Below are 144,179 nucleotides of genomic sequence, written 5' to 3' on the forward strand. Positions count from 1 at the left end.
GTCAAGAATCAAATAAAATATCGCCGCTTAAAAGGGCTAACACCTCAACATATCCGAGATAACCTTAGCTTTGATGAATTGACTGACTCCAGCTTGGACCCTGATACTCTGGTGTTTAAATACAACAAATGTGTGTCCTCCACCTTTGAGACCATTGCTCCTCTGCGCACCAAATATCTTACTCCACACCATCATGCACAGTGGTTTGATAACGCTATAAAAGAGCTGAAAAGACAAGGCCGAAAACTTGAGAGACTGTGGCGCAAATCTCAGTCCCCAGAAGACAAACATGCCTTAATCCTCCACTTGAAGAGCTACCAAAAGGTAATCACGGGAAAAAAATCATCCTTTCTATCACAAGAGATTGCAAATGCAGTTAACAAACCAGCCCAACTGTTCCGCACAGTGGAAAAACTCTGCAACCCGGCATGTCAAAAACTTAACATCGAGTCTTCAAAGGACCTCTGTGACCAATTTGCCCATTTCTTCACAGACAAAGTCTCCGCTATAAGGTCCGACATCCAACTTACAGCATCTGAGCCTAATATAGCGCCGAAGACCATTAGCAGAGACAATGTAACACCTTGGTCAAACTTCAAAGAAATTGATGAAGAAGTCACATCAAGCATCCTCCTTCACGTCCGCCTAACTACCTGTGACCTAGATCCTGGCCCAACACAGTTCATGTTGAACTGCCCCGACCTGTTCGTACCGGTATTCCTAAAAATTGTTAACTGTTCCTTAAAATCAGGGATATTTCCTGCTTTACTGAAGGAAGCAATCATCAGGCCTCTCCTCAAAAAACCCTCCCTGGACCCAGATGCAATGACCAGCTACAGACCTGTCTCTAACCTTCCCTTTCTGGGCAAGCTAATTGAAAAAGCTGTTTACATCCAGCTAGAAGCCAAAATCCTACAAAACAACAGTTATGACCCATTCCAGTCTGGCTTCAGGAAACACCACAGCACTGAAACGGCCCTCATCCAAATATGCAACCACCTGCTCATGGCAAGAGACAGAGGAGAGTGCTCCATCCTCATACTGCTAGACCTTTCTGCAGCCTTTGATACAGTTGACCATGACATCTTGATAAACAGGCTACAGGAATACTGCGGCATTGATGGCATAGTTCTTCAGTGGTTCCAATCCTTCTTGAGTGGCAGAACCCAAAAAGTGTCTATGGGGCCCTTCCTGTCCACCCCTGTATCACTTAGGTATGGGGTGCCCCAGGGCTCAATCCTCTCTCCCCTGCTTTTCACGATTTACATGTTACCGCTGGGAAAACTAATCCAAAAACATGGCCTGACATACCACTGCTATGCAGACGACACTCAACTATATCTTTCCTTCAAGCCTGGTGTGACAGACCCAACCCTAACTATAAACGCCTGCTTACGTGAACTACAGCAATGGATGAATGACAACTGGCTGAAACTAAATGCAGACAAAACTGAAGTCCTTCTGATAGGAGGGCAGAGCATGATAACAAAACAACTTAACTTGCAGTCTTCACCACTGGGAATAGGAGGCACGGATCTGCGCAGCTCTGATCATGTGCGTAGCCTGGGAGTTCTAATTGATTGGGATTTAAAGTTCAGAACTCAAATCTCTGCTGTGGTGAAATCATCCTATTTTCACCTGAAGAACATTGCAAAAATCAAGCACCTCATACCCCCAGAAGATCTGCCAACCTTAGTCCACGCCTTCATCACATCCCGACTGGACTACTGCAATGCTCTCTACACTGGCCTTCCAAAAAAGGTCTTGTACCGACTACAGCTGATACAGAATACTGCTGCCAGACTGCTAACCAACCAACCCCGTCACTGCCACGTAACGCCAGTCCTGCACTCCCTTCACTGGCTACCTATAGAATGGAGGGTCCTATTCAAGATCGGCCTACTGACATTTAAATCCCTGAATAATTTAGGCCCTGAATACATGAAAGATATGTTGCAGCTGCGTAGCAATCCCCGCATTCTCAGATCAACAGGTTCTAATAATCTAGTCATACCCAGAGTCCACTTGGAAACTTTTGGTCCCAGAGCCTTCTGTCATGCTGCCCCTACGTTTTGGAACTCCTTACCTCAACAGATCAGGACAGCTCCATCCCTGGACGTGTTTAAATCCAGACTGAAAACCCACCTGTTCAGTTTGACATTTGCAGAAATATAACTTTTGTTGTGTGAATACTTCATCCTACTAATTACTGAATCTGAGAGAGCCTAAGCGCTTTGAGTCCTATGGGAGAAAAGCGCTATAGAAATGTTATTGTATTGTATTGTATTATTATTGTATAGGAGCATAAAAAACTGTAACAGATACAAACATGCATATCAATATACCACAGATATGGACCATTAGCTCAAAAATATAAAATATAAAAATTCGAGTACAAATTTATGCGAAACAACTAGGTATTTTTAAGATAAAAAAACTCTTTGTTGTGGATACTGCATGCATCTACAAGCATGCATATCAATATACCACAGATATGGACCATTATCTCAAAAATATAAAAAATGTGAATACAAATTTATGCGAAACAACTAGGTATTTTTAAGATAAAAAACTCTGTGTTGTGGACATTGCATGCATCTACAAGCATGCATATCAATATACCACAGATCTGGACCATTAGCTGAAAATTGTATAAATTTGTATTCGCATTTTTTATATTTTATATTTTTGAGATAATGGTCCATATCTGTGGTATATTGATATGCATGCTTGTAGATGCATGCAATATCCACAACAAAGAGTTTTTTTATCTTAAAAATACCTAGTTGTTTTGCATAAATTTGTACTCGAATTTTTATATTTTATATTTTTGAGCTAATGGTCCATATCTGTGGTATATTGATATGCATGCTTGTATCTGTTACAGTTTTTTATGCTCCTATACTGCCTGATGAAGCGGGACTGTTGACCGCGAAACGCGTTGCGATTTTATGGAGTTGTGAATAAATTGTATATATATTTTTACTCTGCATTTGAGTATATGTCCACTACCAGAGGGAGGTAAGTCCACCTCGACTTCCCTCTTTTTATCATTTTTAGAACATTGTTTTACTCTGCTTGGCGCCTCTGTTCGTACATATTACAGCACTATTAAGTCCACACCTGGTGGAGGGGTTCTTTCCCCATTTTCCTATCTACAGAGAGCGACTTTTATACCTGAGTGGGGTCAGGTACTAATACTTCCCACCTGCCTGTCAAGTGGTTGCCTGATGGTAACCCACCTTTGTGAGTATAAGAACCTTTGACATTATTTTATATATTGAGCTTACCAGACAATATTGCACTATTGGGCTCTCGGTGTCCTCTGTTTTGTTTTTACAAGTTATTGTATATTTGTCTGTGTTACATTCATCTATCTTGATCTTCCTATTTCCTGACTATCCTGTCCTGTCTTTGTGAGGCACGCCATCGCTGCAACGCATTGGCTGCCTCATTCCAGTCTGTCTTGTTGTGGACGCTTGCTGTCACTAAGTAGTGGCTAGTTAAGCAAGCGTTCATTCTGTCTACCTGTCCTGATCTCCTCAGTCCTGGTTTATGCGCTCAGCGCTACTTTGCGCTGAGACGTTATCACGAAAGTATTGTTTGTGGCTGTTCGGATCTGCACCGGCTCTGTGCACCACAATCTCCTATTGGAGTCAGTCCTCTCCTCCACTAAACTGGGGATATCCTGATTCCTTGTGCTGGTGTGTGTACCTCCTTCACGTCAGCTTATGTGTTGCATGCTGACTGTGGAGAATACACCTCCAAGCTTAACACATAGGCTTTCATTGGGCCTCCTATTTACCGTTCCAAAATCTCACACCATTTTAAAGGGCAATGGCTCAGCAGTGGCAAAACTCACCAGTCATGATCCCCCTAAGAGTCCCTACAATGCTAGAAAATTTGGTACTGCTGAGCCATTGCCCTTTGAAAAGATGTGAGATTTTGGAAAGTGAAATAGGGAGCCAATGAAAGCCTATGGGGGATTTTACTACTTTTGCACCCCTGTAACTCTGGTTTGCAGAGATGTAGGGACCCCATCTTTGGAATCCAAGTCTAACAATATGTCTTCTACCTGCATGAGACATTTCGTGAAATTCAGACGTTGCTAACGGCCATGGCTGCGATTTATGTACGTCAGAATCACTACCATTGAAATTGCCCAAATAAACAGGTTTTTGTGACCCTAGGATATGACCTCTTCGGCCTAGGGTCCCGAAACTCACCAGTTATGATCCCCCTAACAGTTCCTACAATGCTAGAAAATTTGCCCCTGCTGAGCAATTGCCCTTTGAAAAGATTTGAGATTTTTGAAAGTGAAATAGGGAGCCTAATGGAAGCCTATGGCAGAATTCAGCACTTTTGCACCCCTATAATTCTGGTTGGTTATCATCACCCGCCGACTTTAGCAGTTAATAGCAAAGGCCCCTTACATCCTAGCAACACCAAATTTGCAGGATATGTTAAAAAGATAGCGGGAAACAATATTTAAAGGACTTCCGAGGCCACAAATGTGAAAAAAGTTAAATCCCTTTTCATAATCCAGATCCATGGAGGACGCTATCCGCGCCCTCCCGTTCATTCCCCCATGGCTCCCGCAGTAATACCAGCCCCGGTCGGGTCCCGACTCCCAACCCCTCCGAACAGGTTGGGTTCTCATTCCCCACTCAATATGGCCGCCACAGATTGCCGCGGCTGCGCAGTCCGCACAGACGCGATTGCACCTGCGCAGCTCTAGGGCCTCCTCCTGCCGCGTCATCAATATGCGTGCATACATCGGACGCATCGGGAGGATGACCTAGAGCTGCGCAGCCGCGACAATCTGTGGCGGCCATAGTGAGAGGGGAATGAGAACCCGACCCGTTTGGAGGGGTCGGGACCCGACCGGGGCCGGTATTACTGCGGGTGCCATGGCGGAATGAATGCAGCGCAGATGGCGTCCTCCATGGATCTGGATTATGAAATGGTATTTAACTTTTTTCATACTTGTGGCCTCGTAAGTCCTTTAAAATAAATAAATAAATATATATATGTGGATATATATATATATATATATATTTATTATTTTTATGTGCTGAGTGTGGGAAATAAATGAAAAAAAAATGACGTGGGGTCCCCCCTCCCGAGCCTCTGTAACCCATTGTTCCCCATGCAGGCTGGGATAGCCAGAATGCGGAGCCCCGGCCGACTGGGGCTTCGCACCCTGAGCTATACCAGCCCGCATGGTCCATGGTATGGGGGGGGGGGGGGCTCTGGGGGGGGGAGGGGCGGCCAAGCCTTCCCCTCCTCTCCCCCCCGGAGCCCTTGTCCAATCCATGGACAAGGGGCTCTTCCCCACCTCCGGTGCCCCAGGAGGAGGTGGGGGCGACGACTCCCTGGGGGGGTTCATGGTGGCATCTGGGAGTCCCCTTTAAGAAGCCCACCCCCCTCCCAGGAGAAATGAGTATAGGAGTACAAAGTACCCTTTACCCATTTCCACAAAGGGTTAAATGAAATAAAAACACAACCACGAGAAAAGTATTTTATTATTCTAAATTAACCATAATTACTTACCTGTACCTTTAAAAAAGTTATCCCACGCCAATATCCACGGTAAACGATCCAACGAACTGTATCCTCTTATGTTGCGATCTTCAATTAAGTTGATTGAAGATCTCCGACGCCTCCCACATAGCAGAGAATGCCTCCTTTTGGACTCCTGCTGTCTCTCCCCACCTCCTCACCTGTCACTCTCACCTAGTCTGGCACCCATGGGTGCACTGGGTGCCAGGCTAGGTGAGGGTGACAGGTGCAGGCAGGTGGGGAGAGACAGCAGCGAGCCAGCAGCTTCACGTCCTGCTCAGGACGCATTCTCTGCTAAATTAACGGTTCTTGAATCATCCGGTTCTTTTTAATGAATTGGTTCTTTTTTTTTATGAATCACCTCATTTTACTTTGAAACTTTAAAATTGATTTTCTCAAAAAGTATAAGGTCTTTTTTAAAAAAAATGTTTTCCTCTTGTTCCCACTATTCCACGTAACATTCCCAACTATTTTGGTGTTTCTACCATGTAAGGGGACTTTGCTATTAACCGTTAAATTCGGTGGCCATTAAAGTGTATGGGCGAACCGAACTTTGAAAAAAAGTTCCCGGTTCTCTGCGAACGCGAACCACCAAAGTTCGCCTGGAACCGTTCGCCGGCGAACCGTTCGGCCCATCTCTAGTGACCACTAGACCACCACCAGGGAATACTGTGGGGGATGGGAAGACCACTAGACCACAAGGGAATGTTGTGGGGGATGGGTGATCACTAGACCACCAGGGATTGGAGGGGGGGGGGGGGGGCACTTGGCTATCTATTAACTCTATATATTATTGCATTTAAAAAAAAGTATTTGGAAAAAAGAATTTATAGTGCAGGATGGTAAAGCAAGCAAAGCATGGAAAATTGCAGGAAGATTGATACATTTGTCGATTTGCAAGTCCAAAACATTTTTACTACAAATACACTTGGCATGGGGAGGTGTGATGTTAATTTTTTTATACCTGGAATTGTGATGCAAATAATATTGTTATATTAATATAAACATTAAAATACAATCTAGTAGATTAGTACTACATTACACACTACATGCAGATTATACAAAATAGCAAAATCAATGTAAAAAAGAACAACTGATTCCCAGTTAAAAGTAATCAGAAATGTCACAAAATACGTTAATTACATGTCAACTGCTCTATTATGTTTGTCACAAATTTAAAGTAGAAACGAGTTCAAAATGTATTTTCAAGTATGAAAACTGAAAGGAAACCGACAGACAGAAATGCAGTAAAAGTTGCTGCAGCTCCTATGCAAATTTCCAGCGTGAAACAGGTTAATTAGCTGCTTTTTTTTCTCTTCCACCTCCTCTCCCACAATCCTTTGACAATGATGTCATGGTGAACCCTGAGGGGGTGGAGGATTTAATTCTTCCTCTAGCACAGAGCTGCCCCTCCTTCCTTCACTGAAGCCTGCAGTCTGGAGAGTAGGGAGTGGGAGCCTGTCACTTGCACTGCTCAGACATACCAGTCCAAGACACTGCAGTCTCTCTCCGGCCAGGCAGCGATCACCGGCTCGTCATCGCTCCAGAACACAGCGAGCAATCTACAGAGCTGCTGCGGATCTAAGGTGAGGCAGCCGGAGCGAGCAGCTCAGGTCTGGAGTGCTCTGGGGTGTCTGACAACTGTCTGTACCACACCTCTGTGCTTGCCGGAGCCCATCCAGGCGGGACACTCAGCGCATAGGTAGCTGCTCCTCCTGCAGATCATTGTATCCATTCATTTATTGTATTGGGAAAGTTCTGGGGTCTCTCACAAGTTTGCTCTACCTGTTCTGGTGTCTCTGTAGCAGATGTGTAGTTCAGTGGTCACCGTGGGGGCAAAGCCTGGAGTGTGCTGTGTATGTTGCCAGACAGGATCACCCCTGATTGCTGCCAGTATCCACAGGTTATATACGGTGTGCCTGTTTACATCCTGCCCATCAACAGCGGCTAACCAGCCTCTCGTTACAAGGAAGCTCCACTTTATGACGGATGCTGCTGAGGGCAGTTTGTGTACGTTTGGTGGGCATCATTGGTGGAGGTGAATGCTACTGTGAAGCCACACGGCAGTAGTTTTGTTTCCTCGGCTACAAGGGAGGAATGTTCCGGCGCGGTGCCGCCTGTACAATGTATCTGATGTAGCTAGTCTACATTACAACTTCACTCGCTCTGCACTGTTTTTCTCTTGTGACACTTTCTGGCTCCTGTTCTGTGGACGGAGAGCGGCACACACCCTGTTTATCTGATTGCCTTGTGGTGACGGCGAGGGACAGGAGTGTCCTGTTTATCGGTGGCATCCAGGGTGATGGCGGGGGCGGGGCACGGTGGCTGGAGGATTTCAAAGGACTGGGGAGGGATAAGGGTGTGAATTGCGCTTTATACACAATCGGCTTGGGAAGCTCGGTGTCAGTTTCCATGGAAACAAGTTTAAATAAGTTTTTCATATGGCTTTAAGGGTTAATGTTGCGGCCGGATTTTTACTGTAGATGGAAATGAAATCCGTAGATTGTTTATGTTCGAACCAGGCAAAATTTGATTAGAAGTAAAAACTTGCTTTGACAGGTGCAAACCCTTTTTTTTTTTTTTTTTTTTTTTTTTTTTTTTCCCTATTTAAGAAAAAAACTTGCTCAGGCCAGTCTTTGACAGGTGCAAAGGTGTGTGTGTGTGTGTGTGTGTTTTTCTTAATGAAACATGACAGTTTTTTCTTGAATATTGTTACTCTGCATAAAGGTAAAGTGGTAGACTTTATACTGATTATGTTATGGGCAGTTGCATATAATTTGTTTCTGACAGAATAGCCCATCACCACCTCATTACAAGTGGTTTTTTTTTGTTTCCCCCCCCCCCCCCCCCCCCCCTGAATTAGTTACAGTAAACTTCCCAGTATTTTAGTTCTGTCCTATGTACTTGTTGGCAGACCATTGTTCATAAGAAGCAGGTGGGAAAAAGTTTAAAAATAAAAAATAAAGTTGTTGGATCTTTGTCTTGAAACCCGGCTGTGGCGGCCAATAACTGCCTCTGCCAAGAATCCAGTGTACGAATAAGAACCCGAACCCACTAGGGTTTTTTTGGCAGCGCCGACTTGGCGATTCCCAAAAACACTTTGCCAATGAAAGTGTGTAGGGGTGAACCCATTAGTGCGATTGCAATTAGGGGTAATCTCTATCACAGGACATGTAGCATTTTTAGCACGTTTGTGCTTAATGCAAAGTATATAACGCTGCTTATCAAAGCAGTTATGCAGCGCTTTGGTGATCGCGTCTTAAATAAAACTTTGAAGAGACACTGTAACAAGAAAAACGTCCTCTGGGGGGTACTCGCCTCGGGATGGGGAAGCCTCAGGATCCTAATGAGGCTTCCCCCGTCGTCCTCCTGTCCCACGGGGGTCTCGCTGCAGCCCTTCAAAGCCGGCCCGACAGATCCGACATCCTGTTCAATATTTACCTTTCCAGGCTCCAGCGGGGGTGCTGTTTCGGCTCTTCTGACGGAGATAGGCGGAAGTATCCGATCTCCGTCGGGTCCGCTCTACTGCACAGGCGCATGAGATGGGCTATTTCCGCCTATCTCCGTGGGAAGAGATCCTGCGCTGGAGCCACGGAGGTAAATATTTACATCGCCGCCGCTCCGGGAGGATTTTTGCCGCCACAGTGGGACCGTGGAGGACGGGGGAAGCCTCAATAGGATCCGGAGGCTATCCCCCAGGGGAGGTTTTTTGTTACAGGTTTTCTTTACTCACCCACTGTCTTTAATTCTCTCTTTTTTTTTTTTTTTTTCCCCTTCTGTCCGTAGCTCCGCCCCCTAAAGGAAGAGATCACAGGCGCTTCTCTGATTGGCCCTAGAGAAGCACCTATGACCGAATTGGAAGCACTGTCCATTACTGTACAGTGTTCGGAAAATGCAATCGCAAATTCCCTAGGAATCGCATCACACAGTGCTGCAGCGATTTTTAAAGTGCTGCAGTGATTCCTAGTGGGTTCCAGACCAACATGTACAGATCAGTTTTGTAAGAAAGACCAGAGCACCAGAGGAATGGGTGATGGTATGGGAGCAGATCTAATCTTTAAAGGAAACACAATGTAAGATGTATATGGAAGCGGACGTCTTTATTTTCTTTTAAATAATGCTGATTCCCTGGCTGTCCTGCTGCTCCTTTGCCTCTAATACTTTAAGCCATAGACCCTGAGCAAACATGCAGATCAGATGTCTATGTCAAATCTGACAAGATTAGCTGCACGCTTGTTTCAGGTGTGTGATTTAGACCCTACTGACCAAAGATCAGCAGGACTGCCAGGCAACTGGTATTGTTTAAAAGGAAATGCATATGGCAGCTTCCATAGGTCTTGCACATCAGGTACCTTTTTAACATTTCAGCTGAGATGTCCTTTAAAGAGAATCTGTAAATTAAAAACATCCTCTGGGGGGTACTTACCCCTGGAGGTGGAAGCCTCTGGATCCTATTGAGGATTCCCCTGTCCTCCTCCATCCTACGGTGGCAGCGCTAGAAGTCCCTGAACGGTGGGCATGTAAGTATTTACCTTGCTGGCTCCAGCGCAGGTGCAGTAGTGGCTCTCCGCCCGGGCTCAGACGGAGATACTAGAGCCCCATCAGGTCAGCTCTACTGCACAGGCGCGTTTTGCCTGCGCAGTATAGCGGACCTGATCGGACTCAGCCATATCCGCCTGAGCCCATCTAGGAGCCGCTACTGTGCCAGCCGGGGAAGGTAAATATTGCAGGCCCTTTTCCTTTTTTTTTTTTTTTTCTTCTCCTCGGGGGGGGCGGGGGGGGGGGGGGGGAGCAGTGCTGCCGTCAATAGGATCCAGAGGCTTCCCCCCCTCCGATGTAAGTATCCTTCAGGGGAAGTTTTGTTTAGTCTCTTTAATAAACCTGTACGTTTTCTAAAAGTGAAACCTTAGATATTTACCTTTGGGAGAGGGAACTCACTAGAGGCTTCCCCCTCCTCCACTGCCAGGTCATTCTCCATAGCATGCAGCCACACTGCACCTGCGCAGAAGTATGGACCTGCTCCAGTAGAAAATGCCAAGCCAGATTGGGTCCATGCTACTGCGCATGTACGAGCTGCTGATACCAGATTGTCGATGGTCTGTTGGGGTACGCAGCACTGGATGGGTATGGTAGAGGATGGGGCAAGCCTCCAGATTATCCTTTGGGTACTTTTCCTCCTAGAGTTTTACTTTGACTGGATTAGCTGCATGCATGTTTCAGGTGTGTGATTCAGCCACTGCTGCAGCCAAAGAATTCAGCAGGACTGCCAGGCAACTAGTATTGTTTAAAAGGAAAAATCCATATCCCTCTTAAGGTTCCCTTTAAAGGGTTCGTAAACTTTAAAGTACCCCTGTACATAATATAGTGAGGCTGGATTTAGAAGCTAGGGTTGGAAGGGGGAAGGTTGGGAGACGGGATGGCCAGCAGACTCCATCATCAGATCCTGCTAATTGAATCTGATCAGGGAGGGATCTATTGCTGTCCGTGTAGTGCACACAGATTTCCAGTAAAATTTCAGCATGAAATCTGTGCAGCTGTCTCCACCTGCTGCCCTGCTGGGCCTGTAGTGAGTGTGGAAGTGGTGCAACTCACCTATTTGCTGGTGCACCTCCTACAGTGTTCTGTGTCTTCTGTCCATTGCTGCAGGGGGTGCCTGTACTCCGTGACCTGATGAGACATGCATGACCTTGTACATCATAAGGGCATTTAACATGAGGGGGATTGGTTCTGGTTTGGTAAACTATGAATTGGTGATGAAACACCAGTGAATACTATTCTCAATAATCTGCACTTGCGTACAAACCACCAGTGCCACAATCAGTAACCCATTGTTTGGACTTCTGATGTCAGAGGACACACTTGAAAACCTCTACAGTTCTCAACCACTTGTGAGTTTCATTCACAAAATGTTCCCTCTAGCAATGCTGTTGGCGCTTTCACTTGACATGGCTACAAGATGTTTGCCTGCCTGGTTTTCATTATTATTACAGTCCTTGATATCTTAAAGTGGACCCAAATTAAAAATACAAGATTTCAGAAATAAAATCTATTTTCTAACTTATAATTATAAATAGCGGACATTTTTCAGCTGCATGATGACAAATAGAAAATATATTATATATTGGAGGAACCCCTCCCTTCCTTTCATATTGCCGGTACAGAATCTGGCAGACTGGTGGAGGAGATAAAAAACAAAACACAGGCTGCTACTGATGTCACAGGGGAGGTGATCTCAGCTTGTGAGATTTCACATAGATGACGCCCCTGTGAGGGAGGGTAGCTGATGACAAACACACCCATGATCTAAAACCTCCTACTAAGCTCAGAAGTAATAGTTGCCACCTGTATAGCCCTAGTTATGAAAAGAGAAGGGTGAAAAGCATGCACTGAAATGCTCATAGGCTTGAAGGAGTGTTTATCTTTGTGTGTGTCGGAGTGGTGCAACAGTAAATATTTTGAATTAAAAAAAGTTTGGTTTGGGTCCGCTTTAACCTGTGTAAACCTGCAAGTTTTTTTTCTTAAATTATATCACACAGGAAACCAAAATATTTCTTGCAGAACTATAAATATAGGAATGGCAAATGTTTGCTTGTTTGGCTCTGTTAAGGAACTGATTTAGAAAATGCTCAGTCAGATGCAAATAGATGTTTGGCAATAAATGGGAATACACCTCAAAAATACATATAATTGATTTTTTTTTTTTTATGTGAACTAAAGCAAATGGTTTCTAAGTAGAATACACACTTTGACAAATATTTACATCTTCAAATTCCACCGCTTCACTGCATGTCCCATCAGTCACACCCCTTCCTGGTCTTGGGTGGGGTCCAGTTTCAAATTCTGTTCTAGAAAATGAGGTATTGGGAAAGCTCAGACCCGCAGAGGCAATGAGGGAGAGTATTTCAGTTGGTCATTTTCCACTTTCGAAACTTCTGGATAGTCTGGAGGCTTCCCGTGTCCCCCTTGACCCCACCCTCTTCTAGCAGGCAAACAAAATATCTGAACTGGGCTGTAAGCTCTACTCTAGTAGAGGTTTTTTATTTGTACTCTAAACACAAATATTGTATTTATCCAAAACTAGAGCCTTAATGTTGGGATAGGCTGTTCATTTTATCAGGGCTGTGGAGTCGGGCAATTTTGGGTGCCTGGAGTCGGAAAAAAATGCACCGGCTCCGACTCCTAATGAATTTGTAACTGTAATTAAAATAGAAAATATGCTAAAATGTTCTATTTCTCAGATAATAGTCATTAAAAATAATGTATATATACAGTAATAGCTGTGCTTAGTCCACAAAAATGAAATAAACCAATCAAAATTAGTTACTTGTGCTGCTTCAATAAAGCAGTCCCCGTATTTTTAAGGTCAGATATACATATCTGATTGTGACTGTATATATGATGTGTACACAGGAATCTCTTATATATGTTATGGCCAAAACCAGAAATTGGCCAATTCTAGAATTGGCCGGCCGTTTCTAGAACTGGCCGATTTGACGTCGGCCAAAGTCCAAAATGCTGGAAATTTCTGACATTGGCCGGCCAGTTCTAGAAACGGCCAAAGTCAGTCGGCCAAAGTCAGAAATTAGCAGCATTTTAGACTTTGGCCGACGTCAAACCGGCCAGTTCTATTCCCGTTTTGGCCGTAACATATTATATTAGCATTTTTATTAGTGTCGACATAGCTGTAGGCCATGTGTGCAAGTGCACGTGGGGACAGACCTAGCCCGTTTTTAAACGGGCTAATGCTGGATACACACGTTGCGTTTTGCAGCGCAATTCGTGGGATCGATTCCATCGATTCGATTATTTCCAACATGTTCGATCGTGATTCGATGGATACAGCCGTCGATTTTGCATACTTAATATGCAAAATCGACGGCTGGATCCATCGAAACACGAACGAACATGTTGGAAATAATTGAATTGATGGAATCGATCTCGCAAATCGCGCAGCAAAACCCAACGTGTGTATCCAGCATAAGGTCACTAGTTATCCATAAACTGCTATCCTCCTCTCAAATTCCTCCCCCACCCCCTTCCATTCTCTGTCCAACCCGTGTCACCTGGAGCCTTGGGTCGTTCGAGGAGAAAGCAGCCGTTGTGAAGAGCTGAGCAGGGACAGCAGATTGCAGGGACAGCAGATTTCAGCGACACCAATCCTCCTCCGGCCCGCTTCGCAGCATCAATACCCCTGCTTCTCAAGCCCCGGGTCCTCACTGACGGAGAATGGGGCATGGAGAACTTAGCAGAGGAAAGCTCATCTTTCCTCTGCTAAGTTCTCCGTGCCCCATTCTCCGTTAGTCTGTGAGGACCTGGGGCTTGAGAAGCAGGGGTATTGGTATATGATCAGGAGAGTGCAGACGAACGGGGGACAGCGGAACACCAGCAGCACACAGACAACTGACTGAGCTGCGCACAGCAGCTCATCGGAGAGCAGGGGATATGAAGCAGCCGGCATCGTCAGGGCAGCCCAGGGGTCCTTGTAAGTAAAACTGACAGCCGGAAACAGCGCGGGGAGAGGAGACAGAACAGAGCAGACAGCCAGAGACAGCGCAGGGAGAGGGGACGTAAAGCAGAGAGGGGAGCTTCGGGACTTGGCCGGCCACACTTAGTTAGTACGCGATCTGGCCGGCCAAAGTCCAAAATTCAGCAGCGTTTTGTGTATTGGCCGCAGAGAGCGGCCACTTCGCATTCTGACCGGCCAGAACCCGAAGTGGCCAGACTTCGGGTTCTGGCCGTAACATATATACTAAATGACATCTATGCTGTAAGAATAAAGCCTGATTTATAGCTGTGTCACTAATAGAGATGGTCAATGAGATGGAAATAATTCTGCACTGATGCTGATTTATGCAAATGTATGCACTCCCTTTGCTCATGAAATCAAATAATTTGATATGTTGTTAAAATTTGGTTTGGTGACTACAAATTAAAGGGTACCTGAGACGGATGAAAAGTAAAGTTTTATACATACCTGGGGCTTCCTCCAGCCCCCTTCGGGGCTAATCAGTCCCTCGCTGTCCTCCACCACCCGGATCTTCTGCTATGAGTCCTGGTAATTCAGCCAGTCAGCGCTGTCCGGCCGCATGCCGCTCCCACAGCCAGGAACATTCTGCACCTGCGCAATAGTGCTGCACAGGTGTAGTATGCTCCTGGCGGCGGAGTGTGTGCATGTGCACTACGCCCGACTGGCTCAAGTACCTGGACTCATAGCAGAATATCCAGGTGGTGGAGGAGGACAACGAGGGACTGATTATCCTGAAGGCGGCTGGAGGAAGCCCCAGGTATGTATAAAACTTTAATTTCATCTGTCTCAGGTTTACTTTGTTACACAGTAGTACTATACTCTACATATGCACTCCCCACAGAGCTGCAGGGAATCCACTGAGAATGTTGTGCACATTGAACACAGAGGTGTTGTCTGTTTACAATCTCCTCATTCCCCTGCAGAGTACCTGCACATCATTCTTACATTTACCCACAGTCACATTGCCTAGGGCCTGATCCATGTTCAGATGTGTAATAGAGGAAGAATCTCCTCATTCCCCTGCAGAGTACCTGCACATCATTCTTACATGTACCCACACTTACATTGCCTAGGGCCTGATAGATGTTGTTTGTTCCGGTTTGTACCTTTTTACAAGTACTCTTACCAAGGACTAGTTTTAGTCTAAAGGGAATAAATCTAGTAGTCTACATATCCTTCTCACTTCAGTTGTCTTGTAAAATTCCTAAGCGTTGGCAGTTAAGAGACGCATTTCATGTTACATACTTTTAATCAACAAAATTGTAATATGCAAATTAGAGGAGTCGGAGTCGGAGGAATCCTAAACTGAGGAGTCGGAGTCGATGTATTTTTGGACCGACTCCACAGCCCTGCATTTTATTGCATTGGTGGAAATGGCAGTAGTCGACACTGCATTGCTTTGCAAGGCATCAATCTGTGGAAAGCTGATGCTGACAATGTTTTGAATCGTACTGAAATCTGTTTGAAATCAAATATTGCAAGGCAGTAAAATGACTTGATTTCTTAGAGCAAGCATTGGCTACTGTATGGCTAGCTTTAACTTGCCTGCTGATCAGTAAATCCTGTCTACGCTTTTGAATGTACATGACAAAAATAGAAAGGCATTTTGAGTAATAAAGTTTACCAGTAGAAATTACCTATAACTCATGTAACAGTAATGCAAACCAATGTGGTAGGTTATATGAGATCTGAGGCCCAAACTATTCCTAATCTGAGCTCATGAGAATTCCAAATAAAATTTTTAAAGGGGGCTTAGATGCTTTCCTTGCGTTGAGAGACATCCATGGCTACAATTACTAGGTAATGCCTAATGATGATCCAGGGATTTTATCTGATTGCCATCTGGAGTCGGGAAGGAATTTTTTTTCCCTTTTGGGGCTAATTGGACCATGCCTTGTAAGGGTTTTTTGCCTTCTTCTGGATCAACAGGAATATGTGAGGGAGCAGGCTGGTGTTGTACTTTGTTTTCTGGTTGAACTCTATAGACGTATGTCTTTTTTTTTTTCAACCAAAATAACGATGTAACCATGTAAGGTTTTGGATAGAAGTGATCAGTAAATCGATCAAAAAAATAAAAAAAATTTGGATTGTACCTGTTGGAAATCGATTTGACCCCATCTGACAGGAAATTGCATGGTGTGTACCAGGCATTAGTTTTGGCTGATCCTATTTTGTGTAGCCATTGATTTTAAAACCTTCTTTTTTTTTATTTTTTTTTATTTACTTATATTGTGCTTTGCAACTCTCTTTAGGGGAACTAGAATCTCGGTGCAATCGGTCTGAAAATGCAACAGGTTTGCAGTGAGAATGCTATCATACGGAGACACTGCGCCCCCAGTGTGAACCAGCCCTAATAGTGCTTTATATGGGGTTTTTAGAACAGTCTGTTTTTGTCCCTGTTAAGATGTCTCCCATGTGAATTACCTCTACAAAGGAGGAAAAGTGGCGCCTGAGGGTAATACCCGGTTGATTGGCTATAACAATCGAAATCACTAACTTTACGTTTTGGTTGGAGCGCCAGTGTTATTCCTTTTAGGGGCTGTTTCACACAAAGTGCCTTTCTGGGATTTTTTTATTTTTTTAATCATCAATTCAAAAAGTGCTTTGTTTATGCAATCTTATAAAAGTTTTTACACTCTAGCAAACCAAAAGTGAAGTTAGTAAAAAATAAAAAATAAAAAAAAAAATAAAAAAAAAATTGGATACTCTCCTATGGAGGGGGAAGGCTCTGGGTCCTATAGACCCTTCCCGTTCCTCTCCTGGTCCCCTCATTCCAGCACTGTCATCCCAGTTGGCAGTCCTTGAACAATAGGTGGAATACTGCTGCCGCAGGAGGCTATGGAAGTCTTCGGAAGCCCGAGTGCTCCTGAAGACAGGCAGTTCCACACATTACGGAGCTGCCAGTGTTGGCAAGCACTCTGGAACCTGAAGACTACCAAAGCCCCCCCGTGGTGGGAAATTTGTACGGCAGTGACGGTGCTGGAACGAGGGAACCAGGAGAGGAATGGGAAGGCTCTATAGGAGACTTCTTTCTCCATAGGCGAGTATCCTCTTTTTGAGTGTGAAACGGGCCTGAAATGTAAGTTTAAGGGCTGGAACCAACGAGTGCTTTTCAGAGCATTTAGGGAGCGCTTGAAAAACGCTAACGATTTCCAAAACTGCTCAGCTAATGTTAACGGATGTGCCAACTTCCACTGGAGCGTTTGCGATTCCCAAAATCGCAAGTGCAGGACATGCAGCATTTTGTTAGCGCTTCAAAGTAAAGGATATAATCACTGGCGTAATCGCTCATCAAAACCTGCACGGAGCGATTTTGCTAGCGTTTTAAAGTTCAATGTACACTGTAACAAAATTAAAAATGAAAGGACCAATTGGACTTTAAAACGCTAATCGCTACACAACCACTGGCAAACTGATAACACTTTCTAAAATCGCTCCCTAAAACGCTCATGAAATCTTACAAACTGCTCATACAAAACGCTAGCGATTGCGATTAGCGATAGCGTTTTGTAGTGGATTCCAGGCCTCAGACAGTTCTCTACTTTTTCTATCATTGTTGAATGTTTTGAAAGAATGTTGTTGGCTGTCAGGACTACACATAGGCTTCAATTCATCAAAGGGTGTTCGATAACAAAATCCCAGTCCTTAAAATACCGCATTCGGTATTTTACACTTCACTGTGCTAATTCATCAATATTTTCCCATGTGTGGTAGAGGTTCGTTAAGTTACCGAAGTAGGCTGTTAGATAACGGCAGAGTGGTGCAGAGCAGCTTGGAATGTCTCTGTGTTGTTACAAGCTGATAACAATAGAAGGCATCCAGACATCCCTTTACATGTAAACGTGTGTTATATTTACTGTTACTTATACTGCCTCTGCTGCTCTGAATCTGTCCATCAGTGTTTCTTAACATTTTACTTCTTTGCCACAACGTAGATAAACTTCCTGGAGACTTTACAAATGTCATGCTTGGTGATTTCACCACATGCATCTTTGTATATTCAAACAGGGACTCAAAGGGTTAAACCACCGAAGGACATCTGGGGATATCTTTTGTCCCGTTATCTCTGCTCACTGCTTGGGGGGTCTGAAAGCTTGTGTGGAGAAGCCTGTGTGACCTATCAGCGGCACTTGCAGGAGAACAGGGGCTGTTTCTATTGGCTGCCTGCTCCTGTTAATCATGAAAACATTCACACAGAAGGCTTTCGAAGCCTGTAACGACAGGGGAGAGCTTGAGATAAACACCGAATGTGCTAGCGAATGTGGTAACCTTGATGAATTAACATTTACTGACATTTGCTGACATGTGTTGAGCACAAGTCGGTAATTTATCTCATTGCTCTGTGATTTCAGCTTCTCATTCGGTAACAGCTTTGATGAATTAACATTTTCTTAAGTGCCCTGTTAACTCAGCTGTTTTCAGCATTACCGAATGCGGTAATGCTTGATGAATTGAAGCCATAGACCGGCTTTTACTTCCTCTAGTGACAGAACTCCACGTGTACAAGTTAAGCCAATGGAATTCAGCTCATAGGTTAAAGTCCGTTGGGAATATTTTAAATCTGATGTTTAAGAATCCCTCCCACTAAAATCCGTAGCATGAGCATGTGAAAGTATGGGAAAACACAAAAATGTTGCCTTCAGAATTGATGAATTTTAAGGTGTGGAGAATTTCCCTCAGTTTTTCTCTCTTCTACCCTACTCCCTGCATGAGGCATATAAAGCATATGTAACTACAGTCTCTTGTATCCCCATATTAGCGCAGTGGTGCTCACAGAACTTGTGTAGCTCTGTCCAGAGTCCTTCCTCCAGTGATTGAGATTACTGCCTATTACTGCTGCGCCATATTGTTTACCTACTTATTTCAGGCACGAGATGAGGAGCAGAGAATTGTTTACATGAGTGAATCTAAAGCCCCATAAACACTGAGCGTGTTTATGGGGCTTTAGATTCACTCATGTAAACAATTCACAAACAATTAGATTCACTCATGTAAACAGCATTCTTTTATGTAGCACAATTATCAAACCACTTTTGTTGTGATACAACCCAAAAAAAGTTGCTTGCTATTGTTCACACAACTGATAAGCCGTTAATCCAACTGTTGAGGTGCGTACTCATGCCGGATTCCTGTAAACGACGGGTCGGCAGATCTGTCAAAACTAGCCTTATCAGCCTGCCGACAGACTGTACACACTGACAAACTGACGGCAGAATGGCCGCCCCGTAGGTGGGTCTGACGACCGACCGTGTACGCGCCATTGGATTGACGTCTTATTAGTCTTTATCAGTTGTGTGAACAATAGCAAACAACTTTTTTTTTTTTTTTTTTTTTTTTTTTTTTTTTTTATTGTTAACTTGTTTCACAGCAAAAGTTGTTTGATAATTGTATTGCATAAAAGACAGCTGTTGAGCGTGTATGCATCGTGTGTAGACGTCCAAATTGATTCAGATCAATTTTGCGATAGATTTTGCATTGACCCAAAATTTATCGCAATCAGATTGGACCGGTTGGAAATTATCTAATCCTAGCTGACGGAAAATTGTACCTTGTAGATGAGGCTTTAAAGTTAGATTGCCCAGCATGCTTATGGTGAGCCAGAACTCCTAGGAGTGTGTTTAAAAAGGACCAAAAAGCCTTCTTAAGGGGCCCATACACCTAACGATTTTCCCACCGATATACGGCCGATTCGATCACAGTGATCGAAACGGCTGTGAAATCGCCGCGCACACCGCTGACAGAACGATCGATTTCCGTCCGAAATCGATCGTATCCGTCTGTGCAGAAGATTTTTCTCGCTCGCCGGCGGATCGGGAGTGCATCGATAGGGGCGTTCGAATGCCTGACGACCGACGCAATACAGCAAGTATACATTACCTGTTCCGTCCGGCGCGAGTCCCCTGGTCCCCGCTGTCGTCTTTCCGCGCTGGGTTCCGGACCGGCTGCAGCTACACAGAACTTCCTGTCCCGGCAGGAAGTTTAAACAGTAGAGCGCCCGCTACTGTTTAAACTTCCCCTGGACAGGAAGTTCAGTAGCTGCAGGAACGGACTGGAGCCCGGAGTGGAGAAGACAGCGGGGACCAGGGGACTCGCGCCGGCCGGAAAAGGTAATGTATGTGGGGGAGGGGGGGGGATGCGGCAACTCCATAGATTGCGATCGGTTTAAGGCTGAAATCGATTCACAATCTATTCACAGTAAAGGTGGCCATACGATCCCTCTCTGATCAGATTCGATCAGAGAGGGATCTATCTGTTAGTCGAATCTGGCAAATCGACCAGTGTATGGCCACCCTTACTAAAGATACTATGCACAACAGAAATGTACCATCTTAAAACAGAAAGTTTATGATTATTCAGGTTGGAATGAGCATATTAATCTGCAAATCATCCTAGGGCCGGATCCACACTATAAGCGCTTTTGTGAGCGCTTGCGTTTGATTAGCGATTGAGCGCTTGCTAAAAAAAATGGCTCCCATTCACTTTCATTGAAATTGCAGTAAAAATTGTGGAAAAATAGTCGGGATTGCATATGTTTTTCTGCGTATGTTTTGCCACGATTTTAATGACAGGATTTTTTTTTTTTTTTTTTTTTTAACAAGCGCTAAACAAACACAAGTGCTCGCAAAAGCACTTATAGGGCTTGATTCACTAAAACTCAAATATCACACCTTATCAAAGATATTACACCTTATCAGAGTAGCATAGCGAGTGCTACGAACCCACAGGGGCTCAGAGCAGGATGAGTGCCATTGCCAATTAGCAGGCATAAGTTTGTAGCGCTCACTGTGCTACTCTAATAAGGCATGTTAACTTTGATAAGGTGTGATATTTGAGTGATCACAGTTTGGTGAATCAAGCCCATAGTGTGAATTTGGCCTTAAAGTATAATTCTCTTGAGGAAAGCAAATAGAGTAGATGGAAGATACTGCTACTGTGATTTTAAGATGAAAAATGGAGAACAAAAAATCCTTTGCCAAATTAGAGCAGATGGGTGCGTTTAGTGATCATAGGGCATGGCAATAAATTGTGCATTGGTTGTTCACATGGCATACATGTAGTCTCAGCTGTGACATCTCCATGCCAGAACTGTCAGCGCAGTTCAATATATGAATGTCTACAAGGGACAACCATTTTTCCACCCCAATGTTACATGGCGTTTCCTATGTATGTCCTTGCAATCCTGTCCTTTATGCAACACAGCCACAACATTACTAACTAGTGATGGCTATTGTAATGTTTAAACTTATTATTCAGAGGAAAGAATATAGGTGTGTATTAGTAGATGGGAGATGCCATCTCAAGCTGCAGGAGAAAAACTCATATGGCTGTCCCTATTGTGGTAGAGCCACAAATTTAAAATGCACCTGAGATGAAAGTCGTCTCAGGTGTTATACTCCCCTGGGGCTTCCTCCATCCCCTTTGAGGCCGCTCGGTCCCTCGCCATCTCCCCAGGCTGTCCCTGTACCCCGCAGGATGGACCAGTACTCTGTCCCATTCGCGCTTCATCGCACATGCGGGAGCACCGACTGGCACATGGTCGATCCGGATGGGCTGCACATGCGCAGTTGCGCACAACTCCAGGCAAAGAAGTGCACGTAATGAAGCTAATAGCAGGAACACTGAGGGGACGGTAGGCTGGAGGAAGACCCAGGCACGTTTAGGATTCCATTTTTCACCTCTGCTCAGGTTCCCTGACCCAAGCCAATCTTTACTGCTGGCAAGGTGCATGTTCATTGTGAAGTGAGCAGGAACACTCTCCCAGGGTGCACTGGGGTAGAAAGCAGTGTGACATCATAGCCCATGCTTGGCAAGACATCACAGGGAGGACGACAAGTGTGTATATATCTATATATAACAGAAAACAGTGTGTAGCAAGCACCCACGGAGGGAAAAGGCTGATGTGCTATGACTTGCAGTGTCTCTGCACTCTCCGACACTCCGTCTTGTTTCCAATCAAGTCAGCACCATCCAAAAAGTATTCAAGCTCTTTTATTAATAAAAAGGATGCATAACAGGATTTGCAGCTGCAAAGCCTGTTATGCATCCTTTTTATTAATAAAAGAGCTTGAATACTTGTGGATGGTGCTAACTATATCTATATATAATAAATTTTTTTCCCTTAAAGAGAACCAGAGATGAAGCACCCGCTTGTATTTTACCTTATAAATCAGTGGGAACATGACAGTAAACACCTAATCTGCCCTTTGTTTCATTGTTCTCTGTGTAATCTGACTGTTATCACGTCTGATAAGAATCCCCGACTGAGAAGTCAGGCTGCTCCGTCTAGCTTTGCTACAGAAAGATTATAGCTAAATCTGTCTTCTGTGGTGTTATTTCAAGCCCAAGCCTGCCCCCTTGTGGCTTTGCTATAATGACTCAGCTATAATCATTCCCAGCAAAGCCAGATTTAATTGCTCAGTCTGGGATTCTTGTGACTGCTGTTAACAGACACTTTTAGCAGTGAGGAGGAAACAGAGAGCATGGTAAGTGTTTTCTCTAATGTTCTTACTGATATACATGGTAAAATACACAAGGGTGCTTCCTCTCTGGTTCCCTTTAAGCTGAAACCAGGATAATTTAACATAAAATTGGGTATCCTGAATAATGTATTGTACTATGTTTTTGTGATGCCACTTTAAGTAATATACTTGTTTAATTTAGCTGAATGCGATATAGTTTTTAGTCATGAACTCAGATTAAGGGAGGCTCTGAGGAAAAGGGGTGAGGGGAGATATTCCTGTGAACTTCTGCTGTGTTCTGCTCCTTGCTCTTTGTGGATATCGCTGGGATTCTTACTCTCCTGAAAGCTCATCTCATTGCAATGTTTGTTTGCATCAGAAGTGCCCTTGAAGGTCTGCCAAGTCAGAAGAGCATCATATACTAACCTCTACATTTTAATATTACCTCTGGAATTCATTTGCTATAAAGTGGTACTTTCTGTCACATGCCTACTCATAGCTCAAGTAGATCATTATGATTCAACTGCTGAATCACTATCCAGCGTGTAGACATGTGACTGGCAACTGCAAAGCTGAAACAGGAGATTTTCAGGTCTGTGCTAGTGTCATATGGGTGAATCACAAGACTTGCCAAACAGAATTACACATTCTGATGAGTATCACAGCTTACTTTCAGTCCACACTACTCATGGCACCTCCTGCTCACTGAGACTTCACTAGGCAGGATATACTTAATGGGGGTAACAGTAAATTCGGGCGCCTGAGGCTAGTGGACAAATCGGGCGCCGCCATTCACTCCTATAATAAATATCGTTTAATGGGCGCCCGATAGGAAAAAAGGGCGCCGGAGAAAAATAACGTTTTAAAAGCGGCGCCCGGAGACTTAATGTTTTATTACTGCTTCTCATGATTACACATTATTTAATGATTTATACATTTTTAAATATTATTTTTAAACGAAAAACAGTACTTTTTTTTTTTTTTTACATTATTTTTAAACGAAAAAACCAACAGGGGGGTCTTAGGTTTAGGCACCAACAGGGGGGTCTTAGGTTTAGGCACCAACAGGGGGTCTTAGGTTTAGGCACCAAAAGGGGGGTCTTAGGTTTAGGCACCAACAGGGGGGTCTTAGGTTTAGGCACTAACAGGGGGGTCTTAGGTTTAGGCACCAACAGGGGGGTCTTAGGTTTAGGCACCAACAGGGGGGTCTTAGGTTTAGGCACCAACAGGGGGGTCTTAGGTTTAGGCACTAACAGGGGGGTCTAGGGGTTAGGGGTAGGTACAGGGAGGGTTACTTAGGCACCAACAGGGGGGGTCTTAGGTTTAGGCATCAACAGGGGGGTCTAGGGGTTAGGGGTAGGTACAGGGAGGGTTACTTAGTAATTTTTTTTTTAAACGTTATTATACGTTTCACTATTTAAACGAAAGATTAACGTTTTTACAATTGCCGATTTAATGCACATTATTTAATGATTTATAACTTTATAAAACATTAATTTTAAACGAAATACAGTACAATACATTTTTAAACGTTATCCATGCTTATCGTTAAAAACCCGGCGCCCTTTTTTCCCAGCGCCCCTTTTTAACGTACGCCTTAATGGGACCTTGAGCAGAGTACTAAAATCAAAATTGGCACTTACCTGGGGCTTCCTCCAGCCCCCTTTAGTCCGCGAGGTCCCTCTGCATCTTCCGTGGTCCCGCCGGCGGCCCTGTTAATGCGGCGACTGCAGCTTAAGTCGTCCGCAACTGCGCAGCCCGGCCGCACTTCCAGGTCGAACATGCACGTGTCGCATTAAGCCTACAGCGCATGTGCAATTGTCTTTTGAAATCTGAGCAGGAGGCTTACGGCGATGCACATGTGATCGAGTCAGGAGCTTGGCTGGGCTCTGAATGCGCAGTTGCGGATGACTTTGGCCGAAGTTGCTTCACTTACGGAGCCCAGAGGACACCGAGGCGTCTCCCGGGCTACCGGACCCAATCTGTATCTGTGTGGGTTTCCTCCCATTTCAAAAATCAGGGTTGTGGGGTCTGTACAAAAATCATCCTACTCAAACTCAGACTCCTCGGTTTTTTTGATTCTACTGACCGACTCTAGCTCCAATTTTTATATAACAATCTTGTTGATTGAAAGTATGCAACATAAATGCATTTCATCACTGCCAAAGCTTAGGAATTTTAAAGCTCTATTAGGATGGTACCTGCTTTTGGGAACAAAACAAATCCCCTGGCCAGGAGAGAAGGGGGTTGGGCTGGAGAAAGCTCTAGGTAAGTGCTGATTTTGATTTTATTACTCTGCTCAGGGTCCCTTTTGAGGCTCCATTCACAGTGGGTCGTTGCGTTGTAATGGAAAGTCACAATGCAGCATTGCAATGCAAAAAGGTGGTAACGCAGATTAACACTGCGTTAACTTCTCGTACAGTAGAGCATACAGGCAATGAAAAGTATGCTTTTCTATACCTGGTTACGTGTGCGTTTAGAGGTAACGTACTGCAGCAGTGCATTGCCATAACGCTAAACGTTACAATGCGACACTAACGTCCCATAGGCTTATCATTGAAGTGCAATAAGCAGTGTTATACGAGTTTATAAGTAACGCAGCTCTGCAACATCCCACTGTGAATAAGCCCTCAATGTTTATCCCAGCCAGGACCCTATCTGTGTGGGTTTCTTCCCACTTTAAAAATCAGGGTTGTGGGGTCTGTACAAAAATCATCCTACTCAAACTCCGACTCAGTTTCTGATTCTACTTACCGACTCTGACTCCTCCAATTTTTATGTAACAATCTTGTTGATTGAAAGTATGCAACATAAATGCATTTCATCACTGCCAAAGCTTAGGAATTGTAAAGCTATATTAGGATGGTACCTGCTTTTGGGAACAAAACAAATCCCCTGGCCAGGAAGCTGACACTCTACCCTGTTGGCCATCCCGACCTGTCATTGCCAATATGAATGCGCCGGATCGTTGTCTATATAATAAATTTAAGGGTGGAGCTATGCACTGGAAGCCAGCTATATGGGGTTCTAGTGAATCTTATTAAACAGACAATGGCCTCAATTCACTAAGCAGTTTAGATTAGTCTACTGATGGTTTGGTGTACATCAGTCGCATCAAAAGGGAATTAACTAATAATTATTAATAATTACCGAATGATTTAGACCTGGTCTAAAACATTCAGTAATTACACAATTCACAAAAGCAAACAAGGAGTAACCACGCCTATTTTTTCTGAGGTTAGACCAGCTGATTTCTGTCGGTGAAGTACTTCTGTGAGGTATTTTAGATGTGAGGATGGAGCTTTTTGTATTAATTATGCAGGAATTTTGTTGAAGGATGTCAGTCATAGCTACTCGTATCTTTAGACCTCATATAGTAATTAGACCTAATTATTGAATGTTTTAGACCTGGTCTAAAAAAACGGGTCTAAAACATTCAGTAATTATTAGTGAATTTTGATGCGACTGATTGCTGGTCTACACCAAACCATCAGTAGACTAAAACTATCAGTAAACCAGTCTAAACTGCTTAGTGAATTGAGGCCAATGTGTTGGGGCATTCTAACTTTTAACCATTATATGTACACTAGGATGCACTTTAACTAAACTTCGGATATAGCTGTAGAGCAGCTGTTAAATAGAATTGAAAACTAGCCTTGCATAGGAGTACATTGAGAGGGTGCTGAAGCAAAGAACATGAATCAGACTGTAGGCAATCTAAGGGCATATTCACAGTGGGATGTTGCATTGTAATGCGAAGTTAACGTTGAAACGCAAAAAGGTGGTAACAACCATTAACGCTGCGTTACTGTGGTGTACAGTAGATACAGTAGAGCATACAGGCAATGAAAAGTGTGCCTCTCTGTATCTAACGTCTGCGTGTAGAGGTAATGCACTGCAAGCAATGATTTACCATAATGCAACATTTCCAATGCGATGTTAACGTCGCATAGGCTTAGAGGAGCTGTTAGGTATAAGGTCTCAGAGAAAAAAAACACATACATCAGTAGCTAAAGATTGGCTGTACTTACATTACATATGCATTTCACTGTCCACGTTTGGATTTCACAGAATTTTTATATAGTATTTGCAGAGAATGATGCTCCTGACAGCTCATGGCAGGTTCCATGTTTGTCTGTCTCCTATGAAGCCAAATTTGTTGTCATGTCCTCCCTGCTTCCTGATGATTCGACTCAGAAAAAGACACCACTACTGTGCAGTGAATATTAATTAGCCATGTGGCTAGGAACAATAGCAGACTCATGCAGTATACTCTGCCCTGAGATTTTTCAGTGCTGTCAGCTGGACTGCGTTACAAGCTGTTGTAACATGAGCCTGTAACTTCTCACTAGCAGTCGAGGGGCGGGCCCAAGGTGGGAAGAAGCAGCCCCAGAATGCTTTGCAGTATGGTATACGGCCTCTCCTCCTCTTAAAGAGACACTGAAGCGAAAAAAAATATGATTAGTAGCAAAGAAAATATTCTCATACTTTTTTCAGGTATATAGTGTTTTTTCTAACATTGCATTAAGCTGGCCATACACTGGCCCGATATGCCGCTGTTTCGACAGCAGATTCGATCACTGGGATCGAATCTGCTGCCAATCGTTCGCGCTGCACGACGAATTTCGATCCATTCCGTCCGATCGTGCCGTGCGGAAAATAACCGTCGATCGCCCGCGGGTAAAGAGCGCATCGCTAGCGGCATTCGAGTGCCCGACGACCGACGCAATAGAGCTGCAATACATTACCTGCTCCGCCGGCGCGACTCCCGGGTCTCCGTTCTTCATTCTCCTCTCTGGTCTGGTCTGGTCTCTGGCATGCTTCCCTTCTTCCTGTCCCGGCAGGAAGTTTAAACAGTAGAGGGCGCTCTACTGTTTAAACTTCCCCCCCCCCCCCCCCCCGACAGGAAGAAGGGAAGCATGCCGGAGACCAGAGCGGAGAAGAGCGGAGATCCGGGAGTCGCGCCGGCGGAGCAGGTAATGTATGCGGGATGGTAGGAAGCGGCGGCAGCACCACCACCACAGATTGTGAACGGTTTCAGGCTGAAATCGGTTCACAATCTGTTTGCAGTAAAGGTAGCCATACGATCCCTCTCTGATCAGATTCGATCAGATAGGGATCTGTCTGTTCGAATCTGATGGCAAATCGACCAGGGTATGGCTACTTTTATTGTATAATATGTGCAGATTACACAACACTCAGCATTCAAAATGATTCTTTTAGAGCAGACTGTGAAGTAATGACCTCTCCTCTAGCAGAGGAAAAGTAAACAGTTCACTTACAGTTGAGATAATAAAAGTCAGATAACAGCCCTCTCCAAGACTAACTTAGTCGGAGAGCTTAATGGCTTGTTTGCATAGATAACAACTGGAGTTTCTCAACTCTTCCTGTACTGGAAACAATTACACTGATGTATCTGATCTTAACCACTTCACCACTGAGGGGTTTTACCCCCTGACCACCAGAGCAATTTTCACCTTTCAGCGCTCCTTCCATTCATTCGTCTATAACTTTATTATTACTTATCCCAATGAAATGAACTATATCTTGTTTTTTTTGCCACCAATTATGCTTTCTTTAGGTGGGACATTATGCCAAGAATTATTTTATTCTAAATGTGTTTTAATGGGGAAATAGGAAAAAATGTGGGAAAAAATTATTATTTTTCAGTTTTCGGCCATTATAGTTTTTAAATAAAGCATGCTACTGTAATTAAAACCCATGAAATGTATTAACCCATTTGTCCCGGTTATAAAACCATTTAAATTATGTCCCTATCACAATGTTTGGCGACAATATTTTATTTGGAAATAAAGGTGCATTTTTTTTCAGTTTTGCATCCATCCGTAATTACAAGCCCACAGTTTATAAAGTAACAGTGTTATACCCTCTTGACATAAATATTTAAAAAGTTCAGTCCCTAAGGTAACTATTTTTTTTTTTTTTTATTGTATTTTTTTTTTTTTATTACAAAAAAAAATAAAAATTGGGGAGTGTGGGAGGTAATGAGTTAATTTATTGTGTAAATGTAATGTTTGTATATGTAAAATGCTTTTAGGGTGTAGTTTACTATTTGGCCACAAGATGGCCACAGAGTGTTTGTTTACATGCGACCTGTAAGCGTCCGGAAGGACGCTTACAGGAAGCAGTAGGAGGCTGGGAGACGCACAATGATCTCGCTGTTTCTGAAAGAAGCAGCAGATCATTGCGGGGGCTAGATCAACAAACGGGAATGGATTTTCCCGTTCATTGATCTCCGGGCGGGCGGCGGCGTGCGGGAGCGCGGACAGCGGCGGTAGCGCGGAAGGTACGGATTTCTCCGTCCCTGGTTTTTTAGGAGGGAAAAAAGGGGCGGAGAAATTCGTACCGCTGGGGGTAAAGTGGTTAATGTTTTATTTCTTAGCTGTACTACACATACAAATCATAATATCATTTTTTTCGCTTCAGTGTCTCTTTAAAGTGAACTAAGCAGCTCCTGGCTTCAAATAGCTGCAAGGGCTGCCATTGTTCAGAAGCTCAACCCCTGCTGTTTTACAACTAGCATTGTCCAGACTAGGTGTGAAATTCTTCAACTGTAACTGTTTTCTGTTTGAAGTACAATGGGGGTTTGTTTGTGGTCAGTTAAGTCTAATAAGGTGATTTCTTATTTGTGTTCAACAATCTCCTGCTCAGCGACCGCAGGTACTTTGCGGACAGACAAAGTGGCTATTTTAACCCTTAGATGTAAAAAAAATGAGGTAAATTGAAAGTTTTTTTTTTTTTTTTTTTTTTTTTTTTTTTTTTTATAAACCACATTTTTAGAATGCATTTTTAATTTGCTATAGAGCTGCCCTGGGTGTTAAAAATGATGCTCGGTTCACTTTAAGAGCTTGGGAATAACATCCTTGCTGTTCAGCACACATCAAAAGTAAGAGATTTTTAACTTTAGTATTGCCTTTTTTGCTTCCTTCTAAACTGTTTAACACAGGAGAATAGAGGTTTAAATTAGCTTTTGCAGCCTGACAGTTACTCTTTAACATTAGTGTGTTAACCTGCATTAGAATTACTTTATAACGCAGGACAATAACTAACCACTGTGAATGCGACCTAACTGTGGGTACATCTTAGTGGCCACAAATGAGCTAATTTTTTGAGCCCAATCCAATTCGCTTATCTCCTACGTTTTTCTCCTAGGTGAATTCTTACAGCAAGTAAATATTGCAAATTTTGAAGGTACTTTTTTCTCCTACTTTTTGGTACTTTTTCAGTTGCAGAGTACTAAAATGTTTTAAACAGAAAAATTATCTCCTAGGAGAAAAAAGTAAATTGGATCTGGACCCTTTTTTTTTTTGTCCAATTTTACCAAATCAATGTAGTAGAAGGGTAAACTGAGTGAATATAGTGTATGGATAGTTTAGGCAGTCCCTAATGCTACACACTATGCAATTTTCTGACAGATTTACTGCTTATTTCCAACATGTCTGACCTGATTTTCAATTAATTTTTCGTTCACTTATATGAAAAATCATTTGAAAATTGATTAGCAATCCGATCGGACATTAAATCTGTAAATAAAAAAAAAATTGCATTGTGTGTACCTAGCATTATATTCAGGGCTGTTGAGTCTGAGTAGAGTCAGAGCAATTTTTGGGTACCTGGAATCAAGTCAGTGGTTTCCTAAACTGAGGAGTTAAATTCAGATGATTTTTGTACCAAATCCACAGCCCTGGTAAGTATTAGACTAAGGAGTCGGAGTCGAGGCGTTGGAGCAATTTTGGGTACCTGGAGTTGGGAGTCTGTACAAAAATCATCTGACTCCAACGTTTATGAAACCACAGACTCCAAAGTCCTGATTATATTGCATAGAAATGGTAAGATTAGCCAAAAAAGTTTGGATCATTAGTGGCCACCATAAGGCCTCTCTCAGACGGGAGGCGGAACTGTGGGCTTGCCAAGCAGTTAAGTCACCCGCCAGCCCAGGCAATTTGGATGCAATTTAAATGCAGCTGAATTGCAGCAGTTGTAACACCACACATGTCAACCTTAATACGTGGTGATACAGGGTGGCAAAGGACAGCAAAATGTTGAATCAGAGCACGGCTGCGCTCAGATTTGAATCCATGGAGGGTCGCCTGTCTACCATCTGTACGGAGTGCTAACAAGTGCCTGGCCAGTGCAGGAGAGCAGCTGACAGCTGCCTGTGTGAAATGGCACTGAGGGCTGGGACCCACTACAAATCCCAAAGCGTTATCGCAGTCATTAGCGTTTGTGGTAGTGCTTTGCAAATGATTTGAGACATTATTTTCCTGGTCCAATACAGTACATTATCATTAATCATCATTTCTCTAATTGCCATCCGGGACAACCTGAGATCCGGTCCCGCCCCGGATCTGGGGAAACACAAACCCAAGAAGTTTAAAAGCCCCCGCCCACCCTCCATCCTCAGTTCATCTGTGTTTCCGCCACGGAAACACCTAAGAAGCAAGCTCTCGTTTGTTTTTTTTGTTGTACTCACCGGAGGGTGAGTTTTGTATCCAGGAGGCAGAAGCAGTTTGGGCGATGGCAGGAGGCAACGCTGACTGCAGTACTCCTTCACCTTGGGCGGTGTTCGGCTGCTGTGTGGTGTATAGCCGCTACACCGCACTTCCTCCATCAGACGCCGGCTCTGCAAGGCGCATCCGGTCAGCTGATTGACGCCGGAAAGTAAACGTCAGACGCTAGGTGGGCGGTGAACGTCTGACGTCCGGCGGGCGTGGAGGAGGAACTGTTTGGGGAGCCAGGAAGTGAAATAGCGTGCGCCTGGCGTCTCCGACCCTCAGACCTGCAAGCCGGAGGAGAATGTCTCAGACACAGGGGAGAACAGCCTCAGCAGCAGCGTGAGTCGGAGACTGCGGGCGCTGCTCCCAGGTCCTCTACGCAGGCTCTGCCATCAGGTTCTAGTGGGGTAAGCCTCCAGTTGGAGGAGATGGTTTCCTACTATGGCATCTGTATTGTATATATGTATGCAGGATGGCATCTCAGTACCTTGTCTCTCTCTGTTTTATTTTCAGACAAGATCTGAGCCTAAATCTACTACTACTACTACTACTACTACTACTACATCATCTAACCAACCTAAATTCAAGAGATGTAGCTTATGTAATACGAAGATATCCTTAGAAGCCCCGAGGAATTTGTGTCAGGCTTGTATAGATGCTATTGTAGCCTCCCAAACTTCCAATATTCTTAAAGAGGTTATGGATACAGTTAACAAGAATATGCAGGAAACTCTTGACAAATTTAAGGAATCCTTTGTACAGCCAGTTGATCAATCTCTGACGGGGCCCTCTTCCGGTGCTCCATCCCATCACTCCTTTTCAGATGTTTTAGGAGCTGAGGAAGAGGAAGAGGGGGAGGAGGTGTCTGTATCCCAGGAAGAAGGGGAGCAGCCTCAGTCAGAGGGTTCAGAGAGGGATGATATGGTTAAAACTCCCAGATTTTTATTCACTCCTGATGAATCTTCTCAGTTACTTAAGGCTGTATACACCACGGAACAGATCAAGGAATCTGTTCCGGAAATTTCTCCTCAAGATCAAGTATATCTAGGTTTGGGTCAGTCTACAGGCAGTTTTTTTCCTGTCCATAGGACTTTACAGGATATAATTACTTCCCAGTGGCAAAATCCTGAAAGGCCACTATTTATCCCCAAATCAGCAATGAGAAAGTACCCCTTTGCGCAGACAGAGATTGACAAATGGACCAAATGTCCTAAACTTGATGCATCCCTGTCTCAATATTCAAAGGACTCAGATCTCTCCTTCGAGGACGCAGGTGTCCTCAAGGATGTTATGGATAAGAAAATTGATGCCCTTCTCAAAAGAGCTTGGGAATCAGCGGCCTTTGGTTTCATTCCGGGCATTTCAGCCACCTGTGTTTCTCGGAATCTTAGAATTTGGATGGATAACCTTATCGATCAGATTTCTAAGGGTGCCCCTTTTAAGGACTATGCAGCTTCCTTGCCGGTGGTCCTTAACCGGTTCAGCGCCGCAGTGCCGAAAATCTCATGCATCCGAGCAACGTTCACCTCCCATTCATTCGCCTATAACTTTATTGCTACTTATCACAATGAATTGATCTATAGCTTGTTTTTTCCGCCACCAATTAGGCTTTCTGTGGGTGATACATTTTGCTAAGAGCCACTTTACTGTAAATGCATTTTAACAGGAAGAATAAGAAAAAAACGGAAAAAATTCATTATTTCTCAGTTTTTGGCCATTATAGTTTGAAATTAATATACGCTACCGTAATTAAAACGCATGTATTTTATTTGCCCATCTGTCCCGGTTATTACACCATTTAAACGATGTCCCTATCACAATTTATGGTGCCGATATTTCATTTAGAAATAAAGGTGCATTTTTTCAATTTGCGTCCATCACTATTTATAAGCTTATAACTTTAAATAATATAATAACATATTCTCTTGACATGCATATTTAAAAAGTTCAGACCCTTGGGTAACTATTTATGTTGTTTTTGTTTTTTTAATTGTTTTTTTTTTTTTATAAAAAAAGTGTATGTGGGTAATTTTTGGTGTGGGAGGGAAACTGCTAATTTTAAATGTAAAATAATGTTTTTTTTTTATTAAAAAATGTATGTGGGTGCAGTTTACTATTTGGCCACAAGATGGCCACAGTGAAAAAAGTCCTAGATGCGAACCAGCTCGCATCTAGGAACTAAAATGCTGAGGAGTTGTTTCCTGGGGGCAGAAATACCGCGCTCTCTGGAGAGAAAGCGTCGGTATTTCTGCGGGGAAGTTAGATCGGTGAATGGGAATTATATTCCCATTCACTGATCGGGGGGCTAGCGGCAGGCAGCGGGAGCGCGCGCGGGGGCGCGCCCGATCGCGCGCACGAGCCGGCGGCAGCACCAGTGCCTATCTGGACGAGGAAACTCGTCCAGATAGGCCGAACTGGTTAAAGGGACACTTAAGTCAAACAAAAAAAATGAGTTTTACTCACCTAGGGCTTCCAATAGCCCCCTGAAGCTCTCCGCTGCCCTCGCAGTCTCCCTCCGATCCTCCTGGCCCCGCTGGCAGCCACTTCCTGTTTCGGTGACAGGAGCTGACAGGCTGGGGACGCGAGTGATTCTTCGCGTTCCCAGACACATTAGCACCCTCTATGCTGCTATATGGTATATGATATATGCTATGGCAGCATAGATAGCGCTATTGTGGCCAGGAACGCGAAGAATCACTCGCGTCCCCAGCCTGTCAGCTCCTGTCACCGAAACAGGAAGTGGCTGCCGGCGGGGCCAGGAGGATTGGAGGGAGACGGCGAGGGCACCGGACAGCTGTCGGGGGCTATTGGAAGCCCCAGGTGAGTAAAACTCTTTTTTTTTTTTTTTTTGACTCAAGTGTCCCTTTAAGGCTGTCGCTTTTTTAGCAGATGCAGTTACCGAGCTAATTCGTGTTTCTGCGCGTACTACGTCTTATTAATTCTGCCAGAAGAGCAGTGTGGCTGATAACCTCGGAGGGGGACCAGACCTCAAAGAACAGATTATGTGCTATCCCTTTTGAGGGTAATCTCCTCTTTGGGTCTAGCCTAGATGAAGTATTATCCCGCTCAGCAGAAAAGGGGAAACAGTTCCCAAATAAGAAGGGTTTTAAGGGGAAAAGACCCTTTATACCCAAAAAGCAGGATACCAATCTACCAAAAAATAGGAATGTGCAGAAAAAAATGGTCCTTTCCCAAAGGGAAGGGTAAAGGAGGGTTCACTCTCGGTGAGACGGAACCCCCCAAGTCTTCTAAATGACGATTTACCAGTAGGGGGGAGACTTAATTTATTTTCGTTCAGAGTGGGAGAAGTTAGAGCCCGATCTTTTTTTTTTCAGATTATAAAACTGGGTTATCGTCTTCAGTTTTCAAGTCCTCCTCCACAAAGGAAGTTTGTGAATCCCTTTCCAAAAGACCCAGAGAAGGCCAGGGGTCTCGAATTGGAGATTCTGAAGCTTTTAGAGAAAAAGGTTATAGTACCAGTACCCCAGGAAGAAGTATTCTTACAGGAGGGCTTTGACATGAAGTTATCACCCAGTACCCTTAAAGTTCAGTGTTCAGCACTTTCTATCCTGTTAGACAGACATCTAGCACAGGAGGAGCTGGTAAAGAATTTCTTCAAAGCATTAGAGGTCTACTCCGGTAAGGCAGAAAGTATTTCGATAGTGGAATTTGTCCTTGGTCCTCAAGGGGCTAATAAAGGCTCCCTTTGAACCCATTGAGGAGATTGAGATGAAATTACTTACACTAAAATTAGCATTTCTGATTGCCATTACGTCAGCTAGACGTCTAAGTGATCTACATGCATTATCCATTAACCTCCCTGGCGGTTTATTTATTTTGCCAGGGAGGCTGCGGGAGGGTTTTTTTTAAATTAAAAAAAAAATATTTCATGCAGCCAACTGAAAGTTGGCTGCATGAAAGCCCACTAGAGGGCGCTCCGGAAGCGTACTTTCGATCGCCTCCGGCAATCGAAAGTAACAAGATAGGCCGCAATGAGCGGCCTATCTTGTTTCGCTTTCCTCGTCGCCATGGCGACGAGCGGAGTGACGTCATGGACGTCAGTCGACGTCCTGACGTCAGAGCCGCCCGATCCAGCCCCTAGCGCCGGCCGGAACTGTTTGTTCCGGCTGCGCTGGGCTCGGGCGGCTGGGGGGACCCTCTTTCGCCGCTGCACGCGGCGGATCGCCGCGGAGCGGCGGCGATCGGGCAGCACACGCGGCTGGCAAAGTGCCGGCTGCGTGTGCTGCTTTTTACAGATTTGGAATCGGCCCAGCAGGGCCTGAGCGGCGACCTCCGGCGGCATACCCCGAGCTCAGCTCGGGATTACCGCCAAGGAGGTTAAAGACCCTTTCCTCGTCATTTGCCCTGATGGTGTCAGGCTCAGACTAGATCCGACATATCTTCCTAAGGTAGGATCTGAGTTTCATAGGTCGCAGGAGATTATTCTTCCTCCTTTCTGTGTCAACCCTTCTAGTCCTAAGGAGGAAGAGTTTCACCGGTTGGATGTTAGGAGGACTCTGCTAGTATATCTTTCAAGATCAAGAGAATTCAGGAGGTCAAGTAGCTTGTTAGTCTTATTTTCGGGTAAAAATAAGGGGCAGCGAGCATCTAGGCAAACCATTGCCAGATGGATTAGACAAACTATATCTATAGTATATGAAGATAGTAATTGTCCATTACCACCTAACATTAAGGCTCATTCAACCCGTTCATTGTCAACATCCTGGGCTGAGAGGGCAGGAGCCACCATTCAACAAATATGTCAAGCGGCAACATGGGCGAGTGCATCAACTTTTATCAAACACTACAGAGTGGATGTACTGTCTCAGCAGGATCAGTCGTTTGGCAGAAAGGTGCTTCAGGCGGTGGTCCCTCCCTAGGTTAGTCTTTTTTGTTTATAAAGACTTTCTTGTTTATCTCTCAGGTTGTCCCAGATGGCAATTAGAGAAAGACTCCTATTAGACCTACCGGTAATGGAGTTTCTGATTGCCATCCGGGACAACGACTATAACCCTTTTCCCTATCTCGACTGCGCACCTTTCATTTTTCAGTTAAAGTGACTCTGTAACAAAAATTACAACGTTTTTTCTACCATCCTACAAGTTCCTAAACCTATTCTTATGTATTCTGGCTTACTGTAGCTCTTTCTACTATAACCATCTCTGTAATAAATCAATGTATCTTTCCCCTGTCAGACTTGTCGGCCTGTGTCTGGAAGGCTGCCAAGTTCTTCAGTGTTGAACTGTTCCTCTATGCACACTCCAGTGTGTGTTTTATTTACATAAGCCAGCAGCTTCTCTGCTATCTTATCAGTGATAGAAGAGAGCTGGATAAAAATCCTCCTGTGGAGGCTGTGAAAGGAGCTGGTCTGTCACATACTGAGGAATTAACGACATAGGTAGAGCTGTCTGCAGGAAGCCTGTAATGTTCAGTGCATGAGAGAAGCTGGGGACAGAAGGTAAACACACACAAGTGATCTCTTGAGATTCAGAAGTAAGGCTGTATACAGCCTGCTTGTGTATGGATGTATTTTCTATGTGTGGACATGCTGTACATCAACCTACTTCCTGTTTTGGTGGCCATTTTGTTTGTTTATAAACAAACTTTTTAAAACTGTTTTTGACTACTTTTAATGCGGCGGGGAGCGGTGAAATTGTGACAGAGGGTAATAGGAGATGTCCCCTAACACACTGGTATGTTTACTTTTGTGCGATTTTAACAATACAGATTCTCTTTAAGATCACAGGGATCTAGTGCATTCACTATCAGGTGTTTTTTTTCCCCTTCATCTTGGTGTTTCTAATCTTAGATACTTTCAGATGCACTGAGGATGGAGGGTGGGCGGGTTTTTTTAAACTTCTTGGGTTTGTGTTTCCCCAGATCCGGGGCGGGACCGGATCTCAGGTTGTCCAAGATGGCAATCAGAAACTCCATTACCGGTAGGTCTAATAGGATTTTTTTTTTTTTTTTACAGTGCCCATTGACTTTAAAGTGGACTTGAGACAGGGAGGGGGTATTTAAAAAAAAAAAATAAAAAAATAAAAATAAAAAAAATATACATACTTGGGGCTTCCTCCAGGCTGATCACTCCCTTGCTGTCCTCCTGTGCTGCAATTCACTCCGGCAAGTCCTCCAGTCGGGGCCAGAAGACTCAGTCCAGCCACTCGCGCTCCTGTGGTTGGGAGCATACTGCGCACGCATAGAACACAGACAGGGCGGATGGCCTGGTTGTGCATGCACAGTGTACACCAAACTGGAGGACTTTCTGGGGCGAATTGGAGGATCCAGACAACTCGTATAAAATTAGCATTTTGATATTTACTAAAATATTAAACGTATATGAATGGTAGTTTGCATAATGGCTCAGCTAGATGTCGTAGTAGTGACTGGTAAAGGTCTCTAGGAGATGCAAATTGAGTTGATGCAGGATTATGCAAACTTTGCTTGAAAATGGATCAAATTCTGCAAAGGTGTAATTTGATTGGTTTATTTTCAATATGCATGCACTATGAAAATTTGCATAATCTTGAATCGACATAGAATTATTTGCATCTCATTGACTATCCATACTAGTGATTACTCATCTGGTTTATTCAAACATCAGATATGTTACTCATTATATATAAAAGATTCCTGTGTACGCATCCGATATGTACCTCTGATTTTAAAAACATGGTGACTGCTTTATTGCAGCAGCACAAGTAACTGTTTTTTGATTGATTGGTTTCTTTAATTTTTGTTGATTAAAGGGGAACTGAAGAGAGAGGTATATGGAGGCTGTCATGTTTATTTTCTTTTAGACAATACCAGTTGCCTGGCAGCCCTGCTGATCCTCTGCCTCTAATACTATTAGCCATAGCCCCTGAACAAGCATGCAGCAGATCAGGTGTTTCAGTGGTTCAGACTATAAGTCTGATCTGACAAGACTAGCTGCATGCTTGTTTCTGGTTTTAATCAGATACTACTGCAGAGAAATAGACCAGCAGGGCTGCCAGGCAACTGGTATTGATTAAAAGGAAATAAACATGACAGCCTCCATATACCTCTCTCTTCAGTTCCCCTTTAAGCACTGCTATTACTGTGTATACAAGTATTTCTTTTATGATTATTTTCTGAGAAATTGAATATTTTTAGTGTGTGTATGTATATTTTTTTTTTTTCTTTTTAATTACAGTTTAAATTTGTAAGAGTCAGAACATTTTTACGACTCCGACTCCAGGTACCCAAAAATTGCTCTGACTCCAGCCCTGCCCAAGAAAAAAAATGTAGAGATAATTGGCTTCCTTCTAAATTGTCCCTAGACTGACAGATATTAAGACAATGGTAGGGATTAGAGTGTGAAACCCTTTTAGGACAAGACTATATTCTGTTCAGTGCTGAGGAACTCGGCGCCTGCAAGTGTGGATGATGTGGGAGTTGCCTGGTTGCTGTTGTGGATGGGGGATGGGGCATGTGGAATAGCTGTACTTTTGTAAATGCACTTAGGCTACTTTCCCACCAATACGTTGCGTTTTAGGGGACGTTATGGTCGCATACGTGCCCCTAACGCAACGCATGGTGGTGTTGAAGTTGGACGTCAGATTGAGCTGCGTTATGCAGCTCTCAAAGCAGCCGCTCCAGGTTAGTGATAGGAAGTCCCGATTCAAATGATCCGAATCCTTAAATCCGATCATTGAAAAGATCCGGATCTTTGAACCAAATAATTTGAATAATTTTACTAGGGAAGCAGACTGCGTGAAATGAATAGCAGGACAGGACTTTCCCTGCACTGTACATTCTGTATGTTTCTTCCAGACAGACATCCACTGTGAACCGAATGTTTCATTGTGGTGATTCGGATGATTCGACTCTCAAAGATCCGGATCAAATGGAACGATTCGTTCATGATCCGGACAACACTACAGTCCCACCATGAGTCACCACAGTGCAGTGAATATTAATTAGCCATGTGGCTGGCCGTGGAGGAGGGGAGACCGCCTTCTTCAACATTACTGAGCATGTGCAAACAGTCTTTAGTGATGGCAGGGTTTTCTGATTCCCAGCCCCCCCCCTCCATGCAAATATGAGATCATTGCGCTTTTATATTTACATCTTATGTAACTTAGGGAGACATTGCTGAGGCCAGTTCATCACAGTGCTTATTACCAAGATTACCTATCTAGCATGTATTTATAGACTGGTTTAACAGGTTCTATGTTGCCATACTTGTTTTTTCTATACTGTACATATAGTTAGAATAGCTTAACCCTCTGTGTACACGCCACTCAGCAAACAAAGTTCAAAAACTGATCTTCCTGCATTTTTCTGGTAACCATATCCATGCATTTTTAAAAGCCTAATGCTGGGAATACATGGTTCGTTTATGAGGTGTTGGTTCGCTAGATAATTTCCGACATGTCAGATTTCCCTTTCGATCCTTTTGCCGCTCCATTTCTGGTCCAAGTGAATGGAAAAAGATAAGAAAAATGAGCGGAAGATAATAGAATCGACTGCAGAATTGAGCGGGTAAAACGATCGACAGGAGAAAGGCACGGATGAAATGAACCGTGTATTCCCAGCATTAGGCATGGAAGCACTTGTTTTCACAATTTCGCTTGTATTTTCTGGGTTTGCACCACTCTGCATTCTGATATCCCTGCGCGTAATGCGGAACACGCACATTTTTGGAAAAAGCAGCAAGCTGTCCCCTTTTTTTTTTTTTTTTTTTTTTTTTCTTAAGTGTGAAAAAAAGGCGAGTGCAAAACTTAAACGTATGCAGCAAAATGCGCTTGAACCCGATAAGTGGGCTCCCATTAAAGTTCCACACAGGCACTAATATGTTTAGGGCTGGTGCACACCAGAGCGGTTCGGTAGCTCTTCTAAAAAACCACTTGCGGTTTGAAAAAAGCTTGGGTAATGTATTTCAATGGACTGGTGCACACCAGAGCGGTTTGTTTTTTCCACAAACGCAAACTCGGGGGCTGCAGCATTTTTTGAATTTCTGAGGCGTTTCTGCCTTCAATATTAAGTATAGGAAAAAACGCAAAATGCTTGATATAGCGGTTTTAGAAACGTTTTTGTGCAGAAGCTGTTTTTTTTCCAAGTCAAAGTGTACTTCCTGTTTGTCAGCTTTGCTGAGTGGAGAGAAGTTTGCTGCAAGATGCTTGCTACCTGGTTTAGCACCGGATCCAGAATAGTCCAGAACTATATGACAGGACATTGCCTGGACATAAAGATCACTAAATGCTGATTGCCATCTGGAGAAATATAGCAAAAGACTTTCTGGGGGACAAAAGGGAGGTTTTGTCACCACAGGCCAAGGAGGCAAAATAAGTTTTTCATGGATTCTTATTAATTTGATGTGCTTTTAATTCTGTATTCCTGCACTCTGCCTAAAATGTCAGCCCCCCTCCCCTAAATTCATAATGTTAGATGTCTCATTACATGTCTCTATATACATCTCTCATTGTAAACAGGTACATGTGTCTATATATGCACATGTATTATGATTTATGTTGCGATAGTATAGTTAAGAGCATTATAAATGGTACAGACAGATATGTTGAAACGTTTATTGTTCACCTAACGACATTAAGAAAATTAAATTGCACCATGCAGTCATCACATTGCTTCATGTTATGACACAAAATAATCAGCTAGTTGCTCTCTGATTTGAATTGCAGAAATAGGCCCACGTAAAGTTGAAGGAGCCACATTTTGAAGACCACTGGGTCTGATCTTCTCCAAGTTCATGCCATCTAGTGTTCTCACATAGTTATGTAAAACACAAGTGGCCTTCACCAGTTATCACATACTTGCTTGCATTTTTAGGGCAGTGTGATAAATGTGCCATTTGTTAGCCAGAATTCCAAAATCACATTCAACCACTTGCCTGGCTTTGGTAAGGTGGTTGTTAAACACCATTTTTTTTTTTTGAGACATATCCCTTTGAGCATAGGGTCTCCTTAAATGCTCTGATGGTGCAAAAGCCTCATCACCCACAAACACACAGGGGTAATGTGGTGCTTCTGTGTCAGGCCAGGGCCCTAGTGGCGGTAGTCATTTGCCCAGTTTGCAGTTTCAATTCAAATCTATGTTAAAAAATAACAGAATCATGGCAACTGCCAAAAGCACCAACATCAAAATAGATGAATTTGAAATCCAGATCCACCACAGCCATTAGCACAAGTGAAAAATATTTTTATAATTGTAATAGACTGCCAGTGGCTGCAGGCATTACCAGTCTCATGCTTTCCATCCACTGCTCCAAGGCAGTTAAAGAAATTCTTTCCCAAAACAGCTGAATGTTGGCCTCCCACATAGCTACATCTGGAGTTGGCATACATTCTGGCTGCAGTACTTTCCAGATCAATTTGCAGGTGTCCAAAACCAGGTAACGGATTGTAGATCTTCCCATGAGAAATTGATAAAGTGCAGCATATAAATGTCCTGTTGCCAGAAATCTGAAAAATAGAACCTTTTTTTTTCTTTTTTTATTCATAGTTGCTCTCCTGTGGAAAAGATGGAAGTCTGTACGAGATAGTTACAGAAAGGAGTTGGAGAAACAATATAAGGAATCAGAGTGGGTCTGGCAGTTCTCAAAGAACAAAATACAAATACAAAATATGGAAGCTTCCTTTGCAACAATACCAGTTGCCTGACAGTCCTGCTGATCTCTTAGCCTGCAGAATTGGCAGAATCACACACCTGAAACAAGCATGCAGCTAATCCAGTCTGACTTCAGTCAGAGCACCTGATCTGCATGGTTGTTCAGGGGCTGTGCCTAAAAGTATTAGAGACACTAGTTCAGCAGGAGATTCAGGCAACTATTATTTGTAAAGGAAACATCCACATCCATTGTCAGTTTAGGTTCGCTTTAAGATCACTGGCCTATAGCAGTAGTACCAAAAGTGTTTTTTTTTTTTTTTTTTTTTCCCACTTACGTAAGAACTGAACATAGCCTACCAGCTGAGCCTGAGTAAGAAGAAGAAATCTGTTAGCCACAACACGAACAGTGATGTTGAAGGACAAGAACTCAGTGCACAGGATGTTGACACACCTACACCGGATGATAGTGACTGTACAACACCAGATCGCATACAACACAGCCCACAAACTACAAGTGCATGCACAACTATTAGGTCTAGAGGTGTGAGGGTAGCAGCACAAGGCATGAGAATAGGAAGAGGTATGAGCAGGGCAGAATCCGATCAGAAGCTCATAAGTTGTATCGAAAAGGCGGTGGGTCATATGGAGAAGCGAGAGGAGGAGATTAAACAATTAAAAGAGCCACCCACCCAGTATCTCTTAAGTTTGGTGCCATTGTTACAAAAAGTGCCAGCTGATAGATGGGCAGCCAGACATGCCATTTCTGAGACACTAGGCAAATTTTTGCAAAATGAGAACCAGCCATTTGAACATTTGCCAAACTTCCCTCAACACACTATACTCCATACCCACAAGCATCTTACCATCCTCCTCGTATGTATGAGCCACCTACTTACCCACCTATGCATATGTCAAACCTCGCATAGGGTCACTAGCCTCATTACCCTATGTCACCACCTATACATTCTGAACAAGGAGATGTTTCAAACATCATCAAAGCCTACTGACACTCCAGTGTACACTGATTTGACAGCTCGCAACCAGCCACAAAGCACTTCTGACTCTACTCCACCTGCTTTCAGTCATGCTACTCCAATGTCTGATTTTTCTCTCCCAACATGAGTAGAAAGTTTATTTTATATTGTTAGACATTTTGTTTTATGCTAAAATGTTTATGCTAATTTTGCTTACCTCAATGTTATGAGGAGTAATTGATCGACGAAAATTTGTATCTTCACGTTAAAGGGCATCTTTCAACTTATCCAAAAGGGCATCAAAACTGACAATGGTGAAAATGTATATTTGAGTTACTGATGCTGGTTATTTCAACAGTTGTTTATTTTTACATACTGTTTTTTTTGTGTTGGTGAAAAGGAAGGTAGTTCTTACGTATGCTGACAACACGGGTTAAAAGAAAAAAAAAAAAGGAAAATTTACCAAATAAACAGTAAAAAGTTGCAACAAAGGTTTCATTACTGTCTTTAAAATGTTTGTTGCATTACAATGTTATATCTCAAAATGTATGTAACAGGGGACTTTAAAGAGAATCTGTATTGTTAAAAATCACACAAAAGTAAACATACCAGTGCGTTAGGGCAGGGGTCCCCAACCTTTTTGAGCCCAGGGCCCACTATCCCGACCAAAATTTTCTCCGGAGCCCCCCTGGGGGCGGGGGTGGGAGGGGTGAGTGGGCGTGGCTAGTGTCGGCGGCAGCAGCCCCCCCTTTTTTTTTCCCAGATTCCACAGTACAGTTTCCACAGTATAGCAAGTATAGTTACCCCAGTATAGCAAGTACAGTTAGCCTAGTATAGCAAGTATAGTTACCCCAGTATAGCAAGTACAGTTAGCCTAGTATAGCAAGTATAGTTACCCCAGTATAGCCAGTAGTTGCCCCCAGTATAGCAAGTACAGTTAGCCTAGTATAGCAAGTACAGTTAGCCTAGTATAGCAAGTATAGTTATCCCAGTATAGCAAGTATAGTTACCCCAGTATAGCAAGTACAGTTACCACACTATAGCAAGTACAATTACCCCAGTATAGCTAGTACAGTCAGCCCAGTATAGCAAGTATAGTCAGCCCAGTATAGCAAGTATAGTCAGCCCAGTATAGCAAGTGTAGTCAGCCCCGAATAGCAAGTGTAGTCAGCCCCGAATAGCAAGTATAGTTAGCCCCGAATAGCAAGTATAGTTAGCCCCGAATAGCAAGTATAGTTAGCCCCGAATAGCAAGTATAGTTAGCCCCGAATAGCAAGTATAGTTAGCCCCGAATAGCAAGTATAGTTAGCCCCGAATAGCAAGTATAGTTAGCCCAGTATCGCTGCCCCAGTGTCGCCAGTACAGTTAGCCCAGTGTCCTCTCCTCCCCCCGCGCGGCTGCCGCTCCTGTTACCTTACGAGCGGGCAGTCGCTTCCTTATGTTCCCCATAGCTCCTCTCCTCTTGCAGCACCTCGTATTACAGCAGCGCTTCCCACGCGGCTGCTGTAAGGAAGGGTAGGAAATAGGGTAGCGGCTTCCTGTAGCGGCGATCGCCGTTACCATGGGAACGCTGCCCCGCCTCCTTCCCTCCTTACAGCAGTCGCACAGCAAGCGCTGCTGTAATACGAGATGCGAGAGGGGCTATGGGGAATATAAGGAAGAAAGCGGCCGCCCGCTCATAAGGTATCAGGAACGGCGGCCGCTGGGGGGAGAGGGAGAAAGGCCAGATCCGCTGCGGCCCCCCAGAAATCTGCCCACGGACCCCCAGGGGGCCGCGGCCCCCAGGTTGGGGACCTCTGCGTTAGGGGACATCTCCTATTACCCTCTGACACAATTTTGCCGCTCCCCGCCGCATTAAAAGTGGTTAAAAACAGTTTTAAAAAGTTTGTTTATAAACAAACAAAATGGCCACCAAAACAGGAAGTAGGTTGATGTACAGTATGTCCACACATAGAAAATACATCCATACACAAGCAGGCTGTGTACAGCCTTCCTTTTGAATCTCAAGAGATCATTTGTGTGTTTCTTTCCCCCTGCATCTCTCATGCACTGAAGTTTCAGGCTGCTCTTTTCTTCCTGCAAACAGCTTTGCCCTTGTCTGTAATTCCTAACTATGTGAAAGCCCAGCCAGCTCAGAGGATGATTTATCCAGCTTGTAAAAGATAAGAGAGAAGAGAGAAGCTGCTCTAATCTAAATAACACACAGGCAGTGTGCATAGAGGCACCTGGAAGGGAGAGTTCATAGCAGAACCACAACACTGAAAAACTTGGCAGCCTTCCAGACACAGGCTGACAAGTCTGACAAGAGAGAGATAAGTTGATTTATTACAGAGACTGTGATAGTACAAAGTGCTGCAGTAAGCCAGAACACATTAGAATAGCTTTTGGAACTTGTAGGATGATAAAAAACAGGATGCAATTTTTGTTACGGAGTCTCTTTAACGTAAGATTATTGTAAAAAATGACTTTTTTTCTTACTATGGATATATACTATACTAATTTTTGGGTACTAATATTTAGCTATAGGCCTTATGCAGTGTATGCCTAACACAACAGAAACAAGCATAAAGGTACTTATTTTTGTAAAATGCATTCACATGATTGCTTAGTGAGTAAAGTTTAAAATATACTATAACAAAGTGTGTAGAAAGGGCCAAAAATGCCAAACACATTAATACTATAAAATTTAACATAGCTACATGTAAAACCTAAAACAAACAAACCTTACCTGACCACAGACATTGTGGTGTAGCCAAAGAACTTTTCTGGATGCTGCCTCAAATCACGATAGTCATAAATTGTCCCTTCCTCCGCCGCTGTTGAATCATGGGATGCACCCAGTATATCTGTATCCTTGGCCTGTGTCTCATATATGCTGCTACACATATTAACAAGATCAAATCTGGATACATTTTGAAAAACCACAAACTTTTAGGCTACTTGCACACCAAGACGTTGCGTTAGGTGCTACGTTAACCACTTGAGGACCGTGGGCTTTACCCCCCTTAAAGGGAAGGTCCAAGCAAAAAAAAAAAATGAGTTTTACTTACCTGGGGCTTCTACCAGCCCCATGTAGCCATCCTGTGCCCTTGTAGTCACTCTCTGCTGCTCCAGTCCCCCGCTGGCAGCTTTCTGACCTCGGAGGTCAGGGCCACATTGCATACATTTTTACGCGGGAATGTGTAAAAATGTACGCAATGCGGCCCTGACCTCCGAGGTCAGAAAGCTGCCAGCGGGGGACTGGAGCAGCAGTGAGTGACTACGAGGGCACAGGATGGCTGCATGGGGCTGGTAGAAGCCCCAGGTAAGTGAAACTCATTTTTTTTTTTTTTTGCTTGGACCTTCCCTTTAAGGACCGGCCACTTTTTTCCATTCAGACCACTGCAGCTTTCACGGTTTATTGCTTGCTCATACAACCTACCACCTAAATGAATTTTGGCTCCTTTTCTTGTCACTAATAAAGCTTTCTTTTGGTGCTATTTGATTGCTCCTGCGATTTTTACTTTTTATTATATTCATCAAAAAAGACATGAATTTTGGCAAAAAAATGATTTTTTTAACTTTCTGTGCTGACATTTTTCAAATAAAGTAAAATGTGGACAAACATGTTTTTGATATAAAAAAAACCCCATTCAGTGTATATTTATTGGTTTGGGTAAAAGTATGGTGCAAAAAGTGAATTTTCTCATTTTCAAGCATCTATGACTTTTCTGACCAACTGACATGTTTCATGAGGGGCTAGAATTCCAGGATAGTATAAATACCTCCCAAATGACCCCATTTTGGAAAGAAGATATCCCAAAGTATTCACTGAGAGGCATAGTGAGTTCATAGAAGATATTAATTTTTGTCACAAGTAAGCGGAAAATGACACTTTGTGACCCAAAAAAAAGTGTCCATTTCTTCTAACTTGCGACAAATAAAAAATGAAATCTGCCACGGACTCACCATGCCCCTCTCTGAATACCTTGAAGGGTCTACTTTCCAAAATGGGGTCATTTGTGGGGTGTGTTTACTGTCCTCGCATTTTGGGGGGTGCTAATTTTTAAGCACCCCAGTAAAGCCTAAAGGTGCTCATTGGACTTTGGGCCCCTTAGCGCAGTTAAGGTGCAAAAAAGTGCCACACATGTGGTATTGCCGTACTCAGGAGAAGTAGTATAATGTGTTTTGGGGTGTATTTTTACACAAACCGATGCTGGGCGGGAGAAATATCTCTGTAAATGACAATTTTTTTTTTTTTACACACAATTGTCCATTTACAGAGATCTTTCTCCCACTCAGCATGGGTATGTGTAAAAATACACCCCAAAACACATTATACTACTTCTCCTGAGTGCGGCGATACCACATGTGTGGCACTTTTTTGCACCCTAACTGCGCTAAGGGGCCCAAAGTCCAATGAGTACCTTTAGGATTTCACAGGTCATTTTGAGAAATTTCGTTTCAAGACTACTCCTCATGGTTTAGGGCCCCTAAAATGCCAGGGCAGTATAGGAACCCCACTAATGACCCCATTTTAGAAAGACACCCCAAGGTATTCCGTTAGGAGTATGGTGAGTTCATAGAATTTATTTTTTGTCACAAGTTAGCGGAAAATGACACTTTATGAAAAAAAACGATAAAAATCAATTTTTGCTAACTTGTGACAAAAATAAAATCTTCTATGAACTCACCGTACTACTAACAGAATACCTTGGGGTGTCTTCTTTCTAAAATGGGGTCATTAGTGGGGTTCCTAAACTGCCCTGGCATTTTAGGGGCCCTAAACCGTGAGGAGTAGTCTTGAAACAAAATGACCTGTGAAATCCTAAAGGTACTCATTGGACTTTGGGCCCCTTAGCGATCTTAGGGTGTAAAAAAGTGCCACATACGTGGTACCGCCGTACTCAGGAGAAGTAGTATAATGTGTTTTAGGGTGTATTTTTACACATACCCATGCTGGGTGGGAGAAATATCTCTGTAAATGACAATTTTTTTTTTATTTATTTTTTTTACACACAATTGTCCATTTACAGAGAGATTTCTCCCACCCAGCATGGGTATGTGTAAAAAATACACCCCAAAACACATTATACTACTTCTCCTGAGTACGGCGATACCACATGTGTGACACTTTTTTGCAGCCTAGGTGCGCTAAGGGGCCCAACGTCCTAATCACAGGTCATTTTGAGGCATTTGTTTTCTAGACTACTCCTCACGGTTTAGGGCCCCTAAAATGCCAGGGCAGTATAGGAACCCCACAAGTAACCCCATTTTAGAAAGAAGACACCCCAAGGTATTCCGTTAGGTGTATGGCGAGTTCATAGAATTTATTTTTTGTCACAAGTTCGTGAAAAATGACACGTTGTGAAAAAAAAACAATTTCCGTTAACTTTTGACAAAAAATAAAATCTTCTATGAACTCTTCATACACCTAACGGAATACCTTGGGTTGTCTTTTTTTCTAAAATGGGGTCAGTTTGTGGGGTTCCTATACCGCCCTGGCATTTTACGGGCCCAAAACCGTGAGTAGTCTGGAAACCAAATGTCTCAAAATGACTGTTCAGGGGTATAAGCATCTGCAAATTTTGATGACAGGTGGTCTATGAGGGGGTGAATTTTGTGGAACCGGTCATAAGCAGGGTGGCCTTTTTAGATGACAGCTTGTATTGGGCCTGATCTGATGGCTAGGAGTGCTAGGGGGGGTGACAGAAGGTGATTGATGGGTGTCTCAGGGGGTGGTTAGAGGGGAAAATAGATGCAATCAATGCACTGGGGAGGTGATCGGAAGGGGGTCTGAGGGGGATATGAGGGTTTGGCCGAGTGATCAGGAGCCCACACGGGGCAAATTAGGGCCTGATCTGATGGGTAGGTGTGCTAGGGGGTGACAGGAGGTGATTGATGGGTGTCTCAAGGTGTGATTAGTGGGGGGAATTGATGCAAGCAATGCACTGGCGAGGTGATCAGGGCTGGGGTCTGAGGGCGTTCTGAGGGTATGGGCGGGTGATTGAGTGCCCTAGGGGCAGATAGGGGTCTAATCTGATGGGTAGCAGTGACAGGGGGTGATTGATGGGTAATTAGTGGGTGTTTGGAGGAGAGAACAGATGTAAACAATGCACTTGGAAGGTGATCTGATGTCGGATCTGCGGGCGATCTATTGGTGTGGGTGGGTGATCAGATTGCCCACAAGGGGCAGGTTAGGGGCTGATTGATGGGTGGCAGTGACAGGGGGTGATTGACAGGTGATCAGTGGGTTATTACAGGAAAGCACAGATGTAAATATTGCACTGGCGAATTGATAGGGGGGGTCTGAGGGCAATCTGAGCGTGTAGGCGGGTGATTGGGTGCCCGCAAGGGGCAGATTAGGGTCTGATCTGATGGTTAACAGTGACAGGTGGTGATAGGGGGTGATTTATGGGTGATTGATGGGTAGTTAGTGGGTGTTTGGAGGAGAGAATAGATGTAAACACTGCGCTTGGGTGGTGATCTGATGTCGGATCTGCGGGCGATCTATCGGTGTGGGTGGGTGATCAGATTGCCCGCAAGGGGCAGGTTAGGGGCTGATTGGTGGCAGTGACAGGGGGTGATGGGTGATTGACAGGTGATCAGGGGGGATAGATGCATACAGTACACGGGTGGGGGGGTGATCAGGAGGGGGCAGTGGGGAGGGGGGGGGTTAAAAAAAAAATAGCGTTGACAGTGACAGGGCGTGATTGGGTGATTAGGGGGGTGATTGGGTGCAAACAGGGGTCTGGGGGGTGGGCAGGGGGGTCTGAGGGGTGCTGTGGGCGATCTGGGGCAGGGGGGGGGAAATCAGTGTGCTTGGGTGCGACATAGGGTGGCTGCAGCCTGCCCTGGTGGTCCCTCGGACACTGGGACCACCAGGGCAGGAGGCAGCCTGTATAATACACTTTGTAAACATTACAAAGTGTATTATACACTTTGTATGCAGCGATAGTCGGGTTAACATCCCGCCGGCGCTTCCGTATGGCCGGCGGGATGTTGCGGCGGGTGAGCGGAGACGGGCGCCGTCGGAGGATCGCGTCTTGGATTATGCAATCGCTCCGCCCATGCCCCTACAAGGACCGCCGCCATGTGTCAATACGGCGGTCCTTGCGAGGTCCACTTCCCGGCCGCCAATTGTCAATACGGCGGTCGGGAAGTGGTTAATGTCGCATAACGTGCACCTAACGCAAGGCCTGGTGCTCTTCGTTGTGCAGCTCACTCTGGCGTCCGTGATGCGTACTCTTGGACGCATGCGGCATCACGTGGTCCTGCCGGCCAATCGCTGCACAGAGCGGCCGCACCAGGAAGTAAACACTGCACGTCACAACGTGCAGTGAATATTAGCCATGTGCCTGGCCGCTCTCCGCTCCTCCCCAACATGACTGCGCATGTGTAAACAGTCTAACGCGGCTTAAGCCGCTGTAACGCCGTAGCATGCTGCCCTTTCGGCAGAACGTGCAGCGTTACATGTAACGCAACGTGGGCTGTGTGAACAGCCCACTTGTATTACATTGCTGTGCGTTAGGGGAGCGTTACAGGCTGCACTAACGTGCGCCTGTAACGTCTTAGTGTGTAAGCAGCCTTAAGCTGAAAACTAGTATGTCGCCTCTCCTCAACAAACCTACAACGCTGTGGACTCCTCCCCTTTTTATATTGGTGATTTGACTTAAATTTCTTAATTTAGCTTGCGTTTCATCAATATATCTCACTTAAACCCTTTGTTTAAGGTATTTCAAGCTCTTTTTATGAAAAAATGCAAACGCTACCAAAAACGCTTCACTCTTGGTAAAAAAAACTTCTATAAGCTCTTTTACTGGGTAATGGAAAACAAGTTTGCTTTCTTAAAACAGAAAGTATTTGCAATAATTCAGGTTGGAGTGAGCTCTGAGATGTCTCCCAGTGCATTACTGCTAAAATATGCAATTTAACCATTGTCGTCCCAAGAAGCTAAACGCCTCCAGATTCGCTGGAATGCAATGTGTCAGCTTGTTAATTGTGCAGAGCCATAATAATCCAACATGCATACAGACTGTTTCGGATTGTTTGATCCTCATTAGTGCATAACATGGATTAATGTGGCTCTATGGAGTAGGACGTGAAACACCCAGAGTTACAGACTAACCAGCAAGCTCATGGTGAACCAGAACTCATTGTTGTTGGGTAATGTGAGACAAATCCCTTCTAATATACCTTGTTAGATACCAGACCCCTTCCCTGTACCACTCACTGTGGTTGCTGTAGCCTGCAGTCTTCTGTTACATATTCAGCCTGTGCCTGCCCTCATGCCTGCTCAACGTGCAGTGCATGCAGCAGCCCTACCAACAGAGCCTGAAAGCTGACTTCCTGAACTTGCATCATGTAATCAAAATTTCAAGGAAGTATTTTTAGATGCAGAAGTCTTACTTTACACAAGCAGAACATTTCGAGCACTTTGGTTACTACGCTATTAGCTGTGAGTCTGCAGATGAAATTTTATTGAGGTATTGCTGCATATGTAGAAGCAAGTCGGACTCACGGTTTATGGTTTTTTGCTGCCATTTTCTTCAGCTTGTAAAACACTTGGCTGGGTTCACAGTGGTGCGTTGCATAACATGAGCGTTTAAAATGAGTATGAACTGCCATGGAGACTGGACATAGACATTAAAGAGAACACGAGGTGGCATTTCATTACGTTAGTGGGGCACAGAGGCTGGTTGTGCACACTAACACCAGCCTCTGTTGCCCCATCGTGTGCCTCAAAGACCCCCCCCCCCTGCTTGCCGCTATAGCCCCCGCAGTGCTGGCGACACGCAGCGCGTCGCCAGCACAATGTTTACCCTAGCGCTGTCTGTCAGCGCCGCTCCCCCGCCTCCTCTGCATCGCCGCTAACCGCCCGCGTCCCTTCCCTCCTATCAGCGGGAGGGAAGGGGCGGGTAGCGGCGATGCGGGGGAGCGGCGCTGACAGACAGCGCTAGGGTAAACATTGTGCTGGCGATGCGCTGCGTGTCGCCAGCACTGCCGGGGGTATAGCGGCGAGCAGGGGGGTCTTTGAGGCACATGATGGGGCAACAGAGGCTGGTGTTAGTGTGCCCAACCAGCCTCTGTGCCCCACTAACGTAATGAAATGCCACCTCGGGTTCTCTTTAAAAGCCTGCATGCAGCAAGTTAGAATAACACAAACAGTCCCATTAGAATTGTTTGGATCAGAAGACTGGGCCGATGTTACTCACTGAGCGCGCTATAGAAGTGATTCCCTTTATAGTCTAGGGTGGCGCCAGCTGCGCCCAAATTTTCCTGCGCCGAAAAGGACTGCTCCGGCAGCGGGCTTTCGGAATGCTAGCTTTTACAGGTGAGCTACTGCACTTTTTAATTGTCAATTTTAAATGTACTGCCGCAAGGTACAAATTAAATGAATGTCTGAACACATTGTAGGTGCTCCGTAAAGGCAGTCTGAACTTCCTCCTCAAACTATACGGGTTAGTCATACCTAGACACTTGCTTGCATGCCCCAACGCTAGTGAGCTTCCAGGGCTGTCACAAACTTGAACAATTAAAAAAAAAAAATCATGGGATTTACTTGTGAACTGCCAAATGAGATGCAAAACATTCAAAGGATGTACAGTAAATTTTATGCAAATGCACAAATATGCAAGTTTACTTAGAAATGACCCAATTAAATGCAGCAGTGGCGATCCGGATGGTAACATGAAAGTCTATAGACTTTCATGCTACAGTTCCCAATACAGTTGTTTTTCCCCCTGTATTGTGATGTAATGCAGCAAACGCAATCTTCCATCGGGTTGTATTGGGACCGCCAACAGTCATGCTATAATGCACCATGATGCATATGCCAAGCTTCGAAATGTACCAGTGTGTGGTGTGAAAGTCTTTCTTCATAAAATCAACTGTTGCTTATAAAATGTGCTAGTAGGAAGACTAAGAAGGCTAAAGACGCAGTTGATTATATATAGTAAGGTGATTATATTGTCCAATGTAATGCACCAGTGTGAAAGTGGCCTCACAGGAAATTTTTAACATTTTCTTATTTTAGATTTCTGGAACTGTCATTTTGATTTCACTGATGTATTTTATGTCCTTTTTGTAGTAAACATATCTGACTTATTTTGAGTGAATGCTTATCATTAATCTAAACAGGAAGTTCACGGTGTTTACAGTATTACAATCCACTTTACTTTTTCATTCACTTTTGAAAAGAAAAAATTCTAAAACTTCTAATTTACGGATACATTATCAAAATGTTATCCAATCTTTCACTAATGTCTCCATATTTGTTTGCCCTTACCTACTCCTGTGTAGGCGTATGCATTTAGGGCCCGTTGCCACTGGAGCGGAAACCGCTCCCAATCCGCAGAGTTTCCCTTCAGGCAAATCACGCTAGGGAAACTGTGCCATAGGAAACTATGGCGCCGCTGGCTGAATCGCTTACCGTAGCTATTCGGCCGACACTGCCCGCAGATTTAGCGCGGGAGGCTGGGAATCCCATAGCCATGCATGCCACGGCTTCTGGGATTTGCCTGCGATCCTGCACACCCGGAAGTGGAAACGGGCCCTTAATAAACTTGTACATCAAGATAAAAAAAAAAGCTTTTGCCATCTATTTAGAAAGGGGTCTTTCACCGTGAGAGTGGTTAAAATCTGGAACATATTACCTCACTAAATAGTAATGGCAAATTCTATATCTGCATTTAGTCCTTGTTTACATCATAAATCGCTAATGCCACCATTTTGTGATTTTGTGCGTTTTAAATTTAAAAAAAAAAAAAAAAAAAGGTTCTCCTGCTACTTACCTGCGCGTTGAGATTTTTTTTGTAAAGCGCAGAGAGATCCGTTTTTCACTTCCTGACTGAAAAATGAACTCTTTCAGCCGGAAATGAATAAATACAATATTTATTCATAAAAGTGCTGGGGAAATCTCTATACAAAGCTCTTTTTAAAGCACTTTGCGATTTTCCCTATACCTTCCATTGAGGAAAATCACCCTGAAAATGGTATAGGCAGAGCCTTTGGTGAGCAGATTGGAATTGAACCGATCATATGTGAACACTCATAGGGAATCATTGCACAATTGCTTTTAGGGCGATTTTATATATCGCCGGCGCTTTAAAAACAAAAAAAAAAAAACAGCGCCCTTAGTGTGAGCAAGTCCCTAAGGAGGGATTGGATGCTTTCCTTGCATTGAAGGGCATCCACTGCTATAATAATTAGGTAATTCCCGGAAGAGTTGATCCAGGGATTTATCTAACTGCCATCTGGAGCTGGGAAGGAGTTTTTCCCTTTTTAAAGTGGACCCAAACTAAAAATACAACATATCAAAAATAAAATCTATTTTCTAAATTATAATAAATAGCAGCCTTTTTTCAGCTGCATGATGCTGCATGATGATAGATATAAAATATTTACATTTATTGAAGGAACCCCTCCCTTTCATATTGCCGGCAAATAATCCAGCAAACTGCTGGAGTAGAAGGTGTCCAGCAAAGGAATTGCTAATGGCTGCCACCTGTATAACCCTAGTTATGCAGAGGAGGGTGAAAAGCATGCACTGAAATGCTCATAGGCTTGAAGGAGTGTTTATTTATCTTTGTGTCAGAGTGGTGCAACTAAATATTTTCAATTAAAAAAATGTTTGGTTTGGGTTCGCTTTAACCTCCTTAGTGGTAACCCAGAGTCAGGCTCGGGATGGAAATCGGCAGCTCAGAGCGGTAATCCTGAGTTGGATCCATCGGAAGTGTGGAATGTGTGCAGGGCTGCCGCAGATCTATCTAGCTGTATGATTTTTAGGGTCTGTAAGCTTGTGAAAAAAAAAATTGCACTGCTTTTGGAATAAAATCTGGAAATAATCATACCGCCAGGGAGGTTAAGGCTAATTAGCCCAGGCCTTGTAAGGTTCTTTGCCTTCCCCCTGGATCAACTGGGATATGTGAAGGTTCAGAATGGTGTGGTGTTTTGTTTAAAAAAAAAACTATGATAGCCTGCCTGGCATTCTATTAAGATCGCCAGGCAGGCTGCGGGAGGGTTTTTTTTTAATAAAAAAAAAACTATTTCATGCAGCCAACTGAAAGTTGGCTGCATGAAAGCCCACTAGAGGGCGCTCCGGAGGCGTTCTTCCGATCGCCTCCGGCGCCCAGAATAAACAAGGAAGGCCGCAATGAGCGGCCTTCCTTGTTTTGCTTACATCGTCGCCATAGCGACGAGCGGAGTGACGTCATCGACGTCAGCCGACGTCCTGACGTCAGCCGCCTCCGATCCAGCCCTTAGCGCTGGCCGGAACTTTTTGTTCCGGCTACGCTGGGCTCAGGCGGCTGGGGGGACCCTCTTTCGCCGCTGCTCGCGGCGGATCGCCGCAGAGCGGCGGCGATCAGGCAGCACACGCGGCTGGCAAAGTGCCGGCTGCGTGTGCTGCTTTTTATTTGAGCCAAATCGGCCCAGCAGGGCCTGAGCGGCAGGCTCCGGCGGTACTGGACGAGCTGAGCTCGTCCAGACCGCCCAGCAGGATAGTAGAACCAGCACAAATAAAATGTGTGAGATTAATAAGATAAAGAAATCAAAAAGTTGCTGACAGATTTTGTTATCCAATCCTTTGTGGCACATTTGAACATTCTTTGGTTATTATGTAGGCAGTAAGCAGACAGTGATGCTCTTCAGAGATGTAGACTATTGAACTTTTTCATACAGTAATTTATGTTCTACTAAGAGTTGGCAGACTACCCTCTGCTTTAGGGCTCGTTTCCACTATCGCGAATCCGCATGCGGATTCGCACATGTAATGCAAGTGGATGGGCCTGTTTCCACTGCAGCGTTGTTGAGGTGCGTTTTTTTTTTTTCAGCAGTGAAAAAAATGCACAAATGAGCCGCTGAATTCGCCTGCGAGTGGAATGCATGCGAATCGCATGCAATGTATTTAATAAGGAAATCTCATGCGGTTTCCCCATGCGTTTTTGCTGCGAAGTCGCATAGGTACCAATGTAAATTCACACAGGCAGTGATATGGTTAAAATCGCATATACCCTCACCTATGCGAATTCGTGGCAAAAAACGCATGGGAATCGCTTCCGTATGCGATTTCATCAGCGGTGGAATCCAGGCGATTCCGCACCGCAATAGTGGAAACGAGCCCTTGAGTTGGTATGCAGAGTCTATACTCTGTGAGCCGCACCCATCCAGTTTAATATTTCCCTGTGTGTCAGCTTAGTCGCTCTCACAGCGGAACTTCAAGTACGGAACAGAAGTACAATATATGACTAGCTAGAAGATATATTTTTTTGAATTCTGCTCACAACTGTTCTGTAATTTCAAATAAGGCAGCTGCACACCACGGCTAGAAGTATTGGCTGTGTGTTCATTCTTCTCTCCACTCTGCCATTGAGCAACACTGCTTGAACAAATATTTTGATTGTTTCACTCAGATTTCTGCTGAGATGGAAATCAAGTGGTACAAATCAGTAAAATGACAAACTCCCTGATATACAATGCTTGGTGTGTGGCCATATTGCACTGCAGAGCCTGGGTTGGTGTACAGCGTACAACATTTTCTACCCCACCCTCCATATGTCCTGGTGTCATTGCAGTGGGTGTGCGGGTGATTACATTAAGCTGATACAGGGTTATAATCCGCCACTTGTACTGCCTTTATTTAACCACTTCACCCCAAAGCGGTTTTCAGGACTTTGGAGTCGGGGCAATTTTGGGGTATCTGGATTCGGGAGGAAATGCTCAGACTCCTAATGAATTTAAACTGTAATTAAAATAGAAAATATGATCTATTTCTCAGATAAGTCATCATAAATAAGCTATGCTTGGGCCACAAAAATGAAATAAACAAATCAAAAAATGGATACTTGTGCTGCTTCAATAAAACAGTCTCTGCATTTTTAAAGAGAACCCGAGGTGTGTTTAAAGAATGTTATCTGCATACAGAGGCTGGATCTGCCTATACAGCCCAGCCTCTGTTGCTATCCCAAACCCCACTAAGGTCCCCCTGCACTCTGCAATCCCTCATAAATCACAGCAATGCTGTGAGGCTGTGTTTACATCTGTAGTGTCAGTCTCAGCTGCTCCCCCACCTCCTGCATAGCTCCAGTCCCTGCCCCCGTCCCTTCCCTCCAATCAGCAGGGAGGGAAGTGATGCAGGCGGGGACTGGAGTTCTGCAGGAGGCGGGGAGAGCAGCAGACTGACACTATAGAGATAAACACAGCCAGCTCTGACAAGCTGTTTGTCAGCAGAGTGGCTGTGATTTATGAGGGATTGCAGAGTGCAGGGGGACCTTAGGGGGGTTTGGGATAGCAACAGAGGCTGGGCTGTATAGGCAGATCCAGCCTCTGTATGCAGATATTCTTCAAACCCACCTCGGGTTCTCTTTAAAGTCAGATTTACATATCTGATTGTGACTGTACAGTATATATGATGTGTACACAGGAAATATATATTCACATCTATGCTGTAAGAATAAAGCCTGATGTGTAGCTGTGTCTCTAATAGGCCTAGTGCACACCAGAGCGGTTCTGCTGCGGTTTGTGATCCGCTTGCGGGTGCGGATCCGCTAGGGTAATGTATTTCAATGGGCTGGTGCACACCAGAGCGGCAGGCGTTTTTCAGAAACTCATACTCCCGGGCTGCTGCAGATTTTGGATTGCGGATGCGTTTCTGCCTCAATGTTAAGTATAGGAAAAACGCAAACCGCTCTGAAAAACGGCACTTCAGAGCGGTTTGCCAGGCGTTTTTTGTTACAGTAGCTGTTCAGTAACAGCTTTACTGTCACAATACATGAAATCTACTACACCAAAAAACGCTTCACAAAACCGCAAAATGCTAGCTGAAACGCTACAGAAAAAGAAGAAAAAGCGTTTCAAAATCTGCTAGCATTTTGCGGATCTGCTAGCGGTTTTTGGTGTGCACCAGGCCATAGAGATGGTCAATGAGATGGAAAGAATTCTGCGTTGATGCTGACTTATGCAAATGTATGCACTCCCTACCGCTCATAAAATCAAATAATTTTATATGTTAACATTTTATTTGATTGTACATGAAGAATGTGTAATACAGGAAAAATAGCCTCATTCCCCAGCAGAGCACCTGCACATCACTCTTTCATGTACCCACAGTCACATTGCCTAGGTCCTGATAGATGTTTTGTTCCTGTCTTCTACAAGTTCTCTTACCAAGGAAAAGTTTTAGTCTGACTAAAAGTATTAGAGGCAGAAGATCAGCCGGCTAGCCAGGTAACTGGTGTTGTTTAAAAGGGAATAAATATGGCAACCTCCTTATCCTTCTCACTTCAGTTGTAGTTTAAAATTCCTAAGCGTTGGCAGTTAAGAGATGAATTTCATGTTACATACTTTCAATCAACAAAATTATGATCTGCAAATCAGAGGAGTCGGAGTCGAGAAGTCGAGTCGGAGTCGGTGGAATCCTAACCTGAGGAGTTGGTGGATTTTTGTACAGACGCCACAGCCCTGGCGGATTTTACCCTAATGGACGAGCGAATTTTTTTTTAAATTTTTTTTTATTCTTTATGAATACGTCTGGGTTTTCCAAATAAAGTTTTAGCTGAGCATTTTCTTGATGAGCTTTACCATTAAGTGGCTTCTACTGTCCAAATGATGTGAAGGATTGCCTTGGTATAACTGCATCTCCTTGGCGGCAGAAATTGCATACTTGTACTTGAGTCGCATAACCTCTACGTAGCTGTAGGGCTCATTTGTACTGGCTTTACACAACTGTGCTATATGGGATACTGTAAAACATTCCTACATGTCCTCTTTCTAAGCTGTGTGAAATATAAATCTGTATGTAAGCTGTATGGATCCAGAATCTCAACATGTGTAGCCATATGCTGATGCATTTGTTTCACTGTAACGGGAGACCACTTTCAGCATCACAACTTGGCGTAGGTATTGGGCATAATAAAACTGAAGCAAAAAAATCGACTCTTTAGCTGCGAGACGCACAGAAGCCGTGCCATGCTTGGCTATGGGACTCGCTGCTGCCTGCACAGAAAAATGTTGGCCAAATCACTAAGGCAAGTGTCTCGGACGGCGGCAGCAGAGTTTCCCCATGCAATTTGCTTGTAGAGGAACTCTGGGGATTTGGCCCAATTTCCGTCGCAGGGGAAACATGCCATTAAAGGACATCCGAGGCGGGAAAAAAAACTGAGAAACAATTGTATCTGTCCTCCTTCTAAAAATGACTTTTAAAGTTATCCCACAGTTTTATTTTATATTTAAAGTGGTCTAACACCCAGCATTTCAACTTTGCTTTAAAAGATTGCTTACAGCTTATAAACTATTATGCCAGATTTTTTTTTTAGCAGAAATTCACTGAATGGATTAAACATGACATTTTAGTGCTGTATTTAGCTAGAAATGCTCCTCGTGCTTGCTTGTTTAGTTACAAATGTATCTATCTACAATGTAACAAACACTGCTCTGAGAGAACAAAGAGGGCTTCCCCCGGCAGGCTTTTCAAAGGTCTATTTGTATTACAAATAAAGATACATTTTGTAACTACAGATAAGAACAGATGCGGATTCCTAGTTAAATCCAACACTAAAATGTCATGTTTAACCCATTCAGTGAATTTCTGCTTAAAAAAAAAATCTGGCATAATAGTTTGTAAGCTGTAAGCAATCTTTTAAAGCAAAGTTGTAATGCTGGGTGTTTAAACCGCTTTAAATCAACTTTTTAAGCTTTTACTGTTTCATGGCCTTTTCTCAATGACACATTAAGTGAAGTGTGCCAGGGCTAAAATATATGAACTGTTGACCCTTGTTATCTCTTTCCTGCTCTTAGAAGTCATTTTACTGCCACAAAAGTGTTTTATGGCTGCAATTCCTTATCAGTGAAGGTTACGCTAGTGTCTGACCCGGTCCTGACCTGGACAGGAACTGCAACTTACATACCTGATTTTTAGCTTTTTCAGGCAGAGAAAGTAAAAAAAGGAACACTGCCTAGTTATGTGTGCTAGGCACTGTACATACCCATGTCTATCTCATCATGTCACATGTCACCTCGTGAGTCCTTTAAGGGCCCTTTTTAATGCTGGGAATACACAAGTGTTTTTTTTGTTTTTTTTTGGCAGATAGATGGCTCCATAGATAATTTCCGACAGGTCCGATCGGGTTTCGATTGTGTTTTTTTTTTTTTTTGTTTTTTTTTATTGATCTAATTGAAGTGAATGGAAATCGATCAGAAAAACTGTCAGCTAGTAAATCTTTTGAAAAAACTATTCTGTGTTCCCAGCAGGACAACTGTAGTAAGAGGTATATGGAGGCTGCCATGTATATATTTTTTCCTGATAAACAATACCAGTTGCCTGGCAGCCCTGCTGATCTATATGTCTGTTGTAGTGTCTGAATCAGACCAGAAACAAGCATGCAGCTAATCTTGTCTGATCTGACAATGTCAAAACACCTGATTTGCTGCATGCTTGTTCAGGGTCTATGGCTAAAAAGTATTAGAGGCAGAGGATCAGCAGAGCTGCCAGGCAACTGGTATTGCCTAAAAGGAAATACATATGGCAACCTCCATATCCCTCTCATTACAGTTGTCCTTTGATGTGTTTTGTTGCTTCTCGTTTTCCAAAACTTATCAGAATGCATTAAGTGTAAAATGGCCCTGAATCCCACTTCAGAGTGTGTTATATGTAAATGTGTGTGTGCAACCAGCGGATCTGCTACCAATGCATCGGTCACAGGACTGAGGCCTGGGTCCAGCAGCATCAGGGAAGATGGCGGCCATGGTGTCTTTGGACTGAAGCACGGCCAGGCAACAGTATAGCCGCAGGAGGCAACTAGCCAGAGGACACTAGGGCAGCAGGAAAGCGCCCATCATTAATATATTTAAAAATGACAGGCCAGCCATCACAAGAGGTTTGACTATGTGGGTTCCTACTGACTGAGGCTACTTTCACACTACGCACGTTGTGTTGCGATAGGTTCACAATGCTGTGTGGATGAAAAGTTGCACGTTGTATGATGAGGCTTACAGTACATAGAAGTATGCTTCACTGCCACTGTAAATGTGCATGTTGTCTGGTAAACGCACAGCATGCTGCACATTATTCCCATGGAAGCAACCACACTAATGATGTGCCTATATGAACGCACAAATTATATTTGCATGATGCTGCAATGTGATTGTATTGTCTGTTGTGATGGAACACAGCAGATGCAATGTGCACTTGGAGCACTAGGCTGAGTTATCATTGATGCAATTTTTCTTCTGTTTTTATTTTTCCCTAATGAAAATTTGCGTTTAGAATGTATGCGAATGTTGGTGAATGGGCTAGTTTCCATGTAATGTGAGTTTTAGTTCACGATGTGCTGCATCCAAAAATCGGACAGTCTGTTGCTTTTCTTCTCATTACGCATGAGTTCATGTCTGAATCGTGCATGGCTCTGAATGTGAAATGTAAAATTTTGCATATGCATGGCATTGCATAGAAAGCAGCGGAGGAGAAATTGTGTAATATGCTAGCCACATACCAAAATGTGCTTAATTTGCAAATTTTTTTTTTTCCATATAAAAATGTGCAAGCAAATTCTCGCATAAAATGCAAGTATGTAGTGGAAACTCAACCTTGGGAACAGAACCTTTCTGTTCATTTTTCACTGAAGCAAACCCAAACCTCTGGCTGTCACACACTGCAAATTGATTTTTAAAGACTTCACCTTGAAGACTATGAAGTCTAAAGCTGGCCACTAACGGTCCAATTTCTAGCGAAAAATCGTTCGAGCGATCAAACGAAAAATCGTTCACTGATCGGACAAAAAATCGTTCACTACACCATCAACTAATCAATCTTTGCTTCCCATCTATCACGACCACCAAGAAAATCCAAATTTTCGTTCGACGAAAATTCATTTGGGCGACATTTTTTTCACTCGTTCATAATCGGATTGGTTGTAAGTAATCTCCATTGATGGACACAATCGATCAGAATTTCTGATCGCTCTAACGATTTTTCGCTAGAAATTGAACAGTTAGTGGCCAGCTATGGAACTGCTTGCCTCCAGACTTGGCAGCATGTACGTAGTCACCATACACACACACACACACACACACACACACACACACACACACACACACACACACACACACACACACACACACACACACACACACACACACACACACACACACACACACACACACACAGACACACACAGACACACACAGACACACACAGACACACACAGACACACACAGACACACACAGACACACACAGACACACACAGACACACACAGACACACACAGACACAGACACAGACACAGACACACACACACACACACCATACGGGTCACAGGTAAAAGGTGCCCAGGAGGGGCGGAGACAGGACACAGGAGGGAGCTAGCTGGCCTGTAGGTGAGTGTGCCGATGCCAACATGGGGTGTGGGCCCGGGGAGCACCATTTTAGATGGGGTAGAGATCTGGAGGGGGGTCCAGATTGTTCGATAGATTCAATCAGGTCTCCTTGTTGGGGTGTCGCTCCCCAGCAGATTCCATCACAGTGACCAAATCTGCCAGGGAAAATCGTTAAGTATTTTGCTAACTTTACAGATCTTTCAGCAAACTTGTATGCTTTGTGTACCAGTTTATGATGTACACACAGATGTTAGAGGACTGTTACATCATGTGTTATTTCGGGGTATCTTTGTTCAGTGTAACACACAGAGCAGCCTCATGCAGCACTTTCAGACCTGACTGAAATTCCTTTGCTTTTAATGCTCAATCGGCTTTGCTGGAAAACCTTGGCAAATACAGCGTATACTTTTTAAGATAAATGTAAACATTAATTCATATTAGAGGACCTAATATAGGACCGAATATAAATTATGCATATTTAAAATCCTAGCTGAAGCCATTGACAGATTGTATAGTGGGGTTGCTGTTTTCAAGCCTTCTAAGTGGCAGCGTTTATTGCTTCTGGGTGACAGGCTTGACATCAGAGTAATGCTTTTTGCATCTTCAAATTATTCCTGAGTCCTAAAGTGTAAATCACATCTGTACTTGTAATTTGCTATAGAATGTATCTGACCTAATTTCCATTTTACTTTCTTACACAAGGCTGATTTCATAATTCCCACTGCAAGTTGCTGCATGCAAATCTCTTGTTTACATTATGGATTGCAAGGTCTTAATGTGTTCAGGGTTCCTTCTAGACTAATAGGCCTAGACTTTGGTTTACATTCCTTGCCAGTACACCATAGAGTCGTTAGGCAAAATCCCTTTTCTTAGACCATTCTTAGAGGAACTTTATTGAATATAACTTCATTATTTGTTTACAATGTTCATTTATAAATGAGTCCGCTTGGCCATTGTTCAAACTTTCCTCTCCCTGATTTATATTCTTAAATGTATCGCAGATTAGGTAGCCATACACTGGTCGGTTTGCCATCAGATCGACCAACAGATAGATCCCTCTCTGATCAGATTCGTCTGATCAGAGAGGGATCGTATGGCTGCCTTTACGACAGATTGTGAACCGATTTCAGCATGAAACCGATCACAATCTGTGTGAAGCTAAAGCCAGTCTCCCTCCCCCCGCATACATTACCTGCTCCGGCCAGCGCGACTCCCCCGGTCTCCGCTGTCTTCTTCTCTGCTCCTTGTCTCCGGTCCAACTGGCTTCACTGAACTTTCTGTGAGGGGGAAGTTTAAACAGTAGAGGACGCTCTATGTGGCCTTGGCTTAAATCCGGCCCTGGTCACAGTATTGGAGTTCATTCACATTTGTTTCACCTTCTGGATGATAGTACGGCCTCTGAGATTTGGAGCTGGTGTCCACTAGAAATCACAAAATGCAGTTGCTAAGCACTTTTTTTGTAGGCATTTAAACAGCATTTTCCAGAGCTTTTTGCGGTGTAAAAAATTTTTTGGGAATGAGTGCTGGCAATTTGTACAGTGACTGCAATACCTAAACTGAAACCCAACCGCTCCTGCAGGTCCCAGCCCTTGAAGTAAATCCAAATGCCTGTTGGGGACACACACACACACACACACACACACACACACACACACACACACACACACACACACACACACACACACACACACACACACACACACACACACACACACACACACACACACACACACACACTTACTTTTGCATCAAGAAGTATTTTCCCTGGCACACATTATGACTTGTGAGTGATGAGTGGCATAACCAGTGGTGTCAGCTGGAGAAGTCTTGTCCTTTTCCTAATCTCCATGCTTATCATCCTCAGGAAATGTCATCTTGTGTGATGGAATGCTATCTTATTATGTTGGAGGAGACAGGATGAGAGGGCAGTGACTGGAATTCCCCCTACATCCCACATTCAGGAAGCATGCAGTCAGACTAGTCTGGTGACCCAAGCATAAACCATTTTCTCTTTATTCACTGGAAATGAATCAACACTGACAATATTCAAAACAAACTTCTTAGTTTTAAAATGCAAGAGTATATTGCACTGTAGTCTTAAAGGAATACTGTAGGGGGGTCGGGGGAAAATGAGTTGAACTTACCCGTGGCTTGTAATGGTCCCCCGCAGACATCCTGTGCCCGCGCAGCCACTCACCGATGCTCCGGCCCCGCCTCTGGCTCACTTCTGTAATTTCTGACTTTAAAGTCAGAAAACTCCTGCGTTGCAGTGTCCTCGTTCCCGCTGATGTCACCAGAAGTGTATAGCACAAGCCCAGTATGGTCTGTGCCTGCGCAGTACGCTCCTGGTGACATCAGGGGAAGCAAGGACACGGCAACGCAGGCGCAGGGGTTTTCTGACTTTAAAGTCAGAAATTACAGAAGTGAACCGGAGGCGGGGCCAGAGCATTGGTGAGCGGCTGCACGGGCACAGGATGCCTGCGGGGGACCATTAGAAGCCCCGGGTAAGTTCAACTCATTTTCCCCCGATTTCCCCACCCCCAGTATCTCTTTAAACAGTATTCTGTTAGCAACCATCGCTGTTATCATCTGTCTCAGAAATGGTGTCCTCTTAGTTTACTGTGCATTCGTTTTTTTTCATGACAGAATCCGTAGTAGCTGAAAAGCACTCTGTTGAGCCAATCAGTTGGTAAAACATGACTGTTTTATTAAAACCTATATTAGGGAAAAACAAAACTGGAGGTGCATCTGTTACCAAACTTAAAGAAACAGGCCACTCTGGTTAAGGTCTCACTTCCACTATGCGCACTACCGTGTGCATTTTGGCAGTGCGTATAGTGTGCGACATGAAAGAACAGCAGAAGTGCATAGAGAGCACTTCTGCCGTTCCCATCATATTCGCTGCGCAGCAGTGTGATGAGCTATCGCACTGCATGCGTTTTTCGGGAGTCGCAACACTGATCCATTCACTGTTGGGAATGGGATAAGCAGCGTGGTGCAGATTACATACAATCGTAATCGCTGCGGTCCGATCGCACGGCCATCTGTGCTAAATGATGTGAATAACACCTTAAGTGTACCTGAGATAACACAAGCATTTATACTTAGTCCCCTGTAGGCTGTGGGCTCCCTCCATGTCTTTCTGAGTGGCTGGGAGTGTTCTGCGCATGCGCAGTTCACGAAGACTGCAACTGCGCAGAATGCTCCTGGCCACAGGAGTGCAGTTGAGGGGGGGCGCGATGGTCGGGACTGCGCATGGGCAATGGAGTGTGACTGTGGAACATGCCTGAGCCTGACTACAGGGCAACAGAGCAGGAAGGCACATTTTACATGAGAGGACAATGTGGGGAATTTGACGCTCATCTCAATATCTCATACCAATGGTCACATTGTTGATCGAGCTTGCTCTCGTCACCGGTTTTTCATTTGATTATATTAATAGATTCAGATAATCAATCGGCCGCCATGTCATCTGATGTATGGCCACCTAAACACTTTTAGCCATAGACCCTGAACAAGCATATATAAATCAGGTGTTTCTGACCTTGTCAGATCTGACAAGATTAGCTGCATGCTTGTTTCTGGTGTTCACACTTCTGCAGCCAAATAACTCAGCAGGGCAGCCAGGCATATTGTATTGTTTTAAAGGAAACAGATATGGCAGCCTACATAGTCTTCTCACTTCCGTTGTCTTTTAAGCACAACCATGCAGGCTACGTCCTAGTGGTCTTTTTTCCAGGACACTTTTTAGCATTCTGAACAGTAGATCATGCCCAGAATTTTCTGACTGGTATTGAGTCTCATGCTTTCAAATTTTAGTTGGTTTCCTATTCATTAGGTGAAAGAAAACTAGACAATCTTTTCATTATGTAGATGGCAGTGTTGATTTCTGCAGTAAGACGAGAGAATTGTGAGAACAAAGCTCCACCAAAGGCCATCCGATAAAGGTTTGGCAGCTTTTTCAATGGAAAGTAAAGCTTTTGAAAGTATCCTAACTTTCTCATTCCATGTAGTTGTATGTGATTCCATGTGAGAATAAACGGACGCATTTCCCAGTAGACAGTGGTTTGCTGTGGTTAGTTACTGGGTGTGCCCTTAGTTTATTCTGGCACAAAAGGATAGGGCTGATCCGTTGGATAAAATAATTATAATGTGCTTCTCTAATTCAGACTTGGGCCTCTTTTTCACTAACTGCTGATAGGCATTTAAATGCCTCTCAAACTCTTACAACTGCTTGCTGCTGCCTGGTAACTGCTCACTGCAGCCTTGCAACTGCTTGCTGAGCACACAGCTCAGCAGTCCGTGGAAAGGAGGCCTTAGATCTGTGTATATCGTCAGTCACCCCGCCCCCTCCTCCCCCCCCCCCCCCCCCCTCTGGCAATTGAGGTATGCTTTTGTAGGGAGTTTAATGCATCATAAATGTTAGTGTAATGTTTGAAAAAAAAAAAAAAAAAACTTAATCGGAATTAACATTCACTGAAACCAGAAATCTAAACAGTCGGTAGTTTGTTAGTGACATAGCTGTAGATTAATTGGTCCTGGTGCAATATGGAAACATCCCCTCCCTTTAACCCAGCACTCACCTGTTAGGTGGAATTGTGTTAATGGGTACCAGTATGCGAGCAATTCTTCAGAGGTCCTCATACATTGTAACTGCTTTCTTATTTAAGCTAACAATAGTTGATCTCCTGTTCTCAGGGAGCTCCAGCTTCCCTGTGTTCTCCATGTGGTGGTTTAACAGGATCTTTACTAAATATAGCTCGATTAAAATTACTAAAAATTGAAAGGCTGATTAGTTCAGCCTACACACTTGAGATAAGTCTTTGGAAAAGAAAAGATCACAAGGATGACCAATTTTACCCCCTTCCATGCAGTATGAGAGCATACTCTACAGTCTATTCTATTGAGCAGAACTCCCCATCAGATAAAAATCTTTGCAAGATGCTGCACACCTGCAAAAGATAAGTATCTGCAATGGATCAGTTCCTGCAAAAATGCATTCATAGTCTATCTGCAGATATCATACACGCCTTGTTTAACGGACATTCATCTGCAGATCAAATCCAACAGGATGGATCTTCAGATCTGCAGATTGGTATGGTGTGTATGAAATCTGCAGATATCCTAGACTGTGAAGATCCTTTGCAGATTCTGATCCTTTGCAGATTCTGATCCTTTGCAGATTCTGATCCTTTGCAGATTCTGATCCTTTGCAGATTCTGATCCTTTGCAGATTCTGATCCTTTGCAGATTCTGATCCTTTGCAGATTCTGATCCTTTGCAGATTCTGATCCTTTGCAGATTCTGATCCTTTGCAGATTCTGATCCTTTGCAGGTGTACAGCATCTTGCAAAGATTTTTATCTGATGGGGAGTTCAGTTTAATAGAGTAGACTGCGGAGAGTATATGCTCATACTACATGGAAGGGGGTAAAATTGGTCTGTGAGCTTTCCTTTTCCAAATATTTTTATCTCACATGTGTACTTGGCTTTAGATCGGCCTAAAGTGAGCATTCCATTGATTTCCCAGAATGCTCAGGGGCAAAAGGCTGCATGACATTATAGCCTAGGCTAATCCTGGGAGGGTGGGGTTACCTACAAATACTCAGCAGTATATAGTTAGAAGTTAGTTTTAACGAGGAAATTCAGCCTAAACAAACATACTGTCATTAAGTTACATTAGTTATGTTGATTAAACAGTAGAGTAGATTTTTAGTCTGGAGGTTCACTTTAAGTCCTTTTTAAACTGGCCTTAAAAAAAAAAAGAAAAAAAAAAAGCTGAGCTGCAGTTACTGACCAAAACCGTTGAGAATGGAAGCAGGTTTATTAAAAGGACCACAGGCTTCCTCCGCACTGCCCGCTTCTCCCCCCCCCCCCCCCTCTAGTAACCAGGCTTTTTTTTTTTTTTTTTACAAAATAGGCCACTGCAGCTTTAAGGGCTCGCTGCAGGGCTGTATAACTTGGCACACAAGTGATTCACATTCCCTTTTATGCCCACCAGCAGAGCTTTCTGTAGGGCTCTGATCCCTGCTGGCATGTTTTTTTTTTTTTGTTTTTTTTTTTTGGTTTATTTTGTGTTTTTGTGCACGTGTCAGTATTATTACAGTGGCAGAGGGGAGCAGCGGCTTGGTCAGTGTCCATCTGCCCCAGAAGTCAGGAGAAGCAGGCATTGTACATATCCCATGAAATGACTGGCAGTGTACAAATAAAAAAAAAAGAGGCAGATAGGAACATCGGCTTGGACACAGCGACCTTGCCTTAAAGACTTTTGTTTTAGAATACAAGTAAAATCCAGCCTGCTGAAGCCCCGTTCACACTGCACGCGTTTCCAGCTGCGTTTTGGAAACGCGTGCAGGTGGCCGACACGCACGACATCAGACATTGCATAGAGTGCAATGTCTGATGTTCACACTGCATGCGTTCCGGACCTGTGCGGTCCGGGAACGCATGCTGCACGCATTTTTTGTAAAAATACGCGGCTGTCCCATTCACTTTTCAGTGATGGGATCAGCCACGCAACGCACACAAACGCGGATGGCGTGCGTTCGTACGCGTGACCGTCCGCGTTTGTGATGTGAACGGGGCCTGAAGCTTGTATTTGTGGAGATTTTCAAACCATAAGCACACAGTAGACTGCAAACAAACGAGCAGTAGCTAGCTAAGCTCTCTACTCTAACATCCACTCAGGGCTGGTGCACACCAGAGCGGTTCGTGAGCGTTTTTTAAAAATGCTTGGGGATAGAAAACAGCTTGGCTAATGTATTTCAATGGGCTGGTGCACACCAGCATTTTTTAGATTTGAGTTTCTGCCTCAATGTTAAAGTATGGGAAAGTGGAAGACCGCTCTGAAAAACACTAGATCAGAGCGGTTTTCCAAGCGTTTTTTGTACAGAAGCTGTTCAGCCTGTGCCTGTGAGTATCAGACACCTGCACACTCAGAAAAGTTGTGCAAAATGATTATGACTTCATTTGGGAGTGTTTAAGATCATATGACAGGAAGTAAGTTCATAGGCACAATTTCCTATGCTGTATTTAAACTCCATTGACTTGTTATTGAATCTATCCTTGAGGGCCTACTTAGGTGTCTATGAACAATGGAGAGGAAGCAGATAACAAGACTAAATTCATTTTTTTTTCTTCAAATTTTTTTTTTTTTTTTTTTTTTTTTTTTTTTTTTTTGCATTATACTTTCTTTGCATTTGTTTCTTACATATACAGTACTTTGTACAAGATATCACTTGTATAAACATTAACCTGTTTTATTATTGTCACACTGAAGTATGCACCTTTGTGCATTATAAACCTTGAAGGTCGATGGAATTTCCTACTCTGGAGACAGTCTTTTATTGTTCTCCAACACCAGTTTTTATTTGAGCTGTGCAGGCCATTTTACAAGCTGTGTATAGAAAACTGATAACCAAACCTAAACAATACTTAAAGTACACCTAAAGCAAGAGGTTGCTATACTTTTTTTCTTTTTAGCAATACCAGTTGCTTAAAGGGATACTGTAGGGGGGTCGGGGGAAAATGAGTTGAAATTACCCGGGGCTTGTAATGGTCCCCCGCACACATCCTGTGCCCACGCAGCCACTCACCGATGCTCCGGCCCCGCCTCCGGTTTACTCCTGGAATTTCAGACTTTAAAGTCTGAAAACCACTGCGCCTGCGTTGCCGTGTCCTCGTTCCCGCTGATGTCACCAGGAGTGTATAGTACAAGCCCAGTATGGTCTGTGCCTGCGCAGTGCGCTCCTGGTGACATCCGCAGGAGCGAGGATATGGCAAGGCAGGCGCAGTGGTTTTCTGACTTTAAAGTCTGAAATTGCAGAAGTGAACCGGAGGCGGGGCCGGAGCATTGGTAAGTGGCTGCGCGGGCACAGGATGTCTGCGGGGGACCATTACAAGCCCTGGGTAAGTTCATCTCATTTTCCCCTGACCCCCCCTACAGTATTCCTTTAACAGTCCTGCTGATCTCTTGGCTCCAATTGCCACTGTGTTGGCATTCATCTTGCAAGTCAGGAACGCCTGATCTGCATGCTTGCTCAGGGTCTATATGTATTAAAGGCAGAGGATCAGCAGGAAAGCCAAACACTTTGAAAAATTAAAAGGTGATACATTTCAGCTTCAATATCCTTCTCAGTTCACTAGTGTCGCATCAGTTTTTTTTTTTTTTCAACTAATTGTGATGAATAAACTTGCCTTGAGACTGAGATGGTACACACTGTATTATTTATACTTACCTGAGTTTTTCTTCAGCCTCATGAGGTGTGTGTGTGTGGGTTCCCTCACAGTCCTCCCCAGCCGCTATGTTCTTCCGTGGTAGCGGCCGGTATTTGTCGTTTGGAGCTAGTCGTCCTCTCCTGCACATGCCCGGCTGAGTTCTGCGCCTGCGGGAGCACGATCGGGGTGCGCACGTGGCCAGGCCTCACATGCGCAGAAGAGGTTGAAGACTGACAGAAATACCGGTGGCTATCACGGGAGAACAAAGTGGCTGGAGAGGACTGCGAGGGAGCGCCACACCCCTCAGGAGGAAGCCCCAGGTAAATATAAATAATGCCGTGTGTAAAATCTCTGGTACACGAAGTCCTCCAGTGTTCTCTAATTCAATAAGTTTGGTTGGACTTAAAACACAAGTATGCTCCTTTTTCTAATATTTTCTAATACCACTTGAGAATAGTCTCTACTGGGAACAAACCTATTGGTTTCCCCATATCAAAACGTCTTACTTAAGGGCAGACACACACTGAAGAGCGCTTTTCATTCAAAACCACGCTCCCATTGACTTCCATTAAAATTGTGGCAAAATTGCCGCAATCATGATTTTTTTTTTTGGGGGGGGGGGGGGGGAATCTTGATTGTGTTAATTTTGCCGTAGATTTTATGCCAATCAAAAGGAGCATGTTTTTTAAAACAAAAACTGATCAAAAAGGGCTCTGCAGTATGAAAGGTGTGTGTGTGTGTCTTCTCTGGTGTGCATTACATTAGCAGCAGCCAGTGTGAACCCCCTTCCCCACCCCATATAGCATGGTGGACAGGGGGTTAGTCTCAGGTTGGGGCAGCTGCTAATTTATCCCCTTGTGTAACATACCTGATCTGGCCTATTTGTAGTTCGCCACGAGACAGCATAGGCTTAGGGCAGCATATGCAGACACACTGCAGCTGGCAGACTCCTCTCTGTAGCTGCCCGCATGTCTGCCAATGCTAATGAGACCTGTTCTCCACAAAGATCCCCTTGCTCACTGCACTGCAAATGCAGACCAGCAGATGATCAGTGGTGCTGGTGGCTGACTGTGACGAGAGGGAGTGGTGCCCACTGACCGTGGCATGTACTTTAAATATAGGGAGTGAACAGTGATGTCACTTTCTGTATACAGCGTGGTCACCGCTCGCTCTTGCCACTGTAAGCCACCAGCACCGCTGATGTGCTGGTCTGGATAAGCAGTGCAGCGAGGGGATTTTTGCATAAAACGTAGAATGTTTTGCATGCGCTCTGGGACCTGCTCATGGGGGGCCGTGTGCAGTGGATTCTGTACAGAATTGGGAGGGATAACTGCTTTATTCAGAAATGGATTCCTACTGCACACAGCACATCAATTTTTAATAGATTCCAGGGTGCAATGCTATTGGCTGCTGTTCTTCCACTGCTCCTGCCATGCCCCCAATCAACCTAGATTTTCCGATTAGATTTTTGCCTAAAATCGATGGAAAACAATTTATCAAAACTTAATTGATTGGACATTTTGGGGGATAAATTCCAATCGATTAGTTTCGCTTAATTCAATTCGACTTGTTTGCTTGGGTGATATAGTAGGGCTGACACTGTACAAACACGTTGTTAGTGTGTGCCGCCTATAGTAGACAAGACAACATTTATATTGCGCTTTTCTCCTGGCGTACTCAAGCCTTTGTCCACACTAAGCTGATGCCCATAATAGTGCCGCCCACAGATACTTCTGGGTCTGTGTATAGTTACAAACTTCGGTTAGCTTATAGGATGAGTTTTAAATGATACTGGTCAAAATTCTTGTAATATTAAAAAATAATTGCCAGGTTGTCATGGTGATCTCTCAGCTTCTGGATCCACGCATACTTACAGCTCTGGATTAGCATTATAGATGTGGAGAGGCTGACAGAGTGGCATGCAGGTAAAGTCATGTGACAGGCAAGGTGAGTGAGAACAGTGCTCTCAGTCAAATCAATATGTTGTGCTGGTGGAGGGGGCTTCTGGGACCACTGTGCACGCCCCAGAGTCTCGGCAGAGGCGATTGTTTATCGGCCTCCTCTGCTGAGTAGTTTTTTTTTTTGTTTTTTTTTTAGTAATCAATCTAGCATGTGTGCGAGGCTTTAGTCCTGTACAGGAAACACATTTTGGGTTAGGGCTTGATGCGACGTTAAAGTCGCACCGCAAATTACAACGCAACGCCCCCAAAAAGTCGCAAGGCAACTTAATGCCCTGTTACCGTCGCATACAGTAGAGCATAGAGGGAATGAAAAGTATGCTTCCAAGTCATTACTGAGCATGTGCAAACAGTCCAACGCAGCTAATGTGCACTGTGAATGTCACACAGACTTAATATTGCTGTGTGACTTTTTGGGGGTATTGGATTGTAATTTGCGGTTTAACGTCTCATCAAACCGCAACATCCTGTGAAAGAGGCCTTAAACAATGCAATATTTACTTCAGTGTAAGCAATATTAGTTGCCTTGCAGTCCTGCTGATCCTGTCTCTTAAGACTTTCAGCCATATACCCTGAGCAAGCATACAGATCAGGTGTTTCTGACTGAATTCAGACTGGATTAGCAGCATGCTTGTGGTGTGTGATTCAGATACTGCTCCAGCCAAAGAGGTCAGCAGGATGCTGGGTAACTGGTATTGTTTTAACCCCTTCATGCAAAACGGACGTTTTAAAACTGTTTTGCAGGAGACTCGATCATAATACACATGCATGCGCCACAGGGAGTCGCACACGTGCTTTTGCGTAGCCTCTCTCTGCTGCCTATGGATGGTTGGGGGAAGTGGTTAAAGGAAAATAAATATGGCAGCCTCCATAGCCCTCTGTTACACTATCCAACAATGGTGCCGATCGTCCTGTGATCAACAGCAGAAAATTCCTATCCTGATCATATGTTGCCTGTGGGTCAAACGTGGGCCCATCGTAGCAGGGTGGGGAAACCACTATTTTTGCCCGATTTAGATGTTTAAATGTGAAATGGGGCAACTATATGCTATATTGTATGGGCTGTTTCACTACCACACAGAAAAACCAGGGATCAACAAATATGAGTTTTTGCAGCTGACTCCATTAGCTATGAAATGTGTTAACTGTTTAGTGACTTTATAGCTCCAACTTCATCCACTCTGGTGGAGCTAATTTGCATGTTATAGTGAGCAATCTTCACCAGAACATTACAACTCTTCGGAAGTCATAATTCCTTTCATTTCTACGATGTTCTGTGATTCCTCACCAAGCAGTGAGGCAATTATTGGTCATGCAGAGGCAAGAGACATTTTAATATATGTTCAGTTTCAAGGGACTGACCTGGTTTTACATTCTCCCTAAAGCTATCCCAAAATAGTGAATTACATTTACATATTTAAATACTTTCTGCACTGCCAGCAGTATATCTATACCCTGCAGGACTTTGTCTGAAGTCCCAGGGACATAGATATTAGTCAATTGCCGCGATCGGCGCTGTGTATGCTCCCGTGCGCCGTTCTCATCATGATCCGTTAGTATACAGATTAGTGAACACTGATCTAATGCACAATACCAATCAATGAGATCAATGAGACCTTCATTGAAAACTGAAAAAAACACCCTTATTTCCAAATATGTTGCCATACATTGTGATAGGGGCATAATTTAAATAGACTCTGAAGTCTCGTAAAAATCATGTTTTTAATTAAAAAATGTGTTAAACATATTTGCCCTACCTAAACTGCCGCATCCCCGCCGCTGTACACAAACTAAATCTCCCCCCCCCCAAAAAAAAAACTCCCCAGGGGGGCAATCCGGGCAGCACTTCCGTGAGAGGCAGAGCTATGAGCTGTCAGCCCGGATCGCCGCCTCTTCCCCACCTCTGTCTTCCTTCACTGAGAGGGGCGGGGGAAAGGCGGAGATCCATCGCTGATAGACGGGCATGGAGGCAGAGCTGCGGCTCATAGCTCTGCCTCCAGCAGCAGCAAAATCCACGACCAAGAAACTCATGGATTTTGCTTGGGAGAGGGAGGGGGGAGTTGGGGGGGATTTAGATAGATTTCAGCGGCGGTTTAGGTAGGGAAAAGATGTTAAACACATTTTTAAATTAAAAACATGATTTTTAGGAGACTTCAGTGTCTCTTTAATCTGTGTAATAACCGGGACAAATTGGCATATAAAATACATGGTATTTAATTGGGTAGAACATTATTATTTTAAAACTATAATGGCTGAAAACTGAGAAAATGATTGGTTTCCCCCCTATTTTTCCTGCTAAAATGCATTTAGAATAAAATAATTCTTAGGCTTTCTTTGGGTGGTACATTATGCTAATTGGTGGCGAAAAAAAAAATATAGATCATTTTGTTGTGATAAAGTTTATTGATGAATGAAAGGCAGAACTGCTGAAAAGTGAAAATTGCTCTGGTCCTAAAGGGGGAAAAAAGACTTTAACTAGTTAAAGGGACCCTTAACAGAAAGGTAATGCAGACTTGCCTGGGGCTTCCTCTAGACCAGTGATGGCTAACCTTGGCACTCCAGCTGTGACAAAACTACAAATCTCATGCCTCTGTCTACCCGAGTTATGCTTAAAGCTATCAGAGTATTGCAATGCCTCATGGGACTTGTAGTTCTACCACAGCTGGAGTGCCAAGGTTAGCTATCACTGCTCTAGACCCAGGCATGGGCAAACTCAGCCCTCCAGCTGTTATGGAACTACAAGTCCCACAATGCATTTGCCTTTGAGTCATGACTGTTGCTGTCAGACTTCTGCAATGCATTGTGGGACTTTACAGTTCCTTAACAGCTGGAGGGGCGAGTTTGCCCATGCCTGATCTAGACTGTAGAAATATTAAGTTAAAGAAATTTAAAAACCTATGCCAGGTTTTTTTTTTTCTTTTTTCACATTCGGCATAGCATGTGAAACGTGCCACTAAAGTAAATGGGATCTTGGAAACAAAGGCAAAAAAAGAAAGCACAATTTATAGAAACCATTGCCAGTTTCCTTAGAAATCCTCCTAGAATTTGCTAGAGGATGAATGGGTCATACAGCCTTCTGCTTAATCTTTATCAGACCTGCCATCAGTGTAAACAAAAGCCAAATTTCCATAGCAACCTTTAGACAAGTTCCACTGGAGCGTAGCAGGACTAGGTCTCCGTAGCCTGCACCACTCCTACACCAAACTGGTCAGTTTCTGCATCCCATAACAATGATGACATGCAACTTGCGTGTCACTATACTGTTATTTCAAAACCTCATTCTTTTCTTTTTTCTTAATGTAGAAGGGGTCAGTCTTCTGAACTTTTCATGTAGAAGGATGAATGTAATGATTAAAAATGCCTTCTTTTTAGCAGTGTTAAAGGTTCCTGTGGTATGTATGGTGATTTGATTGCAGCATTGACTTTACATAAATTACCTAGAACCTAAAATTACATAGAACACTTTACATTGATTACATCAACCAGGTAAGCAGTTTGTGTATTGAGGTTAGGTAGTTGTCTAGAGCCAGTCAGGGCCTCTGGAACTTTGTTTTTTAGTCTCATCCTCTTATGTATTACAGATCTGTAGTAATTTGTGACAACAGGATCTGGATAGGATGGCTATATGGGCACATAAATGGCAGATGAAATTCAATGTTGAAAAATGTAAAGTCATGCATTTTGGTGTTACCAATGGTCTAGCACCATACTAAATAAATGGGATCCAGTTGGGGACATCAATCTTGGAGAAGGACTTAGGAGTACTCATCGACAACAAGTTAAATAATCGTACTCGATGCCAAGCCGCTGCAGCTAAAGCTAACAATTTTGGGATGCATTAAAAGTTAAACACTTGAGATGCTAGCATATTATTGCCCCTGTTTAACGCTCTAGTAAGGCCACATCTGGAATATGGAATTCAGTTCTGGGCACCACATTACAGGAAAGATATTCTAGTTTTAGAGCAGGTGCCGAGACGAGCAACAAGATTGATACGTGGGATGGAGGGTCTTGCTCTAAATAAACTGGGTTTTAGTCTAGAGAAAAGACACCTTAGGCCCCATACACACATCAGACCATAGTCTTTTGAAAATGAAAGATCACAGACCAATCTTACCACCCTTCATGTAGTATGAGAGCCATACTCTACACAGTCTTTTCTATGGAGCTGAACTCCACATCAGAAAAAAATCTTTGCAAGATGCTGCACACACAGATGCTGTACAGACACAAAAGATCAGTATCTGCAAAAGATCTGTTCCTGCCAAAAATCCATTCCTGCAAATTGCAATGATAGTCTATGAGATCTGCAGATCATCATACACACATGATTTAACTGACAATCCTCTGCAGATCAGATCCACCAGGATGGATTTTCAGATCTGCAGATGATTGCTTGATCTGCAGATGAATGTCAGTTAAATCATGTGTGTATGATGATCTGCAGATCTCATAGACTATCATTGCAATTTGCAGGAATGGATTTTTGGCAGGAACAGATCTTTTGCAGATACTGATCTTTTGTGTCTGTACAGCATCTGTGTGTGCAGCATCTTGCAAAGATTTTTTTCTGATGTGAAGTTCAGCTCCATAGAAAAGACTGTGTAGAGTATGGCTCTCATACTACATGAAGGGTGGTAAGATTGGTCTGTGATCTTTCATTTTCCAAAGACTATAGTCTGTGTGTATGAGCCTTTAGAGGGGATCTTCTTAACATGTATAAATACATCAGAGGGCAATACAAAAGCTTGGCGAATGAGCTTTTTGTCCCTAGGCCTTATCAAAATACTAGAGGACGTGACCTGCGCATGGAGGAGAAACCATTTTAGCCATTTATTTAGGAAAGGGTTCTTTACAGTAAGAGTGATTAAGCTGTGGAATGCATTGCCACAGGAAGTAGTTATGGCAAATTCTATACCGGCATTTAAAGAGGGCATAGATGCGTTCCTTGCGTTGAAAGACATACATGGCTACAATTACTAGGTAATGCCCAATGATGTTGACCCAGGGATTTTATCTGATTGCCAGCTGGAGTCGGGAAGGAATTTTTTTCCCTTTTGGGGCTAATTGGACCATGCCTTGTAAGGGTTTTTCACCTTCCTCTGGATCAACAGGGATATGTGAGGGAGCAGGCTGGTGTTGTACTTTGTCTGGTTGAACTCTATAGACGTATGTCTTTTTTTTCAACCCAAATAACTATGTAACAGCTGAAATTTGTAGCATACATTTTAAAGTACCACTATACCGAAAAGAGTAAGCAGTAAAACATTTGACAGAACAGACAGGTTTTGGACTAGTCCATCTCTTTACGGGGATTCTTATGGATTTCTTAGTTTCCAAAAGCATTTCCTGAATGGCAGTTGCTAAGTCTACCTGGCAAAATGGTAAGATACCATCCAGCCTCCCTACTGACTTAGGGCCATTTCCACTAGTCGCGTTGCGATGCAATCATCACACTGCATTCAAACTGTAGCCAATGTTAGTCAATGGAGTAGTTCCCATTGATGCAATTTACCTTCGCGATGTGATGCGGGTAAAATTATGGATAGCATGCTACAGATCTGCAGCACTCATCAGATTCCGATAGCGGTAGTATTGAGCCGCGTTGCTTGAGGACCGGAACTACCTGTAGGTGTTTGCGATGCGATGATCACATCACGCCAGGGCGTGGCTAGTGGAAATCTCTGTACTACATTTTGAAAATCATACTAGATTAGCTGCATGCTTGTTTCGGATGTGATTCAGACACTACTGCAGCTAAATAAAGCAGCAGGGTTGCTAGGCAACTGGTACTGCTTCAAAGAAAATAAATATGGCAGCCTCCATATTCCTCTCACTTCAGTTTGTTAAAGCGGACCTAAACTCTTGCACAGGAGAACAGACCAATCCACCCTGTGCCCATCCTTCATGTGTTTATAGAGAACAGCCTGTCTAATTTTTCCTTTCCAGTAAGGGCCCGTTTCCACTATCGCTGTTTCCGCCGCGATTCCGCAGAGTTTCCTCGCACATGAATTGCACGGGGAAACTCTGTCATAGGGGGTTACGGCGCCGCGGCCGAATCGCTTGCGGGAGCGATTCGGCCAGTACCGCCCACAGAATTCACGACGGAGGCTGCGAATCCTATAGCCGTGCATGGCACGGCTCATGGGATTCGCCTGCGATCCCGCCCACCCGCTCAGTTCCGGCGTGCATCTGCGAGACGCACGCCGCACTAGTGGAAACGAGCCCTAAGTAATGAGCTAGTGTAATTTGAGCTCCGAGCTGTCTCTGCTAATATGTAAACTCTGGAGATTAACTCTTTCTGTGCTCGCAGCAAACCAGAAAGTAACTACACAGCACCATCTCTGAAGGAGCGCTATAAGCTGTAACAAGTATAGGTTATAATGCAGTTGCTTATCTTTTAAGAGGAAGTACTAAGTTAAGGACCACTTTAGCTGCTTGCTTTTTTCAATGCAGTGGTCCTTTTTGAAGAGGAGCTGTGCTGAAAATGAGGTGATAAATACAATTGCTTATATTTTACATAAGCAATATTTTACAATACTCCTCTCCCTGCTTACATTTTGAACGTTGAACACTAAAGATGTCATCACCTGTGATAGAGTTTAGAGTTACAGATTGCCCAGGAAGCTCAGGGTGAAACCGAACTCCTAGCAGTGTGCAAAGGGCTAAAAAGGACCAACTAAAAGCCCTCTTTCTAAAATTCTATGCAAAACAGAAATGTCTTCATAAAACAGAAGGTATTTGTGGTGATTCAGGTTGGAGTGAGCATATGAGGTGTACCACTATGCATCACTGCTGAATATGATCCCTTTGTTGTCCCTGAAAGCCAGAAACCCTTCCCTCTAGAAATGCTGGAATGCAATGAGGTGTTGGCTTGTTAATATTTCGGAGCCACAATAATCCAACATGCATCTAGCAAACAATTATTAAGTAGATATCCATTTACTATCTTCCACCACTCGTTTCTATATCTAATTTAAAGCAGTATATGGCAACCATTAGATAACTAGCTTTCCTGAATAATTTAAATTACAAAAAGGAAATTAAAAAAGAACCGTTCAAAAAAATAAATTGTATACCGGTAAGCCTTGGGAGGAAAGGATATGTGTGGTGGGTAGGTGGCAACTCTGTCATATGGTAGTTTGTAGATCAGATTCCTGTAAACTGCTGTTTGTTCTTATATTTGTTACTTAGCAACAGCTTGTGGGAGAGAAGCACACACCTTGTGGCTGCTCTGATGACATTTTAGGTTTTACACTCTATATATAAATGGAAAAGCACCTGGAATGCATGGCTATGTGCTATAGTCTAGCACTGACAACCAGTAAGTGTTCCTGAGAAGGCAATTAGTGACGCTTACTGGTGACATGTTAAGGAGCAGTCACTATACAGACATGCTGTTTGAAAGTTAGTGAACAGGGCCTTAGGCTGCATTTCCACTTGTGCGGTGCGAATCGCCGCGGTAAAAATTCGCATGCAGATACGAAATTCGCATGCGGTTCTATGCGAATTTTCATGCGTATTTTCATGCGAACTCGCATAGATGACGATGTATGCGAATTTAACCATGGCAGTGCTGGTGTGCTTTTCCATTGTTTCTATGCGAATTCGCATGAAAATTCGCATAAAAATTTGCATATCCAAACCTCATGCGAATTTCCTATTAAATGCATTGTATGCGATTCGCATAGCAGTATGCGGTATGCGAATTCTGATGGCTCTGCCATGCGAATTTTTTCTGCACAGAAAAACGCAAAGGAATCATGACAAGTGGAAACAGTCCCATTCACTTGTATTGCTATGCGAATTTGCATGCGAAAAACGCATGCGAATTCGCCATAGTGGAAATGGGCCCTCATACATAGAATATAGCAGGTTGCTGAGCAGTAGCCAAAGTGCTCTGCTCCAGCAGGGTGGAATCAGATGTATAAATGTATCCTATGTTAAAGGACAACTGTAGTGAGAGGGATATGGAGGCTGCCATAGTTATTTCCTTTTAAACAATACCAGTTGTCTGGCAGCCCTTTTGGTCTATTTAGCTGCAGTGGTTTCTGAATGACACCAGAAACAAGCATGCAGCTAATCTTGTCAGATCTGACAATGTCAAACATCTTATCTGCTGCATGCCTGTTCAGGGGCAGTGGCTAAAAGTATTAGAGGCAGAGGATCAGCAGGACAGCCAGGCAACTGGTATTTAGAAGGAAATAAATGTCAGCCTCCACATACCTCTCACTACAGTTGTCCTTTAAGCTTAGGATTTGTTTACACAAATCGAGCAGGAGCGGAAAGCAAGTTCCCGACTGGCAAGATTTTTCTGGAGCACGCATAGGCTGTGGATGCTCATGGAACCTGTTCCCACTAGGCTTTTTGTCCCCCCCCTACGATCTGGATCAACTCTTCTTTCTTCTGTATCTTTGGTCCTTTTTGTGTCCTCTATGTGGACTGACCACTGCTGGGCTCACAGACAAGTTCTGGAATTTGAGTCCTGGCAAGAACCATAGGACTATCATTGGTTTTCAGAGCACCAATGGGAATACTCCATAGCACTAGGGAGGATTTTCATTGGTTCAGTGGTGGATCAATGAAAATTCCCCCTGTTTCTAGGTAGGATTTCAATTGATCTATCCAATTATGGCCTTATTCTGCCAGGGCTCTGAGCTTTACTGGTGCTTGTCCCCAAGCCCTGTGACTGTGTTAGCGTGTAGAGAACTCAAATGGCGGGGGCAGCGGTGAGCCATATGCACAACAGTGAGTAGTGTGGATCCACTCAGTAGACACTTATGGGGCACAGCGTTTCCATTCAGGATAGACTGAACGCACCATTGTGCATCTGGCATAAAGTGTGAACCTAGCCTAAGTAGTTAGGACAAACAGAAAGCATCCTATTGCAGGGATAACAATGGCCCATGTCAGTGACATTTGGGGACACTTGTACTGATGCAAGATTTTCACCCAAGGCTATAACAAGTGATCATCTTTGTCATCTGTAGATGGCTTATGATACTGGGTGCCGAAACTCGGCAACTCTTACTGCTTGGATGCTTTTGTATCCAAGCCCATGGAGCATGTATTATAAACGCATGGCTTTCTGGCACATAAAACAATTGGCAGTAGAGCTTGAGAAGTTAATAAGTGAACGTTCTATTTCCATGGGAAAGCCCTTTTTAAATCAATGTGCAGAGGGCAAGTGTAAGCAGAAAATGATGACGCTCGCCACATAGTTTGGAACGTGAGCCAATTGTATTTATCAGGGTTGTGGTGTCGGTACAAAAATAATCAGACTCCAACTCGGAATCCTCCAGTTTATGAAACCAATGACTCTGACACCGACTTCAGGCACCCAAAATTGCTGTGACTCCTATTCCAGAGCCCTTGCATGGATATGGAGTGGGTACAAAAGTCATCCGACTCCTCAGTTTATGAAACTTCAGGTGCCCAAAAAATTGCTCCGACTCCTCAGTCCTGGCATTTGTGACTATTTTGTGGCAGTTACTTGTCTTCTTTGTTATAACACAACAAAAATATAATATCAATTCTTGCAATATTGGTTACTCCTCCACTCTATTAAAGAGGCACTGTAGTGACATACAGTAGAATGCAGTAAATTATTCAAAATTACCCCGTCCCCAAGCATTATGGGAAACAAAGTGTGTTTTTCTACTGGCTTTAGAACTCTGTAAACCGTCAACAGAGCTGCACCTTACAGAACTAAAGAGGTCTCCACCTATGATGCATTTCAGAATGTAGACCAGGGAGAAAAAAGATTTTACAATGGGAAAACACTGACTAAATAATTGATAGATGAATACGTGATTTTATTAATTACATTATTTTTCACTACAGTTCCTCAAAGTCTCCTGCTTTATAAGGTTGCACAGGGTTGGGAACAATCTCTGTAGGCCTGAGGGAGGTACTCAAGAAGACAACGTCGTGACTACTGTAAAAAAAACAAAGAAACAATTGTATCCATATACCTTCTCCTAAATGTGCATGCTTTTTTAGAATCCCACTGGTTTTATTTTGTTTAGTGTGTGGGATGGATAAAATTTTTTTTTTTTTTACTTAGCTGGAGTTTGTTCAGCTGACGTGCCATGTTATAATGCGTCAGTTATGTTGCACTGCCCCACTGTGAACGTAGCCTTCTAGTTCTCAGCAGATGTGAGCAGTTTTAAGGCCTCAGTCTAGTAATGACAAGTAGGGAAACTTCTTAGGGCTCGTTTCCACTGTTGCGACGCGATTTCGCCGGCATTCCGACGCTTGTAAAAACGCATGCGGATGCGTTTCCGCATGCGTTTTTACCCGCGATTTCGCATGACACTGCCAGGGCAAAATAACATTGAAAAAGGTGCGAAATCGCGGGTAAAACGCATGTAACAAACGCATGCGTTTTTATTATTAAATAAATTAGCGGCGATTCGCACGGATTCCCGACGCAGGCGAATTCGGTGGGTCCCGTCGTGCAGATTTGGCCCGCCGCCAAATCGCTCCCGCACGCCGCACATGTGGAAACAGCCCCGGCCACTTCAGTGTAACAAGCGAATCCGCATCTCGTCGCCGCATGCGGATTCGCTATGGTGGAAACGAGCCCTTAGGCAGCAGAGCTCTAGTCTGTATGAATAGGGAGGTGCACAGTGAGTTTTTATTTGAATACTTCAGCTACAATGTAATAAAGTTTACACAAATTAACATGATTGCTTTGAGAATTTGCATTTTTCCGTTTGCGTTTTAAAGGGGATTTTTTTTTTTTTTTTTTTAAAAATGTTCCCCTTAAAAATGCCATAAACCTAGATAAGTGTTGTGAAAGTATCATTCTCCTTTTTATTGTAGTTTGTCCCCTATTTATGAGATTTATTCTCGCCCTTTGTACAGAATATTTAAGGTATCCACTAATGATACTCGTAATTGTACAACCTTAACACATTTATGTAGTAAAAGGGTAAACTGGATATACTTGGAATGGATTTTATGCCTAGTACACACCATACAATTTTCTGTAAGATTTTCTGTTATGGTGGTCATACACTTGTTAGATTAGCAGCAGATAGATCATCAGATAGATTTCTGATCTGTCTGATGTGTTTAGGAACTTTTTTTTTTTTTTTTTTTACTAGGAACAGATTTCCAATAGATTTCAGTGTGAAATCTATTGAAAATCGATCTGATGGCATTTTTATTTTGGGCATCAGATTTCCATTAGGTCCAATGCAAACTGATAAGCCATCTCAACAGATCGACCTAGATTATCCAGCATGTCAGATCGATTGAAATCAATCTAAATCGGCCGCATCGATCGGCTGCTAATCGGCTGAGTGTATGGGCCCCTTTAGATTTACCTGCCAGATAGATAATTTCCAACATGTTGGAAATTATCTATCTAATCATCTATCTGCCTAGCAATTAGGCATTGTTCTACTCAGCAGGAGATAACCAGAAGGCAATGCACCAGAGATAATGACCAGTCTCTACCAGTACTTTACAGAACCTAATCTAAATTACAGGCAATCTTCCAGAAAATCTAACAGAAAATTGTATGGTGTGTGCTAGGCATTGTAGGTACCCCCTCATATTACACAGAAGTGGTAAGATCGTACAATTAAGATTGTATCTGTGCCCCTGGAGACCGGGAAACAAAAAAAAAGGGCCAGAGATGTTCTGAACCTTCCCCACTTGATGTAAAACTAGGATAGGTATGGTGTGGTGTACACTGTACGGTTCTTACTGCAACATATTGCTGGTCCTTATGCTTTTATGAAAAATATTTCATTCTGTGTTTTTAAAATCTGCCAGTAGGTAGATGTTGGAGAGGGAAATGTATAGATCAATCCTGTTACTTGTTCTGAGGTGGACCTAGCAAGAGGAGTAGCTTCTTCTCGTTACTCTGAGCAGACACTGTGCTTCTTGTGGCCGGGAGAGAATTTGATCTGCTGGATCAGTAAAGTGTTATAAGTAGAAGCTAATCGGCTTTTAAAAAGAATGTGGTTGGAATTCTGTGAATGTGTCTCTCTCACTCTGGGCTTCTGCACATTTCCTCTCTGTTAAAAGATAAATATGATCCGTAGAAACCCCACCACCAGGTTTGGACAGTAACTGGAATTTATACAAACCCCTCCCCCCCAACTACCCCCCCCTTTTTTTAATTATTTTGTTTTCCTTTCTTTGTTTATATATAAACTACGGTTTACCTTAGATTGGAGTGTGCATACATATAAGACTAGTGATTAATCCTTTCCTATACAGCACTAGAGCTCCTTTTTAGTCACAGATTCTGAGTTTGTATAACCCCCCACCCCCATGCGTTACTGAGAGTATATACTCTATCGTTTACTATATCAGAATTGGTCATACATTGTAAATTTATACAGAAGCATTTGCTGAGGATTGAGTTTACTATATTCAGAGGTTTACTACAACGAGATTCTACTATTTAGGTTTTAAAAAAAATAAAAATAAAAAAATGAAAAAGATATGCAAAGGTAAAATCCAAGATGTATGCTTTTACATTTAGTGGAATACATTTTGCCAATCTGCAACTTGCCTGCCTATATAATAAAGCTGACAAGATCCTATGTCCGTATTCTGCTGAGGTTTGGAAATTCGTTCCTATAATCTACAAGGTCATCAAAGTACACCTAAAGTTTCCTTGTGCAGCCCCCCCCCCCCCCAAAAAAAAAAACAACCCACAAAAACATCGAGAGGCTTTCCACTGCCAAAGCATTCTATAGTCTCTTCAGACTATATACACAAACGTAATTATTTATTGGTTTCCTTAACCGCTTTTTTCACCACTACAGTATATCTACGTCCTCTGACTTCATCTAAGCCACAAGGATCTAGATATACATCTTGTAGCTGAAGCACAGCTGTGCACGATTGGGCGTTGCTCCTGTGCAATCCTCTAGCACTATCTGCTGCAACACTAACTGGTGAAAACGTATATATGTGCCCTGAGCCAATCAGATTGATTTTTACCATTAAAAATACTTTTACTTTCTCACTTCTTAGTGAAAAATACATGCTGTAGCATTCTTTCAGAATCAAATATCTTCACCATAAATTGTGACAGGAATGTAATTTTAAGGGTTTTGGTTTTTTTTGTGATAAACAGTAAAAATAGCCAAACAAAAAATTTTTTTTTTCTACAATAGCGCTTTTTATTTTTAAACTGGAATTGGTAAAATGGAGAAATAGAGGGGGAAAAAAGTCACACAATGAAAGGCTAGTTAGTCTTGGAAAAATATATATATTTAATTTAGGTGTCGTAAATAGGGATAACGGTATTGCTGATTAAATTGGGACATAGCTAAAATGTCAAATTTGCTCTGGTCCATTAGGGGGAAACAAGGTCTGGATGAAAAGTGGTTAAGAAGTCCACCAACATAACCGTGGCTGTTGCATCCCCACTGGCAAAAACCATACTGTGATGTTGGTTTTAAAATGTAGGGCATGAAGTATAGTCTGGCCAGTAGGGTTTAAAATTCAGCCAGATTTAATGATTTACATTACATAGAACTCAGAGCTTTGTCCTTTGCATAGACTGTCCATATTGAAGTATAAGTAGCAAGCTTGTACCAGTTGGTGAACAGTACTTGGCCAACTAGCAGATGTTGTTTTTTTGGTTTGATCATATAATCTTATTTTTTTAAGTGTTTCACATTAGCCACACATATTCAAATAAACCTGTTTTTTGTTTCCTCAGCCATGGCAGCAATTCGGAAGAAGTTGGTGATAGTTGGAGATGGTGCCTGTGGGAAGACTTGTCTCCTGATAGTATTTAGCAAGGATCAGTTCCCTGAGGTCTATGTGCCAACAGTCTTTGAAAACTACATAGCTGACATTGAAGTAGATGGAAAACAGGTAAGAGTAATTGCACAACCCTTAAAGTACAGTGTCTTATTGTGTGTAGAAAATAATTATTCAGTATGCAGTACAATTCTGTGAATTCAGAACCACAACTAGTCAGGTGCGGATTATCTGATATAATGGTCAGAGCAGATTATCAAATATTGACAGGAGCAGATTATCAAGTATAATGGATTATGGGGCTGGTGCACACCAGAGCGGTTCTGGAGCATTTTTAAAAACGCTAGCTGTTTGAAAACTGCTTGGGTTATGTATTTCAATGGAATGGTGCACACAGAGCGGTTCGTTTTTTCCACAAACTCAAACTCGGAGGGTGCAGCATTTTTTACATTTGAGGCGTTTCTGCCTTAATGTTAAAGTATAGGAAAGTGGAAAACCGCTCTCAAAGGCTAGATCAGAGCGGTTTTCCAGGCGTTTTTGTTACAGTAGCTGTTCAGTAACAGCTTTACTGTAACAATATATGAAATCTGCTACACAAAAACACTCCAGAAAACGATAGGCATGTTTAGAAAACCTCTCTAAACATGCGTAGAATTGCTCAGAAAATCTGCTTCAAAAACCTCTAGCGTTTTGCGGATCTGCTAGAGGTTTTTTGGTGTGCACAGGGCCCATGGTTATAGTTTTGGTAATTGCTATACTGCTATATAGTATAAAGATACTATATACACCCCCCCCCCCCCCCCCCCCAAAAAAAAGTGGTGTATGGAATCCTGAAACTGCAAGTTTGATGCTCTGATGTGCCTTGTTTCTTAAATGATTTTAACAATGATTCATTCTTATCCTGAATCCGTTCTTAAGTCGAAACACTATTCAGTCTGTTCCCTGTACCTCCTCTATGCCCCCAGTGTCTCACTCTGTTCCCCTGTGCATTCAGTGTCCCCCTCTGCCACCCTCACTGTGCCACCTCTGTCCCTGTTCCCTCAGTGGGCTCCACTGTGTCCCTCTGTCACAAGTGTCCCTCTGTACCACTGAGTAATATGCATTACCGTATATACTCGCAAGCAAGCCGACCCGCATATAAGCCGACCCCCCCCCCCCCCAACTTTTTCCTGAAAAACCAGGAAAAAATGATTGACCCTCATATAAGCCGGGGGTAGGAAATGCTGGCCGTGTGATTTCCCCCCCCCCCCAGTGTGTCCCAGTATAGTTAGTATAGTGGCCAGTATGGGTAGGTAGTGCCCAGTATAGCTAGTATAGTGCACAGTATAGGTAGTATAGTGCTCGGTATAGCTAGTATAGTGCCCCAGTATAGCTAGTATAGTGCTCGGTATAGCTAGTATAGTGCTCGGTATAGCTAGTATAGTGCCCAGTATAGCTAGTGAAGTGCCCGGTATAGCTAGTATAGTGCCCAGTATAGCTAGTATAGTGCACAGTATAGGTACTATATTGCCCCAGTATAGCTAGTATAGTGCCCGGTATAGCTAGTATAGTGCCCGGTATAGCTAGTATAGTGCCCGGTATAGCTAGTATAGTGCCCCAGTATAGCTAGTATAGTGCTCGGTATAGCTAGTATAGTGCTCGGTATAGCTAGTATAGTGCCCGGTATAGCTAGTGAAGTGCCCGGTATAGCTAGTGAAGTGCCCGGTATAGCTAGTATAGTGCCCCAGTATAGCTAGTATAGTGCCCCAGTATAGCTAGTATAGTGCTCGGTATAGCTAGTATAGTGCCCCAGTATAGCTCGTATAGTGCCCAGTATAGCTAGTATAGTGCTCAGCATAGGTAGTATAGTGCTCGGTATAGCTAGTTTAGTGGCCAAGTATAGCTAGTATAGTGCTCGGTATAGCCAGTTTAGTGCCCTAGTATAGTGCCCCCGCCTCACCCAAATCTTTTAAAGACTACCAGTTGCCTTGTAGCCTTGTTAATCTATTTGGCTGTAGTAGTGTCTGAATAATGCCAGAAACAAGCATGCAGCTAATCTCGTCAGATCTGACTGCTTTTTCAGGGTCTATGGCTAAAAGTATTAGAGGCAGAGGATCAGCAGGGTAGCTAAGCCAGGCAACTGGTATTGCTTAAAATTAAATAAATATGGCATCCTTCATATCCCTCTTGCTTCAGTTGTCCTTTAACTAAAGGGATAAAAATTACCTGGGGCTTCTACCAGCGCCCTGCCATCCTGGAAGGAACCTCTGGTCCCCCGCAGCTGCTACGTTTAGCTTTACAGTGCTTGTACTTTTTTTTTATATAAAGCTACACTAAACTTTTCAAGCATAAACTGTTATTTTAAAATGTGGTAACAATGGGTGCTGTTTTTTGTCAGTAAAGGGAGATTCAGCTGATTTTGTTTTTTTTTTTGTTTTTTTTTTTGTGGTTGACCAGTACATTTTTAAGTACATATCAAATTGTGGTGGTGGGAGGACATGCTGGAGTGCCAGGCACGAAACAGAAACCATACCCAAGCTAACAGTAGTCCTGAACAAACTGTATCTTCCATGTACAGTTTAGATTTTCCCTGAGCCTGGTTACTCGGGTCTGTGTAGACTGCAGTTTGTTGGCATCTGCAGTCATTAGGACCATTGCAAAGTCCTTTCAAATTTTTCCTCATTTGACATTCAGTCCCAGCATGTTATCAGTTTTGGTTTCTGATGACCTTAGGTAACCAAGTTATTTATGGAAGACCCCTGACTTCTGCTAATAGCTGACTTGTAGCTGTGCTGCTGCCTCAATCTGAAAATGGACTTTCCTCAAGTTTCAGGAGATGGTAAATTACCCTACAGTGAAGCTTTACAGGATCAAAGCAAAGGATCCTCTGAAACACAAGTGCCTGAAGGAATGAGCCTGGGCTGGATATAATTCTAATTAAACCTCATCTGTATTAAATTGGCAGAATTGGTTTTGGATCATTTATAACATGCAGTTATAAGACTACACTGCTCAAGACAAAAGGGTAGGAAAAAAACGGAGCTTTCCATAGAGCGTTCACATTTTAATTGTATGGCACTTAGCCGAATTGTCCAATTCTTCTCGGTATTTGTGCCAGCTATACAATCTGTATGTGCTAAACACTGAGCACCTATCAAACTCCACTTTTCTCTTTATCTGTCCTGCTCATTCCTAATCCTATAATCCTTCCTCTCCTTCTGTGCAAACTAATTAGGTTATTTCAATGTAGGTGGAACTGGCTCTGTGGGACACAGCAGGACAGGAGGATTATGACAGACTGCGCCCGCTCTCCTACCCTGATACCGATGTTATTCTCATGTGTTTCTCAATTGACAGCCCGGACAGCTTAGGTAAGAAAAATATCTGTTAGTGTGATGCCCGAATGCTACTGCTTAGGAGATGCCTGTCAAATGCTGAGTTAACTAAATTTACTACTTTTACCTTAGTGTTTTTTCGCTATGTGCATGACTGTAGTCTCTTCAACGAAGACATGTATACGTGCCTGTGTATGTTTGCATCTCTAATACAATTTGGTATAGAGGTGTTTTTTTTTTTTTTTCTAAAGTGACTCTGTGGTTAGAGGGATATAGGCTGCCATACACATATAGATTGTCACCCAATGTGTCAAACCGATCAATCTTTCTCTGATCTGGAACTTATCAGAGAGGGATGAAATCCTTCCACACTGCACATAGATTTTCAGCATGATATCTATAGAAAATCTATTGAACCTGCAGCTTTGCACTGTTCAGTGCAGTCCTATTGGCCATTGTTCTACCGCTGCTCCTCCCCTGACCAATTGATTTTCTTGTTTGGTGCATCATTTAGTTTGCTTTGGATATAGTAATAAAACACATGCAGAGGAAAAATGCTGTAAGAGCTAGCAGTGATTCTCTTTATAGCTATGGCAACCAACATACAATACCAGCTCCCTGGCTGTAATATTGCTTACTCACTAGAATAATTTCACGTGGAGGTGAGTATGGAGCGAAGTATGTAGATCAAGTGTTCCTCTGCTCCTTTTCTTGTCTTGTTCGACTGGCGTGACTCAAAAGATATTAGATATCGAGTTAGGATTGGAGCCTTTTAAAATGTTTTAGGAGGTCAAGATGGCAGCCTCCATAGCTCTCAAATAGAATAGCCTATATACTAACCGAAGGTTGTAAGTATGGGCGGCACAGTGGTGGCTTAGTCTGGTGGTTGTGTGCATGCTGCATGTGCGATTTATTTTGATGATCGGGGGTTTCCAGGTATATGTTACAGTAGTTAATAAGTACGCATGATTGGATTACCCTACATTATTTCACGTTTTTTAAAGCAAACACAAGTCAAATTTTCCTGCAAACATAATTATATGTACAATCATCTTTTCTTGTGCGTTTTGGAAATGGGATACTATCAGTATTGTTGGAATACTTCTTTTTTTTTTTTTCCCCTGACCCCCCCCCCCCCCCCCACCCCACCGCCCACTTTTTTTTAAATTGCTTTTTCTATGTCCTTGCTGTACAACTACATATCTTATGGTTCTACATCCCACAACACATAATTGATTTGATTTTCGTTGGACTCATCTAGTGCTTCATGCTTAGACATTGTGGCCTCAATTGGGTAGATTTATCCAAACCAGAGAAACGGTGCAAGAATTCTGACTGGTTGCTCTGTAACAGATGTGCTTCAATTCTACTAGCTCTTCCTTTAGAGGAGAGATGTACGCAGTAGTACAGAGGCGCCAGTAGTGTAAAATTGTTAAGGTCAAAAATGAAGGGGGTTAGTGGTGGACTTACCGCCCCAATACCAACACAAGGTAAAGTTGATTTTTTTTATGTATTCACATACTCCAAAATAGTGCAACGTGTTTCGTGGGCACATCCCACTTCATCAGGCTATAGTACAGGAGTATCACAACTTAGACCCCGGGTAACTGAGTTTAGCGCCTCTGTGAAGATATTTAGAGGAGAGAGGTACAGTTTATGAAGGCTACCATATTTGTGGCAGCCCTGATGTTCTATTTGGATGCAGTAGTGTCTCACTCACACCAAAAACAAGCATGTATCTAATATGGTCAGATTTGACAAAAATGTTAAATGCCTAATCTGCTGCATGCTTGTTCAGGGTCTATGGCTAAAAGTATTAGAGGCAGAGGATCAGCAGGATAGTCATGCAATTGGCATTGATTAAAAGGAAATAAATATGGCAGCCTTCTCACTTCAGTTGACCTTTAAAGTGGACCTAAAACTCTTGCACAGCAGACAAGGAAAACAGAGACATGCTCCCTGTGTGTATTTCAGAGAGCAGCCTGTCTAAAGGTGCGTACACACGCACTACTTCCGCCAACGACGGGTCCGTCAGACCCTCCCGCTGGGCGGTTGTTCAGCCGACAATAGCGCGTGTGTATGCGCTGTCGGCACACTGATGAGGCTGTTTCTGACAGCGGATCGTTCAGAAACAGCCTTATTAGTCTGCCTACATCGCGTACATACGCGCTGTCAGCTGAACATCTGCCCAGCGGGAGGGTCTGACTGACCAGTCGTTGGCAGAAGTAGTGCGTGTGTACGCACCTTAACCACTTCCCGACTGCCGTATTGACAATTGGCGGCCGGGAAGTGGACCCCGCAAGGACCGCCGTATTGACAAATGGCGGCGGTCCTTGTAGGGGCATGGGCGGAGCGATCGCGTCATCCGTGACGCGATCCTCCGCCGGCGCCTGTCTCCGCTCAACCGCCGCAACATCCCGCTGGCCATACGGAAGCGCCGGCAGGATGTTAACCCGACGATCGCCGCATACAAAGTGTATAATACACTTTGTAATGTTTACAAAGTGTATTATACAGGCTGCCTCCTGCCCTGGTGGTCCCAGTGTCCGAGGGACCACCAGGGCAGGCTGCAGCCACCCTATGTCGCACCCAAGCACACTGATTTCTCCCCCCCCCTGCCCCAGATTGCCCAACCCCCAGACCCCTGTTTGCACCCAATCATCCCCCTAATCACCCATCAATCACTCCGTCACTATCTGTCAACGCTATTTCCCCCCCCCCCCCCGTGTACTGTATGAATCTGTCCCCCCTGATCACCTGTCAATCACCCCCTGTCACTGCCACCCATCAATCAGCCCCTAACCTGCCCCTTGCGGGCAATCTGATCACCCACCCACACCAATAGATCGCCCGCAGATCCGACATCAGATCACCACCCAAGCGCAGTGTTTACATCTATTCTCTCCTCTAAACACCCACTAATTACCCATCAATCACCCCCTATCACCACCTGTCACTGTTACCCATCAGATCAGACCCTAATCTGCCCCTTGCGGGCACCCAATCACTCGCCTACACGCTCAGATTGCCCTCAGACCCCCCCTTATCAATTCGCCAGTGCAATATTTACATCTGTGCTTCCCTATAATAACCCACTGATCACCTGTCAATCACCCATCAATCACCCCCTGTCACTGCCACCCATCAATCACCCCCTGTCACTGCCACCCATCAATCAGCCCCTAACCTGCCCCTTGCGGGCAATCTGATCACCCACCCACACCAATAGATCGCCCGCAGATCCGACATCAGATCACCTCCCAAGTGCAGTGTTTACATCTGTTCTCTCCTCCAAACACCCACTAATTACCCATCAATCACCCCTGTCACTGCTACCCATCAGATTAGACCCCTATCTGCCCCTAGGGCACTCAATCACCCGCCCATACCCTCAGAACGCCCTCAGACCCCAGCCCTGATCACCTCGCCAGTGCATTGCTTGCATCTATTCCCCCCTCTAATAACACCTTGAGACACCCATCAATCACCTCCTGTCACCCCCTAGCACACCTACCCATCAGATCAGGCCCTAATTTGTCCCGTGTGGGCTACTGATCACTCGGCCAAACCCTCAGATCCCCCTCAGACCCCCTTCCGATCACCTCCCCAATGCATTGATTGCATCTATTTTCCCCTCTAACCACCCCCTGAGACACCCATCAATCACCTCCTGTCACCCCCTAGCACTCCTATCTATCAGATCAGGCCCAATACAACCTGTCATCTAAAAGGCCACCCTGCTTATGACCGGTTCCACAAAATTCGCCCCCTCATAGACCACCGGTCATCAAAATTTTCAGATGCTTATACCCCTGAACGGTCATTTTGAGACATTTGGTTTCCAGACTACTCACGGTTTTGGGCCCGTAAAATGCCAGGGCAGTATAGGAACCCCACAAACTGATCCCATTTTAGAAAAGACACCCCAATGTATTCCGTTAGGTGTATGACGAGTTCATAGAAGATTTTATTTTTTGTCAAAAGTTAGCGGAAATTGATTTGTGTTTTTTTCACAACGTGTCATTTTTCACTAACTTGTGACAAAAAATAAAATCTTCTATGAACTCGCCATACACCTAACGGAATACCTTGGGGTGTCTTCTTTGGTCACTTGTGGGGTTCCTATACTGCCCTGGCATTTTAGGGGCCCTAAACCGTGAGGAGTAGTCTAGAAAACAAATGCCTCAAAATGACCTGTGATTAGGACGTTGGGCCCCTTAGCGCACCTAGGCTGCAAAAAAGTGTCACACGTGGTATCGCCGTACTCAGGAGAAGTAGTATAATGTGTTTTGGGGTGTATTTTTACACATACCCATGCTGGGTGGGAGAAATCTTTCTGTAAATGGACAATTGTGTGTAAAAAAAAAAAAAATCAAACAATTGTCATTTACAGAGATATTTCTCCCACCCAGCATGGGTATGTGTAAAAATACACCCCAAAACACATTATACTACTTCTCCTGAGTACGGCGGTACCACATATGTGGCACTTTTTTACACCCTAAGTACGCTAAGGGGCCCAAAGTCCAATGAGTACCTTTAGGATTTCACAGGTAATTTTGCGACATTTGGTTTCAAGACTACTCCTCATGGTTTAGGGCCCCTAAAATGCCAGGGCAGTATAGGAACCCCACAAATGACCCCATTCTAGAAAGAAGACACCCAAACATATTCCGTTAGGAGTATGGTGAGTTCATAGAAGATTTTATTTTTTGTCACAAGTTAGCGGAAAATGACACTTTGTGAAAAAAAACAATTAAGATCAATTTCCGCTAACTTGTGACAAAAAAATAAAATCTTCTATGAACTCACCATACTGCTAACGGAATACCTTGGGGTGTCTTCTTTCTAAAATGGGGTCATTAGTGGGGTTCCTATACTGCCCTGGCATTTTAGGGGCCCTAAACCGTGAGGAGTAGTCTTGAAACAAAAATGACCTGTGAAATCCTAAAGGTACTCATTGGACTTTGGGCCCCTTAGCGCAGTTAGGGTGCAAAAAAGTGCCACACATGTGGCATCGCCGTACTCAGGAGAAGTAGTATAATGTGTTTTGGGGTGTATTTTTACACATACCCATGCTGGGTGGGAGAAATGCCTCTGTAAATGACAATCTTTTGATTTTTATTTTTTTTTTACACACACAATTGTCCATTTACAGAGATCTTTCTGCCACTCAGCATGGGTATGTGTAAAAATACACCCCAAAACACATTATACTACTTCTCCTGAGTACGGCGATACCACATGTGTGGCACTTTTTTGCACCCTAACTGCACTAAGGGGCCCAAAGTCCAATGAGTACCTTTAGGATTTCACAGGTCATTGTGAGAAATTTTGTTTCAAGACTACTCCTCACGGTTTAGGGCCCCTAAAATGCCAGGACAGTATAGGAACCCCACAAATGACTCCATTTTAGAAAGAAGACACCCCAAGGTATTCTGTTAGTAGTACGGTGAGTTCATAGAAGATTTTATTTTTTGTCACAAGTTAGCGGAAAATAACACACTGAAAAAAACCAATAAAAATCAATTTCCGCTAACTTGTGACAAAAAATAAAATCTTCTGTGTGTTATTTTCCGCTAACTTGTGACAAAAAATAAAATCTTCTATGAACTCACCGTACTACTAACAGAATACCTTGGGGTGTCTTCTTTCTAAAATGGAGTCATTTGTGGGGTTCCTATACTGTCCTGGCATTTTAGGGGCCCTAAACCGTGAGGAGTAGTCTTGAAACGAAATCTCAAAATGACCTGTAGAATCCTAAAGGTACTCATTGGACTTTGGGCCCCTTAGTGCAGTTAGGGTGCAAAAAAGTGCCACACGTGGTATCGCCGTACTCAGAAGTAGTATAATGTGTTTTGGGGTGTATTTTTACACATACCCATGCTGAGTGGCAGAAAGATCTCTGTAAATGGACAATTGTGTGTGTGAAAAAAAAAACCAAAAGATTGTCATTTACAGAGATTTCTCCCACCCAGCATGGGTATGTGTAAAAATACACCCCAAAACACATTATACTACTTCTCCTGAGTACGGCAATACCACATGTGTGGCACTTTTTTGCAGCCTAACTGCGCTAAGGGGCCCAAAGTCCAATGAGCACCTTTAGGCTTTACAGGGGTGCTTACAAATTAGCACCCCCAAAATGCGAGGACAGTAAACACACCCCACAAATGACCCCAGTTTGGAAAGTAGACACTTCAAGGTATTCAGAGAGGGGCATGGTGAGTCCGTGGCAGATTTCATTTTTTTTTGTCGCAAGTTAGAAGAAATGGAAACTTTTTTTTTTTTTTTTTTTTTTTTTTGTCAGTGTCATTTTCCACTTACTTGTGACAAAAAATAAAATCTTCTATGAACTCACCATGCCTCTCAGTGAATACTTTGGGGTGTCTTCTTTCCAAAATGGGGTCATTTGGGGGGTATTTATACTATCCTGGAATTCTAGCCCCTCATGAAACATGACAGGTGCTCAGAAAAGTCATAGATGCTTGAAAATGGGAAAATTCACTTTTTGCACCATAGTTTGTAAACGCTTTAACTTTTACCCAAACCAATAAATATACACTGAATGTTTTTTTTTTTTTTTATCAAAAACATGTTTGTCCACATTTTTCGCGCTGCATGTATACAGAAATTTTACTTTATTTGAAAAATGTCAGCACAGAGTTAAAAAAATCCTTTTTTTTGCCAAAATTCATGTCTTTTTTGATGAATATAATAAAAAGTAAAAATCGCAGGAGCAATCAAATAGCACCAAAAGAAAGCTTTAATAGTGACACGAAAAAGGAGCCAAAATTCATTTATGTGGTAGGTTGTATGAGCGAGCAATAAACCGTGAAAGCTGCAGTGGTCTGAATGGAAAAAAAGTGGCCGGTCCTTAAGGGGGGTAAAGCCCACGGCCCTCAAGTGGTTAATTCTCCCCTAACTTGCAAGTTATAAGCAAGTGTAAATCAGGGCTGTCAGAAGTGTGTGGACTGTACTGAGGTGTGCCATTTTTCTTGGCTGATATGGAACGCATAAATACAGGAGTTTAACCCTTCCTCAGGGTTCCTGTATTTGTTCTGGTTGCCCACCGTTTTTGCCCACTTTTTCTTTTCTTCCACCCCCCTTCCTATATCACATGTCAAATGTTAAAAATCACTTAGCCAACAGATAGTGGGTGATAGAAAACTGACAGAAGTCAAATCCTTTTTTCCCCACTTTGTACATGCATTTGACTTATTAACCTCCCCGGCGTTCAATTTTCCTAGGATTTCTTTGCAAAAAGTGATACAATTTATTTTTAAAACTTTTTTTTTCCTGTAACTTGCCAAAATGTGTCAAGCAAGGGTCTAGTATACAGTGCAGGAGAGTATTGATGTGTATGCACGTTTTTTATACTGTTCACATCATGTTTTTATGGATGGACATTTCTGTCCATACCGCTGGGGAGGTTAAAGGACTTCCAAGGCAAAAAAAATGTATTTTTTACTCATCTGGGGCTTCTTTCAGCCCTCCGCAACTGTCTGTCTCTCACCGCAGCTCCGGTGGTCCTTGCTGTCCCCGCTGGCCACCGGCAATGATGGCGACCCGCCGACTGAGTTGGCTTTTCTGCACTTCCACGTCATCTGCCGCGTATGGCCCCTGCGCAGTAGTTGTGTGCAGGCACAGTATGTGCCAGATGATGTAAATGCGCGAGTGCAGGCGCAGAAGAGTCAAAACCTGCTGGTAGGTCGCCATCATTGCGGGCGGCCAGCATGAACCGCGAGGACCACCAGGGCTGCAGCGAGGTACTGAGATGGCTGCAAAAGGCTGGAAGAAGCCCCAGGTGAATACAAAAAAAAAAAAGATGGCCTTTTTGGCCTCGGAAGCTTGCTTTTAATTAAACAGTCAATTTTTAATTCGGTCCAGTCAAAATTTTCAAGCTCTGACATTTGATTTGACTGTTTCCAGCTGAAGAAACTTCAGTGACAATTGCTCGATTCATTATTTTTTTTTTTGTGTAGGTTACCGCTTATCAGTTTGATTTGTTTTGTTGTGCAGTTTTATCTTGATGTATACAGTGAGCAGTACAGCTTGTGCTGTGCCTGGTCTCCACTTGAATTAGTAATTGAAAACCCCAGGAGTAATCCACTGTAATTGGAACACAGAAAATATTCATATTCTGAAGCTGCATAAGAGGTACCGCAGCCCATCAACCTAAATGGCATATGTCTAACAGTGTTGTTGTGTTTTTTTATTTATTTTTGAAAGGTCCTTTCAGGTATTGGTGCTGAAATAAGTGTGCTTTATGTAAGGACGTACCTCAACACGTGTAATAAAATCACTCAGACGATGTGCTCCTGCAGTTTTTTTTTTCCTCTAGTTTGGTTTGGAATGCATATAAAGCCCCATCTACACCATACAATCTTTTGTTCGATTCACTCCAACATGTCCGATCGGGATTTGATTCAATTTGCCATTGTTTTACAGTGGCAAATTGAACAGATTAGAATCCCGAATTTTCTCAAAGATTGGGACCAGCACCATGCAGATATTAGTAAATAAATATTTAAAGATTTTGCAAGAATTAGAATGTGCTAAGAAGGGGACCAACACTTAAATAATATGCAAAAAAAGGAGAAAAGGGGTCCCCCCCCCTCCCCCCATATAAGCAGCACCAGACTAATATTCAAAATATTATAAATCTTTATTATTTTCAAAAACCATCCAAAATTTCATAAAAACGGTCACAAAATGTAACCACCAAGGTCTCTCGACCACACAATATATCATATAATACAGAGATATAAATAATACACCACCTGGTGTCTGGAAAATATATATAACTATATAAGCAGCATACAAAACCACCTAATATTGTTAAAAATATATTAAGGAGTGCACACCCATATAATAAATAGGCCAAAACATTAATGGTCCCGGTAGGAGAGATGATAAAAATGAATACCATAAAGCGTGTATGTGCACACAAAAACAATAATTAATTATATGATAAAGGTGCATAATAAAGTGCAAGATAATAATAGTGGATAACCGGCCCCGTTCACATCACAAACGCAGATGACCATGCGTGCGGAACACAACGCGTACGAACGCACGCCATCCGCGTTTGTGTGCGTTGCGTGGCTGATCCCATCACTGAAAAGTGAATGGGACAGCCACGCGTTTTTACAAAAAAATGCGTGCAGCATGCGTTCCCGGACCGCACAGGCCCGGAACGCATGCAGTGTGAACATCAGACATTGCACTCTATGCAATGTCTGTTGTCGTGCATGTCGGCCACCTGCACGCGTTTCCAAAACGCGGCTGGAAACGCGTGCAGTGTGAACGGGGCCTCCTCTGAAGCGAGTTGAGCCCGCGTGGTATACTAAGGCTGTCTTCCAGGCGTCTCTCTTCCTCCCTCTGGCTGTTTGGACTGTCGATTGTTCATACTGCTGCGTAAGTTCCACCGATTTATCCCTTATGCTCTTCACTGCTTTGCGCTTAGCACTTTATCTAATACCTTTATAGGTTATCCACTATTATTATTATCTTGCACTTTGTAATGCACCTTTATCATGTAATTTATTATTGTTTTTGTGTGCACATACACGCTTTATGGTATTCCTTTTTATAATCTCTCCTACCGGGACATTAATGTTTTGGCCTATTTATTATATATGTGGGTGTGCACTCCTTAATCAATATATTTTTAACAATATTAGGTGGTTTTGTACGCTGCTTATATAGTTATATATATTTTTTAGACGCCAGTTGGTGTATTATTTATATCTCTGTATTATATGAAATATTGTGTGGTCGAGACTTTTTTTAATGGTTTTTATGAAATTTTGGATGGTTTTTGAAAACAAAGATTTATAATATTTTGAATATTAGTCTGGTGCTGCTTATATGGGGGGACCCCTTTTTCTCTTTTTTTTTTTGTAGATTAGAATCCCGATCGGACATGTCGAATCAATGATCGAATTGGACAAACAATTGTATAATGTGCATAATGTAGATGGGGCTTAAGGGCCCCTATTCCTAAGCAAATCACAATCAGATCATAATCACTATTTTCTACTATGATGGCATGATTTTTCATGTGATCATTACCACATTGAGACAGTGATTTTCTGATATGGGCAGTGGTTTCCTGTTACATGGGGAAATGGCAAGAAAATCACATAGTACTTGGTATATGATTTTTGTATGTTTCCATAGACTTAAACATAAATGCAAATGAAGGAAAACTGCAACAGGCACTAGACTTGCATTAAGGTAAAAATTGTTAAATTGCAGCAGTGGAAACAGAGCACCATGATTACTTTTACAGGGCTCAATTTGGGAAGAGCGTGAATATCTCATCTGATCCCATTTAGAATCGGAATGTGGCCAATGGAAAAGGATGATTCTTGTATAGGGCCTTTCTACACAACTTCATACAAAGCATTGTATTGCTGTGTTCCGATTTCTTTAAGGCCCAAGTCTTGGCAAAAAAAAATAAAAAAAAATGCTTATTGACCAGTCCCCTAAAGCCTACATGGGCTCAATTAATACCATTCTTAACGTTCATGGATCAATAATTAGAGTGAAATTTCTCAAAACTGATGCTTTACAGACATACTATTGAGCTACAGCAACAGTGGAGAGGTGAGGGGGTCGACAGGCTGCATATAAGCTGGCAGAGTTCTGCTTTATTATTTATTGTATTTATAAAGTACCAACATATTACGTAGCACTAGACAAAAAACACTAGACAAATAAGACAAGACCAATAACCTTTATATTGCGCTTTTCTCCTGGCAGACTCAAAGCGCCAGAGCTGCAGCCACTAGTGCGCACTCTATAGGCAGTAGCAGTGTTAAGGAAACTTGCCTAAGGTCTCCTACTGAATAGGTGCTGGCTTACTGAACAGGCAGAGCCGAGATTTGAACCCTGGTCTTCTGTGTCAGAGGCAGAGCCCTTAACCATTACACCATCCAGCCACTATCCTAAATGATACAAGGATGACAGATGTAACAAGGTTATACAACATAAGACAAAAAGCTATACAATGCAAACTGTTCAAAATACACGATCATGCAATTACGGGCTGGTTAGGTTAGGCCCAGTAATACAAATACGAGGCGGTCAAAGGAGAACACCGTTATGTAGAATACACTAGGGAAGGGAGGACCCTGCCCAAAGGCTTACAATCTCTAAAGGGGCCCCTACACTGGTTGATTTCAGCCAGCGATCGATTCTATGGAATCAACTGATTTGATAGAATCGATTTGCGGCTGATTTCAATTGATTTGATCTGACAGGATGGAAAATCTAGGTCGATCTGCTACTGGCAGCAGAACATAGAGGTGCATTGGATTTAATGGTCCAATAATGCATTTACATCGATTTTTCCAATAGATTTCAGAATGAAATCTATTGGAAATCTGTTGCTAGTGTGTGGCGAACACATCAGATTCCTGTCAGATTCGACTTGACAGGCATCTGACAGAAATCTGATGGAATCTGCAGCAAATCTATAAGTGTATGGCCACCTTAAGGGAAGGGGAGATGGACACACTAGGTAGGATTGTGTATGTATATATATATATATATATATATGTGTGTGTGTATATATATGTGTGTGTGTGTGTGTGTGTGTGTGTGTGTGTGTGTGTAAAATATATATATAATACACACAGACACACAGACACACAGACACACAGACACACAGACACACAGACACACAGACACACAGACACACAGACACACAGACACACAGACACACAGACACACAGACACACAGACACACAGACACACAGACACACAGACACACAGACACACAGACACACAGACACACAGACACACAGACACACAGACACACAGACACACAGACACACAGACACACAGACACACAGACACACAGACACACAGACACACAGACACACAGACACACAGACACACAGACACACAGACACACAGACACACAGACACACAGACACACAGACACACAGACACACAGACACACAGACACACAGACACACAGACACACAGACACACAGACACACAGACACACAGACACACAGACACACAGACACACAGACACACAGACACACACACAGACACACAGACACACAGACACACACACAGACACACAGACACACAGACACACACACAGACACAGACACACACATAGACACACACATAGACACACACATAGACACACACATAGACACACACATAGACACACACATAGACACACACATAGACACACACATAGACACACACATAGACACACACATAGACACACACATAGACACACACATATACATACACACACACATACACACACATACACACACATACACACACATACACACACATACACACACATACACACACATACACACACATACACACACATACACACACATACACACACATACACACACATACACACACATACACACACATACACACACATACACACACATACACACACATACACACACATACACACACATACACACACATACACACACATACATACACACACATACACACACATACACATACGCACACATACACACACACACACACACATACACACACACATACACACACATACACACACATACACATACACACACACACACACACATACACACACATACACACACATACACACACATACACACACACACATACACACATACACACACATACACACATACACACATACACACACACAGCAGCCAAGGGATGAGCAGCACAAACTGAATTTTATGCAATACTATGCAAAGCATGCACGCAGCACCGGAGAACCCCAATCTCCATAAGAAATATATAAATACAGAGGGTGCTGCAGCACACAACAGGAAAACAGTGACAGGGGCTCTTGGTTACGCTTTAACGCGTTTAAGCTCACCAACTGCGCCAAAGTGTCCCCGATCTGGTGAGTCCTACTCTAACCAGGCAAAAATGCTAGTTTTTATCAGCGTTCTAGTAGGAACCATCCCTTGGCTTATGTTATTTTCCCCTGTGAGCGTGCATAGCCACACCCATCTCTAGCACAGTTAAGCATATAAATGAGCGGTGCTCATAGTTCAGTTAGTAGCTAGTAGAAGGTGAGGTGTTTTTAATTTCATTTCTCCCATTTAGCTGACCCCTGGGCTTTTGGCATGGTTCCCACTAGAACGCTGATAAAAACTAGCATTTTTGCCTGGTTAAAGTAGGACTCACCAGATCGGGGACACTTTGGCGCCCTCGCGTGTGCGCCGCCTGTCTTCGGGAGGACTCTGCTCCCGAAGACTTCTGAAGTCCCCTAGGCGGGGGATGCGAACAGAGGAGCCAGCGCAGCAGAGGAGATGAGGGATGGATCATTAGGACAGAGCCATCCCTCTCCTTAGGGGAGTATCTGCCTTTTTTTTTATATACAGGGTTACATTAGCTTTAAGAAGAAATATTTATTTATAAGCACAGGCAACACGTTTCGTGGAAACTAGCCCACTTCCTCAGGCCAAATAAAGTGCCACTGCAGTCTGCTGCATTTGGGGCACCCCAAATGCAGCAGACTGCAGTGGCACTTTATTTGGCCTGAGGAAGTAGGCTAGTTCCCATGAAACGTGTTGCCTGTGCTTATACATAAATATTTCTTCTTAAAGCTAATGTAACCCCGTATATAAAAAAAAAAAAAGGCAGATACTCCTCTAAGGAGAGGGATGGCTCTGTCCTAATGAGCCATCCCTCTCATCTCCTCTGCTGCGCTGGCTCCTCTGTTCGCATCCCCCGCCTAGGGGACTTCGGAAGTCTTCGGGAGCAGAGTCCTCCCGAAGACAGGCGGCGCACACGCGAGGGCGCGTGCGCAGTGTAGAGCGGCCCGTCTTCGGGAGCACTCGGGCTCTCGAAACATTTCCGAAGCCTCCCTTTCGCCAGGAGACAGCGGTATTTGACCAAAACGGTTGAATACCGCTACGGAGGAGCCAGGACAGCAGTGGGCACCGGGAGAGGAGAGGAAATGCTCTATGGGACCCAGAGCCTCCCTCTCCTTAGGTGAGTATCTGACTTTAAAAAAAACAAAAAACTGGTTCCCATTAGCTTTAAAGTGAGTTGTCGTCTGAGGTAAGCCACCTCAACTTTTTAGATTTTAGTGTTTTTAACTCTACTACATTGGGCGCCTCTTTAACCCTTCCACACTAGGTAGGGAATGCATTGCGGAAAAGAGATGATACATTTGCTCTTCATTTAGAGCTACGCTGTGGCTATGAACGCACAGAATGTTCATCTTCGCCAAGGATTATCCAGAAGAGGACTTCTTGGTGATGTGATAGTATCCCAGGGAGCCTGATAAAGGAGGACACCATTTGACTTGTCCCCTTTCTAATTTCCTCAATAAAGTATTCACCAATACTAAGACCCCACTATAGTGTCCTTGTGCTGTGTGTGATTTTTATAGGGGTTGATTCACAAAGGTTTCTTATTTTTCACCTTACATGTAATAAGTGCTAATGCAGGAGATAAACAAATAAGGAGAGCTAATAAATGGATAAGGAGAGCTAAACCATGATTTAATGCTGGGAATACACATTACGTTTTTCGTGAAGAATCGTTCTGATAGATGCCTCCGATGATAAAATTCTGACATGTCCGATTCTCCGCTCGATATTTCATAGAAGTGGATGGAAAAAAAGGTAAGAAAAACTAAGATAAGAGAATCGAGCAGAGAATGGAGTGGCTAATAAATTGTGTGGAGAATCGAACGCGAAAAAAGTATTATGTATGTGACAATCCAGCCCTGCGATCCCATCTGAAATACGTTAAGACTGGTTGCTGGATAGTCAAAAAAAGGTAGTTAATGTGACAGAGCGTGCCAATCTAGTCTAATCTGCTTCCCGTTAGCATTAGCAGGAAGTACGGTGAGCAGACTGACAAAGATTAGTCGCAACGCTGTCGCCAATATTTAATGCAACAATCGCTCACCAATCCCGTATTACTCGGCCACGGTGGCCAGGCAGGTCTCATGCACTAGATACTTCTGGAGGCAGATTCACAGTGTGCGTAGTAAACCGTTAAGATTAGTTGGTGGTGCCCTTACATGTAAAATCACGATTGTATGTACAATCAGTAAACTAAAAATATCGATTTCACGCTGGAAATCAGGTAATTTCACTGCCACCACTCTCTCAGGTTCAGGGTGGAAAGAGACTTCCCGCTAGCTATTCCTAGAAGGAAGAAAACTGTTATTTACAACCTAACTAGCAAAACGTCAATTTTGAAGCACATAATAAAACAATGCGGTAGTATGACTCCTCAGAGGGCAAGTTCGTTGTAGCAGCAATCAGATGACCAGAACAAGCACAAGACTGAACAATAAAATCGTTAGTTTTATTCTAAAACTACATACACAGTCTAATTTAACCCACAGACCAATATACCTGTCCGGCAGAACAGATTGGTTTGATAGAGAGTAGAGATGAAAGAAACAGAATGTCTTAGTGTACAGTTAAACAAGTTTGCTTTCTTAAAACAGAAAGAATTTGCGATTAATTCAGGTTGGAATGAGCTTGAGATGTCTCCCAGTGCATCACTACTGAATATATGCAAATTAACCATTGTTGTCCTTAGAAGCTAAACACAGCTTCAGAACTGCTGGAATGCAATGTGTCATCTTGTTAATTTGTACAGAGCCATAATAATCCAACATGCATAGACTGTTTCGCATTGTTAGATCCTCATCAGTGCATGGAATGGTTTAATTTGGCTCTATGGAGTAGGGCTTGCAACACCCCTCTTAATGTACAGTTCAAATACAGTTATTGGTAGTCCATGCGGCAATCGCAAGTCTTTGGCGGAAAGTCCAAGATGGCGATTGCCATGCCTTTGTGATAAATAATCCAAGAGATTTTTGCCAGTGTCCAGCTGGCTGTCGGATGTTATTAGACAAAGATTTCAGATGAAGGACTTTGGACCTCAGTGTCATTGGGGTTTTAATGCTCACTGTAGATGGGAGGGGTCATGACACGTACAAGTCCCCCCTTGTGCAATTTGAATAGGGGCAGTGCCCCATCAGACAGGGAGAGATTTTGGCCCAATCCCTGTTTTGCCTGCTTTCTCCGTGCCCATAGGTCACTTCAAGAACCAGAATGCATATTCACAATCGGCATAATTTTGATTGATACTAAACATGAGGCGTCTGGGTGACTCATAGCACAGTTCTTATTTTCACCTTTTATAGCACTGATACTGGAAGATCCAGATGGTTGAAAATCTCTGAGCCAGTGTCATGTGAAGTCCAACACACTGCGAATTTGAAGGACCTGGTATCTTTGTAACACCAGAAATATTACAAATATATAGTAGTCTATGCATTATTAAGAGTACGGTAGGGTCATCTGCTTTCTGAGCTGGGAGATGGTCTCCTTTGATCTTCCAGCTGTGGGAACCTTAAGAGACCCCCCCCCCCCTGCTGAGATCAGTTCCTAATAGTCTAGAGAAGGATGCTGTTTATGAGGTTTTGTCAATCTTATCTCTGATGAATGGTTTATAAACTCTCTAGGGCAGGAGTAGGGAACCTATGGCTCGGGAGCCATATGTGGCTCTTTTGATGGCTGCATCTGGCTCACAGACAAATCAGTAGAGGTGGATTCACTAAGATTCACTGCTCAAGCACAGCAGCTTAGTTGGCAGTGCAAGTAAAGTTTTCAAAGTAGGCACGCTACTGCTGTAGCATGCACTACTAACTTCCTCGCAATACCACTAAAACTAACGGCCGCTCCAACTGTCCCACTCTGGACCCTGTCAGGTCCAGTGGCTTTGTAGGAGGAGATCCCTGCACTTCGATTGGCCCAGTAGGCTGCCTGTCACTTGACAGACAGCCTATTGGGTCAAAGTGTGGGCATCTCGTCCTACAAAGTGAATCAACTCCCAAGTCAGCTAGTTAATTAAATAAGATGTTAGTCAGTATTTCTCCTGTCTGGCTCTCGGGGAAATATCTGAAGTTGCTGAAACCCAAGAGAAGCTGAAGACATGTCTGACACTTCCGCTGCCCGGCGGATCAACTGTATACACATCACCAATTCACCATGGCAACAGGGACGTGAGCCCTACTGTCCCATTTTGAAACATATTGTATGGCTCTCACGGAATTACATTTTAAAATGTGTGGCGTTTATGGCTCTCTCAGACAAAAAGGTTCCTGACCCCTGCTCTAGGGTGTCCCATGTGGCCAGGAGACCCGCTCTTCACACTTGGTTGAGAGAGACTATGTAATTATAAAAAACTGTGATTTAACACAATGTCAGTTTTACTTGCAATGAAATTTGCGTTTGTGTCTCCATGACGCACATGTGGTTCTCCTGGGAACCATGTGAGCGTCGCATGTATTCCCAGTATTAGTCATTTAAGGAGAGCTAAATTGTGTGGATGGACGTATGTCTTTTTTCAGCCAAAATAACTGTGTTAAGGTGAGATAATTTAGCAGAAAAGCATTGTGAATCGGCCCCATAGCATTTTCTTCTCTGTGGCCCTTGTCCCACAATAGTGGCTATAGTTCCTTTATAGTGGCATTAAAGGAATACTATCGATGTATGCATTTATTTTTAAATGCTGTATGTTGTAGCACACATTAGGGCAAGTACTAGGAGCAGTTTGATTCCTCGCACAGCTCAGCCTCTCAGCTGTAAAATCCTCCGTCAGTTTTGGCGTCAGTGTTGGATACAAAATGTATCTAATACTGAGCTCCCAGAGGGCTAGACCATGTCTCTGCACAGGGGAGTTGCTATCAACTCCTCAGTTTATAGTTTATCACCTTGCTGAAAGGATCTTATTGGTATGGTGGTAAGGGGTTAAATATTCTAGCAATGTGTGTTTATTATCTTTGCTTCTCTTGACTGATAAAGATACTAATAATGCTAATTGTAGATAGTGGTCTGCCCCTCTCAGCAGCTTGTAAAGTGGATGTAGCCTGGAGTGAATCACCTCAAGCAGGCAGCCAGTCTGACTGTAAACACAGACTATTGTTATAGCTAGTTATATTCCAGCAATATTACAGCTCATTTAGTTACCTGTTACCGCCTCAGATCAGCCTATTTCTCCTCATGTCTGCTGCATGCTGTGAGTGACACAGTGAAATATATTTGTGAGCTGTGTGACAGAGTAACCAAGCAGCTCAGGGTGACCCAAACTACTATGAGCTGTGTGAGAAATGAATTTTTAAGCAGGGATAACGAGAGTGAGACCTGGGTGAATAAATAAAGTGCCCCTAGCACTAGTGGTAATGTGTACACTAATATAGAGTATTAAAAAAAGTCGTTTCAATCGATAGTATTCCTTTAATTATTTTTTTTTTTTTCTCTGGTATTCTAATGGTGGTCCTTACCTTTCTCTTGCATTTACCCCCTTTACATATATTTTCCTGGTGCACTTATGGTCCTCACCTTGCATACAGATTTCCCTGGCAGTCTAGTTCTCTCTTCCTCCTATATAAACTTCTCTGGTGGCCTCCTCCTCCCCCCCCCCCCCCATATCGTTTCCTGGTGACCTAGTCGGCCCCCTTAATATGTAGTTTTTCTCTGGTACTGTAGTGGCTCTCCTAATAAAGTGTGTGTGTGTGTGTGTGTGTGTGTGTGTGTCTGGAGCAGAGAAGTGGAGAGAGATTTTTCATATTTGATAAGTAGGAGGGAGTGAATATTAAAATTCAGTGTCTTCAATAAAATCTATAATCTTCAGATAAAGGCTGGTAGCATTACAAGAGGCATATAACAATATCTTTTCTGCTTTGTCTGTACTACAGAGAACATTCCTGAGAAGTGGACGCCAGAAGTAAAACATTTCTGCCCCAATGTGCCCATTATTTTAGTCGGTAACAAGAAGGATCTCCGAAATGATGAACATACCAAGCGGGAACTTACAAAGATGAAGCAGGTATGTTGTGGTGCATATATAGATCACTGACCTGATTTCTGCAGCACTTCACATAGAGCACATAGAACAATTTGCTTCCCTAAATATTCCTCAGCAGGTTTCATAATTTACTGGAAGGATGATCAATGAGATGCAAATTCCAAGATGATGCAGATTTTATTTTGTATGCAAATGTAAGCAGCTTGCAAACATAACAATGGATTAAAGCTGGTGTAGGATTTGCTTGGTACATTTTCAAACTGCATAAATTGCATAATATACAGTGCTACCCATTATTTATACCCCTGGCAAATTTTGACTTTGTTACTTTTATTCACCCAGCAAGTCATTTTTTGACGGGAAATGACATAGGTATCTCCCAAAAGATAAAACTATGTACAAGAGGCATTTCTCAGCTTTTATTTACCTTTGAGCAAAAAGTGCCCAGTCCAAAATTATTCATACCCTTCTCAATCAATAGAAAAGCCTTTATTGGCTATTACAGCAATCAAACACTTCCTATAATTGCAGACCAGCACTTTGCATGTCTTCACTGGTATTTTTGCCCATTCATCTTTAGCAATGAGCTCCCAATCTTTCAGGTTGGAGGGTCTTCTTGCCATCCCCCTGATCTTTATCCCCCTCCACAGATTCTCAATTGGATTCAAGTCAGGACTCTGGCTGGGCCACTCCAAAACGTTAATGTTGTTGTTTGCTAACCATTTCTTCACCACTTTTGCTGTGTGTTTTGGGTCATTGTCATGCTGAAATGTCCGATGCCCAAGGCCAAGTTTCTCTGCAACTGCCTGATGTTGTCGTTGAGAATCCTCAAATTTATTTTTTTCATGGTGTGGTTTACTGTGATTAGGATCCCTGGTATATTGGCTGAAAAATGCCCCCATAGCATTAGGTTCCCACCACCATGTTTCACAGTGGGGATAGTGTTCTTTGGGTTAAAGGCTTCTCCTTTTTTACGCCAAATGAAGGAAACCTTGTGACCAAAAAATTCAATTTTTGTTTCATCTGACCAGCACACAGAAGACCAGAATTCGTCTTCTTTGTCCAGATGAGCATTTGTAAAGACCAAATGAGCTTTTGTGTGCCTTATCTGGAGAAGTAGCATCCTCCTTGGTCTGCATTCGTGGAACCCAGCAGTGTGCAGTGTTCGTTGGATTGTCTGCCTTGAGACATTGCCACTAGCGGAGCCCAGATTCACCAGGATGGCCTTGGTGGTGATCCTTGGTTCTTTTTCACCTCTCTCACTATCCTCCTGGCCAGCATAGGTGTCACTTTTGGTTTCAGACCACGTCTTCTGAGGTTTCCCACGGAGTGGAACATCTTGTACTTAATAATTTGCACTGTAGCCACTGGAACTTGAAAACATTTAGAAATGGCCTTGTAGCCCTTTCCTGGCTTTAGAGCAGCCACAAGGTGCTGCCACAGGTCCTCACTGAGCTTTTTTGTCTTAGCCATGACTGTCCACAAACCAACTGCAGAGAACTTTTGTTTTTCACCTGTTGAGTTGATAAAAACAGCTGTTCCCAATTTATCGGGGAAATTGGGATGCTTTAGAACCGCTTGGACTATTTGGAATGGTATAGAACTTTGGATTTTCCCACAGACTGTGACAGTTTGTGAAGGGTATGAATCATTTTGGACTGGACACTTTTTGCTCAACGGTAAATAAAATCTGAGAAATGTTTTTTATTTTCTTATCTTTTGGGAAATGGCTATGTCATTTCCCGTCAAAAAAATTACTTGCTGGTGGAATAAAAGTAACTGTCAGAATTTGCCAGGGGTATGAACAATTACAGGCAGCACTATATGTGTATCAGTTCGAAATTAACGATGGTCAATGAGATGCATACCGTATTTTGCACTGTAAACGACGCACCAGAATATAAGACGCACCTAGGTTTAGAGGGAAAAAAAAAAAAAAATACTTAACCTGGTGCATCCGTATTCCAAGAGTGCCTTGTACATGTTATTCCTCAAATGGTATCCTTCTGTGTTCCCCATGCGTCCTCATGTCTCTCCCATGTGCCCTGTGTCCCCATGTCTTTCCCATATGTCCTTCTGAATCCTCCATGTCTCCCCCATGTGTCGTCCTGTGTCTGCATGTCTTCCCCATGTGTCCTCCTGTATCCCCCATGTGTCCTCCGATCTCCCCCAGTGTCCTGTCACCCCCACCATGTCTCCTCCTGTCTTACGTGTCCTCCATGCATCCTCCTGTCACCCCATGCATACTCCTGTCTCCCCCATGGTCCCCCTGTCACTGCCCCCATGCATACTACTGTCTCCTCCTGTCCCTTCTGTCTCCCCCATGGTCCTCCTGTCAGCCCATGTGTCCTCCTGTCACACCACCATGTCTCCTGCTGTCTCCCCCATGGTCCTCCTGTCCCTTCTGTCTCCCCCATGTGTCCTCCTGTCAACCCGGCACTAGAGGAAGCCGCCCACAGAAGACTGAGGTCTGCAGTCCACGCGGGCATGTTGGATGAGGTAAGCAGCTGCCAATAAACCCCCCCCCCCCCGGGGGGGGGGGGAGGCAGACAAAACAAGGGGAAGGGGCAGAGGCATGCGGGAAGCCGCGGAGACAGGTGGACTATGGCGAGGACAGAAGTGACCGGTGGAGAGACAGGAGCACGCACACAGACAGGGAATCCCCGACGTGGCAGTTCGTATCGGCGGGTGTTCGGAAGTTAGGGATTCCCTGCCTTTGCCGTATAAGACGCAGGGACTTTTTCTCCCCATATTTTAGGGAGAAAAAGTGCGTCTTACAATGCGGAAAATGTGGTACATACTGTATTATCTGGGAATTATTTGCTCCTCATTGACCATTCCTCTAATGTCCCTTCAACATTCTAGATTAATTTACCAGAATGTGTGCGCTGTAAGAGGAAAGGAGACTATCCAAAGCAAACTCTAACCTGTGAGCACCTGAACACTAAGCCTATATAGCTAAGCGCTGAATCTATCAAGCTAGTGGTGAAGGGAGAGGTGCCACTAGACACCAGGGAACTGTAAAGGGGAGGGAGGAAGGACCACCAGGGAACTATATCGGGGACCACTAAACACCAGGGAACTATATGGGGGGACCACTAAACACCAAGGGAACTGAAATGGAGGTAGGTGGCCAGTAGACATCGAGGTTGGCTTGCCACTCTGTACCAGTTTAAAATTTCGGCCTACTGTGTATTTGAATTTTACACCCCTGATCTAAAGTAATCCAAAGAGAACATACCTGCTCATCAAGCATCTGCAGTGATTTAGTTGGCGTATGTACTTTTGATGGCATACCAACTAATTGAGGCAGAAAAGACACCTTAACTTTTTTTTTTTTTTTTTACGATAACTTTGCAAAATCGAACCTTTTCTTGATAAGAAACAGGTCATAAATAATCGTCCGATTCCCACCGATCAGACGAAAAATTGCATTGCATGTTCCCAGTATCTGGCACTAAGGGCCCCAATCACACTTGAGCGGGAAACGTGCGATTCCCACTACTGGCTAAAGCACTAGCGTGTTTTTTTTTTGTTTGTTTTTTTTTAAACGTTCGTGCTAGCCTATGGCAGTGTTCTCACTGTTGCAATTTGCGACGATCGCGGGCGTTTCGCGATGATCGCAAATCACAAACTTGTTACCTGCATCATTTTTCCGGCGATTCTGGAGCGACCGCGATTAGCATATATAGAACCGCTAATTGTGATCCAAAAACGCAAATTTGTCCAGTGGTGTGGTTTTTTTTTTTTTTTCCCCACATTAAATCACAGAAAAATCACCCGCGGAAAACACTAATGCTAATCGCTAGTGTTTAGCGATTTTAGGTGTGAATGGGCCCTAAATGACAGCTTTTGTAAAGCAGCTGAGGAAAACTCTCCCCCTTTGTCTAGGAATTACATCGATAATTTATATTTTTGTTGAGATCTGCCTGTTCAGCAGAGGGGGGAGCCTGAGCTGGCTGCAGTTCCCTGGAATACCCAAATGTGTGTTAAGAGCAAATTAAAATTTAAAATTTGGGACATTTAGGCTACTTTCACACCAAGACGTTGCGTTTTAGGGTACGTTATGGTCCCATAACGTGCCCCTAACGCAACGGCTGGTGCTCTTGGATGTGGACGTCAGAGTGAGCCGCGTTGTGCAGCTCACTCTGGCGTCCGTGATGCGTACTCTTGGACGCATGTGGCATTGCGTGGTCCCGCCAGCCAATCGCCACACAGAACGACGTTCCAGGAAGTAAACACTGCACGTCACACCGTGCAGTGAATATTAATTAGTCATGTGCCTGGCCGAGGAGGAGGAGGGAAGACCTCCTTCTCCAACACTACTGAGCATGTGCTCACAGTCTAACGCTACTTAGCCGTGCATAACGCACAGCATGCAGCACTTTCAACTTGCGTGCTGCGTTACAATGTAACGCAACGTGGGCACTGTGAACAGCCCATTGATCATTTCTGTGAGTTGGGATGTGTTACAGGCTGCACTAACGTGCGCCTGTAACGTCTTACTGTGAAAGCAGCCTTAATTTAGTGGGTAGAGCAGGAGCAGATGTGCATAAAACCTTGGAAACTGTCCATACACTGTTTTCAATGCTGTTTTTTTTTTTGTTTTTTTTTAACAAAACTGTGAATTGTTCCTTTGCTAATTCTGAGCATATTTTTTATTTCTGTTCAGGAGCCGGTTAAACCAGAGGATGGCCGAGAAATGGCAAACCGGATCAATGCCTTTGGATACCTTGAATGTTCCGCAAAGACGAAAGATGGAGTGAGAGAGGTCTTTGAAATGGCAACGAGAGCAGCCTTGCAGGTCAGAAAACACAGGAAGAAGCAGCGCTGCTCCATTCTATAAGTGGAGTCCTAGAGCCTTTTGGAAAAAGCAAGAGAAGAACAAAGTGAATAGCTACTTTTGCTGCTGCACCACCTGCTATGATGCCAGAGACTCCAGTAGCAAAGAGCTATATGCACCGTTTGTACTGTAAATGTATGTATTCTTGTTTCTGTTTCGTTTTGGTTTCACATCTAAACATCTGTTTAGAGTTAGGCATGTTTTGGGTTGCAGAAGTCTTCTGGAAGCATTGAATGTTAATACGGTGCCTCCCTTCTATGCTACTCAATCATTCCCGAGATTTCTCTTTCTGAAGGTGAAAAGCACATATGGGATTCTGGGAAAACTTTCTGTGCCATATTCTGGATCTTCTTTTCAGGACACATTATGACCTGTTGCATCTTCCCTGGAATTTCCCCTCCAAATAGCCAACCTGGCAGCAGCTACATTGAGTAATGTCTTTTTTTAAGCCTTTTGAAGACCACACAATAGTGTATATGTGACATGTAAATGATTGTTACACAGCACAATGCTATACAAGCAAATTGCACTATTCTGCTACACTCGTCATGACTTTTATATGGCAAATGGTTATTCTCTTTTGCCACCAAAAGATCCCTGTAACATTAGTGAATGTAAGATGTGCTTTATATGGGCCAGGATCTCAAATAGAAAAACAATGAATTTCCGGGGTTGTATTTTGAAATGTATTTTTTCTGCCCCCTGGAGAAATGACTTAAGTGATGTGGGTAATGAAGACTACCTCAACTTTAGATGGCAATTGCTGATATTTAGCAGTGCACTCTTGGGAGTGTTATTGTTGGGTTAATAGACCTGCAAGTAAGCTCCTGTATTTCTAGCATGATCTACTTACAGGGACTACTGCTCTGCTGACGCAGAAGATGGGTGATCCAAACACTGATGAATGGCATACCATGCGGTAATTCCTTAGATACAGAGGATCCATGTGTACATAAGCTAGAAAAGCACATAGTAAGAGCCATGACATAATATAAGGTGATGATGCATTTTATAGCAGCTCAGCTCAAGAACAGCTGTAAGATTTAAATTGTAGTAATTGCATCTCTTTTCCATGTATGCTCTTGGGAAAGCAGACGTTTTGAATTAGAATTTTATTGTAGTTGAATAATATGTTCACTATCTCCTTGTTATACAATAATAGAAATAACATTTCTATAGCGCTTTTCTCCTATAGGACTCAAAGCGCTTAGGCTCTCTCAGATTCAGTAATTAGTAGGATGAAGTATTCACACAACAAAAGTTATATTTCTGCAAATGCCAGACTGAACAGGTGGGTTTTCAGTCTGGATTTAAACACGTCCAGGGATGGGGCTGTCCTGATCTGTTACACAGAATTGACCACAAAATGAAATGAAAATCTGTGCAAAGGTTGCCTCCATTTGAGATTCAGCCCATGAAGTTTGCATAACCCCAGTATTTGCTTTCTTCTGCCTGACAGTGCACCCTCTTGCTGGTAGAGGGAGCTGTTAGTGATTTGGGCAAGAGAGCACCAAATGACAGTGAAAAGGTTAAAGCCAGTGTCCACCTCTCCAATCATTGCTTTCTAGTGGTGGGAGAGATACCTTGCCACTGAAGCAAGTAGAAGATCAAATGTAATCTTTCCTGAGACCTGGTGATCCTAACCTAGGTGTAGCACCCCTTTTAGTCTAGAAGGTGTTCTTTTCTTGTGTAAAATTGTAGCTACACTGAGAAAGTTTAGCTGTTCTTTGGGCTTTGATTGATCTGCATATCCGTGTCACTTGCTCTCTGGTAAATTCTCCATAGTGGTAACCTGCAGATAGGATAAGCAGGAATGCCATGGGTGTCATATAGATAAAACGTAAATACCTCCTGAACAGATTTCCTTTCATAAGTAATGAACCTTTGACAAAGGTTCTAGCTCTAAACTTAAATTATAAATGGGCTTTGGGGGTTCCCTCTTAATTAATGCATAATTTTGTTTCTAGACCCATCAAAGAGGCTGTGAGAAAAATAAACATTATAGAGTAAGTGGACATGTTCCCCAGCAAAGTGTACCTGATATATTTATACTTCTGGCTTCCTCCAGCCCCATAAGGTCTGTGGCTTCTCTGTTCACAAAGCTATTCTTGACGGTAACACGTTCACTTGCCATCAGTTGTGGGCCTCTGGAGCACCCCAGCCATGCTGCTGTGCCTGTGAGCATTATGCACCTGTGCTTTACTGCGCAGGAGCAGAACGGCGGTGCACGTGCGGCCGGGCCACCCATGCGCAGAAGAGTGCGGCTGGCCAGATTACCAGCAAAGATATCTAGTGAACGGAGGGGCCTGGAGATGATGGTGAAGGAGGCCATAAACCTCATGGGGCTGGAGGAAGCTCCAGGTAAGTATAAATAAACGCATTGGGGCCATCTCAGGTTCCCTTGTATTTGAGATGGCATTATAAGATTTGATACTTACCCGGCTTCCTTCAGTCCCATGACCACCGATGCGTCCCTTGCCATCCTCCCGAGTGCCTCCGTTCGGTCAGAATCATTCCCCCGTAATCTGGCTCAGTCATGCCAGTTGGCTCTTCTGCGCATGCAGAAGAAAGGCCTGTGTGGTCTGCACATGCGCAGAAAGGCCGACTGGGCCAGATTACCGGGACTGATTGCGTACGAACGGAGGCATTCTGGAGGACGGCGAGGGATGCACGCATTGGTGCTCAAGTGGCTGGAGGGAGCCCCAGTTAAGTATGAAAACTTTTTATAATGCAATCTCAGGTTTACTTTGTTTTGTGCATGGTACCTTGGGCAAGGAAAGGGAAATCTGATGACATTCTAGCTGTTTTATGTAATAATAAAATAAGAAAGCATTTCATTAGTTGCCAGAGTAATTCCTATTGTCCTTAAACTTTTTTTTATATAGGTTAAGTTTAAAGTATCCCCACTGTCCCTCTCTTCCCATGAATTGGTTCTGCTGTAGAACCATCCAGAGGTATGTTTGGCTGCAGTTCTGGCTCATAAACACAAGTGGTATCTGTGTTCTCATCACTGCACAAGGGCATTTGGTTTTTTTATGTAATGTAAAAAAATATATAGATTTGAGACTGTATAAAGTACTGGGGTCTTACAGGTTTGTCATATAACAAGTCTTTTTAAGCATTTTGCTGCAAGTTATAATTGCTCACATGTACTTGTGCTTGCCATGTTGATGTATCTAGTTATCCTATTGGAAGGTAAACGGCTACAGTATTTATTATTCACAATTTGTCCTGTAAACCATTGTCTCCTCCTTTCCTGCTTTCTTAACAAAGCCTTGTACTATTGGTAAATAATGCACACATTAGAACACCAGCATTTTGATAGATGGAATTAATGATCTGCAGAACCCACCTGTCTGTGCTTTGTCTACTGAGTTATTTTTTTCGTTTTTTCTTTTCACGCTTTATACAGCAACAATTCAGATTAGCTTTATCTTCTTGAGACCTTCAGCTTGTGTCACACACTTTTGCCTTTTAAACTTACTTTATAAAATAAAGCTTCTAATTGTAAGATAACTTGTCTGTCTGTCTTTTGTATTCTGTTCTCTGCCTGATTGCCTGTAAAAATTGGTCAAAAAGTCAACCGGTGGCTTTTCAAATGTAAAAAGTAAAATAAACATGTGTACAATGAGAAAATAAATGCAAACTGGTATTTTAATTTGTGTGTCTCTTATTGCCAGAGGGGGGTAGATCATCCATTATTGTACAGTATTTACTTATACTATGTTGAACTTCTGCAAATGTATGCAGCTTGAAAATGGATCATTCGAATTTTACCTAGCAGGATTTGGTTGGTTCAGGTTCAAGCTGCATACGTTTGCATACAAAATTTGCATAATGCTGCACCAACTTTAAAGAGAATCTGTACTCTATAATTTTTACAGCAAAAAGCATACCATTCTATTCATTATGTTCTCCTGGGCCCCTCTGTGCTGTTTCTGCCACTCTCTGCTGCAATCCTGGCTTGTAATTAACAGTTTTAGGCAGTGTTTACAAACAAACTAACCAGCTTGTGATAGGCTCACATAAGCAGAGTGTGAGAGTCATACAGAGCCTGCAGGGGGCCTGGAGGGTGTGTGTATAGCTTCTACCAATCACAAGCAGCCCTACACATTCCAGCCTTAGCCGACAGAGCCGACAGAAGAAAACAGATTAGATCATATAACAGAGATAACACAGCCACTGGGCAATTAGGAAAGGCTGCAGTAAGCCAGAGCACATTAGAACAGGCAAAGGAACTTATAGGATAGAAGAACAAAGGCTGAAAATTTTGTTAGAGTCTCTTTAAATTATTTGCATCTCATTGACCATTCCACATCTGCTGTTGATCAGAAGTAATGTGTTTTTTTTCTGCCATCTGATGGAAACAGAGAAGCCAATGTTTTCTGTTATGTGTTGGAAAACATTAATCTGGTAGACTGGAGAATGAAACAAACATACCTCCAGCACTGTACCTTTAAGAACATGATGTGGTTTTAATGAATGAGAAGTTCCATAAATGAAAATCAGAGGTGTAGCTGTGTAAAACTCATCATTTCTTGAAAACTCCGCCTAATACATACATGATCTTTGATGTACATTGGGGACTATTTCTCCTAGTGATTTGTAACACACGTTGGCCCTTATTCCTTTCACTTTTTCTAAGTTTTGTCCTATTTTTTTTTTTTTTTTTTTTTTTTTCAACAAAAGGTTTATTGAGCAAAGGTGAAACCTTATAAGCACAAATACAACACAATACTTGTTATCACAGGATACAATCGTATAACGGCAGGTAGGGAAGAGAAGGATAAGATGAAGGAGAAAACAGACAGATTACAATGTTGGTTATACAACATCCTTCTCATTTCTTTCTTTCTTTCTTTCTTTCAGACAACACACTTATTGTTCGAATTGTTAGGCTACAGATTTTAGGAGTATAAGCAGCATACAGGTCAGAAGCACCGCTATGGGGGAATAAAGCGAGCTGACCAGGGAGAACAGATTTCCTCGAACTGGTCCTCTTGTCCCGACAATGAGGAGGTAATTTTCTCCATCCAATAGGTTTCGGACATCTTATGGATAAAATATTCATGAGATATAAGAGGGGACTTCCATTCTTTGGCTATGCTAGCTTTGGCTGCATTACATAGATGTACCAGTAGCTTGTTTTTAGTTTTAGCAAGGGAAGGGGCGCTCTTACAGAATAATGCCAGCCATGGGTTAGGAAGTATCTCTGTGTCTAGAAGGGAGGAGGCCAATTGAAAACATTTATTCCAAAAGTCTTGGACTATTGGACATGACCACCAACAGTGCTTCTGATCTGCAGGGTTACCACATCCTCTAAAACATATATCTGTTGAAAGTAAATTCCTCTTAAAAAGGAGAGCAGGAGTTCTGTACCAATCGTACAGTATTTTATAGCTTCTTTCTTTAATATCACAGCATATGGAGGATTTTGCCAAGTTTATGCAGATACTATCCCATTGCTCTGTTGTCAGTACATCTCCCAGTCTGTCTTGCCATTTTATCATGGCGAGGGACAGGTCGTCTTGTTTTTCGTACCAGATTGCAGAATAGAATGAGATAAGCCCGGGAGTATGTACGTATTTTTGAAACCTCCTTTCTAAAGGGTCTGGATCCAAATCTACTCCGTCTCTTAGACCGCTTTGTACAAAGTGTCTTACTTGTATATATCTAAAGATGTCTGTGGATGGGAGATTGTACCTTTCCATAAGCGTGGGCCACAAAACAACCTTGCCTCTTTCTACTAGGTCATGAAGAGTGATAGGGGGAGTAGTAGACCATCTCCTCCAAGGAAGACTGTCGCATCCTGGGAGGAAGTCTCTGTTTAAAAGCAGTGGTTCTTTCAGGGAGCGCTTTTTGCATAAGCCGAGAATGCGGGAGTGGGTCTTCCACTCGACTAGGGACTCTAATATCACCACTAAGTGTTGGGACTTAGGTAAATGGGGAGAACTAGTCCATGGCAGCAGGCTTAAGGGAAAGGGGGAGACCAGTGCAGCCTCAAGATCAACCCATCTTGTGATACCTTTTTTAGTAGACCATTGTGCCATTTGGGCCAAGCAGGCCGCGTAAAAGTAATGGAGGAGTTTCGGGGCTCCCAGACCTCCTTGTATTTTGTTTCTGGCCAAAGATTTGTAGCAGATTCTTGGTGGCTTACCCCCCCAGATAAAATTGGTGAAATGAGATTGTAGTTTTTTCAGGTCATTTCTGAGGACTGCCACAGGGAGGGCTCGAAACAAATATAATATTTTAGGTAGTGCTGTCATTTTAATGGCATTAATTCTGCCTGTCAGTGAGATATTGTAGGTGCTCCACTCTCTTAGTAGTGCGTGGAGCTTGGTGAGTAATGGGGTGTAATTGGCCGGATATAATTGCGCATATGTGGGAGTGAGAAGTATGCCCAAGTACTTTAGGCCTTTAGTCTGAAATTTAAATTTATAGGTGGTGGCCAAGGCTTCCTGCTGGGTTACTGTTAGCCCAAAAGCCATGGCCTCCGATTTTGATTTGTTGACCTTGAAGCCTGAGATCGTGCTGAACTGATCCATTAGTTTGAACAGGTTAGGAAGTGATACATGTGGGCTAGAGAGAGAGAATATTGTATCGTCAGCAAAAAGGGCTACTCGAAATTCTTCCCGGCCTACTGTTATACCTGTGATGTTCTGGGAGCCTCTTACCAGCAGGGCCATTGGCTCGATGCATAGCGCGAATAGGAGAGGAGAGAGGGGGCACCCCTGTCTGGTTCCATTCAGTATTGGAAAGGGGTCAGATGTAAGACCCATATTACACACACTGGCAGTAGGGCCCGTGTACAGGCCTCGAATACCATTGAGAAAGTCTCCCCTAATTCCAAACCGCTGCAATACCAATCGCAAGTATCGCCAGTCCACACGGTCGAAGGCCTTCTCCGCATCCAAAGAAAGAAGCAGAGAAGGCCCCCGACCGTGCCTCATCACCTCCACCAGGCCCTCCATTCTTCTTATGTTGTCTGTTGTTTGCCTACCCTGGATGAAGCCCGTCTGATCAGGGTGTATTACCCTGGGGAGAAGAGCGTTTAACCTATCTGCCAGGATCTTTGAAAAATGTTTTATGTCTGCATTTATTAATGAGATAGGGCGGTAGTTGGAGACCTCAGCTGTATCTCTACCTGGCTTAGGGATGACCACTATAGTGGCTTGCAGCAATTCAGGAAGGAAGTCTTCTGAGCCTGTTAGGATCTTATTAAATAGGGTCACCAGGATTGGGATTAACTGTTCTTTAAAGGTTTTATAGTAAAGGGCAGTGTACCCGTCGGGGCCCGGGGCCTTACCATTTTTTGACAATTTTATGGCGTCTGCTACTTCTTTGGGGGTAATAGGAGAGTTTAGGTTGTCTCTGTCCATGTCAGTAAATGATGGAATAGGGATCTCTTTTAAGAATTTTAGGATGTCCGGGGCTTTTACTTTGTCCTTGTCTGTGGTTGTTCCATTATATAAGGTAGCATAGTATTCAGAGAATAACTGGACAATATGAGTAGGATCATATGTCATGTGGCCCTGGAAGTCTCTGACGGGGTACAGTCTATTCTGGGCTAGTTTTTGAGAAAGCTTTCGTGCTAAAAGTGTATCAGGTTTATTTGCTTTAGTGTAATATTTTTGCCCTGTAAGTCTAAGGGAGCGCTCGGCTTTCCCAAAGAGGAGTGCCTGGAGTTCATGTCGTAGTGATAAGAGTTTATTGTATGTATCCTGTTCCCCCGAGGTTGCGTGAGCTAGTTCCATGTCCCTAATCAGTCTTTGTAACTCTAAGGTTCTTGCCTGGGCAACACGTTTCTTCTTTGATGCAATTTTGATGAATATGCCTCTTATTGAGGCCTTAAGAGCTGCCCATCTGATGTTGCAGGAAGTGTCTGAGGCAGGATTTTGTGCCAGATATTGAGTGATAGAGTCACGTATGTTTATCTGTACCTCAGGGTCGGTTAACAGGGATTCATTTAGTCTCCATTTAAACTTAGAACGTGTGCCCGTCACTAATATCTCAGCCTGTACCATTGCGTGGTCTGACCAGGAGATCTCGGAAATTTCAACCGATTTCATCCTGTCAGTGACCGTAGCATCCATAAATATGTAATCGATGCGGGAATAGCTTTTGTGTGGGTGAGAATAAAAGGAGTGCCCCCTCTCTCCTGGATGAGCTGCCCGCCAGGCGTCCCATGCATTAACCCTGCCAAGAAAGGATAGAAGCGCTTTGTTTGGAGGTCTGCGGGAGATAGAGTTAGGCACAGGGGTGTCCAAGTTCGCATTAAAGTCCCCCGCAATCAGTAATTTGCCGGTCCTGTGAAGAGCTATCTTTGTAGACAGCTGAGTAAGAAATGTCTGCAGCCCCTCCGAGGGGGCGTATACTGATACTATGGTATATATACACCTATGTAAGCTTACTATGAGTATTATATAACGGCCCAACGGGTCCCTTACTACCTTCTGAACTTCCACCGTGGGGTTTTTCTTAATCATTATAGCCACTCCACATCTCTTGCCAGGGGTAGACGCATAATACACATGGGGATATTGCTTATGCCAGAATTTTGGCTCGGAGCCTCTCTTAAAGTGCGTCTCTTGTAGCAGCAGGATGTCTGCGTTCAGGGATTTATAAAAGTTACTCGCCATCCTCCTTTTATTAGGAGAGTTCAGTCCCTTCACATTATGCGTGATAATCTTTAGGGACATATAGGGATTGTCTTTATAATGGTGGTGGTGTATCATGAGGCTCGGTGGTCTGGTAGGGGCCATGTTCGTTTGGGTGGGTATATCAGGCGTATGTTCCGGCAAGAGAGGTGGATTCCCACAAAGGCTTGTCGCTTAACAGTTGCCATTTGAGCCCTGGGGACAGTGTGTTGTCTGAGATATCTTGCGTTATTACGTGCCTTTTGTATATCTAGGATAACAAGATGCATTGTGCTAAACCAACATTTTATACTAAAGAGAACAATATAACCTAAAACAAATACGTCAATATAACATTGTGTGCCTTCGCCAGTGGCTAGGGCAAGGGTATTTATGGCAAACACCCTATTTATTACAGTCAGTAGCTGCGGTACACGTAGCGCAGCTCCCATGTGGGGATCGGTGTGCCTGAGACTGAGTTCGCAGCCCACAGCAAAGTGGGGCATGTCCAGGCCCTATAATCATCATTGTGTTCGGCCAGGCAGACCAAGACTAAGTCCCGTCGCTTTATTACTACTAAGGACTTCAGTCTATTTAAAAGAGAATAAACATAAACAGATTAATCCCCAATAGTAAGATCTATTACTTCCAGGGGGGGAGGATTATGCTATCGGTGTTAGTATCATAAAACTAGGTTATATTTACGAAAGTCATTGTAGGTAGATCAGGACATTCCATCTTCCATAGCATCCTCTGCGCTGATGTTCTGTCTTCTAACCCTGCCCGATTTCCTAGGGCCAACTGTGGACCATGTGGCGCGTGGGGGGGTTATCCTCTCCTGAGCGGTTTGTTTCGGTGGTAAAATCGACTCTGCAAGGCCCAGCTTGCACATGGTCTCCTTTATCATGTGGGGGCCAAAGACTGTTATTTGCTTACTGTTGTGCGTAATTATCATCTTGAATGGGAACCCCCATCTGTACTTTATCTTGTGGCGTATCAGTACTGCAGTTAAAGGCTTCAGCTCCTTGCGCCTCGCTAGGGTTATGGGAGACAGGTCTGGAAAAAATGAAAGGGTGTCATCTCCATGCAGAAAATCCGGGTCAGAACGCGCTGCAGAGAGGACAGCTTCTCTTGTGGAGTAGTAGTGGAAACGTATGATCACGTCTCGAGGCGGTTCTCCGTCTTTGGGTTTGGACCTGAGAGCCCTATGTGCTCTGTCCATGCGGAGGTCCGTAGTTGGTAGGTTAGGTAGCAGGGAAGTAAAAAGTGCTTCGAGATAAGGATCAAGTTCCAGGATGGTTTCAGGTATGCCCCTGATGCGGATATTGCTCCTCCTGTCCGTTTTCCTGATCTTCACGGGCATCTTTCAGGAGTTGTATATCTGTGCGTATGTCAGCAAAGTCTCGGTCTGCTTGTGTGCAATAGGCCTTAACCTCCTCCAGCTCCCCCTCTATCTCGTAAATGCATTCCCCCAGGCATGAAATTTCTGTACGTATCTCCTTCACCGCTGCTGTGTTAGAGGCTTTCACCAGCTTTTCTATGTTTTGGTACAGTACCTTTAGGTCCGCTTTCGTGGCTGTGTTAGCGGCAGCAGCAGATGTGTCTGAGGTGTGTGTCTCGGCATCGGAGGCCTGAGCGCCATCTTGGTTCCCCGCCTGTTTCAGCTTGCGGGTGAACATCTCGGGGATCCCGGGGTCGTTTTCCGCCGTTTGCTTCTTGGGACCCATCTCCGAGGTGTGGTGCGGCTTGCTGGGGATAAGAGGTGTTGAATCGCGGGGGTTAGCTAGGAGGAGGAAGGGTGATTAGGGCCGAAGATGCCGGAGTTACTCCGCCATGCGTCCGCTCAACATCGAGTCCAGGCTCCGCCCCCAGTTTTGTCCTATTTTTAATATACCATCAAGCAAGAACATAGAATAATATTGACAGTACTCACATCTACTTTTTTGTACTTTTTTTTTTTTTTTTCACTTTGAAGGGTGCGGAAAAGGTATTTTAAACATAATTACATAGTCGAGTTGAAAAAGACATGTAACCTATATTCTAGTTGAACTTGATGGACATAACACTAGCCTGTGCCCTTACATATCTGTTGATCCAGAGGAAGGCAGAAAACACTTAGAACTCTTTTCCACTAGCAATCACCTAATGCAAACAAATATAAGCGATTGCGATTTTTCATCAATTTTGTTGTGTGATTGCTATTTTGCATTTTATCTTTTAACATTTAAGCACAATCGATGGTAAAAAGTGATAACACTTTACAGAAAATAAAATCGCAATAGTGGAAAATACTTTTTGCGATTACTATTTTAAAGTAGCAACCCTAACCATTTTTTAAAAATCATTAGCGATTTGAAGCAAATCGCTCTCAGTGGAAAAGGCTCAATGGCTTGAACTGATTAGCCTTAAAAGGGAAAAAATTGCTTCCTGACTCCAAGTTTCAAGAAGAAAAAATCCCTGGATCAACTGCTTTGCATTATATTATAATAATAGACAGATGGGGTAAGAGTTGTCCAGAATTATATAAAATTGGGCTAATAGAAACTAAAAAAGAAATGAGATCGAGGTGGCTTACCTCAATGATATTTATTCTGCAATGGGTTTTGTGGGTCTGAGCCAACTTCCACTTCCAATTGTTGAGCCAAACACTAAAGATAAAGAGGACGTGACCAGTTTTATCCAGAATATCCAAGTGGAGTCGGGTTTGAACCTCCCCCTCCACCTGTGCAGATCATGTCTAATGGTGTGTACACACTTGAAAGATTAATGAAACATCTTAGACCAATTTTACCCCCTTCCATGTAGTATGAGAGCCATACTCTACACAGTCTATTCTATTGAGCTGAACGCCTCATCAGATAAAAATCTTTGCAAGATGCTGTACACATTCAAAAGATCAGTATCTGCAAAATGCATTCATAGTCTATATCTGCAAATCTCATACACACCTTGTTTAACAGACACCTGTCCTTAGTAAACTTATGTTGATGTGATAATATGAATATTGTTTGCTATGAAGTCCTGTAAGGCATCTCTTGCACACAACTGCTAAGCTTACAGGTCTCGATTTTGCAGATTTTTGGGGGTTACCCTTCTTAAATAATGGGAAATGTGGGCTGTATGCCAATGTAATAGAACTATCCCACTTGAGTCACAAAAGATAAATGGGTTTATCAGTAACTGAACTTAGTAAAGGCAGAAGCAAAGCAAGCATTCAATAGCTCTGCCCTCTCTTGGTCATCCAGAAGAAATGATCTAAGAGAAAAGGGTAATTGAATAAGGGACAAGGATGTAATGTGTACAGTTAAAACATTTACGTAATAATAATTGCTGGACTAGACAGGTGACTTTTGAGTTTTATCTGAAACGTGTTCAGGGTTGGAGCAGTCTTGATTAAAGGGAACCTAAACAGAGGATATGGATTTTCCCTTTTAAAATACCAGTTGCTTGACACTCCTGCTGATCCTGTGTCTCTAAGAGCCCATTTCCACTTGTGTGAATTTCGCATGCGGGTCTATGCGAATTTTCAGGCGAATTTTCATGCAAATTCGCATGGATGACCTTGTATGTGAATTTAACCATGGCAGTGCTGGTGTGTTTTTCCATTGTTTCTATGCGAATTCGCATGAAAATTTGCATACCCAAACCGCATGCAAATTTCCTATTAAATACATTGTATGCGATTCGCATAGCGGCATGCGAATTCTGATGGCTCTGCCATGCGAATTTTTTCTGCACAGAAAACTGCAAAGGAATCCTGACAAGTGGAAACAGTCCCATTCACTTGTATTGCTATTATTATTGATTTATAAAGCGTCAACATATTCCGTGGTGCTGTACAAAGTAAGAAACTAACATGGGGTACATAATACAGACAATGGTATACACCAATATACAAGATACATAATTAGTGATAAAATACAAAGAATGATAAAAAATACAAATTATAGAATTGGTAATGACAGTGATAAAATTAACATGATGAATAAAATGTATAATGGTCACCAAGACACAAAAGGGGGAGAGAGCCCTGCCCTTGCGAGCTTACAATCTAAAGGGAATTGAGGGGGGGGAAGGGGGCAGGAGGAGGGGTAGTATGCAGCAAATATATAGAGGCTTCGTGTTTTAGGATACCTAGTGGGAGTGCAATTTGGTCTTAGTACAAAGGGAAGTGGCCTAAGGTAGAGCATATGCTTGTTGGAACAAGTGTGTTTGTAGAGAGCGTTTAAAGGCAACAAAGGTTGGCGAGTGACGGATGTGTTGTGGGAGGGCATTCCAGAGGAGGGGTGAAGCGCGTGCAAAGTCTTGTAAACGTGAATGTGAGAAGTTGATTCTAGAGGACAACAGAAGATCATGTGCCGATTTGCGATTGGGTTTGTATCTGGAGATTAGTGAGGATATGTACCAGGGAGAGAGATTGTGGAGAGCTTTGTAGGTTAGGGTTAGGAGTTTGAACTGAATCCTCTGGTTAATTTGCAGCCAGTGAAGAGCTTGACAAAGAGGGTCGGCAGAGGAAGATCGAGAAGAAAGATGAATGAGACTAGCAGCTGAGTTCAGTACTGACTGGAGCGGGGCCAGTTTGTTAGACGGTAGTCCACAAAGTAGTACGTTGCAGTAGTCCAGACGAGAAATTGAGAGCATGTATTAACATTTTAGTTGTGTCTTGAGTGAGAAAGGGACGGATGCGAGATATGTTTTTGAGTTGGAGATGGCAGGAGCTGGTTATGGAGTGAACATGAGGAATAAGAGAGATGAGTTGAATATCACCCCCAAGCACCGAGCTTTGGGAACTGAAGTTATGGGGGTGTTATTAACATTTATTGTTACTTCAGGCAGGGACAGAGACGGTGGAAAAATTATTAGTTCTGTTTTACTCATATTACGTTTTAGGAAGCGAGAGGACATGAAGGAGGATATAGCAGACAAGCAGTCAGGAGCACGTTTAAGGAGGGAGTTCAGGTCTGGGGCGGAGAGGTACAGTTGTGTATCGTCTGCATAGAGGTGGTATTGAAACCTGAATGAGTTGATTAAATCACCAAGACCATGCATGTTGATGGAAAAGAGGAGGGGACCAAGGACAGAGCCTTGGGGGACCCCGACAGACAAAGCATGAGGAGAAGAGATCTGATCTGAGTAGGAGACTGTGAAGGACCTTCCAGAGAGGTAGGAAGATAACCATGTGAGAGCAAGGCCCTTTATTCCAACATTTCAAAGTATTTGTAGGAGTAAGGTGTGGTCAACAGTATCAAATGCTGATGACAGGTCAAGAAGGATGAGTATGGAAAATTGACCTTTGGATTTGGCTGTAAGAAGGTCATTGGCCACTTTGGTAAGGGCTGTTTCCGTGGAGTGGTTAGAGCGAAAGCCAGACTGGAACTGATCAAGTAGGGAGTTAGTAGATAAATAATGGCTTAATTCTGCATGTATATGGCGTTCAAGTAGTTTGGATGCAAATGGGAGAAGTGACACTGGGCGGTAGTTGGCAAGTGTGGTAGGATCTAGAGAAGGTTTTTTAAGTAGTGGTGTCACAACAGCTTTTTTGAGTGGGGACGGAAAGATGCCAGTAGAGAGGGACAGGTTAAATAGCATTGTTAGTGCAGGCAAGAGAGATGAGGATAGCTGCAGAATGAAATGGGAGGGAATAGGATCCAAAGAACAGGTGGTTAGATTAGCTTTGGCAATTATAAAGGAAAGAGAGTGTTCAGAGAGTGGAGAGAAGCCAGTTAGAGAACAGTCAATGAGAGGTGTGGAGGTGGGATTTGAGGGCTGCATGGATAATTCACTTCTGATTTTGTCAATTTTATCAGTGAAGTATGTTGCAAATTCTTCAGCTGATAAGCAAAATGAAGGAGGAGGAGGGGGATGGAGAACGGAGTTGAAGGTGCTGAACAAGCGTTTTGAATTGTGTAAATGGGCGGATATTCGGGAAGAAAAATAGGACTTTTTTGCCACAGAGAGTGCGTTTCTGAAGTTGTTCAAGGCAATTTTATATAAGATGAAGTCCTCACTTGTGTTACTTTTCCTCCAGCGCCGTTCAGCTGCTCTAGAGCATCTTTTTAACTGTTTAGTGGTTTTGGTCATCCAGGGTTGGCGACAGACACTGTGAGGGTGGGCATTGACGAGGGGGGTGAAGTCATCCATGACTTTTGTAATGGAGCTGTTGTAGTGTATAGCAGCCGAGTCTGGGTCAGGGAAGGATTGTGTGAGGAGAGGTGCCAGGGCATCAGAGACAGTTTGAATGTCTAGATTGCGATAGATTGCTATGCAAACTTGCATCCGAAAAACACATGCGAATTCGCGATAGTGGAAATGGGCCCTAATACTTTTAGCCACAGTCCCTCAACAAGTATGCAGATCAGGTGCTCTGGCTGAAGTCAGACTGGTGTAGCTGCATGCTTGTTTCAGGTGTGATTCAGCCACTACTGCAGCCAAAGAGATAAGCAGGACTGACTAGCAACAGTTCTTTAAAAGGAAACAACCATATCCTTTTCAGTTTAAGTTCCCTTTAAATTTGGCAAGGTGTTCCAAAGGGTAGGGGCAATATGTCAGAAATCTTATTCCAAAGGTATTTAGTTGGGCTCTGGGGTGGTCAAGTTATTAGATTCTTTCTGAGGTTGTGAGATGTGTAATGCAGTTGTAACAAATCCTTCAGGTATCTGGTGCCTAGGTTTTTAGAGATTTAAATGTTGGCATGCCAAGTTTGAAAAGGATTCTCCATTTTATGGGTAGCCAATGTAGGGAACAAAGGATTGGTGTTATGTGGCAATGGTGGGGTTGGTCTGGTAACAGTCTTGCGGCAGTAAGTAGTTTGTACATATATTTGCATAATATGTATCAACTTATGTTACAACACGCAGTGCAGATGTGTATACAAACAGGTATCTTTAACATCAAAATCTAGATTAGGCACTACTTGTATTTTCTATGTGCTGTACTATGAAAGCAGTGGGGCTGAGTTGTATATAATTAACTTTTAGATCTCTGAACTTATTTTTAACAAGTATAAACAGATCAAATAACTTAAAGTGAACCTCCGGACTAAAAATCGACTCAGCAGCACTGAAAAGGCCTGGTGTTTCTTTAACAGTATCACAGCATCAGAACTTTGTTTCTCTTATCCAAGCCTTATTTTTAGCTGCACAGAAGAAAACTGCCCGGGCTTTTTTCCCCTGATGCTGTGCAAAGCATGATGGGATTTCTGATGTTGTTGCTCTCGTTCTGCTGTTTTGGTGCAAATTTTTTTTTTTTACATTTTGAATTTGACATTTGAAGCCTAGTGTGTGCAGCTGGGAGGGGTAATCAGGACACAGGACAGTTGGAACTGTGTCTCATGCTCCCTGTCACCTCCTTTCAACCAAAAAGATGGCTGCCCCCATGACAAAGATGGCAGCCCCCATGAATCACAAACATTTGCCTGTTCTTTTAAAATAGGGTGGGTTATAAGTTATAAGATATCTACTTTTATTGTATTATGTTACTAGACTCAGTATTTATACTTATGGTCTCCTGTATAGAGTCTCTGTATAGAGTCTCTTTCCTCTATCCAACTGGTCTAAATTATCACAACTTTTTCCATTCCATCTTGTGCTGAATAAGTCATTTCCTCTATTCTCATTATGAAGTTTAAAGGAACCTTAACAGAGGGATATGGATGTTTCCTTTTAACTACTTGAGGACCGCTGTGTTAAACCTTTCTAAAGACCAGGCCAATTTTCATTAAATTGGCCACTGCAGCTTTAAGGCCAAGCTGCAGGGCCACACCACACTGCACACAAGTGATTCCCCTGTCCTTTTCTCCCCACCAACAGAGCTCTTTGTTGGTGGGGCCTGATTGCCCCCAGATGTTTGTTTTTGTGTTTGTGTGTTTTTTTTAATTAAAAAAGTGTTAGTTATAAAAAAACAATTATACACCCCCTTCCCTCCCCCCCCACCAGCCAATCCCTGTGATCAGCTGTCATAGGCTTCAGCCCCACTGCGCCCACAAAGCAGGAGATTCGCGCGCTGGCTGCAAAACATTTACGCCGATTGGCGTTAGGAAGTCCTGAGGCTGCCATCGTGGCCACGCCCATCGGCGCGACGTGGCGGCTAGAGGTTAAACAATACCATTTGCTTGGCACTCTTTTGCTGCTGCTGTAGTGGCTGAATCACACACCTGAAACAAGCATGCAGCTAATCCACCTGATCTGCATGCCTGTTCAGGGGCTGTGGCTAAAAGTATTAGAGACACAGGATCAGCAGGGGAGTCGGGCAACTGGTATTATTTTTAAAGGAAAATCCATATACTTCTCAGTTTAGGTTCCCTTCAAGGAGTCTACTAGGTCTGAGACTTGGGGTGGTGTTAGCTTTACAATACTTGGCAATTACTTGCCTAGTTGCTGTATGGCTGTAAGGAGGCGCGGAGGAGCAGCCGCCTCTGCTCAGCGTGAGGCGGCTGCTCCCACTAATGGCATGGCGGAATGCGGAGAAACCGCCGCGTCTGACGCGGCGGTTAGTGCACGCGATCCTTTCGCCACTGGGTCCCAGCGCGGAGAGGCCGCCGCCCGTACGGCTAGCGGTGCGGCCAACCCCGCACATGGGGGACCGGAGGGATTGCCGCACAGTGGTGTGGCTGGGACACATAGTCCCTCCAGGTTTAGAGTGACGCGCGCGCACTCAGGCAGGGAAGATATGACAGCCAGAAGTGAGTCAGCTGACCAGATTGGTCAGCTGACTCTGGCTCTACTCCTCATTGGTCTAGCACTTAGGGAGGTGCTGGAGAGATGCATGTGTATATATACTGCTAGCTGGTCATTTCCCTGGTGTCTGGCGTTGCAAACACATACGTGGGAGCACTCAGACCTGTAGTCAGATCCTTAAGTGTGCCGGGACCAGCTGGAGCTGTAATCCTACACTTAGCTAGATTCTGTTGATAGCTAAAGTACTAGTTTGATTGTGATTATCTGTTATGACTTTTGCCTGCTCGACTATTCTCCTGAACTCTGATCTTGTACCTTGATATTTCTGATACCCTGTTGCCGAACCCTGCCTGTACTTTAGACTCCGCCTTCGCCTACTGTATTTGTACCTTATCTGTCCGTGTGTTAACGACCTGGCTTGTCCGACCTCGAGAACCGACCTTACTATTGGAGACGGTTCCCCGTCTTGTTAGTGACACTTCCTCCAGAGTGTCACTTTCAGACTATCCTTCCTACTGTCAGCCTGACTCCTCCCGCCTTGGAGGGTTCAGGTCTTCGGAAGGAATCCGTGCAGTACTCCTTACTGCACTGAGGCCTAGTCCTCTAAGTGTTACTGTGACACCCAAACACTACACTCTACTCAGGTGAACAGAGGTTAGCTGGTATATCGGATTATCGGTGATACGGCAGATCACTTATAATCTGGTATACATCTGTATTCCCCGTGATACTGCAGATCACCGGTAATCAGATCCTCTCTGTGCTTCACCGATTGTTACAGAACGCCAGACCAAAAGACAGATGGACGCACGCGCTGACCCTCTGAATGTGCTTGCCACTTCGGTGGATAACATCCATCAAGCACTGGGCCAGCACAAAGCATTAATTGATGCCCTATCAGGCTCTGTGCGGACCCTCAGACGTCAGTTGATTCGGTGCGATCCCCTCCTAGTGATGACATACGAATGTCCGTACCTGATAAATTTTCCGGCCACAAGTCTGACTTTCGGAATTTTAAGAGTAGAGTGTTATCTTATTTCGAGTTGAGACCCCGATCCTCGGGAACTGAGACCCAACGGGTCACATTTATTAAGACCTTGCTAACTGGTGACTCTCAGACCTGGGCGTACAATTTACCTGCCGGTGACTTAGCCCTTACCTCGGTAGAGGAATTTTTTAAAGCCATGGCAGTAATTTACGACGACTGTCATGTCTTGCAGACATCTTTCATTAAAATGGGTGCTAATCCATACAGGATTTATCCTGTGTTAGAATGAGGTAGGACAGCGCCACCTATTGACCACTGTATTACATTGTTCTCAGTTAAGTTCAGCCTTCCTGTTACTCCTCCTCTTCTGTGACCTCATGTATCAGACAAGAAGAGAGTAGTCTAGAAGCTGCCATCTTTCACATGCTCTCTGCTGAGGACCCTTATCCGTACTTCCACTAAAGGCTGCATAGCCGTTTCACACCAACTTACTTCAGCTCATTAAAGCTACAGATCATTACCTGGTCTCAATTTATTGAGTAGTAGGAGGGTGTTTATCTGCCTGCTAAGCTCCATACACGCCCCAGGGGTACACGTGGTAGTGAGGATAGGACAGTGAAACGGCTGCTACCCGCGAGTGGAACCAGACCGGCTAGCTTCCCAGGCAGTGAAACGCTGCTACCCAGTGAGTGGAAAATAAGATACTGACTACAGAGACAGCTATACTACCACGCAGCTACCTGCATATCAGTACGCAGCAATCTCTACACAGTCAAGATCCTTAACAGCAGCATCATGTCAGAAAGCCAAACTTCTTCTTACAAGACAAGGTCTAAAGTCAGTCGCTCTACAAGATCCTCATCAGTCAGCAATGCGGCCGCCATTGCCTGCGCAGAAGCTGAAGCTGCAAAAGCACGTGCTGCCTTCGCAGAGCAAGAGATGCAGCTAAAGCTGCAACAAGCGACACTTGAAACTGAAAGGGCAAAACAGCAAGCAGCACTAGAGAAGCTCTCAACACAGAGGGAAGCTGCTGCAGCTATTGCCAAAGCAGAAGCCTTAGAAGCACTCATCCACCCAGACGACGAAAGACACAGCAGGCCAGCCAGCCTTGATCTCGCCAATCAGGATCCCCTGCAGCGCACTTCAGATTATGTCCATCGACATTCCAGAATGATCGACTCTTTCCTGTCAATGGAAGATGCTCAACGGGACCTCATCGACAGATCTCATCAAACTCAATTCACAGCCCAGACAGAAAACCAGAATTAAGTCTCCAGCCAGCAAGCCAGAAGTCAATATAGAAAATGAACTGATTTCAGAGCACCTGTCACCACGTCCGGAACTTCAACCGGCACATAACGTTCCAGGAACTTCTCCTTACACGCCAAATAGGTATGAGACATTTCGACCAAAACGAGAGACTACTGACAGGTATGATTACACACCACTTTCTCACTATGGCAACACACTGCCAACTTTCCCTGCTCCTGTTCAAACCAGTATGGACATTAAGTTCCTCACACGGCGTGAGCTGGTTGCCAAGGGCCTTGTGAAGTTTGATGATCACCCTGAGAGTTATAGGGCCTGGCGGTCTTCCTTTAAGAACACTATTAAAGATGTCGAACTGTCCCCTAGTGAGGAGATGGACCTCTTAGCTAAGTGGCTAGGGACTGCATCTGCTGAGCATGTAAAAAGAATCAGGTCCATTAACATAAGAAACCCAGCAGCTGGACTAAAAATGGTTTGGGACAGACTTGATGAATGTTATGGTTCGGTGGAGGCTATAGAAAACTCTTTGTTTAAGAGGATAGAAGATTTCCCTAAAATAGCTTCCAAAGGCTTGCAGAAACTCAGGGAACTTGGTGACTTGCTAATAGAACTTCAGGTAGCCAAATCTGAAGGTGATCTGTTGGGACTTGCATACTTTGACACTGCCAGAGGTGTTAACCTCATAGTACAAAAGTTAACCCCTGGCTTACAAAATGAATGGGTTAAATGTGGTTCTAACTATAAGAAAAAATACCATTTCCTCCATTTTCTGTGTTTGTAAACTTTATACGTGATCAGGCTAAGATAAGAAATGATCCTAGTTTTGATTTTACACTAACATGTATTTCTGTTCCAGGTCTGCCTTCACACAAAGCTTTAGTGGCAGTTCACAAGACTGAGCTGTCTCCCCCAGACGCTCCCCACAGGTTTGCTGCCTCCCCTCATGCAGCAAACAAAGTTAGGGACCCTGGTAAGCAGTGTCCTATACACCGAAGGCCACATTCTCTGCTGAAATGTAGAGGCTTTAGAGAAAAACCCATTGAGGAACGTAAAGCCTTCCTTAGAGAGAATAGCATCTGCTACAAGTGCTGCTCGTCCACCACTCACTTTGCCAAAGACTGCAAGTTTAGTGAAAATTGGAAAGAATGTGATAGCACAGATCACAACACAGCACTACATCCTGGACCAGCTCCATGGACTTTACAACATACTCACAGCAGAACCGAGCATGGCGGGGAGGAGGGTGACACTCCTACAGCTACATTAGAGGTTACTCCACAGTGCACAGAGGTCTGCAAAGGAGCCACAGGTGGAAGATCCTGCTCCAAAATGTGTTTAGTCCGAGTCTACCCAGCAGAACAAAGGGAGAAAGCAGTAAAAATGTATGCCATCCTAGATGATCAAAGCAATGGGTCTCTAGCCCACTCAACCTTCTTTGATATGTTCAATGTTAAAGGCCCCAGCTCCCCATACTCACTAAGGACTTGTGCAGGAATTGTGGAGACGGCGGGGAGAAGAGCATCTGGCTTCCAGATCGAAGCTATAGATGGAAGCATCTGCTTGCCCTTACCAACTCTAATAGAGTGCAATTAGATTCCTGATCATAGATCTGAAATTCCTACTCCAGATGTCGCATTACATCATGCACACTTGAAGTGTATAGCCCACCTGATCCCAGAACTTGATCCACAAGCTAAGATAATCTTGCTACTAGGGAGGGATATCCTACGAATCCATAAAGTGAGAAAACAAATAGATGGTTCCCCAGATGCTCCTTGTGCTCAGAAGCTAGACCTAGGATGGGTCATAATAGGAGAGGTCTGCCTAGGGCGTGTGCACAAGCCAGACTCAGTTCATAGTATGTTCACAAGCACACTAGCAAGTGGACGCCCCTCACTTTTCCAACCATGTGTCAACAACTTCCTAATAAAGGAGCTACCATGTGCCTCCCATCTACCTCGTCCCTTCACAGATGTCTCTAGTGACAATGATGCCTGTGACAGTGGCCAAGACCAGTTAGGATGCACAGTCTTCCAGAGGACAAAAGATGATAATCGGGTGGCATTATCTATTGAAGACAAGAAGTTCTTGGAAATAATGGAACTAGACTTTGTGAAGGACAGCACTAACAGTTGGGTTGCACCCCTTCCCTTCAGAACTCAGAGAAGACGTCTACCTAACAACACAGTACAAGTGCTTAAACGTTTCTCTTCTCTCAGACGTAACTTCCAAAGAAAGCCAGAAATGAGAGAACACTTCTTTTCTTTCATGCAGAAAATATTTGAGAACAATCATGCAGAGATTGCCCCACCCCTTAAAGGTCCTGAAGAATGCTGGTACCTGCCAATTTTCGGAGTATACCATCCAAAGAAGCCAGGTCAGATCAGAGTAGTGTTTGACTCTAGCGCCAAATTTGAAGGCATCTCCCTAAACGATGTGCTCCTGACAGGCCCTGACCTGAATAACAAGCTACTGGGGGTACTTCTCCGTTTCCGCAAGGACACTCTCGCCCTGATTGCCAACATCCAACAGATGTTTCATTGCTTCCTTGTTAAGGAGAAGGATAGAAACTTCCTCAGATTCCTCTGGTTTAAAGACAATGACCCTTCAGAGGACATCATAGAGTACCGCATGAGAGTACACATCTTTGGGAACAGCCCCTCACCTGCAGTTGCTATCTATGGACTCAGACGTTCTGCTCAAGAAGGAGAGAGAGAATATGGGTCGGACACAAGACAGTTTGTAGAAAAGGACTTCTATGTAGATGACTGCTTGAAATCATTACCTTCCAGTGACTCTGCAATCAGCCTCCTCAAAAGAGCCCAAGACATGCTTGCCTGCTCCAACTTGAGACTTCACAAGATTGCTTCAAACAGCAAAGAAGTTATGGAAGCCTTCCCTTCTGAAGATCATTCTAATGACCTAAGGGACTTGGATCTGGGTTCAGACACTTTACCAGTCCAACGTAGCCTTGGACTTCTCTGGGACTTAAAATCTGACACCTTCACCTTTCAAGTTAGCAAGGAAGAAAAACCCTTTACTCGCAGAGGTGTCCTATCTGCAATCAACAGCCTATTTGACCCTTTGGGATTTGCGGCTCCTGTCACTATCCAGGTTAAGGCCTTGCTCAGAGATTTAACCCGTGAAACTACTGACTGGGATGTTCCATTGCCTCCTGACAAGAAGAATCTGTGGGTAGAATGGAGAAACTCTCTAACAGCTCTGTCTAGCCTTAAAGTTGCATGCACATATGCTCCTGTGCCATCTACAGATGTCCAAGATCATACACTTTGTGTATTTTCTGATGCTTCAGTTAAAGCCATATCTGCTGTCGCTTATCTTAGAACCATAGACATTAAAGGACAATGCCACATTGGCTTTGTTATGGGCAAAGCAAAACTTGCACCACAGCCTGAGCACACGATACCCAGACTTGAACTTTGCGCAGCAGTCCTAGCTGTTGAAATGGCTGAACTAATCACATCTGAGATCGACATTGACCTTAAAAAGGCTGAATTCTACACACACAGCAAAGTAGTCTTAGGCTACATCTACAACGAATCTAGACGATTCTATGTTTATGTCAACAACAGGGTGCTGCGGATTAGGAAATCCACCAGTCCTGAACAGTGGCATTATGTGTCCACTGACAATAATCCTGCAGACCATGCTACAAGAGCTGTTGCAGCAAGTCATGTCAAGAATACAACTTGGTTTAAAGGTCCTGCATTCTTGTGTAATTCCACTCCAGCTGTTTACCAGAACAACATGTTTGAACTAGTGGATGAAAACTCAGACACTGAGATCCGTCCACAAGTGTCAGCACTTCACACAGTGACACTCTTTAAGCCTTTTGGATCTCATCGCTTCAAGAGATTCTCTACCTGGAAATCACTTGTAAGAGCCATTACTTGTCTAGCTCACATAGCTCGATCCTTTCAAGGAACCAATTCTAATGACGCTAGGAAGTGCAAAGGTTGGCACCACTGTCAAGAGGTTTACACTATAGAAGAACTCCAGCACTCCAAGAACTTCATCATTCGCACTGTACAGCAGGAAATCTACACCAAAGAGATTGACTGTATCACTAACAGCAAGTCTATCCCTAAAGACAGCTCTTTAAAGAAGCTTGACCCATTCCTTGACAACTACGGTCTACTGAGAGTAGGAGGTCGTCTTAAGCAAGCAAGTCTAGAGCCTGATGAAAGGAATCCTCTGATAATTCCCGGTCATCATCATGTTACAAAATTGATTGTACAACGCTACCACATCCAAGTCAAGCACCAAGGAAGACTTTTTACAGAAGGAGCTTTACATACTGCTAGATTGTGGATAGTTGGGGCGAAGAGATGTGTGAGTAGCGTCATATTCAGTTGCATCACATGCCGTAAACTTCGTGGTATGCTTCAAACACAGAAGATGGCTAATCCTTTCACCAACATTGGACTTGATGTATTTGGGCCTTGGTCCGTCACAGCACGTCAAACTAGAGGAGGTCAAGCAAACAGTAAACGCTGGGCAGTCATATTCACCTGTATGACCATCAGAGCTGTTCACATTGAAGTCATCGAATCTATGGATACTTCAAGCTTTATCAACGCCCTTAGACGTTTTATTGCAATCAGAGGTCCTGTGAAGCACATTCGATCTGACAGAGGCACCAATTTCATTGGAGCTGCTAAAGAACTACAGATCTCTTCCAATATTGATGCCAAGGCTGTGGAAAGATACCTGAGTGATCAGGACTGCAGTTGGACTTTCAACCCTCCTCACTCTTCTTACATGGGTGGAGCTTGGGAGAGGATGACCGGCATAGCCCGAAGAATCTTGGATTCCATCTTTCTACAAGTAGGAACTGCAAGACTCACTCACGAGAGCCTGGTAACCTTCATGGCTGAAGTCACAGCTATCATCAATGCTAGACCTCTGACTCCAGTTCTTAGTGATCCAGAAGAACCATTTCTTCTCACTCCTGCAACCCTCCTTACCCAAAAGACTGGGAAAGTGAGTCCTCCTCCTGGTGAGTTCAGCACTAAAGACATGTACAAACGTCAATGGAAACAAGTGCAGTGCCTTGCTGACACATTTTGGGACAGATGGAAGAAACAATACATCTCTACTTTGCAACCACGGAACAAGTGGCAGACTGTAAGGCCCAACCTGAAACCCGGAGATGTTGTACTTCTAAAGGACTGCCAATTGCACAGAAATGAGTGGCCTCTAGGACTTGTCACCAAGACGTTTCCAAGTGAGGACGGAAATGTCCGCAAAGTAGAAGTAAAGGTCTGCAGACAGCAAGAGACCAAGTTGTTTCTCAGACCAGTGTGTGAGCTTATTCTCCTATTATCCCCTACTGAATAATAGTGGTATCTTTTGATACCAGACGGGGAGTGTCATGTCTTGCAGACATCTTTCATTAAAATGGGTGCTAATCCATACAGGATTTATCCTGTGTTAGAATGAGGTAGGACAGCGCCACCTATTGACCACTGTATTACATTGTTCTCAGTTAAGTTCAGCCTTCCTGTTACTCCTCCTCTTCTGTGACCTCATGTATCAGACAAGAAGAGAGTAGTCTAGAAGCTGCCATCTTTCACATGCTCTCTGCTGAGGACCCTTATCCGTACTTCCACTAAAGGCTGCATAGCCGTTTCACACCAACTTACTTCAGCTCATTAAAGCTACAGATCATTACCTGGTCTCAATTTATTGAGTAGTAGGAGGGTGTTTATCTGCCTGCTAAGCTCCATACACGCCCCAGGGGTACACGTGGTAGTGAGGATAGGACAACGACCCTGACCTTGCTGCGACCTCTGAGCGGAAGCTTAAGCTTTTACGGCAAGGCAGGGGTCCAGTCGAGGATTACGCGGCCGAATTTCGTAGGTGGTCAGTTACGGCTAGGTTTGGCACTTATGCCCTGTTAGATTACTTCCTGTCTGGGTTGTCGGATGAGGTCTCTGACTTAATGTTAAGCCAAACCGAGCCCAAGACAGTCGACGAGGCCATCTCATCGGCCATTCGAATCGACCGTAGGCTACGCCATCAGAGACAGACTAGGGGCAGTCAGCGTGTTACGTTGACTTCTTACGCAGTGCCTCCCGCTGCACCCCTAGTAACTCCGTCTCCTTCTGTCTCATCATCTCCGGTCTTGCCTCCACCTGAGCCGATGCAGATCGGTCGGTCTAAGCTGACACAAGTGGAGAGAAGACAGAGAATGTCGGAACAACTATGTTTATACTGTGGTGAAGGGGGGGGGGGCATAGGGTACGAGACTGTCCCATTAAGCCAAATAAAAATAAGCCGGGAAACGCTACCGCCTAGGAGTGGTAAGGGGTGACACCCTAGGCGCCCAGCTCACACCCCTAAAAGAAAAATGATTGCTCCTCCCCTGTACGATTACATGGGGGGACAAATCTGAAGCCACGGAGGCCTTTATTGATTCAGGCTCCGCGGCTAATTTTATGAGTTCCGAGTTCGCAGAGAAGTTGGGCATTCCTCTCACCCCAGTAAATCCACCTATCCAGGTTACTGCCGTGGACGACTCCCCGTTACAAAGGGACCGTCCGCTGTCTCAGACACCAGAGGTGGAAGTCATTATTGGGGTACTGCATAGGGAGAGTTTAAAGGGAACCAGAGATGAACGTTTCACACAAAATAAACATATCAGTCGATAGCTTGCAGGGGCGTAGCAATAGGGGGTGCAGAGGTAGCGACCGCATCGGGGCCCTTGGGCCAGAGGGGCCCCATTGGGCTCTCCTTCAAGCACAATATTAGCTCTCTATTGGTCCTGTGCTGGTAATAATCACTTCTATATTTGCTCTAAATACTTGTAATCATTAACACACTGTTCCCCATTCCCTTCTTGCACCTCCAACACTGTGGTTGTCCTTGGCAGGTTTTGGTACGCCGTATCAATTGTTATGTATAGAGTGCTTGGGAGGCCCCATGTAAAACTTGCACCGGGGCCCACAGCTCCTTAGCTACGCCACTGATAGCTTGTAAAGAATAAATGCTCTACCTGATAATTTCGCCGCTCTGGTGTGCCTTTTTTAGTGTTTTTTATCCATTATTGCTCCAGGAAAAATCAAATATGGCCGCCGGCTCATATCCCTTCTCCTTCCGGGTTATATGAGTTGTTCTGGATGTGCTGTCTAGGCTATATGAGACTATGCTGCTATCTAGGCTAAATGCAGCCTTTCATCTATGTGCTTTCATATTGGTATGATCTGCCTGTAGGAAGTGTCACTGATAATAACTGCAGTTTCATTCCTATGAGAATCTAGTGCACACAGAGCACACAGGGATCATATTACAGCCACAGAGCTTCTCTCTCAGGAGCAGCAGCCCCTCCCAGTCATCACAGCTCTCAGTATGCAAAGCAGAAGATCTAAGCCAGGAGGGGGAAGGCTTGGGCTTGAAAGGACTCCACAGAAGAGTGACTCAGCTATAATGATTCCAGGTCAAACCTCGACTGAATAGTCGATGGATTCTTATCACAGTTGCTAATAGACTAATTAAGCAGATAACAATGAAACTAAAAGCAGGGTAGGTGTTTACTGTCATGTTCCCACTGATAAATGTAATAAAATACATGAGGGTGCTTCATCTCTGGTTCTTTTTAAGTTTTTTTGTGTTACATATGACCACCTCCACAATTGTCCTAGGTATTCCCTGGCTGCAGCTTCATTCGCCACAGATTAATTGGGCTACAGGACAATTAACCAGTTGGTCAGACTTCTGTTCCCAACAGTGCCTAGGGAAGGTGATATTAGGTCAGACCAAGGTTCATGTGGAGGGTGTTCCCGAGCAATACTCCGAATTCTCGGATGTATTCTGTCCCAAGGCTGCTGATAGGTTACCTCCTCATCGCCCTTTCGATTGCCCCATCGATCTCCGTGTCGGTTGTATGCCTTCTAGGAGTCAGCTGTATAATTTGTCTGGACCACCGAACGTGGCTATGCAGGAGTACATCCGTGACAATCTAGCCAAGGGTCCCGGTCGCCTGCGGGGGCCGGTTTCTTTTTTAAGAAAAAAGACGGAGGTCTTCGACCTTGCATCGATTACCGGGGCCTAAATAAAATCACGGTGAAGAATCGTTATCCGTTGCCATTAATAGACGATTTATTCACGCAGATCACAGACGCTAAGATCTTCTCAAAATTAGATCTGAGGGGTGCATACAACCTGATCCGCATTAGAAAGGGCGATGAATGGAAGACGGCCTTCAACACACCCGACGGGCATTACGAGTACTTAGTGATGCCCTTCGGGTTGTGCAATGCACCAGCCGTCTTCCAGGAATTAATCAACGAGGTATTTAGGGAGGTGTTGGGTAGATTTGTGCTTGTATACCTTGACGATATACTGATCTACTCCAACAACCTCTCCGAGCACAGGGTCCATGTCAAATTTGTGCTAAACAAACTGAGACAAAATATGCTGTACGCCAAGTTGGAAAAGTGTATTTTTGAGGTTACATCTGTCGCCTTTCTGGGGTACATAATCTCCACCTCGGGCCTGTCAATGGACCCTGCCAAGGTATCCGCTGTTCTGGAGTGGCCTCAGCCGGTGGGGTTAAAGTCTTTGCAACGTTTTTTGGGCTTTGCAAACTATTATAGAAGGTTCATAAAGGGGTACTCCACAGTTATTGCACCTCTCACCAGTCTCACAAAGAAAGGGGCAGATACTACTCACTGGTCTCCTGAGGCCCTACAGGCATTTTCTACTTTGAAGGAGCTGTTCTGCACAGCACCCATACTAAGACACGTGGACACTTCCTTCCCTTTTATTGTGGAGGTAGACGCCTCAGAAGTCGGGGTGGGGGCTGTGCTGTCTCAACGTTCAGGCTTACAGGGTAGATTGCACCCGTGTGCCTATTTTTCTCGGAGATTCTCTCTAGCAGAGAGAAACTACGATATAGGCAACAGGGAGCTCTTAGCCATTAAACTAGCCTTTGAAGAATGGCGTCATTGGTTAGAAGGAGCAGAGCATACAATCACGGTTTATACCGACCACAAGAATCTGGAATACATCGAGGGGGCTAAGAGGTTAAGCCCTCGTCAGGCTCGATGGTCCCTGTTTTTTTCGAGGTTCTCATTCGTGATTACGTACACCCCGGGCAGTAAGAATACTAAGGCAGATGCGCTATCCAGGTGCTTTGAGCCAGAGACAGCACAGCCCTCCGTCCCTGAGACGATTGTTCCGCGAGAATTGGTGCTGGCTGCAACAGATACTTGGGAAGACTGGAAGGAGACGTTGAGCCCCTTCCAGCAGGACATCCCGGAAGGGAAGCCTGAAGGGGTCATGTTCATTCCCTTGCCCTTCCGTCTCCAGATCCTAGAAATGTTCCACGCACATAAAAATGCTGGACATCCCGGAGTTGCCAGAACACAAGATCTGGTAGCCAGGTGTGCCTGGTGGCCCTCCCTGTCAGTTGATTGCAGGGAATTTGTTAGGGAATGTGCAATATGTGCTAAGAGTAAACCCTCCCGGCTGGCACCTGTCTGTACCTTACAGCCTTTGCCCGCCCCGAGTGAGCCATGGACCCATTTGTCCATGGATTTCGTGGGTGAGCTCCCCAGGTCTGAAGGCATGTCGGTCATTTGGGTGGTAGTCGACCGCTTCAGCAAGATGGCCCATTTCGTGCCCTTGAAAGGACTCCCCTCGGCCCAGGAATTGGCCGACCTGTTCATCATCCACATTTTCCGGCTGCATGGCATTCCGGAAAACATAGTGTCTGATAGGGGGGTCCAATTCTTCTCTAGATTCTGGATGGCATTTTGCCACCAAATGGGCATGAAGCTGTCTTTCTCGTCAGGCTACCACCCACAGACCAATGGGCAGACTGAACGGATTAATCAGTCTTTGGAGCAGTTCTTAAGATGTTATGTTGAGGAGGCACAGAATGACTGGGTAAAATTTCTGGCCTTCGCAGAGTTCGCTCAGAACAATTTGAAAAGTTCGTCGTCTGGTTTTTCTCCGTTCCAGATTGTGACTGGGAGGTCGCCAAAATTTTCCCCCTTGCCAGTTGCCTCTTCTCCGTTTCCAACCCTGGAAGCCTGGCAGAGGGCATTTAAAGACATCTAGGGGACGGTGAAGAGTAATCTGGAAAGGGCATTCCAGAGTCAAAAGGGTCAGGCTGACAAGAGACGCTCGTTGGAGTGGAAGTTCCAGCCAGGAGACTTGGTTTGGGTGTCCACACGTCACTTGACCCTGAGACAGCCCTCAGATAAATTGGGCCCCAGGTTTGTGGGTCCATTTTCGGTAGCTAAGAAGATCAACAAAGTTACTTATTCCGTTGATCTTCCCGCCAGCATGCGTGGGGTAAGGTCCTTCCACGTGTCCCTACTTAAGCCAGCAGTCCATGTGGGTCCCACTCCTCCTCCTCCTGTGTTGGTAGATGACCAACCTGAGTACGAGGTAGAAAAGATTTTAGATTCACGCATTGTACAAAACTCGGTACAATATCTCGTACATTGGAAAGGGTACGGCATTGAGGAGAGACAATGGGTACCGGGGAATCGCGTGCATGCGGACGAATTAAGGAAGGAGTTTCACGCTTTACATCCCGAGAAACCTGGTAGGAGTTGTCCGGAGTCCACTCCTCGGGGGGGGGGGGGTACTGTAAGGAGGCACGGAGGAGCAGCCGCCTCTGCTCAGCGTGAGGCGGCTGCTCCCACTAAAGGCATGGCGGAATGCGGAGAAACCGGTTAGTGCACGCGATCCTTTTCGCCACTGGGTCCCAGCGCGAGGAGGCCGCCGCCCGTACGGCTAGCGGTGCGGCCACCCCCGCGCATGGGGGACCGGAGGGATTGCCACACAGTGGTGTGGCTGGGACACATAGTCCCTCCAGGTTTAGAGTGACGCGCGCGCGCACTCAGGCAGGGAAGATATGACAGCCAGAAGTGAGTCAGCTGACCAGGTTGGTCAGCTGACTCTGGCTCTACTCCTCATTGGTCTAGCACTTAGGGAGGTGCTGGAGAGATGCATGTGTATATATACTGCTAGCTGGTCATTTCCCTGGTGTCTGGCATTGCAAACACATACGTGGGAGCACTCAGACCTGTAGTCAGATCCTTAAGTGTGCCGGGACCAGCTGGAGCTGTAATCCTACACTTAGCTAGATTCTGTTGATAGCTAAAGTACTAGTTTGATTGTGATTATTTGTTATGACTTTTGCCTGCTCGACTATCCTCCTGAACTCTGATCTTGTACCTTGATATTTCTGATACCCTGTTGCCGAACCCTGCCTGTACTTTAGACTCCGCCTTCGCCTACTGTATTTGTACCTTATCTGTCCGTGTGTTAACGACCTGGCTTGTCCGACCTCGAGAACCGACCTTACTATTGGAGGCGGTTCCCCATCCTGTTCGTGACACTTCCTCCAGAGTGTCACTTTCAGACTATCCTTCCTACTGTCAGCCTGACTCCTCCCGCCTTGGAGGGTTCAGGTCTTCGGAAGGAATCCGTGCAGCACTCCTTACTGCACTGAGGCCTAGTCCTCTAAGTGTTACTGTGACACCCAAACACTACACTCTACGCAGGTGAACAGAGGTTAGCTGGTATATCGGATTATCGGTGATACTGCAGATCACTTATAATCTGGTATACATCTGTATTCCCCGTGATACTGCAGATCACCGGTAATCAGATCCTCTCTGTGCTTCACCGATCGTTACAATGGCCAAGAAAATATTTCTTGGACTTCGATATTGGGTCT

At 43.9% G+C, this 144,179-nt stretch overlaps 1 protein-coding gene across 2 annotated transcripts; it reads left to right on the top strand.

Annotated features, from left to right (window-relative positions):
• Positions 1-6,975: 6,975 nt before the first annotated feature.
• LOC137546828 (rho-related GTP-binding protein RhoC) lies at positions 6,976-116,550 on the top strand. 2 transcript variants are annotated; one of them, XM_068269728.1, is made up of 5 exons: positions 6,976-7,148; positions 85,846-86,003; positions 89,119-89,239; positions 107,940-108,070; positions 112,722-116,550. In XM_068269728.1, the coding sequence occupies exons 2-5, from the start codon at positions 85,848-85,850 to the stop codon at positions 112,893-112,895; spliced, it is 582 nt and encodes a 193-aa protein (XP_068125829.1). In that variant the 5' UTR covers positions 6,976-7,148; positions 85,846-85,847; the 3' UTR covers positions 112,896-116,550. The 2 variants fall into 2 exon arrangements, with proteins under 2 accessions (XP_068125829.1, XP_068125828.1); XM_068269727.1 differs by lacking the exon at positions 6,976-7,148 and adding an exon at positions 79,401-79,473.
• The last annotated feature ends 27,629 nt before the right edge of the window (positions 116,551-144,179 follow it).

Source organism: Hyperolius riggenbachi, chromosome 2 (assembly GCF_040937935.1).
Source record: "Hyperolius riggenbachi isolate aHypRig1 chromosome 2, aHypRig1.pri, whole genome shotgun sequence".
NCBI classification, from domain to species: domain Eukaryota; kingdom Metazoa; phylum Chordata; class Amphibia; order Anura; family Hyperoliidae; genus Hyperolius; species Hyperolius riggenbachi.

Excerpts from the sequence above, each read along its gene's own strand:
- LOC137546828 (XM_068269727.1), top strand. The coding sequence starts at position 79,419 with ATGGAAAAGCACCTGGAATGCATGGCTATGTGCTATAGTCTAGCACTG. Across the intron at positions 86,004-89,118 it reads TTGAAGTAGATGGAAAACAG|GTGGAACTGGCTCTGTGGGA; the intron begins GTAAGAGTAATT and ends ATTTCAATGTAG. Across the intron at positions 89,240-107,939 it reads TGACAGCCCGGACAGCTTAG|AGAACATTCCTGAGAAGTGG; the intron begins GTAAGAAAAATA and ends TCTGTACTACAG.